This window comes from Numida meleagris, chromosome 5 (genome assembly GCF_002078875.1).
Source record: "Numida meleagris isolate 19003 breed g44 Domestic line chromosome 5, NumMel1.0, whole genome shotgun sequence".
Classification (NCBI taxonomy): domain Eukaryota; kingdom Metazoa; phylum Chordata; class Aves; order Galliformes; family Numididae; genus Numida; species Numida meleagris.
In genome coordinates this window covers 41259098-41403276 of record NC_034413.1, presented here as the reverse complement: position 1 = coordinate 41403276, position 144179 = coordinate 41259098, and the positions used below count along the sequence as shown (strand labels likewise).

General features: G+C 39.3%; 6 protein-coding genes and 1 non-coding gene across 19 annotated transcripts in view; 3 read left to right on the top strand and 4 right to left on the bottom strand.

The window, feature by feature from the left end:
* Positions 1–5929, bottom strand: part of C5H2orf88 (chromosome 5 C2orf88 homolog) — a 29823-nt gene extending 23894 nt beyond the window's left edge. The window contains exons 1-3 of the mRNA XM_021400401.1: positions 5829–5929; positions 1700–1756; positions 640–826 (exon numbers count right to left, since the gene is read on the bottom strand). The gene's annotated coding sequence lies outside the window, so the exon portion shown is untranslated. The remainder of the gene's footprint in view (positions 1–639; positions 827–1699; positions 1757–5828) is intronic.
* MSTN (myostatin) lies at positions 5387–12609 on the top strand. The gene is made up of 3 exons (XM_021400400.1): positions 5387–6168; positions 8270–8643; positions 11129–12609. Exons 1-3 carry the CDS (start codon positions 5796–5798, stop codon positions 11507–11509), a joined length of 1128 nt encoding a protein of 375 aa, XP_021256075.1. The 5' UTR covers positions 5387–5795; the 3' UTR covers positions 11510–12609.
* TRNAL-CAG lies at positions 33028–33110 on the bottom strand. The gene has a single exon. It is a non-coding gene; the product is annotated as a tRNA-Leu (tRNA).
* Positions 46892–92033, bottom strand: PMS1 (PMS1 homolog 1, mismatch repair system component). 7 transcript variants are annotated; one of them, XM_021400388.1, is made up of 13 exons: positions 91903–92033; positions 88998–89151; positions 86148–86330; positions 83996–84098; positions 82176–82339; positions 71446–71562; positions 67535–67657; positions 65980–66123; positions 63870–64747; positions 58966–59421; positions 58279–58409; positions 50680–50840; positions 46892–48048 (listed from the first exon to the last, which is right to left on the bottom strand). In XM_021400388.1, exons 2-13 carry the CDS (start codon positions 89127–89129, stop codon positions 47878–47880), a joined length of 2763 nt encoding a protein of 920 aa, XP_021256063.1. In that variant the 5' UTR covers positions 89130–89151; positions 91903–92033; the 3' UTR covers positions 46892–47877. The 7 variants fall into 7 exon arrangements, 6 of the variants coding, with proteins under 6 accessions (XP_021256063.1, XP_021256062.1, XP_021256065.1 ...); XM_021400387.1 differs by lacking the exon at positions 91903–92033 and adding an exon at positions 90923–91100; XM_021400390.1 differs by lacking the exon at positions 91903–92033 and adding an exon at positions 87939–88039 and having other exon boundaries at positions 88998–89134.
* ORMDL1 (ORMDL sphingolipid biosynthesis regulator 1) lies at positions 91845–99047 on the top strand. Of its 2 annotated transcripts, none has more exons than XM_021400405.1 (4): positions 91845–91975; positions 94010–94190; positions 96124–96275; positions 97661–99047. In XM_021400405.1, the coding sequence occupies exons 2-4, from the start codon at positions 94017–94019 to the stop codon at positions 97794–97796; spliced, it is 462 nt and encodes a 153-aa protein (XP_021256080.1). In that variant the 5' UTR covers positions 91845–91975; positions 94010–94016; the 3' UTR covers positions 97797–99047. The 2 variants fall into 2 exon arrangements, with proteins under 2 accessions (XP_021256080.1, XP_021256079.1); XM_021400404.1 differs by having other exon boundaries at positions 91852–91975; positions 93997–94190.
* On the top strand, positions 99248–105847 carry OSGEPL1 (O-sialoglycoprotein endopeptidase like 1). The gene is given in 8 exon segments (XM_021400396.1): positions 99248–99893; positions 99896–100115; positions 101053–101440; positions 102254–102458; positions 102538–102686; positions 103246–103376; positions 103521–103592; positions 105432–105847. Coding segments are annotated over 8 exon segments (1293 nt in total). The 5' UTR covers positions 99248–99856; the 3' UTR covers positions 105523–105847.
* Positions 108937–119868, bottom strand: ASNSD1 (asparagine synthetase domain containing 1). 6 transcript variants are annotated; one of them, XM_021399552.1, is made up of 6 exons: positions 119366–119868; positions 117602–117655; positions 116992–117067; positions 114573–116147; positions 113829–114010; positions 108937–112741 (listed from the first exon to the last, which is right to left on the bottom strand). In XM_021399552.1, exons 4-6 carry the CDS (start codon positions 116052–116054, stop codon positions 112495–112497), a joined length of 1911 nt encoding a protein of 636 aa, XP_021255227.1. In that variant the 5' UTR covers positions 116055–116147; positions 116992–117067; positions 117602–117655; positions 119366–119868; the 3' UTR covers positions 108937–112494. The 6 variants fall into 6 exon arrangements, with proteins under 6 accessions (XP_021255227.1, XP_021255221.1, XP_021255226.1 ...); XM_021399546.1 differs by lacking the exon at positions 119366–119868 and adding an exon at positions 119221–119359; XM_021399551.1 differs by lacking the exon at positions 119366–119868 and adding an exon at positions 118791–119037.

Sequence of the window (144179 nt, the reverse complement as noted above, 5' to 3'; positions counted from 1 at the left end):
GCTATTTCAGTAAACATTGAATATTAATGTCAGGAATTCTGGGTAGAATTATAAATGATGCAGGACTAAAGAGAAGAAAGCATGCTGTAGCAAGGAGGGAGCCTTTAGAAATAAACAGGTGTTTAACAGGGCCCTACTGTAAGATTTATTGTAAGATTGGTAATGAAACATCACAATGAAGGCTGCAGAATAAAAAGCTGAATACAAAACTCAGGAAAAACAAGAAGCATTTACTGTAAGTGCATCCTCCCTAAAATGTTTTTAAGAAGTCCAGTGGGAATACATTTCCCTATCTACTTGTAAAGTTCATTTCCATTAGTATATCTGGTCTGTTCTAGAGCAATGATGTGAATTAATAAGCACTGGAATATGCAGGAGAGAAAAACACAGTGGGAAAATTCTGGCCCAGCACAAACATACAACTGTGCCCTGCAGCACTAACTCACAGTCAGAAGACAGTGAGAAGAGAAAGCTGTTGGATACCAGCTGAAGGAGACCCCATGTCACTCCCCTAAGCCTTATCAAATTCAGCGGCAGTTCCTGGGTGAGCTGAGAGGTACATCAAAGGCCAACATTGCCACAGCACCAGTTTCCCACCCATTTTATTTGTTTCTCCCATTTCATCTGTTGCATACTTACGTGCCACTGCTGATGAGGAAAGTCCTGAGCAGGTAAGACTCTCTATCTCTCTGAGCTCCTGAGGTGAGGAAATCATCTGCCAGGCAGAGTGAAGTTTTGTGCTGGTACTTCAAATGTGGGCACAGACCCGAGTATGCCTTGAAAGGAGACTCCGCAAAATCCCAAATGCATGAACTTCTTGGCTTTCCTGGGAAAACAAGAGAGCAGGAATTGAGGAGTTGCAGCAGATTGCATCCAGATGCTGGTGCACCGTGGCATCTGTATCCCACACCATGCTTTTCTCTTATGTGGAATTTGCTCTCTATTAACTGGAACTCAAAAGTGGTGAAAACAAGACGAGCTTGCTACCTTCTTTTTTTTGGTTGTAAGTCAAAGCAGTTAAACATCCATGTCATCAAGTAGCTGATGTAGCACAACGTTTAGAAGGTTATATATGACCACTTCTGTAGGAAAATATACAGAGAAGGACAAACTATTCTAGGGCTTTTGTTACAGACCTAGGTTTCTTCATAGTTACAGATTTCTTAGTTAATGGTAAAAGTTTTAATTTAAACTGTAGTTATTTATGACTAACCGTAGCTGCAGCTTTAATTTACATAATGCAGTTGTGGTGATGTTTTCATAGACTTTTTGTTGTTGTGATATTTCTTTCTATGTTTCATTAGACATTACTTTATACGTGCTATCAAGTTCAATAAAATGCATTTTTTCTTACAATTCAGGTGTCTGACATAAAGCACCTGGTGAGTTGAGACAGCTGGGCTCATACTTAAGCACTGAAAGTACCCCAACTCCATTGCATTTCATTATATGTCTCATTTTTTCTATTTAGTAGTAAATTTTCTAACCAAAATTACTTCATAACCATTATGCTCAGCTTATAGCAAAAAAGTAAAAGATGAATCTAGCTGAAAATATTTTAAATGGAATTTTCTCTCCTTTTTGATATCTTATTCTAGAAACAGGGGGGCTGGACTTGACAGTCTCCAGAGATCCCCTTCAACCCCTGCAATTCTGTCATTCTGAAAAGCGATATAAGGTGACTGAATGAATATCTTACCCAGATGTCCAGGAACTTCCTTATAACATTCGTTATAAGAATAGAAACCAACTGGTTCTGAAATAGAACAAAAATCATTGTGAGCAACAAGTGCATGTTTACAGTGCGTTTCATCACACGTGACTTTTTATTCAAGTTCTGCCTTTTGCAGTGAGACAATTACGGGAACAATTTCATTTAAGTTCAATAACAGAAAAAAAGGTGAGTGAATTTCTAGTCTTCCAGTCTGCAAGGAAATGTTTGACAATCTAGCCTACAACAGAACGAAGATGCCTGATTTCTGGCACGGTTGTAACCTACATCCTTCTCCTTCCCTGCCATGAGCTCCTTCTTACTTCTGTTGCTCTTTCTTGGAAATGTGCTGGTTCCCCTTCCATAGCCATTTGGTCCACCCTTGTAACAAGCTCAAATCCCATCCTGTCCTATCTATCTTTTCTGGGTTGCTGGCCAGGCAAGAGATGACCCAGTGTAGATGGTCCAGAGCTATCAGTGTGCTGACTAATGACTAAGCACATGCTGATTGGCTAATTAAAGGCTGCCAAAAAGGATGGGTAATGGTTGGGCTCTGCTTGCCTTCTCCTCAGGGACGGCATTAGTAATCTCCTTTTCCTCTACACAGTTGATGTTTTTCCATAAAACTCACAGTAACACAGTGTCTTCAAAACCTCTGTATCCATCATGTTTGGGTTTGATTATTTTTTATATTTTCCTTAGGTTTTCCAATGAATATGAAAACTGCTGGTGGAAAGGGGAAAGCCAAAGGGCAGCTGACAGGTAGACAGATGTGTGCCTTTTCTCTTTTGAAAGAGACACATTCTTATGTTGCTTGATTTTGGGGGCCTGAGTCATGATCTTTGAATAGCCAGGGTTGGGAATACTGTTTGCTATTGGCAGGCACAGTGGGTAGAATGACACAAATCCCAAAGATAATATTAAAATGCCATAAAGTTCAGTAAGATGTGCATTTCATTTTTAACTCTTCTTTGGTTTTGCTGATGCTAACATGCTGGATATTTTAAAATCATTTTTGCAAAATAATTTTTTTGGGAAATACTTTGGTTGCTTAGTTTTCAATTATTACTTACTTTTGTCACCTCTGTCACCTACTTCTGTAGCCAGCATTCTCCTTAAATGCCACTATGAAAGTCATAAAGAAAAAACATTTCTATTTGGCACTCTTAAAGAAATTGAGTGCTTCAATATCTTCTGATTAAATGCTATGCCTTAAGCTCTCTCCAAATTCTTGCAGTCTCAGAAAAGAAACAGCAACAACAAAAGATGAAGACAAAGTTATTCTACTAACAACTGACAGGTATTCAGAGAACATTGATATAAAGTGCATATCATGAGGGAGCCACTGGAAAAATCTTTCTTATGGTTGTGCAGCTGCTGCTGAGTTCTGGGGCACTGTTTGTGCCTTAGGCAGGTAGTCCCCCTGTCACCTCACCAGCTGCCACTGCTATCTTCTACTTTTAGATAGCAAGTATGCGTGGTACTAAGGAGGATTGGTTTGCCACCGTGCATCACCATGGTGGCTGGGAGAAAGCTCTGCTCTTGCTCAGAGCTCAGTGGCATTTTGAGGCATAAAAAATAAAGGATTTTGGTCCTGCAGTCATAAACAAATGCCTTACTGAGGGGAAAAGGGTGGCCTTTTTTTTGCAGAATTGTTAGACAAGATTGACAAAAAATCATGCATTAGTTGACAACCAGACAGTGCAAGACCTTGAATGAGAAAGAGGAGGCCAGGTACCACACCAGGCAAGCTGCTGCAGGGCACTAAGAGGAGACACAATGAGTGGCTCCCAGCCAGTCTGCCAGATATTTAATGATACTGATTTTAATGACTGCGTCAGTGTTCCTACCTGTTTATTGATGGATCATCATTCTCTTTGGAACTGTATCTAGTGTGAAACTTGGCACTATATCAAGGTTTCCACTCAGGTGTAGATTCCCTTTTATATTCAGCTCTTTAGTAAATCTGATTAGTATAAAATAGCTTTATAATGACATTCATTGTTATAATATATTAAAAACAACACCACAGCACAAAACAAATAAAGAATCTACCCAAACCTTATAACTATTCTGAAACTGGGTTAGTGATTTTCAAGACCCTTCATGTGAATCATCCTATCCACCATTCATAAAGAAGTTTTTCCAGCACCTGTAATGTACTGGCCTCTTTAAAGGACAAGAACATTAAAAGTCTGTTTAAAACAGTATGTTATGGGCATGGCACTGCAAACTCAGATCTCTCCTGATTTCTAGTTCCAGTGAACCATGAGCCCATGTATGTTATCACATATTGAAAGCAGTTGCACGAAGTACCTTGTGTGAAAACAAATGCTCAGGATATAAGCAGTCAAAATGCTTGCTTTACACATGGATTTGGCTGAAATGTGAACATCAGGGTTAGACCCTAAAGCTATAGCCTCGAACGTGTGAATGCGATACATTTACTGCTTGCATCAAGTTTACACCGTGGAAGGACAATCAATTTCAACCAAATACTCAATATTTATATTACTGGTCATGAGCTGAATATTAGGCTCAGTTCTGTGCCATGTAGTGAATTTTCGTGCCCTGGAAAGGCAATACAAAATAACACAGATGACCAGGCAGAAAAATAGCTCTTTAGTTGTTCTGATCCACATCATCCTATGCAGTAACATTCTTCCCATATGAACATATGCAAAAAAATCCCTGTGTTTGCCACATTTTCAGGTGTGCTCATAATGGAAAAGAAACAAAAAAAAATTGGTGAAAAACTGACAATATGGTCCTAACTTAGATAGGCAAACTCTGGCATATTGCATGAAATTCCAGGATTTGTGTTTGTTCTAACATCTTGACCCTCAACTCCCCAAATGAAAATTAATTCCTTTTTTTTTTTTTTTGCTAGCAGCATGTCCAATGTCATCTACATTAATGTAAGATTTTATAAGCCATGACCTGTAATTATACAATCCTGCTTAGATGTATCTTGTGCAGAAAGCATATTAAAACCATAATTTTAAAAATATAAGCGGGATACAAAGAACTTACAGATGCTTGAGTAGAAAGGAAAAGAAAACACACTATCACTTCAGTTGGCATAATACAGAGGTATTCTGAACTGAAATAAAATAGGATATGGAAAATGAAGATTTACTGACAGGGATTTGAATGTTTTATGTCTTTTACAACTTTCAGTAATAGTGAAAAAAACCACCTGGAGTATTTCCGTGTAATATTAGAGTTGAGTAGCTAATGATATTCCTTAAAAATACCTTTGCTACTAAAAGTCTCTCAGTATCTAATTTGCTGCCCAGGATTTTGCTGACAAGGCAAGCTTGCTTTACTTAATATGTGTCCACACACTTCTGTAATTAATTTTGATACTAAAGGGTCAAAGAATTAGCACTCACTTATAGTCATACGTGCACAAAGTCTTTATTCCTGCTTATCTAGTACCTATCAGAAAAACCTATTGAGGTGTTCTGAAATATGAACAACTTAATACACTTTAACTGTTGAACAACACAGATTCCTAACGTTTGCAATGTATTGATAATGTATTTTTTTCCTTCTTGCTAACAGAAATTCCTCAGAATTTTCCTTTAGATAGTGCAAACTTTCAGTCAAAATAGCAATGGAATCCTAAAGCAACTTTAAAGAGAGCTCTGCCTCAATTCATAGTGCGGCTATGTGGTTGGTGTATATTTAAGAATGATAGTGCTGTCGTCCAGCACTGCTGCCCATAGTACTTGGAAATATATCCTTTCAGTATGTGAAGACATATCCTCTATGAAGCCACCAGATAAATCAGTTCACCCTTGGCTGTAACTAAATGCTGTCTAGTGACTTGTGATCGACAGGGCTTTAACCTCTGACAGCTAGATTCATTGTTGGGACAACAACCAATCGTCGGTTTTGACGACATGAGCCTAATCAAAGTTGGAGTATAAAAGCCCCCTTGGCATATATAAGGCACACCAGTGTGGCAGGCTGTCTCTCAGATTGCATTTGCTTTCACGGATCTGTTTAGAACTGAAAGAAAAAGGGGAAGAGGGAGAGGAAAAAAAAAAAGGGGAAAAGCTGCAGTGACTGTAAGATCATGCAAAAGCTAGCAGTCTATGTTTATATATACCTGTTCATGCAGATTTCTGTTGATCCGGTGGCTCTTGATGGCAGTAGTCAGCCCACAGAAAACGCTGAAAAAGACGGACTGTGCAATGCTTGTACGTGGAGACAGAATACAAAATCCTCCAGAATAGAAGCCATAAAAATTCAAATCCTCAGCAAACTGCGCCTGGAGCAAGCACCTAACATTAGCAGGGATGTTATTAAACAACTTTTACCCAAAGCTCCTCCACTGCAGGAACTGATTGATCAGTATGACGTCCAGAGAGACGACAGTAGCGATGGCTCTTTGGAAGACGATGACTATCATGCCACAACCGAAACGATTATCACAATGCCTACGGAGTGTAAGTAATAACCCTGCTGCTTTCGTCTCGCACCGCTCCTCCGAGAGAGTTGTCTCCGTGCTGTAGAGCCACACAACTCCTTCTCAGGCTCTCCCAACAGGCTGCTGGCTGGAGTCTGCCGGAGGGAGGGAGGAGAGCGTATTTCTAAAGAATTTGAGTCAGGTTCAAATGACCGTGTTGCGAGCCTTTGTTTTACTGTTCATTTTTTCGGCTCCTTATAATGTGTGTGCCCTGTAGCACACTTAGATTTGCCAGTTGCTTTAGAAAGCAAAAGGAGATCTGTAGTTCAGTTGGCTCTGTTATTTGCAGCATTCAGGGCATTCCCTATTGCAGATAGAAAGTGCAAGTGCAGCTAACAAGATAGCTATATTTTTCTGCATGACATTCCACCTGCTAATGTGTTTAAGAGCAATAGAAATGAGTAGAAATACAGCTTAGAGTAGGAAACCTACTTAACTACAGCATGTTACAGCAAGTGCAAGTACAGAGTTAAATTCTTGCTTCTTTGCTGATCCCATAAGCTAGCACCACCCACCTCTTAGTTAAAACTATATTTTTAAAGCAAATATATGTGTAACAGATTTAAATGTTAAAATGTCCATGTTATAGCAATCAGCTCCAGTAGTCGTGCCAAGGAAGAATGAAGGCATTTACTGAATGAGCAGATTCTAAGTTATCTTCTGAGTGCTAAACATCTGCTACAGCTCCTATCAAGTATCTTTTGCACAGCTAATACTATAGTATCTTATGTTCTTCATCAGCTAAAGTATTTGGCTGTGGCAGCTGTTTTTTAAAATATCACTTTTGAATATGATGTCAAAAAGGAAAACTATGTCAGGACATATAAGGCAGGTTAGCAGTTACAGATATCATTGCAATACATATACTAGAATAATGTCAGCTGCTGTAGCCAGCTAAAATGCATACAAGGACAAAAAAAAAAATAGCTTCATCTGTAAGATTTTTTTTAACTTTAATAAGATGCATATTTAATGGTCATACATTATTGCAGCCTTATCACAAACTGTCAGCAGTTTTATTCTAGCCTATTATGTCCAAGATTTCAAAACTATTTTAATTAAACCTCTATAGAGTTACTACTGGGGAAAAGTCATTATGCTTTATTGCTCTATTTCCTTCTTTTTATAAAAAGCCTTTGAACTGCTATAAATATGCTAAAGAGGCAGTTATCTTAAGTGATCTGATTTATGAGTGTCAAAGATCTGTACCGTTTAAGATAAGCATTATCTGCTTTATCCTGGCATAGAGAGACACTATCATGACTAGGTAGGACAGCTGCTCTATAGGCTACAGGAAGGAGGAATGCAGCAGCACTGCACATGATTTTCCTATAGTAATGTTGAAATGAAAACAAATCTTTAGATTAGCATGTTCAATTTTTTTTTCCACTTAGAAAAGAAAATAAAGTGTTCAGGTAGTTTGCCTCTATTTGCACAATCCACAGCACCCTAAGGTTGTTTAGTAAACTAAAAATTCCTAGAGGTGACATAAACGTTGAGTCAGTTCATGCTGAGTTGCTGTTGCTTTATGAAGGTCCTCAGATGAACAGCAAAAGTGGGCTTGCAATTGTCCCTGTGAAGTGGCATTGGCTGTGCCCTATCCTCTGGCAAATTTTGTCTGAGAAAGAGACTTTTCTGCAGCTGCATGGGTCAGCCCACAGTGCTGGTGTGATGGCCAGATCCTTGAGGACCACCAGAGTACCTCTGCAGTGCTTTTCTTCTCTTGCCTATTATTCCTGAATTTCTGCCTGTGCACATTGCTCACTCTGCATAACCTACAGATTGCAAGGGATCAGCTACAGTTACTTAGAAAATGGTTAGTCAAATCTTCTTTTAGCCTGCTTACAAAGCAGCCATCAATTCCTTGTCATGTTATGTTGCTGTTAGGTGACAGCATAATGATTATATTTGCTGTAGACTGTAAAGCACAGAAACCGAATGATAGTGCATCCACTTTGTTACCAATACTGTTTATGTAATATTGTAAGACATCCTACATGATCTGGAAAAGAATTGGGTTGATATATGCATATTTCTTCTTGTTCCCTGTTCAGTAATTTGTTCTTTCCATTCATTTATAGCTGATTTTCTTGTACAAATGGAGGGAAAACCAAAATGTTGCTTCTTTAAGTTTAGCTCTAAAATACAATATAACAAAGTAGTAAAGGCACAATTATGGATATACTTGAGGCAAGTCCAAAAACCTACAACAGTGTTTGTGCAGATCCTGAGACTTATTAAACCCATGAAAGACGGTACAAGATATACTGGAATTCGATCTTTGAAACTTGACATGAACCCAGGCACTGGTATTTGGCAGAGTATTGATGTGAAGACAGTGTTGCAAAATTGGCTCAAACAGCCTGAATCCAATTTAGGCATCGAAATAAAAGCTTTTGATGAGAATGGACGAGATCTTGCTGTAACATTCCCAGGACCAGGTGAAGATGGATTGGTAAGTTTATTAGAAAAATTCCATTTAAATATCTTGGTTTTTTTACCTGGAAAGTGTTTGAGTTTTGTTTTAAGGATAAAAGTGGAAATATTGTTTAGTGAATGGAAAAGAAAGGTTCTATATACCCAATTATTTTGCTCTTTGCTCTCAATTAATGGCAAAATCACTTTGCATTCCTGTGCCTCCATTTCCCTTTTTGAAAAATTAAGATGAATTTCATTACCTCAGGGTCATGTTGTGAAGCACTGATTGGAAAATATTTTGATACTTATCAATGGATGGTACTAACAAAGTAACGCTATTTCCAAACTTGAGAGCAAATACTGCTTAACGAGAAGTTATTTTGCATAAAGAAAATAAAAACTTTTCAACCCTTTCTCTGATGAGAAATTTGCCTTAAATAGCATTGAAGAGATTTTTCATTCAACACCTGAGAGGGTTTCTCCCTATTCTGTATGCATGTATTTTCTGTTGATGACTATGAAAATTATCTATGTTTATGAGTCCTAAATTGTGTATCTTTTAATATGTGACAAAATGAATCATTCCTCCTACCATAAATATTGGAATACGTAAATTCTGCTAGATACAATAAATGCATCACAATGATGAGGAATAGCATAAAGTAACTTGTAATTTCTTGCTGTAAGATGAACAAATTAGATCTGAAGTGTACCAGTTGAACTACAGCATTTTCCTTGTTGCTTCCCCAAATTGCTAATCATCTGCAACCATTAAAATAGCTGAACTTACTAAAATAGCTGAAACAACCAAGAAATTTCTGCTTTTGAATAAAGTACCGAGAAAATAATTTTGCTTTGATTGCTACACAACAGACATTCTGTTTATGTAGCTATGAGATGTTTAACTTCATAGCAGGGTAATGGAGTGAAAAGAATCAAGAGGAAAAGCACATCTTAATTGTAGATCCATCACAGATGTGAGTCTCCCATAGTTGAAAGAGGTCAGCTAGAAATCATTAGTGGCCACATTACCTCCACCCATTCAAATATCCAACAAGGTGTCTTCACTCATGTGGATAAGCCAAGGTTTTCCTAGAGCTATCACCATCTGTAAAAACAAACTGAATCAATAGCAACACAGGGTTAGATGCTCTGCAGCCCACAGCAGAGGAAAAGTATCTTCTCTTTCCTCCAGCTCCTCTCCAGCAGCTCTCTGTAGTGGGATGCTCCTCTCCAACAAGCCTCTCTCTATACTGCTTATTTTTGGAAGGAGCTTTTCCAGCAGCTGGGCAAAGTGTAACCCTAAAGGTGTGTCTCTTGAAAGGAACCAACCTGAGTAGCTGTTAGCTAGGCTATTATTTATTCCTGAGGAATGCTGTTCCTTAATGCATCATCCCAGTGGGCACTAAACAGGCACACTGTGCTGAAATTTCTGTGGAGCAGAGGAAACTTTGGGAACTTTTTCAAACTCATGATTGCAAAGGTTGCAATTTCTTTCAATTCTCAGTTAAGAACTGTGCAAAGACACCTTCAGTTGGAAGAATGTGGCTCAGAGCTCTGCCCAAAGTACTCTCCTGGCCACAATGCTCTCTCAGCAGACAAAATATTAGTTGTCCCTCCAAAGTCAGTGCAGCAAATCCACCCCTCTAGCTGAGTAAAAGCTGTGAAATGGAAATAACCTGCACCAGCAGGTGAAACATTCATTTCTACCACCACTCCAATCACTCCATCAAACTGTAATTAGAGAGATTTCCTGTTCTCTTTGGTCTGGAGGAGAAGCCTTACCTGATATCCAGAAAACTCAAATAGAATACCATTTTAATGGAGGGAACTTAAGACAAACTTGCAAAAGGGAAACCAACACTGGTTGGATCCTGCTCTTTAAATGTGTTTTTTTTTGTTGGTTTGTTTAGAGGTTTTTTTTTCCTTTTGTGAGTTCTTCTATGGAGAAGAAAGAAAGAAAGAAAGAAAGAGAGAGAGAGAGAGAGAGAAAGAAAAGCTCTTATTGTAGTGCTAAGGAAAATAATAGCTAAAGTAAAAACCCAGGATTCTCATGATTTCTGAAACTTTCTCTTAGCAGTTAATAAGAAATGATGGTAGAACCGAGATGATAGTGATTTCAGGAAGAGATACTCAGAAATTAAAACTCCTTGGAGAAGCAGCAGGGAAATGCTGGTTGTCAGAATGAAGAGAAGAAATAATCCCTGAGCAGGGAACAAATGCAGGAGACTTGGCTCTGGGCATCCTGGTCTAGTGGATGGTGACCCTGCCCATGGCAGGGGGGTTGAAACTAGATTATCTTTGATGTCTTTTTCAACCCAGGCCACTCTATGTTTCTATGATTCTATGACTTGGATGAGGAAGAAGTTCTTAGAAGGGTAGAACTTCAAAAATGTTTGCAAATGTTATTTGAGAATATTAATTTGATATGTTCAAGTCAGAGATATCTATTTGCATGTTTTTACTCAAATTACATACACCTACCTTGTTAATACTTCCGATTCCTTTTCCTCTTCTCTCAGAACCCATTTTTAGAGGTCAGAGTTACAGACACACCAAAACGATCCCGCAGAGATTTTGGCCTTGACTGTGACGAGCACTCAACAGAATCTCGATGTTGTCGCTACCCACTGACAGTGGATTTTGAAGCTTTTGGATGGGACTGGATTATAGCACCTAAAAGATACAAAGCCAATTACTGCTCTGGAGAATGTGAATTTGTATTTCTACAGAAATACCCGCACACTCACCTGGTACACCAAGCAAATCCAAGAGGCTCAGCAGGCCCTTGCTGCACACCCACCAAGATGTCCCCTATAAATATGCTGTATTTCAATGGAAAAGAACAAATAATATATGGAAAGATACCAGCCATGGTTGTAGATCGTTGCGGGTGCTCATGAGACCATCGTGAGATCTACCACCTCATAAATTGTGGAAGCCACCAAAAAAGCTATATTCCCTCAACCATCTTTGAAACTGTGAAATTACATACTCTAGGCATTGCCAACATCCATATACTGTACAATCGTACAGACCGCATTAAGCACAACACGAGCTACAGAATGTGAACTAAAAGACAATAGAATTACCTAAGGGCTGGCTTTGAAACAGTGGACAAAGACGCTACAATCAAAATCACCGGATTTAACAAATGAGTTTCTTACATTGTGAGGGAATCAATATTCAGTCATTCAGACAAAAATTTATATGCAGTTTTCAACATATGTTGGTAATCAAAAGTAAGCTCTTTCTCATCTGAGGACAGAAGGAGTGGGCTCTTAAATCAACTTCTTCACAGCTTCACTTAATATTGTATTTACAGAAAATATATACTGGTAACATATACATCACTACACAATACCACCAGAATCGTCCTTGAACACTTGAATATATAGTGCAGAGTTGTGAAATGCGTAAGATGAAATTCCACGTATATGGACAAATCCTGAAGTTAGGGATGGTATAGTGTATTTAGCGTGTTTCCATTCCTTTTTTTCATTAGTATGTTAGTAATCAATGGCAATGGTGCTACGTAAGCAGGCTGAGTAAATAGAAGGATAGTTATCTAATTGAAAGAATTTAGAGTAATAATGAATTCGCCCTATCCTCAGGTACACTATTCAACATTCGCAAGAAAAAGATATTTTTTAAAGGAAGGTGAATAGTTTTCTAAACATTGTAAAACAAAAGGCAGCATGGAAGTCTAATGTTCAAACCATAATCCCATATTGTAATCTGCCTTTGCAACATTACCGTTTGCACTATGATAAGACAATGCAAATAGTTGGTTGCTAAAGATATTGTTAAAAAACCACTTTGATATAACTGACTTGTGTAATATGTATGCATCAATATTTTGTAAATAAATGTTTATTTTTTAATCACTGTTGGTATATGTTCATTACAAGAAAAGAGTGATGTTAAGCTGTACTTTAATAAACAAAAACCAGTATTCTCTTCATAATATAATTTCCTGGTTTTTAACAGTCATATGAACAAACAATGCAACAAAGTAAACCATACGTACAGAACGATACCATATTTTGTATGTTTTTTTTTACATTGGCATGAGCCATCTGTGGATAAATGGTGGGTGTTGACATGTTTATAAGATTTCTTTAGGTTACTGTCTTTATGGTCATTTTGATCCACACCCAGTTTTCCATACGTTGAATGTTATGTCCATAAGTAATGATACCACAAAAGACTGCTATTAATGCCTTTTATTATGTTTTACATTTTGCAACAAGATATCATCTTCATTTGAGTAAACATAGTAAGCAGATTTCCGTCCAAATTCTATATATTCCCCTTGTGATAAAAAAAATTGTTGACGGAAATTAAAACATTTTCATGTTAATGTAACACATATTTTTGCCGTATTACAGAATTCAATTTTGATTTTTTCTTTGTGTTAAACCATCATAGAATTGCAACAGTGATTATTTTTTCCCTTTCATGTATTTTTTGCGTAGGTGGTAAATATTTTGTATCAAGTTTTTTGCCTTTAAAAAAAAACATACAAGGATGAAATTTTAAGTGATAAAGTTTGAAACTTGAAAAATGAGCAGATTTTCAAGTATTTCTTTTGAACTATGAGGAGTTCTGCTAAAGCTGTGCCCAAGCATCACGCAGATATTCAGCTTCTCCTAATACAGTTAATCACAGCAGACCTCTGGAGCCCCTATATACACCTTCAATTTAGTTTCCCACAAGACACACAGAGTAAAACCAGTTTCAAGCGAGCAGGGTTGTTCCATCAGTAGTGCACAGGATGAGAGCCCTAAGGCACACTGAAAGCCTCTTATGCTGCTCAGAGCTTTCCATAGCACAGCATGCAGCTAGACTCCTGCTGCCGTTAGCTGAGGTTGTTCATACAGCAGCAGCTGCAGAGGTGTCAGCATCTTGGAGCTGATGGCAAAGAAGACATTGCCAGTCTCCACTGCAGTGCTGGTACAACACCTGCATGCTCACTTCTACTCACAGTAGCTAAACTAAAGCTAATGCAAATGCATTTACCTCACATAAGGACATCCTTGGCTGTGCCCTGCACAGATGTGTTGCATGGGCGATGGGAGCTTTCCTGCTGGTCTAACCCCTGGCATCATTGCCCTCCCGCTTGCTCCTTGGCCTCAGCTTCTGCTGAGATCTGTGCTCTGAGGGGAAATGCTTCCAATATGCTTAAATGGAGCTCAGGGAGAGCTTAACAGCTGACACAGGAGTCATCACCACCAGGCACGTGTAAAGTGCAGCTTTTCACAGAGGTACTGATTTGCTGAATACGGGCAGATTTCAAAAGGAACAGCTAAAAGTCAATCACCTTCACAGTTTTAGGTCTACTTTCCGTTTTCACAGAGTCTAGGTTTGTTCTGTGGTAGTTGGCTAGTGGTTTTATTTTCCTTCCCCCCCTTCTTTTCCCTCTTTTTCCTTTTTTTTTTTTAAAAAAAAATCAGAGATTACTGAATTGTCTCATTCTTGGATACAAACAAGCTCTTTTGGCACAACGTCTTAAAAAAAGAAATTGGCCTGAGACTTGGACAGTCCAATCCAGGCAGTTGCATTTCGTTAAAGATACAGCAAGGCAAAGTATGGCGTTAAAAAATGAAGTACTCCACAAACTAAATAGCCAAATGATCCCAACTCCACTTGAACATTTAGTGAAAAAAATTAAAAGTAAGGAAATTGAAGGTAGATAAAAGGCACTAACTAGAAATGTTATTTATATTATCTAAGTAATTCAGCAAAAATGTCACCAAGAGCCTGTTATCTGTTTTAATGAACCAAGCCAGCTGGCGCATTAGCTTCATCCCAAGAACGGCACTTAGAGCAGCAGCATCTCTGCACATCACAGCTATCTGTGCACTGATGCAATGAGACATGCAGCAAAGGAGCGCTCACTGAACCACTCCTGCCACTGCAGCTGCTATCCTCTGCAGTCTGCGCCTGTGAGTGTTCTGACCATAACGCTCCCTTGAAATGTATGTTTCATGTTTTGCATCAACGAAATTGGATGTTAACAAGCTCTGGAAATGCTAAAGCTCCAGTTCTCTCTCCTGCTTCGTGCAGAAAAGTCCTGACAAAATCCAGAGGATTAAGTTAAGGTACAGACCACCTTATTAATTTGTATAGGCATGAAGTACTGCTCTGTTCACTCTTTGCTATTTATAGGTAATCAGAAAAGAACTTATACTGCCAGCATCTCCTGAAGCAAACTTGTGCAAAAAGCAATAGAAAAGGGCAGGCATACAGTTTGTTCAGCACTAAGCAACTATGAACCAAATTGCAGTAGATATTCCACAGCCTATTGTTTGGTACTTCAGAATTATGGACAACGAGAAGCCTGGAAGACATCTGTAGGTCAGGTGAAAAGATGGGCAATGAGCTTTGCAGCACTTTGGGTGTAAATCTGCCTGACACTCACCATCCTTGGCTGCTACAGCTCACTCTGAAGCTACAGGAGAGACTTCATTTTCTTCAGAAGTGGACATAATTCATCTTGTGTGTGTTTTCAGAATGGTACAGCTTCCAGGGAAAACAAAACAGCTCAGTGCCCATGAGTCAACCTGTAACACATCAGTTTGTAACCTAAAGGCCATCTCTTGCCACAATCTCTAAATCTAATTATGTATCCAAACAGCTCCTGCACAGAAATGTCTTTCACTAGAAGTCAAAGACCAAATTTAATTTCCAACCTGTTGCTTTTCTATTATATTTATCATACTGCACTGTGCCCTTAGAAGCAAAGGCAATCCCTCTGAGCATTGAAAGGATTCAGCCCAGATGAATCCTAGCTGAGGAAAGGCAAAGAGGGGCGAGCCGTTGCCCAGCACTGTCTCCTGTTACTCCTGACAAGTGCCACATGACCTTTGCGAGATCTGGTTAGATGGGAAAGCATAATAAAACTCATTTTGTGGCAGGGAATGCAATTTATGTTCTGTGTTTGATTAGTAAAACTAACAAGAGCCCTTGAAGACATGTAACGGTATGAGAAGAGTATCCTGGAAAGCATTAAGGAGGCATTATTTGATTGACAGTTCCACAGAACTGTTTGCTCAGAGCAAACTTGTCATGCATGAGGGATGGTTGGCTTCTTCATATTCCAGTACAAAAACTGAGATTTAAAGGAATGAGATGATTTAATGGGATGTAGAAAAGACTGCAAGAGATTTTATCTTCCTCAGTTCAGGAGGTTACCAAGAGACGTTTGCTAAACTTTGATATCCTCTACCATAAACAAATCCGCATTTAAAAATCTGGAAGAGGTATGTTCTTTGACAAGAAGATAAATGTTCTTTGCTTCAAGATAAATCTAACTCAGTCAGGTGCATCAGTAGCCTGAACACATGGCATTACACAGCATAGTCAAGATCCAGCTTATGGCTTGCAGTTAAGATGATTTGATTTGTGGGCTTTTCCTGCAGAAATATTGTCACATTTTTTTCCCCTCATCGGTTTTTCATGTGATAGTAAACAAATGACAATTCTAGCTGAGCACCAGTATTACAGAGATTGCACTGCAAATTCCAGTGCTGCAGAGCACTCTGAAATAATGCTCATCCTCAAACAGCACGCACAACAGCACACAGAGCATAGGCTCCTTTGCACTGCAGCATGCGCACCTTTGAATGAGAGGCTTATCCTGCTTTCGGCCAAGCGGCGAGCTTCTCTCCCGCCAGCGCATTCGTCACCATTTTTCATGTCGTTATCCATCAAGTTCGGCCCCGCTGACATATGAACCAGCCAAACCAAACACCTGGCTGTCACGCATTATAGCATCAGGTTGCAGCACGGCGCCAGGTGGTCCCACGTCAGGCAGATGCCTGTGGGCTGAAGTCAGCTGCCTACTGTATGCCGTGAGCTGGCCGCGCTGTCACATGGGCAGTGCAGCGAGGTGCTGGGGAAAGAGCCTTCTCCTTGGCTGTGGCTGGCACCAACTGCGGTAGGTAGGAGCTCCACCTCACCCATCAGTTTCTGGCACATTGCTCACGCGTCACCACCAGAACAGCATCTGAAACGCCTTTTTTGCTTGGAGTACTTTGGAAATGTGATGCTTTAAAAATTGTGCCAGCTCAAATCCTATACATCATCTCCTTCTTATGAGTTTTTAGAGTCTTCCCCACTTGTGATAATTTATATAGTAATGTTTAAAAGGAGACCACCGATTTTTCTGCAGCATTTATGCTGCTACCTGTAAGTCAACATTGCAAAACCTGTTTACTGGCTTGCGGACACATGCTCTCTTGGAATCAGAGTATTAGTCTGTGGGTACCAGGCTTCACACTCAGCTTGCCAGTCACCCAGAAAGATGCAGAAGAACCCACAGCGTTCCAGCAACGACCTCTGTATGGCCAGAAGCACCAACTGTGCTCCAGTCGACCCTAGCATAACCTCCTCTTTTGTACCGACAGCTTATTTCATTTTTCCCTTATCAAAACGAAATGTTATCAAAACATCCTCACAGATTTATCTTCTGATTTCTAGAAGGATCTTACCCCTTCGGTTCCCACACCAATACCTCAGCTTTCCTTATCAACCAGTCCTGATGTAGATCCAAACTCTAGCTGACACATAATGATAATCTCTTTTGAGCTTATTATCATGTTAGGTTTGTTTGTTTCTGTCAAAAATTTTACTATCAAAATTCTAATTTTTTTAAACTCCCTTGTTCACGAAAAAGATCACAATAAATTTTAAAAAGCCAATCAAGTCAACCAAAATTTTAAAAAGCCAACCATATTAAAATAAAGACAAAACCTGAAAATGTGCAGAAATTCTCAGGTTCCAGAGAAAAAAAAGTATCCAAAAAAAGCCCTAATTTTTACTGCTTTATTCCCATTAAAAAAAATCTGAATGGATTCAATTGCTTGCTCTTTAAAAATGGCTGTCTTAGGAGTATAGAATTAAAAATAAAAAAGAGAAAAGACCTTTTACTGAAAAATGTATCTTAAATATTAGTGAAAAAGATATGCATTAATGATTTTTTCTTACATATTCTTTCATCACATATAATCAGCCATAGGGAGCAACTTTTTCTTGCTTTTTATTTCAAAGCACAGATTTTAGGCAGCACAGTATTGGCCTGGTAACAGATCCTAGGCAGCGCTGTACTCTCTTTGTGCCTTTGGTGACAGCGGTTCTGCTGGCACCTTACCATTACCTACAGGTGTTAAGACTGCAGGCCTTTACAAAGATGCTGCCAAAATCACTGTTCGTGGCTTTCCACTCCTTCAAGTATCCACTGCTGTAAGTCTCACACTTGTACAGGAAGTCATCTGACTAAATCTGTGCCAAACTGTTGTTGCCACATAATCATACACAACAGTCCTTTTTTTGTTTTTACAGTGGATCTCAAAGAAAATTAAGCCCACAGAAGGTACAATGCAACCCTTAGTATCCGTTGTTTGGATTAGATATGACTAAACTTCAGATCTTTAGCTGAAAAACAAGCAAAAAATTGGTTCCACAAATTTCTTTCGTCTGTGATTCAGCAGGAGCTTAGTTAGAACCAAATGTGATTACTCGGTTTTGGCTATGCAGCCTTCACAAGCCTTTCCCAGATCCGCTCCCACGGACCCTAATGTTGATTCAGAAGCCAATTGTTCCCTGGCAATGTTGCCATGGGTCTTGGTCAGAGATTTAGCAACATCATCTCCACGGGCTTACAGCAAACACCAATGTGTCAACCCGCAGCTTTCTTATACCATAAATTTAAAGTCATAGAATCATAAAATTATTTGAATTGGGAGGGACCATTAAAGATCATCTAGTGCAACTCCTCCACAGTTAACAAGGACACCTACAACTAGATCAGGGTGCTCAGAGCCCCATCCAGCTTGACCTCAAATGTCTCCAAGGATGGGGCATCCAACCACCTCTCCAGGCAACCTGTTCCAGTGCCTCACCATCCTTGCTGTAAAAAAACTTCTTCCTTATATCCAGTCTAAATGTCCCCCCTGGTAGTTTGAAAGCCTTTCCCCTTGTCCTATCATAACAGACTCTTTAGCAGAGTCTGCCTTCTTCCTTCTTACAGCCCCCATTCAGACACTGAAAGGCCGCTATCAGGTCTCCCTGGGGCCTTCTTTTCTCCAGGCTGCACAGCCCCAACTCTCTCAGCCTGTCCTTGAAGGAGAGGTGTTCCATTCCTCCAATCATTTTTGTGGCTCTTCTCCGGACATGCTCTAATAGGTCCATATCTCTCCTGTGCTGAGGACTCCACATCTGGACACAGTACTCCAGGTGAGGTCTCACCAGCACGGAGTAGAGGGCAGGATCACCTCCCTTGTACTGCTCGCCATGCTTCTTTTGATGCAACCCAGGATACAATTGACTTTCTGGACTGTAAGGGCATATTGCTGCCTCACATCCAGCTTGCCATCCACCAGTACCCCCAAGTCCTTTTTGGCAGAGCTATGCTCCATCCTTACATCCCCCAGCTTGCACTGATAGTGGGAGTTGCCACAACCCAGGTGCCAGAGCCTGCACTTCAAATTGTTCAGCCTCATGAGGTACTCCAGGGCCCACTGCTCGAGCCAGCCTAGATTCTGCCCATTCTCATAATGATGGAGAAAAGGGTGGCATTCTGCACCACTTGAGAGTGAGGTCCTCTAATTGTATCTTCTGCTGTATTCTCACAATAAATAGTTAAGTCTTCTTGTAAGAAGAAATGTAACTACAGTCTAGATAGAAATATCTGAGCTGAACTTAATCTATTTTACAATAGCGATGATGGAGCAGCAAGAACCTGGATATATGCCCGCAAGTCAGCTGAATGGGATCAAGCCCTTGAGCTTCTCCCAGTAGAGATGGTGAGACTGAATCTGCTGGGCTGGCTCAGCACCTCTCCACAAGCCTCACACTTCATTCTCTCTGCTCTTTCACAGAGAGGAGTTGCGTAAGGCACGTGTCAAGGGCATGACAATGTGGTTAGTACTTCTGCAGCAAGGAGAACAGGTCTTCAAAGCCAGATTCATTCCCAAATATGCTGCCACATTCAGACAAAGAGCTGAGTCACCATGGATATTTGATCTATATATTTTCTGGTTTATTTAAAAGAAGTACTAAAGCTTCATTTAACCTGTAAAAACAATTACATTTTTACAAGACTTACACAGTCAGAACAAGCCTCTCTTCTGATAGAGAGAAGCAGCAAGAGAAAGGACTGCTGTGAATTCCTCCTTTGCTATTACTGGGGTTCAGCAGCTGGCTGCACAGCTGGCTGCACAGCTGCCTGCAGACAGGCATGGGTTCCTGTGATGGTGGGGCCCTCTTTGTGGGGAAGCTGTGGCATCTACCTGACAAAGCGGCCACAAGCATCTCTGTCAGTAGGACTGCAAACCAGTGAGAAGATTTTCACCAGATTATTTGGAAGGCGGAGAACACGGGAACAGGCGAAATACATAGACACAGGGCTGTTACAGCTCCTGAGCAACCTATGAAGCCACAGGGACCATTTCAAGTGCCTATACAAAAACATCATATGTAATCCAAAAATATACTGGCGGATAAGGACTCTCCAAGCATTTGCAGAGCTATTGGGGTTAAAGAGATGCCTCCTCACACTAGAGATATCATGGTGGGTGTCTGCTATGGATCACCTGCTCAACAAGTGAGGAAACATCATGGCCACAAGCGAATGGGGGGACTTTAACCACTCCGCACCTGCTAGAAACAGCACAGCCAGACACCAGCCATCCCAGGGATTTCTGGCCTGTGACAGCAGGTGGACTCACAGTGGAAAGCCAACCTGAAAGGCAAAGTTGTCCAGGAGAGCTCACCAGTTCCCACACAGCCTAGAACAGCCTGATTGGCAGAACAATTCTTATTAGGTACAAGTTACTATGATCAGTGTGGACTGGAAAAAAAAAGAAAACACATGCACGATTTAAGGAGTCAGCTCAATATTTAAACAACTATTTCTTTGCTTCTTGTGACTGCAGCAATTCTGGGCTGTTTCCTGCAAAATCAAGGAGGCAGAACTGATGCCTGAAATCAGTGAAGTGCTTTAAAACCTTTCCTCTCAGAGCACCGCTTTCTGTGTGTTTCACCTGTTCAAGAAGTGCTAAACAAATTGAAACACTCATGAAACTGAAAAACTGAGCTAGGAACAGTTAATGTCAAAGGGAGTAATTTCAAGAATGGCCTCCTGTCTCCTTCTTAAGCCAAAGCATACAGTTTCCACGCCCAGAGCAGCTTTCATCCAGCCATGCAAATATGACAGGATGATAACAGAAGGCCAAATCATACAATTGTCATTCAGTGACAGCATCTTTGTACTTCCCTGTACTGCCTGTGTACCCATTACCACTACTGGGCCTTTTATTTCAAATTCTGTCCAAGACCATATTAAATGAGATATTCCCCACTGAAAAGAAGATCAGTCAATATTTCCAGAGTTACGAGAATAATAGCCAGCTTCCTGGAAAAAGAAACATCAAATTTTCTTCTATAAAAGCTATGTACCTGTTACAACAAGCAAAACAATAGAAGAAACTTCATCAACACTTGCTTTCCCATAAACTTGTGAAAAAGTGGCAAAAATCAAGGACTTGTGGCACTAGCTTGCAATGAGAGTCAGGGACATTGCCCTGCCACTATTTTTTATTATTACTGATATTATGATAGAAATAACTATTTACTAGATCTGCAAGAGGCCTCGTTCTACTGGCCGTTGCAGTGTGCTGACACACTTGGCTTTAAACTTCTGTTCAAGAGTGACACACTTCACATTCTTTATAGAATATGTTTTACATACTTCATTGAATGTCAGTTTTCAAATATCCTACGGATATTATCCAGAAGGTCATGTGGAAAAAGAGTAATGAATTCATGAGACAACTGACCTCTTTCTTTCACCTTTAATTATTTTTTCTACAAAATCTGGCAAATTGCATCTCAAACAGGATTCTCTTTTAGAGAGTAAATAACTTGGTAGCTGCTCCTTTGGGACTTGAGAAGGTGAAATATTCATGGATCAGCACCACTGAAACTCTCCCAGAATTCCCAGACTTCTCCTAGTCTCCTCTCTGTCATAAATAAATACAGTAGATAAGTATTTTCCAAAAAATTATTCCTAAAAATATATTTTTCAACCAAAACCTTGGCAACCCAGGAACATATAAAAAGTTAATGCAAAAAAGAAAATTCAAAAGCAAATTTAAAACAAAATCATAGAATCGCAGAATATCCTGAATTGAAAGTGACCCACAAGAATAATCAAGTCTAACATCTGGTTCCACAAAGAACCACCCAAATTTCAAACCTTATGTCTGAGAGCATTGTCCAACACTTCATGAACTCCAGCAGGTTTGGGGCCACGACCACCACCCTGGGGAGATGTTTTAGACAGTTAAGTCTAACACACAGATGCCAATCACAAGCATCCACATCTCTGAGTCTCCGTAACTGCTTACATCTCGTTACTTCTAGTACTAAAGTGAGGAAGTATAGCTGCATTTTTTAGAATATAAACTTCTTTTTGTCCTTCATCCCTTTTACCTAAAGTTCTTAATTTTGTATTTCTCTTCTTCTGGATGAGTACATTCTTAAGTTACAGGGCAGTTCTGCTAAAACACTGCAATCCAAAATCGAATAAGGAATTACGTACTGTTTAGAGTAATGAGAAAATGATACAGCCCCATTCACCAGGTAGGAAGAGGAATGCTTTTGTCATCCTTTCTTTCAGTTAATTTTTAAGTCTTCTCAAGTATGGTGGCTCACAAGTGGCTTCAGTCACAAGACTTTTAGTGTACCCTACACTTGACATTAGAGAATTTATTGTAACCTTTCTGGAAAAAGCATTTTGAAGCAATTGCACTGAAATTTTTGAAGTTTAATTATGTTATTTAATGAATAAGGTTTTTTAGTGTTTGACCTCGTGCAATAATGCCTGGCCAGCCTGATTAACTGGAGGAGTTACTGACATCATTATAAAAAATTTGCAGAAAGATACCTTCTTTTGTTTGACCTGATCATACTTAATTAAACAATAAATCAACAAATAAAAACCCATTGGACTCAATGACAAAATCACGGGCTGGAATCTGAATTGCATGATCATTATTTCTAAGTGAGATGAAAGCCTTCAATCCCAGATTCCAGTTGTGCTAAAGTACTTGTATAATCTTTATTCTATATGAATGGAAAGAATGTAAGAGAATACTGCTGTTACAGCTGCTTGCTTTAGCATACTATGAAGATGACTGCACATAAATGTAGTTCAACCCAGTAACGTAGTTGGGAATATGAGGAAAGCTATATGGCCAAGTGGATGGAAAGACACAAATACTTATTTGATTTGTTCTTCAGGAACCAGGCATCTAGATTTCTGGTTGGAGTTCTCAGTATACCCATACTTACTGAGCTTTCATTTAACTTCGGACACATCTGTTTACAAAAATGAATTTTCATCCACTCTCACTGCCAGCAAGGCAGTGGAATTTGGCTGCTCAAAGACAAGTCTCCAGTTGGATATTTTTAATGCTTTTTGGTATTTCCTGTATTTGGGATTAAAGGGAAGCCTGACTGCACATAAACTTGTAGGTGAGGAAGGGGCTTTGCATGATGCCTCATGTTCAGTGTTATGCCACAGTCTCTTCCCTGGTTAAGAGCTCAACCCAGAGCAGGCTATAATTTACATTAAACAATACTTACAGAGCACAGTTCTGTCGGGTTTACTCCCGTGTTGTTCAATGCACTAGAGCAACCCTATTTGGAGACTACTGACTGAGTATCCCTTGAGGAACACAGACTTTTCTGAGTTGATGCATGGCCTCACAGAGCTTGCCCAAAAAAGGGGCAGAATAATGAACCTATGTATGTTCTCTTCACCCTCAGCTGCACTACACAAATAAAGACCTTGGTGACTGTGACACTGCAGGGACACAGCCTCTCATCTTCCTGCCATTTCTGATGTTGCACTGAATATGCTTCCCAGGATAACTGCATGTTCTCCTCCCTTGCAAAAGGTAAATCAGTAAGTATTCCTGAAACTAACATATTTGGATATACAGAATACTATATCTTATTTAACTACACTCCAAAACATTCCATCCTATTTGGTACACAGTAAAATGAAGAAGCAGCGTAAAGGAAGGCTAAGAAAAACTACTGTGCCCAGATTTCATCTTTCAGTGCCATGACGCAGCACCAGCAAAATCCAAATACAAGCAAACATCTCTATCTTTAAGATACTGCAGAAAGGCAACAAAAATCATTCTTCCGGTATTAATTAAAGTATTATGCTTGCCCTTCAAAGCACTATTCACAAATTAAATTGGCTCCTAGAGCAGTGGTAAATGGCAGCATCTCAATAAACCTGTTTTTTCCCTCCTTCCTCCACACAATTATACATAGTTTCCCATAGTATACCTTTCTGTAGAGGAAACATACTGGTGTGCAATGGAGATCCTGACTGTGCAAGTTCAGGTTATATGGTTTTCAGCAGGACTAAGTAATGACAGGACAAGCCCAGTATCATCCCTCAGAGCAATACATCTACCCTAAGCACACCAGGGCAAAGATTCACCAAGCATTTTCACTCTTTCAACTTTCCTTTGCGATTCAGATAAAAGCCTGCCACAATGCTTTCTCTCTTTACATCACCTCAAAGGTGTTGACACCTAATCTGATTGCATAGAGAAGCAAGAATTTTCCAGTCTATTTTTCTGTCACCAACTGATCACTATCCTGCATTCAAGTGAAAATCCAGTTTCTATCCCCAAAGAAGAAAACAGACCTATCAAGTGATAAAGTAACAACTACAAGAGCACTGTTGCAAATAGCCTACTAACAGTGGAGGCTTAGCGCTACTTGTCATGAAGAACAATTTCTTCAGAATAAAAAATTAGCAAAGAGCTATAACAGAGTAAACCACGCAGGCAAACACTTGTTTTTCAAACAAAGTGCACTTCTGTTCTAGAAGAATTATTCCTCTCAAATATAGAAGGAAAAACAAACTCTAAAAAATATGAAAATATGAAGCACTCCTTGCTTTAGCAAGGGTGGATAATGCATTATCACCATCCCTTTGAAATGGCTTTTTTCCCTTTACAATTAAGGACCTATGCAAACAGAAGCTGCATAACATGAGCCTTTTTTTGGACTGCTGCCAGCTGATTAGCCTTTCTTCATGACCTGTGCACAGCATTTGGTTACTTTTGCCTTTCTCAATCATCTGATCCATAAGGACACGCACAATTTTACTTTGAGCCCTGAAGGACTGTCTCCTACAATAACGCAGTTTTTAGGTTATCTTCCCCTGCTATCCACCACGATTTCTCCAGGACAGCCACAGCCCAGAGATCTCCTTTAGTTCTGGGCAGCACAGGGTTGGAAGGCTGAGATACCAGCAGCTTCTCCCATGAGGCCGCCAACACACCCACGTCTCCCAGACCTCATGATTTCTCTTGCCTGGGAACCAACTTACTCAGCAAAGAATGATGCAGCAGTTGCCTCCAAACCCCAAAACAACTCACTCCCCAGATTTTCACTGTCCTGTTACTTCTACAAGGTGTGGGGTACTGCGGCCCTTGATGTTCTGCCATTCTGCTGTAAATTTGGAGGCTAGGCATAAGGAAGGACTGTAAGCAAATGGCTCTGCATGACATAGGTATAGGAATTAATTGAATGTGGCTAATTTGGAAGCAGTTTGCATGGTTGTATGTTATTTAATGATGAGGAAAGGAACAGAGTGAAAAAAAATTATGAATTTTTACCTCAGTAACAAAAATCTTCAGTCTCCCCCTAAAAATATTACTTGAAAGAGGTCATGATTTTGACATGTAAGTACAAAACTCAAGTAAACATGATTTTGCCTCATCTTGCCAAAAGGTTGTTGAAAGAGGATGGAAAGTATCAGGAAGCGGAGATTTTTAGGATCCTGCAGGCATCCATTTGTCGCTCCGAATTCTGTTCCTGTAATGGGAAGCATTCCTAGTGAAAGGAGACACCTGCTTTTCCGCAGGGCAGTTCCCCTATGGGCCATGAATAATCTGATACACTTCAGCAGGGTTTTTCATCCTTCTGAATCCAGCAGTAATCCAATTTAAAATACAGAGTGGATTTTCCAAGGCAATAAATTATATCTGTTATTAACATAATATTTTGGACAAACTTCTCTTTACAAAGTTAACTAGAGTTTTCTAAGGATCTGGATAATTCATCAGTACGGTTTATTTTGTCATCTTGTTTTCTCCGTATTAATAATGAATATTCCAAGCTGAAGTATATCTGAGAAACAAGGCAACTTGATATACTGTGTTAGAAGACTGCTTATACATGATAGGTTCACGTTGTTATATATTGAACCAACAATCTGAAACAGCTGAGGAACTGAAAACATTGGTAGAAAGTTAAACTATGTTATGCATTTAGTATTAGCACATTTAGTATATGGGAAAATATATTTTCCAAAGTCCAGAAATCCAAAGATAGAAGAACTTGTTTAAAAACACTCTACTTACACTTTTAAACCAAGTGATCCTGTTCAAGTTTAAGCATGTCACACCAATCTAAAAGCAATAATCTTCAATTAGTAAGTGACGTTTTTGCTTTCTTGTTCTTCTAGCCTCAAACACTACAAACTTGCATGTCTTTATAAGATGCATACATCAGATACGTCATATTAGATGCTCCGCATGCAAGGCAGTGACAGCAATAAGCAACGTCAGTGTTATTACCAATCAAAACTGAGCATGTTTACAGACCCCGACAGCATGACAACAGTGAGTCCACAAAATGCAGTTTGAAAGTAAAATATTGGTAAATTTTTCTTAACGAACACAACTTAAGCAACTGTCACTAACCATCCTAGATTAGAGGCTGCAGTTTTGCTGCACATTTATGGAGCACCTGTAACAAATCGGTGCTAAAGAGCAATTGGGAGCTGATACTGGTCTGTCCCGCAGAGCACTCCATTTTCAAGGCCAGCATCAGAAAGCAGCAGTAGTGACAAACTCAGGGGTGAGGCCCTTTATAACTGTGGCTTGGCACTTAAAATGATACAGGTTTAAAAAAAATTACTTGAAAATTCAAGCAGTAGCCCAGGGCTTTTACAAAGAGCTTCCACAAGAGTAAAATCATTTACCAAATTAAAAACAATTCCTTTTTGAAGTTTTTCTTGTGAAGCTTTTTGTGAAATTTATTTGATGAGTTTAAGTATTATTTTATATGACTACATCCATTTCAGCAATGCAGAACAGATAATGAAAATCACTCAATATCATTGCCTTTCCAGCTGCAGTTTGAGCTGAAATATTAAGCTATCACATAACCGTGGCAACTCTCCAGGCAGCAAAAAAAAAAAAAAAAAAAAAGTTTTGCACCTGTTTACAAATGTATGTAGTCATTATTCATCATTACCTTGACTCTACAATCTGATTAAATACATTTAAGCCAGCCTTCTTTTCCATTACAACTGTTTCACGGCCCTCTTACAATCTAGATGAATCTTTAGTTTGTAAATGACAGAGAATTCCAATTGCACTTGCCATTTTATTTTCCTGCATCAGTCCAATAGTCTTTAAATAAATCCCTATATGCATTCATCCAACACTTCCTTGAAAATCAGCGAAGCTCTCCCCTCTGCCAAACTACATCAAATGTACGCAAAAACCTCTCAGATGTCTTTTTCCAACAGAAACAGACACACTGAAGATCACCATTTACTACTGATCGTAACTTCAGTAATTTACAAAAGCATCCTGTCAAGTACAAGCACAAAGGCAAATGACATTTCTATTTAATTGGGAAGAATTCATGCAAATGCTGACCAGTTACACCTCCCACTGTCAGCATTATAACTGTTCTAGAAGTTTGAGTCAGGCTTGGATTATTTTGAAAGCATTACACAACTTGGGAATTGAACTCAATTGCACAAACCAAACATGATGGCAATATTTAGTTACTTTGGAGCCATAATATGACATAAGGAACTACTGGGAAAATTTAAAACAAATACAGTTCCTTTGCTGAACTCTATCCAAGATGCTGACATTGCTGCTCAAACCAAAAAACATTGGAGGCTATTTGAGAAATAAACAGGACCATATGGAAAGTGTGTGAATCTGACTACATGGAGATTTGAATCATTCCAGTCATCATTTACCAGTTCTAGTCGATCTGCTTTCCCTTCATTTGTCAGATTGCCTTCTGTTCTTAAGGAATGTGATCAAAGATTGTATTTACAGAATAGGTCTCAGAAATATGTTTTAGCATATAACTTGTGCTTAAGCTGCATATTTGCTGTATATCTGCAATCAGATTTCTTGGAATAAGTTTCCCCTCCTTATTGCTTTGAAAGCAGGACCTTGGCTGCACTTCAGTAGGGATTTTGTTTGTCTTTTAATCTATACTTCAGAATCTTGAATCCATACTGCTTCAGTTGATTGGGATGGAGAGGTCAGAAGAGGAATCACTGTAATTCTACAATTGCAGATATGCACTTATTACAGCATGAGTAAGTATCCTGGGTTCCTCAAGTGATTGCCCACACAGACTCTCATCCATGTGACTGAAAGATATTTACACTGAGCTTCAAGACAGAGAAGTGCTCCTATTTGAAGACTGAGGATAGGAGAGACTCCTAGTTCTTTCTACAGCTCTGCCTCAATAGGTAAATGACGTTTTTACATGAATGTGTCTCTAAACAGCAATACCTGAAACATGTGGGACTACTGTAGTTCCGAGAGAAGCAGCAGTGACTACCTGAACCTCAGAGGAACAGGGCTTTCATATGCTCCTTGATATTTGGTAGCTAGTCCTAGTATAGTTAGAAGACATACAAAGGCTGCCTTTATTAGCACAGGGCTGATAAAGCCTATTTTATGGAGCAGGCACATAGGTATGGAGGACAGGAAAAGAAACAAACTAGGAAATAACAAACACATTTCAGTTTTCTCTGCACTGAACCATAAAAGTTTTCACATAGGGAGTGTGAAACTTAACATGGTGCAGATTATAACATGGATTTTGAGAGGAAAAACAGAAGATAAAGCAGTTACATATTTAAAGTCTAAGGCTGCCTTTTACAGAAACTTGAGATCGTATCTAGATCTTCTTGCAGCACAGAATATGAAAGATTTTCCACAAGATCCTTTCCAGATCACTTCTTCTGAAGCAATAGCCCCGGTGAAGGCTGTATCCTTGTGCAGTTTGCAGTAATGGTCAGAGGGTTTCCCAGTAAAAGTTCAGTGACATAGGGGACACAGAAGGCTCCTTATAATTTCCCATGGGCAGCTGTCAGGAGCATGGGAAGGTGCACCATTGGAGCATGCAGAAAGGACACAGACAACAAGATTTTACCATGTGCTCTGTCCTACATCTATGCTGATCAGCAGGGAAAAAAAACAGGCTGCATAGACAATGATAAACTATTAAGGGAACATTTCCCTTTGATGTTCTATGGGAAAGAGTCAACACAGACAATCCCTTTTTAACACTGCTGGTGCCCAAACAGCCAACAAAGGCAAAGAGAAAACTTCTAAGGAGATGATCAGTCCGAAGGGCAAGGCAGCCCATAATGTGCCCACATGCCTGCTAGTGGGGAGCATGACGCACTGTGAAAGCGGGTTGGAAGAGGAGAATAAAATGTGGCTGAAGCTACTTATCTTTAATTCTTCAGATACAGAGGAGAAAAGGGCACTCACAATGCAGGTGGAGGCAGCGTTATTTGAAATCATCAGCCTTATGTCTGTGGGACTCATATCAACAAAATTATATAGGCATATATACTAACATAAGAAATTTCACATTTCCGGAGTGAGGTGCACATTATTATACTTCAGCAAAGCAACGATTTTACAAATCAAATGACTTTTACAAAATAAGCTAAAGGAAAACAGATGACTGAAGTGTCTGAGAGAAGCATAACTGTGTAGAGCATAACATCCATTTTCCTGACGCCTGTCTTTAAAAGTCAAGGTTAAATTTAAATTGTTATGTGATCAGTTAAAGAAAAACAAACCAAAAAACCCCCACCCCAAAGATAATCTCAAGGATAAAAAACTGCTAGAACAGCTGTTCGACAAAATGAAAAATCAGTGTATAAAAATTACTTGACATCACTAAGTTTGTGATGAAGTTTTAAGAGCATGATGAGGCAAAGGATCTGGTTCTGAAGAAAACTAACAGAAGTAAATTAAATATGAGAAAATTTTGAGGGAATCATGTTTACAACTTATCATTTTTATAAACATATAAAAGGAAGAAAATAAAATCTCAACTCCCACAGTGCTCTGCAGTGTGAAAAATTAATGAGAATGGCATGTGATAACCCTGAAGGTTAACATTTCCTTATTAGCAATTCTCATCAGGGGATTTTATAAGCCCAGCGACTGCAATGCAAATGCAGAAGGTGGTATACCATAAAACAATTGTAAGTCTTGTTTTGCTTCTGGTTATATGCAACCCATATGGTTACAGTTGACATCCTTCCACCAGACAATTCCTTCGATTGACAGTATGACAACTGAGGTCATATACTGGACTCTTAGCTGACAAATGGGGAAAAACTCCATGCTCTGACATGCATCAGTCAGCACAAGAGCCAGTCGAGCCGCAGCAGGGAGCGGGAGACTGCAGGCTTGGCCATGCAAGAGGCCCCAGCCACTCTGCCGCTCCCATTTCTGCCATTGGCAGCTCGGCTGTGGCCGCTGCTTGCCCTCGGTGGAAAGATAAGACTGGAAGAGTGGGAAGAAACAGGAAGGTTTTACATTATGCTGTTATTTGCAGAGCCAGCAACAGCCAAAACAGATTAGGCGGTGTCCAAATTCAAGAGCACGTGCTTCAGAGCCAGCTTCCCAGTTGTTCACCATTTATCTACCCCTCATCTCCTCCTAAGATAGTGTTAACTATTTCAAAACTTGAGTAAGTCACCCTCAAATTACTTATCTCCATTTCAGCTAAAGTGAGTATTCCTGGTATGACTGGTTTTCTCAAGAGTGCAACTAATTCTCAGTGTAAATACCCACCTGTCTCCACAACCAATTTCACAAAACGGTTGTAAAATAGTGGAATTTAGAACAGTCATTAAAGACAACATCCCCTAATGATGTTGAAATTTTGAACTATATACAGAGTTCTGTACACAGAACAGTTTTGTTCTGATGAATGGCAATAATAGTCCACTCTTCTGTGTAGAATATACAATCTTCAAAACATGAGGAGGCTGGGGCTCTGGGAAGAAAATACTTTCAATGCCTTTTTTTTTTTTGTAAATTTTTAAAGAACGTTTCCCACATTGACTAACACAGTAATACTGAGAATTATTTCCCCAAAAAGTTTAGTGCAAATCCACTGAAATGAATTTGCATGTATTTCAGAATATTCACTTAGCAGCCTACCTTTTAAATTACACACAAACATAGAAGGAAATTGTTGAGTGAGGAGGGCTAAGACAAGCGGGGAAAGAGGTATAATGATACAAGTAGGGTTGGGGAGGGACAATAAATGGTAGGAACTTGTGAGGAACAGAAAAAAGTTGAACGTTGTCTTTCAACCTCCGATCAAAGTCTTAAAAAAACTAGATTTATAGTTCAAGAAAAAGGTATTTCTAATCTAAGGTTGCTCTTGATAGCAGTGAGTGCTGGTGGAGAAGGAAGTTGTAGACAGAAGGAGGGATGGAGAAAAGGCAGCTGTGGGTAACTAAAAGAAAGCAAGAGTGAGAAAGCAATGCATGGGTAGAAGAGGACACTCCTTTCTGGAGGGACAGGCTGTAAGGGATGAAAGAGGCAGCAGAATAAAAGAAAAAAATGATGGAAATCAGGTAGCTGGAGAAGAAACTGTATGAACAGTAGAGACTATTTGCTGAAATAACAGAGAATCAGACTTAAAAAAAATTTCAATATGGATAAATCTAATACATTCCTCTGATATTGATTTCTGACAAAATAAATATAGTGCTTAAGCTAAAGGAATATGGATACTCAAGAGTTATGTGGGTGTCAGGAAGTGAAAGAGGATTAAAAAAAAACAAGAAAAGTGAGGAAAAACAAACAGATGCACAAAATAATGGGGAATGTACCTCCTCAATATCTAGATATGAATCATCTTCCACTTAAATAAAATCTTTAAATCTCATACTGGAAACAGAAGCTGGTATAAAATGTAAAAGGATGCTGATCTGCCAAAGTGCAGACCAATAAGACATAAACATGTCAGATACAGGGAAGGATGCTTAGAAGTCACAAGTACTTGTGAAAGTTAATTGCAAGAGAGAGTAATGTTACGTCTGTTGGGAGACCATCAGCACAAATAAAGGCAATTACATTTACTTACACATAAACTGAATAAAAATATCAGGTTATCTTCCGTAACAGAATAACAACTAAGTGCATCTCAAAACTGCATTACTGAAATTAATTTTAAATGAACATAAGAGAAATACTTTACAGCACAGTCATATTTTATGCAAATATTTACCATTATATATTTAAATTACACTGGTAAATTCATAGAATCACAGAATCATAAGGGTTGGAAGGGACCTCTGGAGATTACCCAGTCTGAACCCCTGCTAAAGCAGGTTCCCTACAACAGGTTGAGCAGGAAAGTGTCCAGCAGGGTGATGACTGTCTCCAGAGAAGGAGACTCCACAACCTCTCTGGGCAGACTCAGGGTTCTGCCACCGTCACAGTAAAGAAGTTCTTTCACAAGTTTATATGGAACTTCCTTATGTTCTAATTTTTGCCCATTGCCCCTTGTCCTGAGGCTGCACACTACTGAAAAGAGCCCCATCCATTTGACTTCCACATTTTAGATATTTATAAATGGTTTTGAGACCCCCTCAGCCTTCTCTTCTCCCAGCTGGACAGCCCCTACCAGGAAAGGCTGAGATCTGGGGAGATGCTTCAGGCGCTTATTAACTCTTGTGGCTCTCTACTGCACTCTCTCTAGATGACCTCTATATTTTCTGAACTGAGGAGCCCAGAACCGGACACAGGTATATTCTTACCAGGGCAGAACACAGGGTGAAGATCACCTCCTTGACCTGCTGGCCACACTCTTCTTAATGCACCCCATGATACCATAGGCCTTCTTGGCCACAAGGGCACACTGCTGGCTCACGGCCAATTGGCTGCCTACCAGGAAACAAGGTCCTACTCTGCAGAGCTCCTCTCCAGCAGATCAGCCCCAAACCTGTACTGATGCACACAATTATTCTTCCCCACGTGTATCACTTTACATTTGCTCTTGTTGAATCTCATCAGGTTTCTCTCTGTCCAACTTACCATCCTGTCCAGGTCCCATTAAGGGGCAGCACTTCCTTCTGGTGTGTCAGCCCCTACTCACAGCTTCATATGTCAGCAAACTTGGTGAGGATGGACTCTATTCCTTTGTCCAGGTAATCGATGAAGATGCTGAAATCAGATCAAACCCAGTACTGACCCCTGGGGAACACTATTTGTTCCAGGCCAAAAGTAATTGTCAGGAGTGGGATTCGAACCCACGCCTCCAGGGGAGACTGCGACCTGAACGCAGCGCCTTAGACCGCTCGGCCATCCTGACTCATAAATACTAGACTACTAAAATTATACTTTTTTTGTTTTTTAAATTATAAATGGTAAACTGTTTCCAAATAATAATATATATGAACTGATGTGGGCAGGAGAACCAGGCTTCCTCTTTGGACTCAAAAATCTATTAAATCTTCACCAAGCGGGCTTACATTTAACCCTAAGTAGATGTAATAGGCTGCTTTCTCAGCAACAAATGAGCAGTAGAGCATATTGAGCTAAATGTGGTGTCAAATATTTAATTCAATTTATTTCAGCTTTCTTCACAGCTTAAAGAGAAGGATACGCTCATAGCAATTTCTTTCATTGAAACGCTATGAAAGATCTCGCAAGGAGGATTTCTGCTTCAGCTTTTCAAACTTACTGTGTCATAGCAGACTTCTATTTATTTATTGTTATTATTTTAAGTAACGAGGGTTATTTTTTCTTCAGTTTGTTGACAGTTTGTTGTTTTTCTTTCCTTGTTTTAGAACCTCCAGAGAAGCTCCAGAAAACACGAGGAGTGCTTCATATTCACTCACATAGAGGCATGTATCTATTTTTGAGATTCTTGCACAGGAATTGCGTTTCCTGTGCTACAGGAAAAATCACCCACAAAGTCTTCAGCTTTCCCTCACAACTGGGGAGCAGCTTTCCAGCTGCTGAGACCACCTTGAAAGATCTCCCTCAGGCCCCTTAGCAGCACAGGACACCAAGGCAAAGATGATCCAGGATCTTCTGTTTCTACTCACAGCCTGGGTGCTGCTGGTGTAGGAGAGAAATACCTGGCCTAAACAAGTACTGAAGTACTGACACCAGAAGCATGCAAAATGCAGTGGCCATCACACACAACAGAAAAGGCAAAGAGATCTTGTATGCCTTCTGAAATAGAAGTTCAGCTCATTCTGATTGCTGTCTGTACAAAGGCTTCCTGGGGAGCACAGTTAGACTCAGTATGGGTCACTCCATGACTGAAGGGAAGAGAGAAACTAACTTCCAACTAAATAAATACCAAAACATCCCCTAGCATCACCATATGCTCTTTGCATCACAGACACACGTTAAAGTAAATTCCATATTTAGGGAACACTGGATTTGAAATCTCTGCACATTTACCATGCAACAAGATTACTTTTTTCCTAAGAGTGAAGTACTAATTCCATATTTGTCTGCATAGAGGTAATATTAATATTCATACAAGTTTACTTCCAAATCAGTATGCATTAATATAATTTAAATTGACACCATTTTTATAATAAAGGGCATTTATGGTGTAAGAAGACTGTAGAGAAAAACAGCAACTGTTTCAGAACAGTGTTTGGATGATACTCTGAAGGTTACAACAGAATCCCTAAGCAGAGAGCACATCGTATATACACACTTCAGCTGAGGCAAAGCTCACATTAGCTTTGCTATGTAGTCCATATTCTTCCCATTTTACAGACTTCCTGCAGTTTGACTCTTTCTTCTGAAAACCTCTGGAAAGAAGTTCAAGAAGGAATTGGAGCAGTTGTTGATCCTATCTCAATTCTAAGTCTGTTGCACACAGTTTACATGCATTCAAGGCTGAGATTAACCTACTGCACTTTAGAAAACAGTTAATTTAAAAAAAATTAAGCATCATAAATTACATTCCATCCCAAAGGATCTTAAAATGCTTTATAGGCTACGCACACAGAGCACTCCATCTGTCACCCAAAGCAAGTACCTCTGGGATGAAATGCAACAACTGTTGCACAGCGAATGGCAACAGAGAGGAAGTGAGGAATACCAGCGCATCGAATCGGAATTGCAGGGGGAATTTAGGTAGGAAGAATGCAATTACCCACTTTGGAGCCTGGCCAGACCACGAGGGTTAAAATCTTATAAAGAGCCCTATGAGAATTTTAACAACCCCTCGTGCTCAGGACCTTCGATTTACGTTAGCCTTCAGGAACAAGGTTAACAGCGCTGCTCAAATGGTTTTGCATGCTGCCACAGGATGCAGGGAAAAACCAACTTTTGCTCCTTCCCTGCAGCTTCCACCCAGCTACTGAGCAGGTCAATACTACTTAGTCTGCAATATCTGATGAAAATGCAGTGGAAGACAACAGGATTGAAAGCTGCAATGAATCAGAGCAATTCTTACTGATCCTTCAAAAGCTCTACAGGAAGAAAATGTTTCCTACTCCAATAAGTCCTCGAGTCCTCATAATGAAAGCATTTGAGATCATCTCAGCAGGTATAATAATAAATGTTTGTGAAGGTGTACAGAGAGGAAGACGCGCAGCGCTAACATCAGAAATAGATATTCTTGCTCCAACAGTAATCACTGGGAAAGAGTATGCGCATAGATCAGGTCTGATCATATACAAAGCAAACAATTGTTACAGATTACGTGCTTAAAATATATTCCATGTTACCACATACACAGGCGTTGCTCAAGAAAACCTGAAAGATAAAAGCAACAATGAAAGTGAGAAAGATGAGCAGGTAGCAAGAAACATAAGCATGCCGGTCATCTGACTTCCTCCCACCCCACTGACACCTTTGGGCAATACAAAAATTGCAGACCCGCTTCCAAGTCTCCTTCCTTCAAAACATCAAGTGAGGTTGTAATAGAGCAGGGCCCTTCATTCCCATTGAACTGAAAGTATTTGGAGCAAATTCCAAGACACCGCCAAATACCCTTTGAAATTGTTTACATTATGTATCCATACCCCACAGAAGTATCTTATTTCTTCAACAAGGCTACACACAATTTAGAGATATTTAACCTCTTTGCCATAGACTAATGCAACAGATCTCAGATATTTTTATGTCATTGTTTTGAAACTTTTTGTTTTGAACCTTTTGCAAGGGTGCATTTTATTTGCCTTTGGCTAATTTGTTTTGTTCACATCAGATGAATGAGAAAAATATCACAGTATTGTAGATGACTCTCTCTTAGAAATCCTTACTGGTTCCATCTTATTACTTGTTATCACAAAAGAAGTGGGGGAAAGAAGCAGCAACCCAAAGCGGAGCATTTGGAGTTGTAAATATTCCTCAGCGATAGCAGAACTGCTGCACATCACATGGACAACGCTACTGCTGCAGGAGCTCTGTGATTTATGCTAATGAGAAAAGCCACCTTGACGAACAGAAAACAAAGGACAGACCAGCTCAGTGCTGATGCAGATTTTGAACATTAGGTTTAAATTTCACAGGAAATACCGAAGACCAGCGGTTTCAGGAATCTTGCAATGCTGGTGCATATCTGGGAGTCTTCACTGGAGAGATGTCAGTCAGAGGCACAAATCACTTACGGGCGATTTGTACCGTGTGGTTTTATTTCACGTCTTATCAGCTCTCCTGCATCCTCTGTTGAAGATGGGATGGTTCCTGATTTTTAGAGAGGATTCACAGACCAGTACTTCAACTACAAGGGCACCCTTGAATAAGAGCATAATTCAGCCTCCTCTGTAAGATCATCATGCACAAGTACTCCACAACACTGCAGCTGCAGGAGAGGATTGCCTTGCTCCAAGTTTATGTTTAAGCAGGTCTTGGCACAGAGCTGGTGTGATCTTCTCCTCCCCAAGCACCTCTGGTACAACTTCCAAGAGCTAAACGAGTCTTTAGGAGTTTCTTCACTGACTTTCAAGGTTAACTGAGCTTCCTTGAGTCCCCAGGAACCAAATTTTCAACAGCACTTAGGTACTTAGAGAGTTTTCACGTCCTCATTCCCTGCAGGTTTCAAAGCAGTGAGGGAAATACTAGCTCTGGTTTAAAACCTGTGTCCTCACTACGTTCAAAGAAAATCAAAACCAATCATATGAGGTCTTTGAAAGGCCACAGAGGCAGAAGTTTCAAGCAACACTTACACATTTTCAAAATTACTCCGAGTGAAACCAATGTACAGAACAGCTAGTATTCACATGCAGCAATGAACACACTTGAACTCATTGAGTCTCGAAAGAATTTGCTTGGCAGCATCAGAAACGTCTCTAACTCTGATGCTCATCTTTCAATTCACCTGAATTACAGAGAATTTAATATGTCATAAGCCCACCAAGAGTCTCTTCCTGGACACTTCTGGAGAGCAACAGGGATTCATTCAGATCAGAAGGCTGAAGGAAGACCAGCTATGCTCAGTATTATTTCTGGTTAAAGCACTGTCAACCTCTTCATGCATTTGGCCTGAGCTGCATTTTCTTTCAGTACATACCACTTACACTTCCTTCACGTGAGTTCATACTTCATAATCTTGTAGCTTGTTACAGACTTGCTCCACCTGAAGGTCTAAATTCACTCTATCCCAGAAACTGGCCTGAGTAGGTAGGTTACTTCCAGAGGTAAGCACCTTTCAGATCATATAAAGAATACGTCTCAAATTATGAACTGAGGCCCTGTCCGAATCGACTACATAGAGATCATGTCAACTCACTGGCAAATAAGAGCCAGCAGTAATGATTTGAGGAGGAGATTTATTTCTTTATTTTTATATCTGTCTATATATCTGCAAATGATCATGTCCATTCATTAATCTCATGCTTAACTTTTTACTTGATTAAACACAGTGACAAGGGCCACTGAGCTCATTTGTGATTACTCAAAGTGCCCTCCATCTCCAACATCTGAAAGGAGACCCATACTCACACATATTGCTTATTCATAAGCTATATTCATGCCTCACCTTAAATGTAGAAAATACTACATATGTAAAGTCATACAGGGTTAGAAAATGCTAGTTAGGTACAGAAAATTAAACAAAAAGCCCTATGGAGATAACACCAGCTTGGATTTAGGGAGGGCTTCCACTTAAGCTGCCAAGTAGAAGGCAGCTAATAAGTGTTCCTACAATCATGAAATAGATGTTTAAAATAAAAGTGATTAGAAAATCTTGCTGCTGACTCTGTCTAGCTAAACTGTGGAAATATATATGCTGTTGAAACATAAGTAAATGGCTTTAAAAAAAGCACTTATTTAATTTGCAGGGTCAGCACTGCTAATTCATAGCAAGACCATGGTACACTGAAGAAGACCTTTTTTTAATTCTCTAAATACATAACACCATACAGATGCTGCACTCTATGACATGTATGTACAATAATTAAACAACATGGACACCTTCATCTAGTTATTTGCTATGACATCTTAAACAAGTCACACAAAATAACAATTTTTGGGTTTAGTACAAGGTGGGGAAGAACAAGGAATGTATTTTGCCCCATTGATTAGAGTGAACAAAAGTGGCCATGTATCTTAACACCTGGGAAAAGTCAGGGCATGCACAGCTGGCCGCGAGCTGGTCACACATTCCTGAGGTTACAATTACGACCAGTGTTCTCAAACCAGGCTCACTGACGAGCAGTTGCAGATGGCCAAAATGCTTATGTGTGGAAATAGCTTTACTCAGCAAAATCTTAAAAAAATAATGTATCAATAGGAACACTTGTATATGTAGATGTAGCATTTTCTCAGTGACGTTTTCTTCAGTTAGCCCACAGGTCATGTAATATAAACTGAAAACAGGAAATCTTTTGTGTTGCACACCATATATATCACTCGGTACCAGAGTATCGCCTTCTGCAGCGATCAGACTTCCTGTGCAGTTAAAATGGGGAAACACTCCGCACACAAGGTCCTGTTCCCAGGTCTGCCAGCCCTGGGCTCCACGTGTTGGCTTCGTGATGGGGCAAACAGGTGCAAAGCTGCTGCCACCCGCATACACAGCACCGTGGTGCAGACATGGGGATGAGTAGCACTGAAGGCAGTCAAGTACTGTTTCAGAATCTCTACAAGTAATGCAAGAAAAAAGCGTACCTATGTTTTCCCTCTTCAGTAATGACATTCTACAAAGATGTTACAAAAACTGAAATGATCAAAACCCAAACAAGGTAAAAACAGAAACACGGCCTGCTGAGGCACAGTAATATAAAGCTTAATTTCTAGCTATTTACCAAAACATCCTTGAAAGATGCTCCTTCAGTTAGGTTACCCGGGAGTCACTCTACCAGGTGATATGTTTTTATGCTGAAGTTTGGACATTCTGTATATAAGAAAGGACAACAGCTGTTATTGTGCTAAAATACAGGAGGGAAGAAGTACTTCAATGCACCACACTCTTTGATGTTTTCCAACTCCTGATTTGAGTGTCCGGGAGAATCTATACCAGAAATGATCCAGTAAAAATTATCAGACTTCTCACCGGTGGAGCTAGAGCCGGTAAAAACGGCAGAAGTAACAACTGAGATTTAAATTGGGACACTGATGCCTATTTGGCCCTCTCAATGAATCTTGTTTTCAAGACAAAAGATCAACCATCTTTTCCAGCACGCAATATGCCAAAGTTCCATCATTTGAGTACAATTACAACCATTCTAATTGGAGAATTTTCTCTATAAAAACCACAGGAGAACAAATGTACAAGAACATTGCTCACACCCGCTGTCCCCTGAGCCAGCGCCTCGTTGCTGTGATTAGTACGGCGAACATCTTTATGCACATGGTCAGCAAGACCAAAAGGTCACTATGGTTTTAATTTACTATTTGCTATAAAACTCGTATCGCAAGCAGACTTGGCATATATTTCTCAGATATTGCACATACCTTGAAGTCAACAAACAGAAATGTTAGGTTACAAATCACCCAGTGCAAACCCCTATTAATAATTTCTGATCCAAACCAGCCCAAAGCTCACCTCTCCAGGTGTCACCACGACCCACATTGCACTCCTTTGTACAGAGACAGCCCACATGAAGATTAAGGTACTTTGCCAGAGTGAAGTGAGCAAGACAGACTATTGGACAGCCATAACCACAACATTCTCCTAAAACTAGCAATGACTTCACACAACGCTTGTTATCATTTCATTTACAAATCTTTTAAATAATTAAACATTTACTTCCTAAATGTGAAGGTTAATAACAGTGAGCATCAAAACCTCTAGAAAGAGCTTGCTGTGAAATATATTTGAACTGGTGTATTCCCTTCTGCATATTAAACTTTTCAGAGATAATTTTATTCAGCTTGTAACTACCAGCACAAATGCTGAGTCTAAATATATCTGCTGAACTCTAAATGACTTCTGTTTATAGAAATAGGACATAACAAGCCATTAAACCCTCCTTACAACAAACTGCCCTGTGCCAAAATACTTGTTGCAAATTTTTAAGTTAAAGATTTAGACTGACAACCCTAAGAAAACTACTAAGACAGTTATTATTGCAATACATTGCACCTTTGAAGTCTTTGTTAAAAATTTTAGTTCTAATTCTGTATCCACACAGGTTTACCAAAAAAAGAAAAAATCTACCAGTGCTTGAGACCTTCATTGCTTTGCATGATTTAAGGAATCAGCACAACACTTTCTTGCTATACAGCATCCATGTAAATGTAAAAAGAACAGGGCACACTAGTAACAAAAGACTCCACAATTTTTGGCAACTCTTAGTACTACCTTACCTAAAATTTCGGTCCTAAGGACTCTACAAAGAGTTCCTAATTAGGCAGGAGTTAAGCACAGCCAGCCATTAACCATCGGGTTCACACTAATTATAGCAAAAAACCTAACAGCAGAAGCTTAGCTGCAAAAATTGGGTTGTTCGTTCCCCCACTGTGACTCTGCATCCGCCTCAAGCTGCTGATGGAGTTGCATAGGAGCTTCCATAACCTCACAGCAGTCAGTGTGCTTTTCAGGTTATAGAATCACTAAGGTTGGAAAAGACATGTAAGATCATCTCGCTCAAACATCCATCTACCACAAATACTGACCTCTAAACCACACTCCTTAGTATAACATCTACACATTTACATCTGCACTAAAGGTTGCTAATACCATAGAAGGTTGTAATTGTAAAAGGACAGAGTCTACCTTATTGCTATGTCACAGTCAATGCATAATCGCATTTACTTATTTGCAGATGTAGATCAAAACTGCCAACTCAAATCCACACTCTCTAAAGGAGCTGGCAGTGTTTTCACATGCTCAGAGGTTGCAGTAAACACAGCAGAGAGTTACAGCTCTCCTACGTGGCAACAGATCACAAGCAAATAGTTATTAAATGCAAAGCTTTAGACATAATAATGGAGGCAGGGTTCTGTAAAGGAGGATGCTACCCTGTGGGAGAGGTAACTGTGAATCCCTCTGAAGAGGGAACATTTTTCTAGAACTAGTTTCATGAATCTGAGTAACTATAAACAGGTTCTTATTCTAAGTTATACGTACCTAAACTGCCAGAGAACAACAGAAATTTTAACTGACCAAGTAAGAGTCAAACTCTGTTTGTTTTAAGTGAAGAAGAACAGAAATCCCACAGCACATTGCTTTGAAAGAATCTATTTATTACTAGGCAGTTCTGGCCAGAAGTTTGACAAGAATCACTCCTCACAGCTGAAACCATTTGCCTTTCAACAACTACTTTATATGAAATAAACTCAAATTGTTTCCAGAAGGATTTTCCTTTACTTTCTCCTGAAGCTAGATGACAGGACTTTTTCTAAATCTACTGAATGAATACAAGAGGGTTCCTCTTAGTTTTTAATTAAGACAATAAATTCTCTCATCTCTTGTTAAGACCACTCATTCATCTAGTAGAAACAGTACCGGGCTAATAAGATCAGGGAAAGACATAACATCTTTATTGTTTTATATCCACTTAAATAATTTTATCTGACTCAGCATCTTAAAATCCTCCAGAAATGAGGTCAAACTGTAGTTCTACCAATGTCATTTTCTCACTGCAATGACCTGAGAAGTGAACACTCCTACAAAAACACCACTGGCAAAATGATTGCTCCTTGCGCAAATATTCTAATTTGAACAAGCATTTCAAGCATCGAAACACAAAATATCAGTGTTTTAAAATAACTAAAAAACATAATGATCCAATTAATGCAGAGATACTCCATGCATGAATGAACAATTTGACCTGGGTTTGAATACAGTATTTTAATAATGCAGCTGCCATATTCATTGGTCTCTACATTTCCTGAAAACTAATCTGCCAAACAAGTTATACAGTATTAACCTTCTGTGCTTCTGTTCTTGGAGTGTTGAGTTAGTAATGCTCCACAATTTCATGTTATTTCACTTAAATGTTGTTTTTTAAAAAATATATAACATTTACAGATACTATAGCTTAAAAATTAACACATTTTCACTTGAGGAACTATAACTATCAACTCTGGGGAGGTGAGTGGCAGGTACCGGTTTCTAGACAACCTCTGGTCAATTTAGTCACTAACTTTTAAATAGATTTTTTTACCTACACGTGGTATCTGCAGTTGTGAATTACTTTTTCCAATAAGCTGTCAGAATCATAGTTGTTCTGTATTTCAAAACCTTAGTAACATGATACATCTGTCACAAGGCATACAGAAAATAAACTAGGGTTGAACCTATTTTCACACAAAACAAACATTTCCACGTGCTACCTAAGAGCCTCACTTGCACCACCTTATCGATACTGCTCTGATACACAGTGATGTGAAATGCTGGATCTGAAAGAGCCTGCTCTGGCAAAGCTTTACCCACGACACCAAGCAATGATGAAGGGTGAAATTACCAAGAAAGAAATAACCATTGAGTAAAATCCAGGGTCGTTTTGGCTGAGTAATTCCAACAGAATCATCAGTAAAACTACTGATGTGTAAAAGGACGTGCTATCAATTGATAAAAGACTACAATAACATCGGACAAACATTTACAATTTCAGATACATAAATGATTAAAAAACCCCTAAGAATTCTGTAGCTGCAGATGACAGCAGCATTACGGTTAATATTTAATCATGAGATTGTGAGAATGTTCAGTAGTGGGGGACAGGATTAACATATTGCTTTAAAACATTCCATTACTTTCTGCATCTGTTTACTGATAATAAAAGAAACAGCTGTTCTAAACGTAACATTAACAGGTGTAAACCATTCATTTGAGATTTTAAAACAATAATTCTCATCCATTTCCTCTTTAGCTATTTTGAAATGACATTACAAGCACCTCTCCTATTAGCTTACACAATTAACTTGTAATTGTTTAACCTCTTCTCATGTCCACAAAACATATACATGTGGAGTTAGCTTCCTTCTCATTTTGTGCAAACGGCTCTGTTCTTATGCAGTGCACATCCTGAACTAATTCACCAGATGTGTTCCATAAAATGTTTGGTCACACTATTCAGCAGCTTTCCTTTAGCAACTGTTCTATATCAAATTTACTGTAAAAAAAGCATCATAATTATGAAGTAACACTGTATCAAATTCACAGACCTAATACCTCACTATGCGTAGTTAAACTATGAATGATAATTGAGCTTGAAATTGTATATTTACTTTAAATAAGTCCTCCAAATCATCTGCAACAATGTGTGCTTAATTCGAAGCCATTAACAAAAGATTTAACATTTCCACATTTATACTCTCCATAATTTTAGACATGATACTCCATGCTTGAGAGAGAGAGAGGGAAAATAAAAGCCACTTCTGGTAGGTTGCCATTTGAAAAATTAAATGAAAATCCCTTAAGCTTATTACAAACCTTAACCCAGCCTGCTAAATGGTGAGTAGAAAAGAAACAGATTTTTAAACCCTTCAATATTGCTATTGTAGCAAAAAGCAAATTCAAAGCTATAGGTTTGTATAAGAAACACATGGAAAAAAACCCAATCAACCAGAAACTAGACCAGATTACAAAAGACAAAACAAGTTCTGAAGACCAAATACTACAAAACCTTTAAAAACAAACAAACAAACAAAAAAAAACTTGGTCCTTGATGCTTACTTTCATGAAAGTAATACCAATATACTTGTAGGAAAATAATTTTAAAAAAAAAGAATGAAACCACTTACACACATTGCAACTGAAGAATTATTGGTTGTGTAACTAAAGTATTGTTTGAATGTACTGATTCTATTGCTAGATATTTTCAATATTCCATACTGAAATACAGAAGAGCCCATTTTAACAGCATACCTCACAGAATACGCTGCCAATGACTGGCTAAGTGCTCCTGAAATAAGTTACCATCCCTCTGATTTTGCTGTTATTCTCTCAACGAGTACTACTCATACTGAAGGAATAGAAAAATATATATCCATGGAAATAATCGAAATCCCTTCACATACACACTTCTTAACCAACAGGAAACAGGAACTTCATTATTAAGATTCTTAATACATTTAGAAAAGAAACATGTAGAAGATATTACTTTCATTGTATGCTTATATTTATATGCAGGAAAAATCATTCTTCCTTCAGTAAGATTCTCCCGTATTTAAAAAGAAAATTAATATTCGGTGGTTTCATATTAACTCACAACTTCTCAGAATTTGGGGAGGTGGACACTGGAACTGGAAGCGTACCAGCACAACCAGCCAAAACACACCATACACACGATCCTTCTGAGAAAAGAGTAAAGCTACTGAGAGCCAGATGAAAAAACCAACCAAACAAAAAAGCTTTAGTCTGGAAAGCCCTGTATTATCAGACAGGGGATGCTGCTACCTGGAACAGGCTTATCTGGGGAAGGGGAAAAGAGCACCCCACGAGAAGTTTCCCATGTGGTAACACTTTAACATACTGGTGACTGGAAGGAGGACACGATGCTCGCTAATAACCAGCCCCAGAGCTGCCAACTGACCGTTTTAGTTAGGTAAATTTGCACAAGAGTAGGATGCCAGCAGAGGGCAGTGCAAATGCTGGAACTCCCATGAGATGCCCAGAGCCGGCCACTAGTGGCGGAGAGGACCGGCTAGTGAGGCGCCCTGCCTGCTTCCTTGCACCCCAGCCTACTCCAGCTCATCCTTTAAGGGAAGGGTCTACTGCCAACCAAGCTTTTACACTGTGTTTCACCTCTCAGGCATTTGTTCTTCCCTCTAAGTAGGGAATGCAGTTTGGAGCTGCTGCCCACAGACATCTGTGGCGCTCTGAGGAGACTCTCATGAGTCTGCCATGTCATCGAAGGGCTGAGTGACACCAAGAAAGGATCAAAGCTGATAGGCCTTCCAATGCAAGAACCACTGCAGAAAAAAAAAACCCCACCACTTGGCTTCTCTTAAACCATCTAAAACCATCACCCGCTTCCCATCAGCACAGCGTCAGAGCAACTCTCAGTTTTACCTCACAGCTGCCACTGCTGAGGAGATACGGCCTTGCCCCTGCAGTGCTATCCTGCAGGGCTCACTGCCAGCAACCAGCCTCAGCACCTTACAAAGACAAAAATAAAAACAAACTATACATTCACCTACCTCAGGGAGATATCTTGAGATGCACTCTGAGCAGAGAAGGGCCAGCCTGGTCAGGAAGGCAGGAAGGAAGCCCTGGGGTTCAGGCCAGCACACCTGCCCCACAGAAAGGCCTGCTGCTTGTTTGCTGCCATGGTAACAGAGCTCAGCTCGGCACCTGTGCAGATGCTGGCCGTACCAATTCACCACCCACCTCAGCCTAGGTATCTTTGGATAAACAACTATTAAACTCAATAAATGCTATGTATGCAAATATATAGCATTTATTGAGATTTATATATATATATATATATATATATATCATGAATTACCCTTTCCAACTGACTAAAATCAGTGCATGTATTCACTTAATTTCTAGCAGACTTCACTTGGTGATCCATTCTCTGGATTGAGTGTGGCATTTCTCATGGCTAGGGCTACTCTTTCAAACTTAACAGTTTGTATCCAAACAAGAATAAAAATAAACTATAACCTTCCGTATCCACTACCACGCTGGGATCCTGTTTTCCCCTCAGAGCCAAGAGTCACATCTTGTTCCTGTGCTTCCATATGCCTACTCACTTTCACTCTAAAAATTCACATCTTCTGCAGTGAGTGGAATTTACAGCCAAGGTGTACCCAGTTTTCCAGTCACATTCTCATTACAATTTAAGATATCCTGCTTGTGCCCTCCCTTAGTCCCTGCTCTGTTCTCCTCCACAAGTCCCTGTGCTGCCAACTCCCCCACCTTCTCTGGTGACCCCATCCTGCCCATGGGGTTTGCACCCCCAGTGTGAATATAGCCAGTATGTAGTGTACTGCCAGGCCTCTGATGGAGCTCCTAACACCCTCTGTAAAGTCATCCCAACACACCAAAACCTGTTAAGATCTTCCACAGCTGAGAAACATAATGCAGACCCAAAAGAAAGGTGGCAGCTGCTTGATCACCCGGGCTTTAGAACCCCAGCATGCTCCTCTTGCTGCCTTTTCAGTCAAGTACCACATCAACCCCATGCCTTCTGTGAGCCTCTCACAGCCAGGATACTCATGGCTATGTCTTAAGAGTCACTCAGCATGACAGCAGATATCATACTTTCTCCAGAAAGAGACCACTCCTTCCCCCTTTACACTTAACTGCTTCTCTTGAAGGCTCTCGCTGCCAAATATTTCAGCTGTTCTCAAACTGACCTTAGACAGATGCATGAGAATAGTAGGGAACAGCAACAGAGGAAGTCATGTATTTCTTGAGCTCCTATTCCTACTAGTATGGCAACAGGAAAGGAGTACCTTGTTCACTACTACGCCTCATCTTGTCTTTGCACCATCTTTCCACGCATCAGAAGAGGTAATAAACACTACTTCCTTTTGCATCATTCACCAAATCAACATTGTTTGAGCAACAAATCAGCAATTTGCATTTTTACACTGTATATACCCTTAGCTGGTACTCTGCTATACTTGCCCACAAACCAGCTTAGACTCAGGCCTTTCAGCAACCTTTTAACCACTTACCTAGCAGCCACAGAAACACTGCAAAGTTAGGTTAACTCCCATACTTTCACAGTACTGAAATGTGCTGTAACAAAAGAAAACAAAAATATACACGAATTTACAGGTGATCTTTCTTGAAACTTTTAAACATACTCTTCCAGAGACATTGTGTTGCACAGAAGGCATAATCTAGTAAATTTATGGAAGTAGCCTAGTGACTGAAATGCAGGAGTAAACACTACATTATGGTAGAAACAGAATGAACAAGTTTACCACCATCATCAGCTCATTATATAGCAGACTTCTCCCTAATTATGCCATGCTCTTTTTGACTGAGGACTGTCTGCTTCCAAATGGCAAACAGTTTATGTATAGTATTGCACTATCACAAGCCTGTTAACATCTGCTTTCAGTGCTATCCTGTACTCTCATGACTCTGATCCATTCATCTTTTAAATAACTCACCAGTTTTTAACCTTAGGTTTTAATAGTGTAGTGTACTTCTAAGAATCACAGCTTTGCATCTGAAGATTATAAATACTCTGAGTTATCTGCATAGTTTATAGAAAAGCTTTTCAGAGACTGAACTCCAGGACTTCAATACTCATTTACAAAATCTAACTATTTCTAAATAGAAATGCAACAACGTAAATATGTGCTAATAATAACAATATATAGTGGCACCACATTTAAATACCTACTACTACCTGGCTTCCTTTAAAAATTAATGTATCTTGTCACAGTGCAATAAATTTTGCCAAGCTCTGTTGAAAGCAGCCTATAACCATATCTAAAACATTTTGACATACTGATATTTTCTAAATCTGCAGCAATGAGAAAAGCATCAAACCAGTTGAGACCATTTCTTTAATAAACTCTTTAAAAAAATAGTAGAGCTTTTCTCTACAATTTTTATTTCCATTTCTCAAGTAGTATTTGAATTTAAATAAAAAATATAAAGAAGGTGAACTTAAGAAAATGAAAAGTAATTATACAAAAACTTTACACCAAACGTGCTAAAGTTACAGAATAATGATCAAAATTAAGCAAGAGAAATTTGATCCCAAACAAAATGTTCCATTTACTGAATAATTTCCTTGCAGTTATGGCTTGTTAACTTCTGGAATATCTGTTAAGTGATGAAAAAAAGGACGACCATGAACACAGCTTTTATTTTCCCTTCCAAGCTGTTGCTTCATCCTGTAAATTGTGTTTTCTACATCTTCTTTTGACAAATGTAAGGGCAGCTGCCGAGCTAAACGCACTGCTTCTCCCTGTGGAAAGGAAAAAACAAAACAAAAATCCCAATAGTTTTAAAGTACTGCTTTGTAACATATTAACTTGGGGCTATCAGAAAGCACGAATTAAGCACTCACTGTTGAAAAGACACTCTTTCTCTTTCTCTCTCTCTTTTTTTTTTTTTTAAACATTGATATACTCTGAATCCAAGAAACACAAATTGAACTCTAAACATATAATACTGGTCATTTCATGCTCTTCTATGATAGTCACAAGCAGTCTTCTGGTTATGTTTGCATTTTTTCTTTTAGGGTCCCTGTGTTTTTGAATAGCTCAATTTCTGTTAACAGTATTGCCTGAAGAGATTTAACAGTTCACAAGACATATTCTACACCACAAAATTAAGAACTGGTATAAATTAATCAAATAGTTAAAGGGAGTTTTAAAAATGCTACCATGAAATTTTAGGTCAATGCTGTATTAAAGATAATATACTACACGCTGTCATCTCACAGTACTAGAAATAAAAAGCGACTGCTAAACAGCGCACTACTAGAACGCATCCTCAAAGAATCAGCAACTTCAAAAACAATTTTTGTTTCCTTCTGTTATCTTAGGCTTTCATGCCTTCATTGCCTTCTTTTCTGTACTTTAGTAATGCTGCTGAGACAAAAATGGATGAGGCACCGCATCCTGTCAAATTGTGCAAGCCTGAACCGGCGTTTATAATTTTTTAATGTGAATCTTTTCAGTGATTCCCCTCCAGACCTCTCTTCCAAATGGAAAAAAGATCACTGCAGTGATCCTTTTAGAGTAGTCTATACTCTACTTAGGAAGGCATTTTCTTTGACCATTTCTCTATTTTTGCTTTTGGGTTTGCCAGAAGATAGCCAAAGAGGAGGATATGCTGACTACTCCAACTTATGACAGACGCTGCATTTTTGAACATGAAGTGATGGTAAAAGAAAAAAAATCCAGTGCTTATTTTTAAAATCAATATTTTTCATGAATGCAAGAGATATACTCCCCAGTAAATATGCATTTTCCAGCTACTATTACTGCTGTAAGTTCTTTTGAACTGGTCCTCACAAGATCAACAATAGCTTCTAATAATGCTTAAATAGTCTCTTGATATACATCTTTATTGTACCTTTATACACACGCACACACTCCTTTTAAACACTAGTGTTCATACAAACCAACTCCATCCCACTCCACCTGACTGACAGGTTTTTGTAAGCAGAGGAAATAAAGCTTCTAACCTCCATATAAAGCATATAACCTCCATACCAGGTTACATTCCTGTCTCAACGCTTAACTGACTCTTTCTTTAAGAGTGCATGAGAATAGTTCACTTGCTGCAAAGGCAGCTGTAAATTTACTGACCCCAAAAGACAGCAAAAGCTGTAGAATTAATGTTCAAAAGGTTAAGTACATATTCTGTGTAAATGTCTAGACCTCATTATGTACCTTAATTCAGAAAAACACGTAGGCAAGAGCTTGCATAAGAACAAGCTTAAGATATACTTTGGTATTCGTTTGAACAGATATCTCAAGAACTGTGGCTTAAGATGGCATTAATGAAACATCTAGAAATAAGATACTATGGAAAACTACTTCTGTTAGTTATTCCAGCTTTCACTAGTACTGTATCTGAAAATTAGCTGTATCTGAAAATTCATGCCTATTATTGTCTCTGGACAGACAATTTTATCTATTGCATATCAAACATTAAAAAAAAGTCATTCTGGTTCCAACTGTTGCATAACAACATCTGAAAAAAACAGATTAAAGATTCTTTTACTAAAGTGCTGTTTCTTTGGCTGCTTATGAATAATGCTGGCTGCTGGTGAAGGACACATGGTTTCCTGCAAAACTTAGTCACTAGTGCATTGAGTAGAGCAGACTTCTGAGACTGTCAGTTGTCAGCATGTGCTTCCCTTAACTTCAGAAGTTATTGATGTTAACTAAATACAAGCATTTGCAGAAGCATATGGGTTTCACTACATGTGAGACTTCATTTTTTTACTTCAATGTCTTAATTCCAGTGACAGCTTGCTTTTTTGGCAAAGAAGATTCCCTTTGTCTCTATCCCCTCTTGGAATGAATCATAGGAATTTTTCTTCGTCAAGTAGAAATGGTGCACTTTCTGCTTTTCAGGACATGCATCTCTTTGAGGTTAACACGAGAACTAAGTTTCCGTTAATGCCTACTTTTCATAAACTAATAACTTAAATCATCCTATAATTTCTTCACAGATCTATTTAGGAGGGAATAAAAGCTTGATTACTGTTCTGAGTTCAACTGTGTTGGAGAGTTTGTAAGCAATTTTATGACTTTTCTGTATTCTAACAGGGAGAAATGCCTTTCCAGTCAAAAAACTGCATATGCAGAAAAACCTTGTGAGCATAAACTCTCAGCATATATTAGATCACACTGGATGACTGTTTTGTGGCATGTCTGATAGAAGTATTTTGGTAAGCAGTGCAGAGCCCATACACCTCAGAGAGGATCTGGCATTCTCCTTTTCAAAAGTAACTTCTGTTCAGATTAGAACTACATTAATTAGAACAGAAAACCAAAAAAAGATTTTCAAGCTTCAAGATTTTAAGAAATTGCTGTGAGCTTGGCTAGCCAGTATTTACAAGTAAATTGTTATGTCTTACCTCCAAGTAATTTATCACTTTGAGAGGCCTACATTCATATACTTCCTTTGCATTTCTATTAATCACTGCATTCAGAATTTCTTTCAAATCAGAAACACCATAATATGACAAACAATTAGCCATTCCTTCTATTTCCATGTGGCTTTCTGTAGCTGAAGCACCTGAAAATAAAAATAAAAAAATATATAGCAATTTACACACTGCTTTGATTTCTATTCTGGAGCAATTCAGAGAAAGTTAAACAGATCTAAAATCACTTAATAGATTAGTATAATTAATTCAATACAACTAGGATACCTTTTTTACTCCCCCTCTGAAAAGTATTTCTTTGTTCAAGGTTTCAAAATGATGATTTGTGCATATTGACATCACAAGGGTACCTTTTCAATTTAATTCAAACCCTAGCTGGTGCTGTTGAAATGCTTAGGACCTTCTGCAGCATTTCCAGCCTTGAGCATAGCTTTAATTAAAGCTCCTACAGCTTTAATTAAAACATATATTCAATTAAATTAGAAGCTTGTAATAAAATACAATTGAATTTGAAAATGATTAAAACAGCGTTGTCCCTATTTCCTACGTAATTGGTTTAAAAATCTGTACAGTTCGACTTCTATCATAACAAATTCAACTTCTACTGAAACAAAAAGCAGTTATTTCTCCTAGCACTGCAGAGGAAGATCTGAAGCCTGCATATCTAAAGTCTCGATGACAGATTTCATACACACTTACATGATACCACTACAATTTATAATGAGAATAAATCCTCCCTTTGTTTTGGCCTCAGGTGGGAAAATTACGTACATTCAGCCTGGGTCATAAGTGACTTTGTCAAGTCAAAAAAGGAGGAAACAAGCAGACTGGTATAAACTCCATTAAACTAAAGAACTGTGATTAGGGATCATTAACATTCCTAATAAAGATACAAGCTAGTACTAAGAATTAGCTGAAAGATTTTAGAAATTAGAAAAAATATATACATACAACGTAAGTCAAGACAATGCATTAGCTATTGCAATGAGATCGTTATCCATGACTGGTCATTGTTAATTTGACAGTAATTAAGTAGGAGTAGGAGTGTAGATGAACGGAAGGACTGTATAGGTCAAGAAGAGTTGTCTAAATATGGGTGTGTCATAAAGGTAAATAATGCTGATGGAGTTTTTTAGGCTTCATGGCAAGAGATATTTTGACCAGAATGGGAATTTGATCCAAGGAACTAAGAATCACATTATCTCATTCCAGCAACATATTTAGCACCACTTCAAATTTGGAACTTTATTTCCTTTTTCACCCAGCATTGTTGTTGTCCTCTTGCTCAAGCTGTCTTTCCCTAATGTTAGCTAATAAACCCAGACATTTTTATGTACTGCTGCGAGCCTGCAATCAGAATCAGCTGAAAGCAATACTTCTAAAAGCTCTCCAGTTATTAAAAGTGAAGTAAGATCATGTACAGTGTCAGTATTTCTCCATAAGAAAGGCTGCAAGAGACCGCAGCAAAGATAGTGCATTCTTAATCTCCTTCACTGCTTCTCTTCATTTTTATGCAAATTTTGTTTTAATGAAAGTAAGACTTTCTGTTGCTGTTTCAGATCACCTCCTTATGCTGCTCTCTCTACAATAACAGCACATCCTATCTGACAACTTTTCAATAATTTGCAGTATGTGCTACCAAATGCAGGACACAGAACTTTGTTACATTTAAGGTTTTCAGTTTAAAAGTTTGCATCTCCAGTGCTACTCTTAAAATTTCATGACAGTGAGATTCTGGACTTGCAAAGAAAATTTTTGCAAATGCAGTAAACCAGTCAGACATGCTTGCTAATGAGACTGCTTGAAACTCATGGGTTTTACCAATAGCAATTTCTCTGTAGGCAAATTCTGATGGATTTGACTTCACAATGGTGTTCATTTATTTATAAGTCAAATGGGACTTCAGAGCATAACATAAGAACAAATAATACAAACTCTGAAGTCTCCTTCTTTGGTACTTCTATTTCTCCTTTCCTGCTTACGTTCTTTGGACTGAAAAGTAGCCCAGTGCATGCTGACTAACATATATTTATCTGCAAGTCTTTGCAGGAATTCAGATATTGGCAACATTTGATGATATAAGCAGATGTCCAAACCTCAGCATACTTGTAAATTTTTGACAAAATATACATTAAGATTTTTGAGTACTCAACCAGCAGTCTTCAGGTAGTTTCCATGGTGATTTCTGTGAAACGCTTTCCAACTTCCAAGGAAAATATTTCTATGAACAAATAAACTAGTTTTCAGCTGACTACAAATGTGGATTTCTCATTGCTAAAAATTTCCCCTTTGTCTGTCCAAACAAAACATTCACAATCACCTTTGGATAATTCCTTTTTGATGGCCAGGAAAATTCGTTCTCTTCCAGCTGCCACCTAGATTAGGTGACACTATAAGACTACCTAGCTTACAGTCTTTGATCAAAATCAAATTGAAGTAAAGTAGCAGAATGATTTTCCACTGGTTGTTTACAAGCAGCAGCTTGTATTACTGCAGAAGGCAGGTTGTCTGTTACTGCTCTTTAACACCTAGTAAACAGTCTTTGTATACATGTAGCTTGGGTATACGTATTTTATTAAGATTACAGCTCTACTCAAATTTTGCCTTGGTTCAAGGCACATCAATAGAAAAAAGGGTAAGAGATGGCACCTGCTCCCAGTTCATTTCCACCCAAGCATTTACACCCATCTCAAGCTTTCACAGAGGAAACAGGTATGTTGGGAAGGTCTGTATACCATAAATATGATGAGAAGAACTGGATGGAGAGTAATCCATCTTACTTCCTGAAATGGTTCTCTGTACATGGGGATCACTGCAAGCTATACCTGTTGTTCTCTACGTGCAAGGGTAATACGAAGAGGGTCGCCGGAGTTCGGTAACAATACCCAGCAAACAAATGCCAGGAGGAACCCAGAAGTAAAAGCAATAAGAGCACTCTCTCAAAGGGAGCATCACTTGAAGTATCAGCAAGGCTGGAACATTGAGAGAGGGCGGGAGGGTGGTGGAAGGAGGACTGGAGCTCACTGTCACTGCTTAAGAGGATCACAATTGGCACGTTCCACAAAGAAACTATTGATTTTGCCTAAGTGACATTTATGGCAAGAAGCTTTTTCTGAGCTATTTCACAACATGTTTTTCACTGCCAGCTATCCAGAGAAAAATCTAGTTAAAAACTCTTTAGACTGCTGAGCAATCAATATAGAAAGACAAAGAGACAAAAATACTGGTCTACCAAACAAGAAGATATGGCATATCCAATGTCTAGAATACTTAAAACAGCTTTGGTTGCAATCACTCTGACCAAAGGTAAACTACATTCTCATTTTACAGCAAGAGAATATTCAAAGGACAGACTTAGCCTTAAAAGAAACAACACCTAAGCATGGTCTGAATCTCCTGCACTCTTGCAGAAATTACTGTCCAAAGGCTGGACTCATGAAAAAGGAGAATGTTGCCAGAAGTTTAAAGATTTCCCACTAAAATGGTAGAACCAGATCAGACTGAGTGCTTGTTAGGAAGAAAAGGCCTAATGAGAACTTCAAAACCCTACTGCAAGAAGTCTAAAAAATAGAACTTTGAAATACAAGGCAGACTAAACTGAAAACTTTAAACATTTAAGCTAATAAATAATTCATAGCTTTCTGTTATTAAAAAAATGTTCATATCTGATGAAAAAAAAACAACAACAAAACAGTTCAATTCTAACTACAAAAGCAATTCAACATCACAGTTTTCAAGTGGAAGGAAATGCCCAAATACAGTAACAGACTATCTGGTAAGGACAGGGTTCTGGCTTTCTAAACCCAAGACATGAAATTCCAAAATGAAATTGCTGTGGCCACAGCTTAACAATACTCTCAGTGCTTCAGCTGATGTCAAGTACATCAGTCTTGCTGTCCAATGGTACGAGAAATGCATCAGACAGATACTTCAGACTGCTTGTCTTTCTGCAAAACTGGACTGACCCTGCACCATCCTGTTTATGGAATATGATGGTGGTACCGTCTGTCATTACCCTGAATACTTGGTCTTGTGACATAAGTTGAAAGGCAAAGCAAGCACAGAACACATAGCTCTCATGTGCTGATGGCATATGGATCTGTGGAGCCACAGGTGGACTGGCACCACCTGTACATGGTACACTTTGAGCATTCAGATCAGTAGAATGGCCCCACCACATCAGACTGAGAAATGTCTGCAAATAGACATGCGGATTCCAAGAGGGAGGAGGATGAGGAGGTGAACAAAATGGCATTACTTTACAGATGAGTTGTTCAGTACCAGTCAAAACAAAGAAAATGGATGATGTGACTTAGGACATTGCAATTCCAATGCAATACAGGACAGACAACCTGCTCAACATAGTGTATGTGATAAGGTGGAAAATATATTGTATGATGTTTTAGCTAAGAAGATCCTCACACAAGACTGCTCAGGAGTTGTGTGTTTAAGTTGCAACTCTATTATCACTTCAGAAGTAGTCTTTGATTATAGCAGCAGATCTTGCTGGCTTTTCAGTATCAGCTTGAAAAGAAGTGACTGAGGCTTCTGAAGGTTGATTGAAACATGGAAAATAATCAATTTTGCTTAATCTCTTGAAATAGGATTGAGAAAGGGTGGGCTAATATAGTCAAGAGTCATAGCTCATTTCACAAATGAAATAAAAGGCTCATGGGAATAGTAACAACTTCTAGAATTATCCTAAAAACAGCAGATATGGCAACTATTAAAAGTTTAGCTACAGAATTAAACTGAGCATCAGCTGAGCCGCGGCATTAAATTGAGGTGATAAAACAGATGGTAAGGTATCACTTCTAAAGCACATCTCAGTTTTCTCTTACAATTACTCTGAGAAGGTTGCCTGGAAAACTCCAATCTTGTACCCTGCACAGAAAATTACTGTTAGAATTGCTAAGACAGAGATCAAAGTCTACGATTTTTGCACTTAATGTCCCAAAGGCATACAGACTGCCCTTTGAAAGGGTAGGAAGTTATCACAGGAGTTGAATAAAGTCTACATGAAGAAACAGCAATCAAAAAAAAAATTTATGAGAGCCGACAAATTAGATAGAAATAAGGTTAAGGTCCAACTGACAGCACCACAGACTTATTCACAAATATTAATAAAAAGGCTTGTTACTTTGCAAGAAAAAATTATTAGGGATACAACTGTCACATTCAAGTTCAAAGATAAAGAAACCAAACTATTGCTTGTAACAAAAGAGAATGTCAATTAACAATATATACTCAAGAAACAAAACATGAGGCAACTTCTAGTCCAAAAACATCTGAGTAAATGTCCTGTTTATAGGCTGCGTCTGAGTCTAAAAAAAAAAAACACAAGACAAAACAAAGGACACTGTAGAATATCTAATGAAATGAACTTGTTCCCAAAGTTGAGAAATCCTACAGAATATTCAGGTGTAAGTTTTACATAAAGATTATACAAGAAGGATCTTTAATTCAAAGAACCTCAAACTACACAGTGAAATTCTCTAGAGCAGACAGTTAAGGAGTGTTAATAATTAATACCTGTGTTTCTAAAAAATAAATTTAATGAAGTGTTTGCAACAGAAGTAGATAGTGGTGCATTTCAGGGCTAAGTTTAAGGGAAAAAAAAAGAAAGGAAGGAAAAAAAAAAAGAGGAACTGATGAAGTATTAAGTAAAAATCCATAGGTCAGTTGGAAAAAATGGCTGGGTGAAATTCCATTTTTTGTTGGCATTTCTACCTTCATCTGCAATAATATGCTATAACGGAGGCTGTAACTGCCATAACATCATTAGCAGAAGCTTATAAATATGACTGACAAGACTCAAATGTTATTAATGTTTCATTCAAGTAGTTAAAATACAAGACTATGACTAAGAACTGAATTAGATTTCCATACCTCATATGGGCTGGCCATATAGCACCCATCAAGTCCTTGATTAAATAATTCCTCAACATGTACAGTGCATGTAAAGCCAACAGAGCACGGCTCATACTTTCATTAAACTGCAAATTAAACAAGGTTCCTCACAAGACATCATTTTCTTAATTTTATATAGTTAGGGACACTGGAAAATGGTTACTATTTCCTGGTTACTATGCTGAGTCCACTAATGTCATATCGTACAATTCCACTCTTGTACTCAGCAAACTATTTTAGAAGTAGCTTCCCTTTTCCAATTCCACAAGACTGCTCAGCAACTCTCTTCTGTTGTTATCTGAAAACAGTCTTCAAAATGTTAACAACAAATTTATTCACATCCAGTTTACATTAATTCGACTTTTGTGCAAACTTAAATGCTGGGAGAAAGGAAAAAAAAAAAAAGAAGGTATGTGAGCAAAAAGGCTGATCCCCAATCCCTTCCTCCCATATTTGTCTGGAGACAAACTGTAGACCTGCTCAGTTTTTGATCTGCTTTACTGACAGCTTTTTAAGAGCTGTCTCTTACCACAAGTACTTGATTCCCCTAATTATTCAATCTAAGATTGCTTTCATGAACACTTCTGGACAGTTCTTGCTATTTATCACAGGATTTAGCCACTCAGAAGGAAGCATCCTTGTTTTTGCTGTACATGGTTCAGAAAAGAAAACAGCTCAGGCTCTGTTCTTCCCAAGAGCCAGCCTCTGACAGAAGGAGTTACTGTACATCCCTTTTTTGTACCTACTCTTAAAAGATCCCATATGTTTGAGCAGATCTGTCATCGCTGTACATATGTGGGGATCTGTAACACATGAAGCTATAGCATTTCTAACAGCTCTTATAGTGAATCTTTTCTCTGAGCTGTCACAGCTAGGTACTGCCCCCAAGGAAGTTTGCTTTTCTTGGAATTCTGCTAGAGAAATCCCGCCGCACAGGACTGACTCTGGGTGGGTTGCCTCTAAACTTCCAACAGCATTACTGTAAATCATTCTTCAGAAAAAAAATTTATAAGCATTTAATTTTTACTGCTAAGCTGAAGAATCTCAGAGTGGAGACCAACCTCTATCAAAACAGCTGATGATGATCCTCTGACCCACTCTTTACTAGCCCCTTTGGGCACTGTGCTACAATCCTGGCATGAAAGAAGGCCAGTAACCAGCTCCGGCTCCTTAATGTACCTCCTCAGCTGCTGAACAGAAGAGGGACAGTCAACTAAAGCACTCACTCACATAAGATTATGCAAGTAACTCTCATCTTGGGAGAAGCTGACTTGACTATAGAAGTCTCATCTGTTTAATAATTCTGTCAGAATGGCAATTCAGCATTTTGAGAAAAGAAATAAAAATGCCAGGAGAATGTGGATTTCAGAGCATTCTTTGAAATGCTGAGATGTGTAAATAGGAAGTGCTTGTTATACCACCACCTAACACATATTTCCTTTTTTATTCATGTTTTCTGTTATCAGTTTCCATTAATCACTATTGTATGTAGATGATTACATTTCTAGCAAAGTAATATAATCTTAATGTTTAGGAAAACAGGATCTCAGTGCTTTAAATGATAACGTAATGTAGAACAACAAAATATACATCATTTATATCATTAAATCAGAAGAAAAAAAGCCTCAATAAGACTAAAAGATGTTAAAGCTGTCATACCTTCTATCACTTTTATCTGGAAGCCATTTGCTACAAGCCTTGGATCTGACAAATAACTTGATCCATTCAGTCTCTGGTAATCCTTCTGCATTTTATGAAGAGCATCCATATAGTGGGATTCACCAAGAAGACTGGGAAAAAAAAAACAACACCACCACACAAACCAACAACAAAAGGGTTAAAAAATCCTTAATTTTAAAATTAAAAGTGTTCAGAAAAATACATAAAAAATGCTAGATAGCAAGAGTGACTATGATTTTGAAAAGTATTTAGGAAAAAAAGCAGTCTTTTTAATGAAGAAATACAGATTATCAACTATTTACTTATCTTACAGAATGACCAAGTTTAGACAAATAATAATAATTACGTCAGCCATTCCATAATCCATGGGGAAAATTAGCTAGAGTGAAGCTGTGAAAATGTGGAGCATTTAATTCCACTCCAGGAGAAGACATTTGTCTTCACTACATTTCCAAACAGGTCAAAATTCGTACTTATTTCTACTGGAAAGTGACCAGGCTTGCTCATTATTTGTTCTTTTGTTTATCTGTAAGAACATATTTTTATGTTTTGTACACTTACAGATTAAAATAGTCACAGAATTTGTAAACAGGGCCTTACCAGCCTACTCTAAATAATTATAAATAACTAAAATAATGTATAAATTTTTCCTTATTTGTACTCTACCTGTCTGATAACACAACTGGATTGTCCAGTTTCTCTACTGGAAGCTTATGATTCATCAGCAATCTTTTACACAGCAGGGCTTCTTCCAATCTATATGGATTCAGCAACATTAGCTTTTTTTCAGTTGCAAATATCCAGATATCAGGAAAACTCTGACGACGGATCAGGCAAAGCTCATGTTTCTCTGAATCACTCTTCTCATGCCTCTGAAACTGATGTCTACAGGAACTCAGAGAAAAAGGCACTGTAACAACTTTCACAGGCTGATTAGACTTCTGCTTCTTTTCAATTTGAATGTGCAACATTTTGTCAAGCTTCTGCTGGTTGGGTAGGGAAGCCTTCAGCCTGGGCTTCTGCCTTTCTGTCTCCTTTACGGGTCTGCGTGCTGCTTGTTGCATGGCTTTACTAGCCTCTCTGTTGTACCGCTCCAGGTCTCTAGCAGCTTTTATTTCATAACTCAAAAAAGAAAAGGAACAAATTGAACCAAACAAGAAATCCCAGACTCCAGCCCCTAACACACAAAACCAAAAGGGAAGGCAACTACTCCTAGTGAAGCAAGAACTCCCATGGTTCACTTAAGTAGCCACATCAATACTCTTTCCACTACGACTAGGGTAGGAAAGAGATCAGGGACTGTGCCCCTATGCCTCTACCCAGCAAGGATGATGAGTTCGAAATTTTCCTTCATTACAACAGCCAGGAAAATCTGAATTTTTGAAGGGGGATACATAAACTTCATGTACAATGAGCTACAGCAGATTGCCTTTGACCTCAATCCCAAAGACTATGTTTAACTTGAATTTGCAATGAGACATATAGTTTTGGAAGGAGTTTTGTCACAGGCACATCCAATCTTATTCACAAAGTCATTTGAGCTTCCAGAGCTCTGCAAATTTCAAGCAGAGTCCAAGCAATTAACTAGGAGTTTGGAGGTTAAATAATTTCATAAGCCTCAGGCTTTATTTAAGGTGAAGAAGCACAATGATTTCTAATAGCCTAAGATTAGCCACATGAATAAAAAACATGCAAATCCAGAGTAGATATGATTATCAGAGAATTCTAAATAATAAACTTAAAGATTTTTCAAAAAGTAACTTGATAATGAACCACTCTAAATGCTGTCTACATAGTTAAATCACTACTACGTACTAAAGCTCTAAAACCCAAAGGGATTCTTAATGAGCTTGTAAACATAAAGAAGATAGCTAAAGTTTTATAGATGGTTTATTCTTGCCTCCTACACATGAACTTTACTTTTTTGAGGGACAAAGGAGCAATGTGCTACCTCCTTCTTTTGCCCTGATTTGATAGTCTAAATTCTGTCAGGTTATTCATACCAATCTGACCTTCAATAAAAGGCAATGCTATCGTACATAATATTGGAAATAAGTATTTTAACTGGTCATATTTATTTATTGCTACTTGCTGGAACAGTTTGATTCAATTATGTGTATGCGTGCTGGAAAATTAAGGTCAACAAAAGGGTCACCATTTGCAATTAATTATGATGTGCTAGCATTCACATATGGTACCAATATTTAGTTAACTAAAAAGAGTCAGCTTAAATAGTTTCTTGCCATAAATCACGTCCTAGAAAATACGGAGTAAACGCTAATACAAAAAACATCTGCTGCTTTTAAAACATATCGATGAAATCACTCGACCAGAATTTTTTTCTAATACAGAATACATTTATACTATTGACCAGACCAATAAATACTTTGTTTTGAATAGACACAGTTGTAACACAGGACAATATTTAACTACAAGAGTACTGATAAAGATAATCCAGAGATGAAACAATTCCAAAGAAAGTCCTACGTGCTTTCATTTTAGGCCACCATCAGAAAAATTCTAACCTTGCAAGATCTGACTGCGAGGGTTTTGCAAATTCAGCTCTCTAACTAACTAAATAAAAATAACATAAGATCTCTCAGACTGTTACACTTAAGAGACAAATAAAACTGAATAAATCTGAATTTGTCTATTTGGAGTAAATTCTGAGCAGCAATCGTCACTTGCATTGACTTATACAAACCGAGAAAAGAGGCACCACATTCTGAATGTAATACCTCTCAGCTTCAGCCTCTTCATCATATGAAACCCACCCAACTCAAACTACCACCTCATGTAAATGCTACATTCTATTTCTGTGCTTCCTGCCTTTGTGAAGGGAAAAGGCAATTAAGTTTTGAATTGCTTGTAACAGCTTTTCATAGAGTGCTTTTGAAATGCCTCAGTTCCAGGTGACTAGTGGACTTTCATAAGAGTGAATGGGTTAAAATACAGTAACAAAAAATATTTTTTTCCTGGAATTGCTAATTGCTAACTTATTCTCCAATAGCTGCAAATAATGGATTCACACAACCCATGAGATGCATGAAAAATTTATCAGGCAACAAAAAGGTACCAGACAGGAGCTAGCTACTGCTAGTCACTAATGACATCCTATGTGCACACTACCATCTGTCAACAGACAGCAAAGGCCATACTACCTAAAATGATATTTCTCCCAAGGTACAAATATACTTATGAAGAATTACCATATGGCACTGACAAGGTAATTTGTTAGCCCCACGATAATGTATGTAGCTCTGAACCTTTCTTACACCTTCAGGATATATGCTGCTACCGCTGTCACTGCAGTTGGATGGATTTCTCCCACTGCTACCTGAGCCTGATAAGCAAGAAATATTAAGGCCAGACACACACACACAAGCTGCATTAAGAAAGAGCAGAGTGAGTATAAGAAATTAAATCCTGGCTTTGCAAAGCAAGGGGATAGGCAATGCTGCCAATATGGACACGCATGGAAGCTTTCCTCTTCTATTATAACCTAAAGACCATAAAGTTTTACATTCCGGTTGAGTAATAAATGCTGGCTTGTTTTGAAAAGGCTATCCCATGTCATTACATGACATCTGTTGGTTGCACTGCTCCCAAAAGGGATTTAAATTCATTTAGACCTGCTAGAGAAGCCACAGACAGAGATGCTGAAGCCGAGCACATCCATTGCCACCTAAACACGGGACTTCATGGCAGAAGGACAGAGGTCTAGAGCCCAGAAAAATAGTATCTTGCCAGGAAGGTTGTCTGAACCTGGAGGCACAATGTGCTCAGTGGGAGCATGGCCTTTTGGCTGCCCTGTTCTACATACAGTTGTTGTTACCTCTAGGTGGCCCAATTCATCTAGAGTGTCTGGTAGGCAAGACCTTCTCAGCCAGACATGGAACAGTTCTTTGGGATTGTTGCCTTGAAGGAAAAGATAACTACATATCTCTTCAGTCATTATTTTCTGAGGCAATTTTAAAAGTGGAAAAGAGACTTTCCAAAGCTGAGAAGTACTGATACAACCAGTGGCAAATTTTTCACTGACTCCAATGTCTACTGGGCCCTACTGCATTTATTTCTATATGTAAGAAAAATTCCATTGCCAGAGAGGTCTCCTTCCTGAACTAACATAAAGTTAATCTGTAGGCGCACTCTTAAGCATAACAGTTGCACCAGGAAAGCAGCCATGAAATCTCAAAAGCTAAAACAGAGCAAATTAAAATTTTCTGAAGCAGCTGGCAGAACCTTTTGTTTCATTTCATTAAAAGCATGAATATAATTGGAGTAGATGTCTATTATTACATTAATACTCCTGCTGAAGGAGAGATGGGCAAAACACTATTTCTCACATGCATGGTTTTGTGATCAGAATGTATTGCCTGCCTAAAGACCTTCAATAATTCTATAGGTATAGTTTCTTTTCTGCACCATTCTCCTCATCAAATCTCTCAGTAGTGTGAAAATTATACTATTTAGTCTAGTGGCTTCCTTAATCCTCTCTTTGCTTCTGTAACACTAAAAAAACACATTTCACAACACTTAAGTGACTTCGTGGACAATAAGCATGTAAAACTGCTGAAGAACTACTATTTTCCTCCTTTGTAAGATTTCCCAAAGTATTCTACATTTTACAAAATTAAAAGAACCTTCCATGTTTTGAACTGTCTTAGAATGCCTTAAAATCTGTTATTCTAATTGTTCTTTCACTGCGATATAAATTCCACATACATTTTAACTAACCCACCACCACCTCCTCACTCCAAAAAAAAAAAAAAAATGACACCAGAAAACCCAAACTAAAAAAAGGCTAAAATATTTTCCTTACTTGCAGATGAATTTCAAAAATTCATTGATAGAACAGCTTAGAAAATATGAAATGTAGATATTCAGACTGTAATCTGAAAAGAGGTTTTATTTACAGTGAAACAAAGGACCGACTAGCATTCAGACTGTACTGTACTCTGAAGCAGCACTGGAATAGCTGTTTGGGGGAAGAAATTCCTTGTGTCATTTGACTAGGTTTTATGCATACAATAATGGGGTAGCCTGGGTTGGGATACTTACTAAATTTAGGGGAAAGGAGTTTACCAAATGTTCAAGTACTAAAGATCCTAAAAAAGAATTCTCACTTTAAAGCAATAAAAAGGGAACTGCTGGTTGGAAAAAGTTCTGGAGGAACGATACAGTGCCTCATTCATCACTGTGCTGGTTTTCATTGACAGTGCTTCTGGAGTGATGATACACAGACAAGTCCTTAAAAAGCTGATGTTTGTATGATTCAGAAAGCACATTTCTTCCCTGTTATTTCTAAATAACAATTCATGGAAATTGTCCCTACTTAACTGCTGCACGGCAAATACAGCGGCCAAACAAGTAACTCAAATCAGCAGTGCATGTCTGCACAGCAAAAGATGACAATACCAACACTGACCTTGAAAAGACAAAAACAATTTTCTGTTCTGTTTTTCATAAATAACTGGGAAGTTATAATCTTTCTCTCGCTCATGACAGATGACTCATTTGCTCATTGCTAACTACTAGATTTAGAAGCAAGATGAAGCCTGGAAACTTACTCCTGCTTTTCTTCTTCATTTAAATTCTTCCACTGCCCTTCAATTTTCAGTAGGATGTCCTTCATGCTATACCTTGGATTTTCAGAAAATAATTTTGAACGATATTCTTGGGTGAAGAGTTCAAATGCAGACTTAGGTTTCCTTATTATTCGACTACTAATTAAGTCATAAGCTGTTACTTGTCCTGTTTTATCATTTATTACATTTGTTTTCCTTAAACTTTGATTTGGGATTTGTGGATCATGGCTTTGTTCATCACTTTGTTCACTTTGCTGATTAGTCGCTCCTCCAACTTCAGGAATTAAGACCTTAACAGGTTCCAGGTTGTCTCCTGAGGAGTTTTTAAATGCATTTCCCATACTCCAATTATCAGCAGAGATTTCATGTAAGTCTTCAGGGACTAAGGCTTCCTCAGCATTATCAGAACTTAAAAAGTGTCCACCATCTTTTTTAGACTCAGGAACTATAGGAGCACTGTTACTTGGAATGCCAGTTGTATTTTGTCCATTCTGCTCCTCCTCACATAATAAATGTAAGGAACCTTCTTGAAAGGCATCATTCTTAGAAGCTTCTTTTTCTTCTAGGTGACTATGTACAGTATCACCAGAGAATATCTGATGGTTTAAACAGGTCTCTGTGTTTTTTCCTGCTTGACAACTTTGCACATCACTGCTGAATGAAAGGAATGAAGTATGAGCATGTAGATCATTGTTTCCAGATGGTTCCATTTCATTAACAACCACATCTGTTTGTTCTGCTTTATGAACAAACATGTCTTCTGAGGTAATATCTGTTTTATTAGCTTCACCAGAGACCGTAGCAGGTAGTGGCCCATACAAAGATTTCAACACGTTTTCAACAGCAAATAAGACAGACTCCTGGGAAAAAAAAAAAAAACCAACCAACCAACCAAACCAAACGAACAAAAAACAACAACAACAACAAACAGAAAAAAGAAACATAGAAGCATGAGTAAAAACGTAAATATATAACTGACAGATATTGAGAATAAACAGCAAAGTGATCTTATTCAGAATATTTTTCAAGCAAATTTGGACAGATTATGGCATATTTTGTTTTTACAAATGTTAAAAAAGGCTCTGAAATGGACAAATTTCACCTCAAATATTTTGGGATAGGTGTTCTTCTTCACTGGTTTACACTGAAATCATGAAAGAGATTAACTGCTTTCTTTACAGCACAGTGGACTGATTGCTGAAAACCATATCAAGTAAAGCTATCCCTACCTAATACAGTGACAAAAGCTCATGGTAAAGACAGAAGCGCCAGCAACATCCCAGTGGATGCAAGCACGTTTGTGAAGATGCTGCCAAGACAGTTCTGCAGCAAATGATGGAAATAAGTAACAAACAAGAAAACCCCAACCCTCTTTCTAATACCAAAGAAAAGTTTTAAACTAGAACAAGTGTGAGAATGCTACGTTAATTTTCATATAAATGGCACTTCACAGGCAACACATTTGCAAGATTAACATAGACAAATGCAAGAACGTTGATTGACGAAAAGGATAATTTACCAGTGTGACTACCTATGCACACTGCGAATAACAGCCTTAACAACATAGATTTCTTAATTTCTGTGGCATTACTTTTCATATGAAGTACCAAGAAGTGAAAGTAAACTTACGGAATCACTACATAACCTCCAGAATGTGGGCATATGCGGTTTAAATTTCAGGTCTTGATAGTATCAACAGGATAACGCGAAACTTAAGTGACGTCAACAATTATTTAAGCACATAATGGCAAATAGTGCATTCAGCAGAAATCAACTCCCCCTTCATAATGTATGCAGTGTTTAAAAAGTTTATTACTTAGTGCATTTTGAAACTAAGCATGAGATTTATTTAAAGACACACATCACAATTACATTTAGCTTTGGTAACTATAAAGCTATCTGGAAACAAACACATGTATGTGACAGCATGTAAATATCTTCAAAATCAACTGGGTAATAAGTTTTGAATAATCCCCCTAAAAAACTTCAGTAGCACTGTTTACCCCCAAACATTTCGGCAGTTCCAGAAGCCCTTACTACCTGTGCATAAGTAAAATTTGCCAACTCAGAAGTAGAGTAAGACATTAGTTACCTTACAGTGCAGTAGAACTTCAGTTTTATCAGGTGTTAAATTCACATCCACAGCAGAGGCAGGTACAGTAATATTCAGAAAGAACACAGGGTACAAGCGTGCGCTGTCCTTTTGCATCAGCACACTGTAGTATTGTCGAATTAACTACAGATTAATTTAATAAAGAAGTGTCAGTAAAGGCAGTAAAATAGACAGAAAGTCACAGAAACAAAATTTGAGTTATAAAACTATAACTGTATTTTTTTCCCAAATTAATAGAATGCTAAAAAGATCTTTGAGTACACACATATGACAAAATAATTTCCATAAGGGGTCTTACTGGTGGTTCCCATGTATTCACAGCTAAATAAAAATAAATATAAAACAAAAAAAGATCAAATTCCAAGAAACAAACGGTAGCTGCTTTGACCTTCTGAATAAATACATTGATCATACTTGGAAAAACACATACGATATGCCTGTACTTAAAAATGACCAAACTGGATTGCAATTACAATGTTTACCTCCTCAGTCAACACAAACGCTATTATTTTTGTGTTTGTTTTTTAAAGACAATCTACTTATATAGCTTGCAACTACATTACTCTCTCTTTCAGTGAAACTGAAGTCTGTTTGAGAAAGTAACACTTGCACCACAGATTTGACCTTTTCCCAGAACAGGATTAATTTGTCCCTTTTGTTAACCCAATTACAAATTTACAGCCTTTCACAAACTCTGCTTGCCCTTACTGCTTTCTCTGTAATCCTCTTGAAAACTCCCAACAAATAACTAAGAAATTATCTAGTTGTTTCAGAATTTAGGTCAAAATAAAAGGAATCATTGCTACAAGAACATCCCTAAATGAAGGGCAGTGTATTTTTACTCTGTATTACAGTATCCTGAACCCCATCTAGCCCCTCGTTAAGAAGTGGTCTCTTTTATGGGATCCAAACTGAGCCTTACACTGCAGCAAGAACCAGGTACGCCAAATACTGCGTGGAGCTATAGCACAGGATTAGCCTTGTTTGTCACTTACAACACAAACGCAAATTCAGGGCTTACACCTACAAAACTCTGAGTGCAGACTGAAAACTAATTCATTTTCTCCACTTTGAACCCTACGTGTACACTTCAGTATGAGTTAAATTTTCTTTCCTGGGAGGTGCGAGGATTAGAACAGCAATGCTTCTCCAAGTGAGGTGCTGCAAGATTCAGTAGTGTGAGAAACCCAAGAGTATCAAATTCTGCCTACACAATGCCTAGCTGTAGCCAGTGCTTCTGCACTATCACTTTCATTTTTATTCAATGCGTACACAGATTTAAAGTGAAAGTGTGTATAAGCCTGATAAGACCTCGGTACAAAGTGAACAAAATTATAATTTTAATTTCAGAAAAAATCTCTTTTGGGAAACCACAGAGTTCCCACATGAAAAACTGCAAAGGTGTAATTCTGCAAGGCTAGTAGTAAGAAAGAATCAACTATCCCGGGCTCTTGTATATCTGAAATTATTTTTTTTTAAAGCAGCCATAAGTATAGCCTCCAGCTCTGTGGTTGTAAATGCTAGAGGGTGTTACCTTTAGTATCTCCTTCTGATGAACTGGACGATCATTTATAAAAATAAAACTCCGCTCTGAGCTTGAGAGACTTGTCAAAGAGCTGTCTGACTCAGCTTTTGGGAGAAATCCAGAAAGATTTATCTGTAACGAAAGAACAAATACAGCACAAAGGTCTTTAAAAGAGAATGTCAAAAAGATTTTTTTGAGGTGGGATATTACAGTGAAACATACAGGAGTCCCAGTCACTCAAATACATGCATTGCTTCTTTAGAGCTATGATGGTTTAGTGGGAAATACTGGCAGTAGGTGGACGGTTGGACTGAATGATCTTGGAGGTCTTTTCCAACCTTGGTGATTCCATTCTACGATTCAAGCAATAAAAGCGCTTTAAAAAAAGAGGCTGAGAAGGATACTTCTGTCTCTATTACCCCTCATCAATTAAGACATTTCACATTAGGACTGTAGGTTCACCAGGCTACTGTCTGCAGCTGGGGGTTGGAGTTGGTCGGAGCCAACGAACTGATGCCAGCTAACTGTGTACTTGCTGACTGCAGGGCTGCCAATGACTGCCAGGGTAAGGTAAAGGCACGCAGTGCTGTCCAGCCTGGAGAAGGTGGTAGCAAGCTCCCACTAAGGTAGAAAATCAAAACATGAAATCCCCCTCTTTCCACACACAGGACACCTTAAATAGCCTGTTTTCAGGCCTTTATTCAGGGCACCAACATTTACCTACATCACCTGTATTCAAATCATCTGCCTTCAGGGTGTGCTGAGCACCCACAACTCACAGCCTTGAGCAGAATGTGCATGCACCCAACACTGCCAAGGAACCCAGGAACACATCACACAATTCAAGTACCTAACATTAAGTACAAATTTTGTAACTTCTCTGTTAAGTCTTTTTAGCTTTGTTTTTTTTTTTTTTTCCCCAGCCAAAATGAGGCAAATGACTCATGTTGCCTGCCTCATCAGCTCCTCCTCTCCTCCACCAAACAGCTTGGAGGCCCTCAAAACAATTTCAATTCTATCTGGTAAATAAGCAGAAATGCCAAAGATATTGTATTTCCACAATTTCTGTGATAACTGACAGCTGTTTGGAGAGGATAGCCTTGAAATAACAACCCTTCTGCAGAAAAGGCAATCGTACCTTTTCCAGTGACAGGATCCACCAGCACTGACCTGCCAGCCAGCACAGGTACTGCCCCAAGCGCTGTCCCACTGCAGTTTGCCCAGACAAATAGCTAAGGGCTCAGTGAGGGGGGGGCTGGTGCACAGCAGAGACTGGATTCTGGATACATGGGAAAGTATGGAGAACATTCTGGTTGCAGGGTGGATCACAGAACACAGAAGTCAGATCTCTTTGGTTTTTCTTTTGGCAGAAGCTCTTGCACATACTAAGACCCAAGCTATCATGCATTTGAAACAGGACTTAAAATCCCTGGGACTTGGCCTATCCTCCCCACTCACCTACGTCACACCAGCTATCTGCTCATGTGCTCCCTTATTCCCTCCTGACCTTGTAACAAGCATTCTGTGCTAAAGCTGGAGTGTTCTGGTCAGCAACGTTGCACATAACCAAACACCACTGGTCAAGTTAAAGAGGTGTCAAATATCTGCTGGATGATTATCAAAAAACAACATGCAGCACTTCTTGATTTTATCCTGCAGCTTTAGCACATCCTCTCTGAACGTTCCTTCTTTATGCTTCACATTTCTTTTTCAGTTTCCAAACATCTGTATTAGTGTCTCACTTCAAACAGTATTTTTATATACAGACAACATTAAAAACAAAACTGAAAGTCTCTAAATAAGTCATTTAAGAAGCTGCCAGATTAAGAAATGGCTGACTGCTGTTACTATTTAAAGCCACGTGGAATGTCAGTACACTCATTAGAAGTTAGTAATGAGTTCTAAAACTAATCTTAATTCTTGAAATTATCATATCAAAAATATTTCATTAATTAAGGCAAAATTACAGAGACTGGAGAATATTAAATACATGTACATATTAAAATATATCTGCTTTGAGTGGACAGTAAGCCTTTCTTCAGTACTTACCCTTTTCTCAGTGGCTTGTATACCTGCCAAACGTAAGCCTCACAGAATAATAGGAAAATTCCTAGGAATTCCATAGGAATTCCTTTCACTGTAAAGATTTCCCGAGTGAAACTTTTTAGCCAAAATGGATCCACCCATTTCCAAGAATGGGGATGTGAAAAGCATAATGAGGTTTTGCACATGACAAACTGTCCATTCTTTATTTTCTTTGGTTCTCTTTCTACTTTGTGAGTACTTCCCAACTTTTCCATGCCTTGGAGCCAACTTGAACTATGTTCTTGTTTCATGCAGTGCTCATAATAGGGAAGTTTTGAAGAAGGTGAGTCTTTAAAATGCTTGAATCACTTATCGCAGAAGATTTAAATGCACAGTTAGTAAGGTACTGCTTGTAAAATGTTTATAGCAACACTGATTTTGCCTTCAGAGTAGACTTTGCAATAAAGGAGTAGGAAGCTACACAATGGACAAGTAGGAAATGAAGAATTAGAGTTGTTCTCTTGTCTTTGTACTAAATGTGACGGAGACTACATGGAAAGGAAAAAGTGGCATACACGTTGTCATTAAATACCTATCCCAATTCCTGCACACAAGGGAAGGAGACAAGGGCTACACAGGCAGCCTTAATTCTGTCATTTCATTGTGTTTGCCTGCTTAAATTAGAAATATCCATGGTTTCTGAATGTAAGTTTGTGCACGCGCAACATGCACGGATCACTTATACACCTATAAATGATGCACGTGGTATTTTACACACTATTTAGAGACAGAGAGAGAGATGGAATGTTCCTCAACTTCTATTCAAGGAATATGGATGCCTCATGATATAGCAAAGAGGTAACATGAGAAGCTGAGTGCCTCCCTCAAGCTAGTCCCTTTTAAATACCCCCAGGTCCTCTCTGCAGAGCCCCCTGCACTTGCCATATGGGGCACAGCTAGCGAGCACTGAGGTATTAACAGAACATCTGCACTTCTTCTGACATAAACAAGAAAAACTTTGTAAGCTATGAGCAGCAACTTTGCTTTCCCCTCGTTATTTCCCTGTATGTATATACTATAAGCATTCTTTCAAACTCCAGATTTAAGTCTGACTAAACAATTTGTTGCAGCAGAGTAATTTGTGGTCAGTAGGTGCTCTCACTTTACCAGAGGTGATTCATCTCATCTACATGACTCTGGGCAAGATGCACTACTACAAGATACAGAAAAAAAGTTAACTTTGCAGTCTCAGCAGGAGAAAGACCCTCCTCTGTAGAATGCCTGCAACAAAAATAGAAGCAGAATTTAAAAAAAGTGAAAACATTAGACAAAGGACAGTATCATGGGCAACTCCTTCAATTTCAACAGCAGCAAAGAGTTCCATATGCTTAATTTTTTTGGAAGCTGACAAGCATTTCCTTCAAAAATAAGTTTATTATAAATCTTGTAAAACTTGCCTTCTAAGCACGTGCTTATTTTGCTCTTCTGGTGACCCTGACTGAAATGGAGGGAATATGGAGAAGATGAGGCTAAGAGGCCAGAAGGATAAGAGCAATATAACTACTTAGTTATTAATCAGAGCACAACCTGCCCGCAGGCCAGGAATCCTAACTTAGACAGCTCTGAGCAATCAGCAATTCTGCATTTGTCATCACAACTGTTTTTACTGCCATTTGATCAGCGCCACAAGAGTCCTGACGAGATGATTCTGGGAGTGCATTTTCAATCACCAAACCAATTAATTTTACAGAGAGGCCAGTAAGAGAATCAAATGTATTAATCAGATGTCAGTCTGGAGATAATATTCTCTATTTCAAAGTCTCTTTTTTGAGTACTGACTTAGTTCTTCATTGATGGGCTTTAAGTGGATTTGGGAGAAGGAAGCTTAAACTCACCTCAGGATCTTCACAGTGGTGCTGAAAAGGTACCATACTGCCCATTACGGCTGTTCCCAGAACTGACATACAGGCCATTTTGTGATCTGACACCCTGTTCTTCTGCCAAATAACTGCCTGAAACAAATGGCACAGAGTCAAATTTTTGACATTATATTTGTTGAACTTAAGTCATGTCTATGAACATGTATATGCAACTGCACACATACTGTATATGTAACATTCTGTACTTTGACCCCCTTACATTCACAACTTTCAGTTTTAACACACACGATACGGTACTTCTTGGCAAAGCTTCTCATGTATTACTTATTTAGACTTGTAGCCATCAGAAAATTAAGAAAAGTTTGTGTTCTTGAATGTTATGTGGCTAATATGGACTTCTGCACTTAACAATGGTTAAAAAACTAATCAATAAAATTACTATTTCTCTTCTTAGATATATTGCAGTGAGATACATTTCTTTCACTGGGTACATATATTGAAGGTTTATAAAATCTTTTTGGCATGACGGCCAGTGTTTGAAGGTGGGCACTACAATGCTTACGGTACTTTAATCCATTTTGGTAGAAGCTGGGACATTATATGTCCATTCATAGCTCCCATCTGGATGTTCGAGGTCTACAAGTCTGTTTATTACAAAGGAAAGCAGTTTCTAAGGACGCATCTCTAAGGAAAGTGTCTGTTTGTGCACTGAAAATTTTGTAGAAGTTAGAAGGATATGTGCTCTATTAGACACATACCTTTTGCAAAGAATTAGCCAATGCAGTAAGGCAGCATGAACTGCAACTCGCATCAGAGAAATTTACCTGTTAAATCCTCTTACATACTTAGGAAGTATTAACAACCTTGGGAAATGAAATTTTGTCTCTCTAATGTGAAGCTTTCACTATCATGAACCCCTATATCAAACAGCCACAAACTTAACCCTGAAGCTGCTTACCTTTTACTTACCACCGTATATAAACAACAACAATTGTGCTTAATTAGCTTTCTGCTTCTAAGCAACTTCTAGATTCATACTGGCTTTGTATCTACTTCTGTCATTGTTAGCTGACCGAGTCTATTTTGGTGCGCAACATTCAAACATAAAAGGAAAAAAATGCAGGAAGTTGCCCATTAAATCTGACATTACGGTGCTGGTTTAAAAATAGATGTTTAAATAGGCGCTAGGTGCCCAATAAATTCAAGATGAGTTCACAGTACTTTGGCACAGGGTGTTACGTGAAAGCGTGGTGAGCAAGCAAAGAATATGCACGCACCAATCTCAAGAAATGCAGTACAGAGCCTTAAAATTCCACCTGTCCTGTAGGATATTCACTGGCCTTGAAGGGTGAATTGCACTGAAGAACACAGCGCTCCTGTAAGACAATATCCTCTTCTTAAGGGACAGGTGGGATTTTTAAAGCTTCGAGACTGGTAACCCCAAAACTTTTCCCCAGTCTTTAAAAGTTTATTTCCAAATTCACTCCTGCCTGAATCTAACTCACTTTCTGCACACTGCTGACACTGTGCACGCTGCCCTGCCAACCCACAGCCATCCGGAAGCCCCCAGACGCAGAAGACAACCTACATCGGGGAGGACAGGGCACGCACAAAGGGGTGAAGGAGAAGGGGTGCAGAGGGCAGTGTGCCCAAAGCTCGGTGCTCTGCAGGCAGCAGTGGAGGATGGAGCCCCACGGCGCTCGGCCTCCCAGCTCCACACCTGCTGCACATCTCCTCAGAGACATTTGGGAGTGATGAAAGAATCTGTCCTCTTCCTCAGAGCTCATCTTATAAAACATATCCTGTACTGCTGCTATTTTAAAGTTGATTACTTAAAATGGAAACACAGAGTGCCAAACGATTTTTTCTTTACTGGATACATTTTAAATTAAACACTTGCGACAAACAGAGAAAGACACTTGTTACGTGACTAGTATAAACACCCTGCTGTTTATTTTAGGTTATCCTAGTGTGATGCCGCAGGTACAGATATAAATCCTAGCTGCTGATTAATGCAAGGCTGCTATTACCCTGCCTGGCCTGCTGAACACTGGTACATGGGACTGTAAAAAGATCACTGTGGTGAAGTGCTTTTAGAAAAGCCATGGAACATGAGAACTTATTAAATGCAAACGTGCTAAAAGTAGATATGGTTAATAAGTTCAGAGTTTATTTATTTATATTTTTTTCTACAAAACAGACATAGAATGGATTGTGTGCTCTTTTTTAGCCCTGATTGCATATTATGAAGCCACAATGTAAGAACAGCTGGTTAATTTGAAGGAAATTATTTTCTAGACTCTCCACATGTATTAACGAGCTTTAAAAAGTAATCCATTAAGAAACAATGATGACTCCGTTTTATTTATTTTAAAAAGTGCCCATTTCCATGAGGTTCCTGCTATAGCCTCATTTTTTAACCTTGATTATACCCTTTAGTTCAGCTAAAAATACACACTCACACACCCCCCTTGTATTTTTTTTCTAGGTCATATAAACCTGGTGTCCAGGACGAGCCAAGGCAGAATCCGACTCTGGTCAGTATGATGACACTGCAAAAACAGCCTACTCAAAGATATATTATTACATACGGACCATCTTAGGGTTTGTTAGAGCCAGCCAAATATATCTCACCTTCCTCTTGGCTTCACTGAAGGAGATTACATGATCTAGGCCTTATTTCAAAAGTCCCAACATATATGAAAATCTATTGCACGTATACAGAAGATAAACACATGTATGTGTGTATTTCCTTGGCCCCATCCAGCCCTAGAACACGTGGATAGCCATCTTTTTGCGCAGTATGACAACACATGCATGCCTAGAAAAGGAATCTCTATTTTATACTACATGTAGCCTAGAAGGATTCCTTGAAAAATGCGTAATGACTGGAAAAAGAGTAGGCAACCTCTTCCTGTCAGGGTATCTAATACTTGTCACCGTGGAGAATAATAGCTATTCACCATGTCTCCTGAAAGACCCCAAGGAAGGACAATGGAAAAAGTGCAGCCACTCCTCATCCCAACCCATCTTTCACGTTCTAGAACTCCTACCAGCAGCCACAGCAATACGCAATCACAAAAAGAAAAATCCCAGTTACAGCTGAGGACTGGACGCTGTTGCTGGTTATGGTAACACAGAGCAACTACTACGCTGAGATGAATTCCTCTTGTTTACCTTACTACTGCATAACAGCAGGATTTAACCAGCCTTCCTTAGCACAATTAAGATTCTTGAATTAAGGTGATATGGACTTTCAGTATCCAAATCCAATCTTTTTCTTCATTTATTTTGTGATAATCATTGTGTTTTTTATCCTGTAAAAAAGTTCGAGAGTGTAAAGGTCTAGTAGAGCAAGCTCTGTACCTGAACTGCAGTCTGCTAACATCTGCTTGCTCTGTTAACAAGAGCTGCACTTCACAGCCTAACTTTGTTTTACATGCAAAAAATCCCATTCCTCCAGCACCTGAGATCTTACTTCAGACAGTTATCTCTTCAGGGCAATGTCTTTCTTAGCTTTCCTGAATTAAAACCTAACGGCTTATTAGGCTCCCTCATAACCAAAACCATGTCTGCTACTTGTTAAGAGGGCATACAAACAGGAACCAAGCCAGGCAGCAATATCAAAAGTGTGAATTCAGTCAAAGGGAAACAAAAAACCCATCACCATGAAAGTGGGCTTTTGCTCATGCTGCACAGACACCTGGCTGCAAGGGGAGGCACATTCCTGCAGTGGAAGAAAACCTATCACCTAAGATCAAAAATATATCGAGATAAAGACTTAGCCACGTAGTTTAAAATCCCAGCCTTGAAGCATCAGTGTTGTTTGATCTGCTCCAAGCCATAGCTGCTGTCTTGGCTTAAAAACCATGGTAAGCTACCCTAATGAGAGAGCGCTGGTGTTCAAGAAACCTTCAAATGTTGTACTGAGTGACGTGGTTTAGTGGGAAATATTGGTGATAGGTGAACGGTTGGACTGTATGATCTTAGAGGTCTTTTCCTATCTTGGTGATTCTATGACTTTATGATTCTCTTGCATAATCTTCCTTTGAAAACAGAAATTATGGCAGTTTCTCAGTTAAAGAACACAACTCTACCAAATCACAACTATCTTCCCCAAATATTTTCTATTTGCCTCTGAGGAATCAGTTACCTCATCCACTTTATACATGACAGTAGTTCAGTCACTGCTGGAAGCACAGATTAGAGAAACTTGAGGCACTGTTGTCCTTCCTCATCAGATGCACTCAGTGAACCTATCCCACAGGCATCAGACATCACAGCTATCAATGGAGTTTGATGAAAGGTAGTTATTTTCCATTGCACCGTTCATTCTACAAATTCTTAAGTATTTCCTGCTCAAATTTCCCACTTGTGGTATGAGAGCACCCTCCCAATGGAAAGGCATTCCTGAGCATCGTGCAGCAGAGATGTGCTTGGTCTGGGGACTGGAAGGTAAGTTATGAGAGGAACTGAAAGGTATTACAGGGAGCCACAGGCCTTCTGGTAACATAGATCTTCTAAAGCTTTCACGAATTACAAACACAGAAGCAAATGTTCAATTATTTTTGGCTGCTTTTACCACACATGGTCAACTGCGGTGGTTAAAGAAATCACATTTCCGTAACAGGAACAAGAAAATTAATAAAAATCTAAACTGCCCTTCAGAGGATGCAATATCATCACAGCAATTTCCATATAAAAATGGGAGTTTAAAAGCCTTCTGAAACACAGTAGTTAAAAGAAGTAACAGAGAGCATACTTAACCCTAACAAAGCTCACTGCTAAGGAAGAGAAGCTCCCACACGGCTTTGGAAATGCCCTTTTTGCACTAACCTTTCTGAAGCCTGCATGGGAAATGTGCAAGCTTTACAAGAGCCAGAGGCACATCTCAGATACTGCAGCCCAGGCTGCCTATATGAAGCAGTAATTGTTTTGAGATTTCAGACATTTACTGGGCTGTCATTTGAAAAAAGTGATGGATGAGAAACTGGAAACCTCAGGGAATTAGTAATAGGATATAAAGCATTTCACCTCTAGGTCACCAGTTCAAATTCAACCAGGTTGGTAGTGACCAAAAGTAGTTACCATCTGGCAGCTGTTCTCTGGCTGATGTAAGCTGAGTTGAGGGTCTCAGCGCATTTCCTAGTGGACAGGTGGCCACATCACAAAAAACATCAGAATTAACTCTCTGCTGGGCTTTCTCAGCAAAGCCACTCAACAGTGAACCGGAAAAAAGACTGATTTCCAGATCAACATAAACGCACACTGCTTGCAGAGCACTGCCGATTTTTACTCATTCCCCTTTATATTTTAAAGCACAGATGAGGAAGGGAGTCAATCATCATCATTATATTAAATGGAGTATCCTTTCCAAATCAAGAAATAGCTTATGTGCTGCTGTTAATACTCAACATAGATTTCTCTTCAACATGCAGCTAACGAGTTTGGAAGCAGAATGAATAAAGGTGAAGTATGATCCCATTATAAAAAAAAAAAAAAACGGAAAACTTACCCTAATGCACAATTCTGGTTATTCCATCTCTGAAGGAAAAAAACCCCACAGTTACTACGGAAAGCTCAGAGACAGAAAACAAACTGTTGTTGGACTAATGTATATAGACTGTAGGAGGTCAAGACTTCTCCAAAATCTTACATAAAACGAATTCAGATAATGAAGCAGCAGGATTTCCTCACACAGTACATACTTTGCACCCGGTGGCATTGCTTAGGTCAGCATCAACCACTAGCAGAAAAGGGCTTTGGCTAAGAAAGAATGCCAGCCACATGTACAGAGACAGCTATAGAACAGACCATCTGCACCCCAAGGTTCTTTTCTCCCAGGACACAAACAGTAAACAGTCCTAGACCAAGGCTTCAAAACAGTATGCTTGAAAAGCACTTGAAAAAAAAAAACAAAAAAAAACACTTCCTTTTGTAGATTTTTCTCAATAGGAACTGGAAAATATATTGAGCCTTAGGGTCCACCTGTGTTTTGTGTATGGCAGCAGATGTGTATGATGTGACCTGCTGCTAGGCACCACCTAATCAACCGTTGCCATAATTCGTTCAGCCCTTTTACGTCCGAAATTGTTACAACAGGTCGAACTACCGGGTGTCTTCTCTCCTCTTGGTGTTTGTGGAACACAGGTAACAAGAGCAGAGTTGTAGCATTCAACCTTTCAGCATGCCGCGGTATCCCTTAAACATCACTGGCTTGAGACTGGGTCATGGGCCACAGACTTGAAGTGGGAAGCAGCAGGCGAAGAGTTGTTCCAGGCAGAGCCCTGCAGTGCCGCTCGTACAACGCAGACCGAGCTCATCGGGGGCTAGAACGTGGCATTTCGGGCTGAGGGGTTTGACGCGGCTTCAGCAGTAGCCGACTTTGGAATGTTCTTAGCACGCTTTCAGATAATGTTAACTTTAAATAAACTTGCTGAATACTCATGTAAATTATTTCCATTTGGCTGTCTCATTATTCAATATGCTTTCAAGGAACATGGTGATGAAAGAAGAAAAATACCTTTCTAACATAACCATACTGGCAAGAGGATCGACATTATCAGTATTCAAAGAATGTCTTGGCAGGATAAACCTTCATAAAAAGAAGGAGCACCAGCTAATCCAAGTTGTCAAAATAGCAATAGTACTTCAAGGGTTGATCTGCAAAGTGATTCATTATTTATTGCTAATGCAAACAAAACATTCTGAGCAGAAACAGCAATTGACTATTTCCAGAAATTCACTGACGGAGTACACCAATAAATAAACCCTAAGAGGACTGACAAAAGGATATCTGTTTTTCTTACTTACTAGAAAACAACTCAAAGGCAGTGAGAGCATCGCTCTTAACAGAAAACAAATCAGACATTTAATGGCAACATTTTCACCTGTACTAACACAGATACGTAATGTGACACAACCACATGAAAAAAAAACGGAAATTTCACTCAGAAGCATAAGGCAACACTATTTTTAAAAAAAACACACACACAAAAATAACACAGTGGAAATACAGCATGCAATCAGTGAACTGGGGATACTAAAATGTATATACATTCAACAGCTCAAGAATAAGCCTAACTTCCCAAAATAGATTTAATCTAGGATCAGTTACACAACCATTTTCAGACGCCTAACTTCAGACACATTAATGAAAGTTTCTTCCTCGTTACACAATATATTCTTCCTCAGTATGGTGAGAGCTATGCTTTCTTCCATTCCTGGCAAAATACAGGACTTTAAGAAGGATTATTTAAAAGGTACTGGCTTACTGCCTTTGAGACCTATTTTCAAGAGCTTTTTGAAATGCACTGTACTGTACTACCCGTTCTACTTCTTCAACCCATCTTTCCTCGCCTCCTTCTGCAGTACCTAATCTCTGCTACCTCTTTGCTCTTTTAAGTCTTGGAACCTGATCTTACTCCTGACGTGTATCATCTTCTAATGCAGCAGAAAGTATTGGCTCAGCCTCAAGAATCTGAGATTCTAGGAACTCGTCTGAATAATTGGACATAAACATTTTTTAAAACTAATGTGTAGTCCGTGAGCTCCATGACAAACAAAGCTATTTGAGAAAGGTGATTCATTCTCCTAGTGCACATCAAACAGAAATACAACAGCCACTACAAAAAAAATAATAAATCAGACAACCCAATTCAGTAGTGCATTATCCTAGCACACGTACCCTATAGGATTGTTATGGGAAAAACATCTTCCAATTGGACTTAATAGTTTTCATGACAAAAGCACTTATCATCTGAAGGAAAATGAATTAAAAGTCACATGCTATGATATAATGGCAAAACAAATGCATGTTGACCTGTTGAAAGTTATGTACTGAAATTACAGCATTTTGAATTTCTGAAAAGGTATGGTGCAATAGGTCATTTTTATTTTGAAAGAAATGACAATGGCAGTAGAAATATGGAAATCTGCATTCAAAGAGGTTTTTCCCCTGTTTTTGTTTAGTTTTTATAATTTTTCAGACTATTTTAAAGCAGTTACACGTGCGCAAACTACCACACTTCCTATGTGATGTCTTGGGCCTTCGATTTTCCCAGCTCAGCAACAGCTACTGAGCGACCTCTTGTGTTTAAACATATCTGAGCAGTTTCTTTAATTTTTTGTAAATAAGTTACATGCACATAAGGGCAGCTGTGCAAAATCGCCATCATTACAATGAACATACGCTGCCTGCTAGTATCTGTACTGATTTATTCTACCAAACATGCCTACCCAAACTTGGCATTGAAGAATTTACCTCTGAAGCAAAGAGGATGGGCAGACTTCATGCAATCCCCGCAACTGGAAAGAGATTGGTTTGCAATATGGAGGTGTCACTTCCTACACTGGGCTGCTGAGACTACCACCAGAAAAGAGCTTCAGTTAGCTGCTACATAAGTTTGGTTTTCAGCTCTTACTACCCTCCCTCAACAAAGTATGCAGTGACAGCTGAAACAATCCTCTAGTCTCTTCCTCTTTATACCGGAAAACCACGCAATAACCTCTATTCATAAGATTACTGGTCTACAGAAGCATCACACATGTCAACAGATAATACCCGTTCACAGTATTTTCTTGGTTTTTGTTTACATGATCACAACAACCATTGGCTCTCATAGTGTACATCTTTATCACTGTTTTTCCCTCCTCAATTTTTCTCATCTTCAGCTTGCTGTTTTCCTAGACTTCAAAGTACAACCTCACTGTTAAAAACACTTTAAACTTTCAGGATCTTAGCAAAATGTTTGTACATGTACAGAGATAATCTGATGTCAAAACATCCCTATAATGCATTTCACAACCATCTCCTTTAACTTAACCAAGACAGTTTGGAGGACATTGGTTGCACTTTTTCTTCATCAGCAGCAAATGGATAGATTGGTAGAACAGAGACACTGACATCTCTGTGCGCTTCTTTCAGCTTTAACTGTGCTTTAGATACCAACAATAGCATAACAGTGAAGTTACAAAATGAGGATACCGCAACCTCCACTGATCAGTGAAAGAACCAAACTCTTAAGTCCTGAAGTGAATTTACAAAGCTATTAGTTAGCAGAAATCCACTATTTTGTTACCTCAGCACATTCCATATTAAAAATGTGCAATGGCTACTCTCTCCACATCATGTTTGCTGTAAGTACTGTGAAAGAGACACAGTCGACTTGCCATTATCGTCATTGTATTAAAGACAGGAAAAAAAAAAAAAAAAAGACGCCAACCAGACATGTAATCAAAGGGGATGAAATCAAAACACCATAAAAAAATGTATCTTGACAGTAGTGATCTCACCGCAGGTCCCTTCCTTCTCCTTCCGCTGCTCCTAAAAATGCTTGCTTCCTTACCCAGAAGGTACACTCCTGCACCTCACTGCCAACACAGAGGTATCAAGAGGAATTTCCAAACAGCTGGGATGGCACAAATTCTGTATCAACCATGCAATAGATGTCTAGCTCAAGAAGGTCAACTGAGCAATCACGTTTTACAACAAAAAAGATGTTTCCCCAACACAGTATGTCAAACTTCAGACACGCAGTAGAAGATTAACTACAGTCACAGAGGGAAAAAAAGAGGTTCACGGAAGATACAGTTGATGTACTGTACTAAGTCCCTGCAGCAACTAACCATGGAAAATAAAATCCCCAGCTTAACCGCAGAAAAATTTTACCACGCCCATCAAAGAGGGAAAAACCACACCACCAATTAAATATGAAATTAGTTTTATTAACCAATATTTAAGACCAATACTGTGAAGCACTGCTAGATATGTCGGAGAGCTTAATGCAGCCTAAGAAGTGCAAACCCCTGTGTTCTATGGTTTCAAGCTTTCTGTAGTCTCAGTGAAATAAGACTGAAAGTGGTTACTCAGCTCTGGAATACAAATTCAGTAACCACAAGGCTGGCTTTCTGTTTTGTTTTCTATTTTCTTCACGATATCTACACCTAGATATGTAGAACATATATGTAGAAGTATATACATATATATCATCAGAGCATGTTAGACAACTCCAGAAACAGATGGATAATCTATTGTCTTTTTAAGAAAGCACGGTGGCATTCATCATGTCCCCTGAGAGGGAATTCAGCTGTGAATGTTTGGTAGTAAAGAGCAAATGCTCAAAACTGATCAATAAATAGGGAAAATAAGAATGTCGACAAACAACAGTAGTCTAGAACAGGATAAGAATTGCTGAGGGGTCTGGCCAGGAGATGTCACTCTCTACTTTGTAGCAGTTTGGAAATTCATTAGCCTAACCTTCCTCCGGCGTGTCAAAAGCAGGAGAGCAGCCAACAAAATGAGCTATGTGCAGTTGACATCAGGTAAAGGAGAACCGCCCAACGTGTCACTTCTGTAGCTGTATGCTCAAACGACTGTTCAGTAGCCTGTGAAGTCAAAGCAGTCCCCAGGAAGCCTCCAAATTCAATCCCCCAAGTCTAAATAACAAACAACTGGCTCAATTAGCTTAAACTACTAGCACAGGAGACAACGTTTATACTCCATGCATCTATCCAAGATAGATGGAGCTGGAGCAGACCAAAAGGCAGATCTGAGCCTGAGTTTTAGAAATTTTTAAGATCAAAACCTGTAACATAAACAGAATGAAGAAAGAAGTGGAAGTCCAAAACTAATCTATAATGAAAGATGATTCCTATGGATCAAATATTTTATGCATTACATTAACTGCACAAATTCAACAGAAAAAGACCCTTAACACAGCTGACAGAGAAATAAAGATTATTACCTTATTATGTACAAAGGTTACTCTCAGTTCTGGCTTTATGATGCCATATGCTATCAGGAGGTCCTGGACTTTTTTCAGTTCTTCCTTACATTTTCTATTTGTTGAGTAAAACTGCTTTCTCACAGGAAGATTCTTAAATAACTTCAGGACTGTTACTGTTGTACCTACAACAGGTGACAAAAAAACAAGCAGACAATATACTGAAAGCGTATCACTGTCTGGATATCAAGAAAACTTCGTTAATCCTTGAAGAGCCCTGTCTGTATACCACTGCATGAAAATAAAACCTAGCAATACTAAATTAGATTACTAGATTAAATTATCTTAAGGAGAAGAAATACCAGTTAGCAGTCATCTCACAAAAATAAGTACCAACATAAGCTTTGATTTCCCTCCTTTGTCTAGAGTTATGATCACAGAATTAAGCATTCATTTTTACACACTGAGAGTACTCAGAATCAGCCATTAAATAAAGCCAGAGGCTCTTTCAGTGCACATTACGTTAACCATTTTATTAATGAAAGTTAACAAACTTAGAAACCGATTAGACACATTTGGAGGTGATGGAATATTGAGCTCCATTAAGGCCTTTTGCTAGCATTTCCATTAGGGTATACCTGAAAGGCCAGGTACCTCTGCTCAAGGCATAGTATGTGGTGAGAAGAGGGGAATTAATCTATCAATATAATCATGAAAATTCATTCTCTATAAAGATATTGGAAAGTATTAAAGAGATGCCATAGAATTCATTTTTCAATAGTAATCATTAAGCAATTTTGACAAAACACAAAGCCATGCAATTCACAGGCTCCATAAGAGACTTTCTGGCTGTAGAAAATACTACAGCCTGAATCTTAAAAAGATTCTCTGGTTAAAATTAACTGTCTATATTGTAGAGCTTTCAGATTCAGCTCCTTCTTTAAGAGTTGTCCATTAACTAGTCCTAGGCAGCTTCTTCTGATTCAGGGGCTCCCTGCTGCCAGCCTGCAGACTAAGTAAGAGCCAGGTCTGGCAGGCAGGCTCCCCTCTGGACGTACAAGGCACTGTGCCTGTCATGGGACAGAATACTGACAAGGACTGCTTCTGAGGCTCAGCTGGAATGTGCTAAGGGTGAGAACAGGTGTATCCCTAGAGAAAAGCAGCAATAGCTTCCTCAGAAGCCCACCTTAATCACAAGAAAGGAGCAATGGTCTCCTCTGGGAACACAAACCTGTTGGAGTGTGAAAGCGAGGATACAGTGTGGCCTTACTGGCAACAAATAGCTGAACAGACTACAAAGAAAGACCTATGCTACCCAAACCCCCAACAAGTCTGAACGCGAAGGCCACTTGTGAGGCGAGGGCAACCTTTATCTTTCACACACACAAATTTCTGGGGACACCACTTTACTGGGTTGGTCCAATAGCCACGCTACTTCCAGGTACTCCATCAAATAGAAGTATGTCAACTCTTCTTCCTTTAAGCAAAGGTTCTGCTACGCACAGAAACATTATCTTGACTCTGAACAAATTTTCATGTATAGTCTGTGCCTGGACCTGGGGCACAGAATTTTTACAGCTTTTATTTCCACTCTGTTGGCCTGAAGAAGAGAGTCAGAGAAGGCAGAACTAGTTTATAATTACTATCTACGGCAACTTCTGAGATGTTATTTCTTATAATAACAACGCATTCTTGGCTGACAGACATAAGGCAAGAGATGTTTACAGCTGCCAAGATTTCATACTCAGCCTCTAAATACAGAACAGATATTCTGACATCAAACAGAGCCTCAGAGAAATAAAATCCTTGTCACAACACAATGCCAGAACACAATATCCTACCTTGACCAAGATGGGAAGGCTTTTGGGAAGTTATATGTCCACTACTATCCAAAACATACTGAGTGCTGATATCATCATCAGCTGTCTTTGTTGTGATCAAAACCTGTGAATAATAATAACAAAATCATGTTAATCAAGGAATCACAAAGATCAGAATTAGCTTAGATAAGCTCTGCTATCACTCTTAACGTCGTATTATTTTAGTCACCACAATTACATGTAATTAGTTTATAAAATTCTCCTACAGGTGTTTCTTAGTCACAGAAAACATTCTGCATTATCACTCATTTTCCCACCCATTTAGTTAAAAGCTACACATTTCAATCACAATGCTACACAGTATAAACTGTTCCTAATATCTACAACACATACTTCTTTGTCTTCTACTCTAAACACAAACAAACAACTAAATCAACTGATAATTTTGCATTTTCATCCTTCAAGAGAAGACGTAGTGTAACAACTTCTTAAATTCAGGTGAGATTACGCAAACATAATTACTATCAAACAGCGTATTAATCTTCCACACCCAGCCATATCTGGCAGTCACAAAGCCGTATGTTTTGTAAACTGCTAAGGTAAGACACAGAATATCTTTAGCAAGACCAGTTACACACCAATAGTTCAATAAACTTGCATAAACTCTGTGAGTTCAGCTACCAATATTTTGAACGAAGGGCCACTATGCTTTAAGCACCCAGGAGACATAAAGGTTATTACTCCTACAGTGCTTCAGGATGTTTTGGTTTATTTTAGTTTCCTCATATGAATCATTCTGAATTCAACCATGCCTCTAGAGAGAAAAACAGTAATTGATTAATTGGAAACAACAATATTACAGGCCTAGTAATGGGCCAGTAGTAATGTACCTCTTAACTGAAACTTCAGGGGGCAGTTTGGGTAGGCAGAATGCAATTAACACCAGGAGCATTTAAGTAACGTAATTACTGAACCCCAAATTAACGTAATACCTACTATGGTACTTAATAGACCAGTCAGACCAACTCCTGTATCTTATGAAATGCAGGACAGGCTGATTAAATGCTCAGTACAGACAGCATCCTGCCCTGACAACTCATCAGAAGGAGCCAACCACTGAGATCTGTCATCATCTGCCAGCACACCACCACTTCTGAAAGCCTCTTTGGAAACCTCCATCCAAACACACAACCCACTCCCGCTTAGCGCAACGTGAACGTAGCCCAAGGTAGCAAGGAGTCTGGCACTCTCACCCTCTGACACCTCTCCTGACCTCGAAAGCTGACGGTTCCCATCAGACACTGATCTCAGTATCTTCCTGCAGCATCTAATCCTTGGGAGACTGAAAAAGAAGTCCAAACTTGACCTCGTCTCAGCACAAAGACAGAAAGGCAGAGGACTGTGGAACACGTAGATGCTGCGCGCTCCACAATCTGAACATTTCTAAGATGGTTTTGAACCAACTTACTTTTAATCAACAAGTTAAATCTTAAATATCAGTACACTGCCAATGTCAGTCCTGTTAACACAAATAGATGGATCAGACCTAGGTAGGCTAGGGAGCAGGTTCCTGTTTACTCATAAAGACTACCGTTTGTGCAACTGCAGTCATATGCATGTCAAGGAACAACATGGAGTGCAGCAAGATCCCATGACTGTTGATCACCTAGATAAGATCAAGGCAGAAATCCTTACTAGAACTGCAGCTATGTGGGCCACCAGCGTTCTGAAGTGATTTCTCCTGGCCACCATTTGCTGATTCTTATTTTGAGTTAGCTCAATTCAAGTAGCAAACTCAGCCATGCTCTTAGGCATGGTAACACTAAGGGGGACAAACCAGCATTCCAAGGAATCATGTACCTATACCCTAATACAATAGAAAAGGACAAGGAAACACGAAGCAAACCATCTCTGATCGATTCTTACTGAGGAAAACAAACACAGCACTGGTATAACCAGTATGACAGAACACAAGACTGACACTAACAAGAAATCTGTATTGCTTCCTAACCTTTATATGACTTAGGGTGGGGAAAGGCAGCACACACAAACCAGACTGTTCCAGAAACAAGTTCCCAGTGGCTGCCCGAACAATTTAAAGACTTTGCACTGAAATTTTATTAAAACTTTCACAGGTGCACACACATCGCAACACAGAAGTCCAGCCACTCACCTCTGATATACAACAAATTGATCCCAGGGCTTCCCCACGGAAACCATATGTTGTCAACCTTTCAAGATCCTCAGAAGAGCTTATTTTTGAGGTGTAGTGTTTAATTGCCATAACAGGAACATCAGCAACCTTGATTCCATTGCCATTGTCTCTTACTTCTATTTTGTCAAACCCGTAATTCTCCTAAATATTAAAAAAAAAAACAAAAAAAAAAACAGCAATGGATAGCTAAAGTGGGGTAATGTATTAAGGCACAAACAAAGCAACTGCAAGTACTGCTTCTCTCTTTCAGTATTTCAGTATATGTGATTACTTGTTATTTCAATAAACATCTGCATAAGCAGATACAACTCCAACAACCCAGGTAATTAGGACAGATAAACGGAAGATGAAATTCAGATTCTGTAACATCTGAAACTCACACACAGCAAACAAATGCAACCTTCCAGCTACACTACAATCTGCACATATAAATGACATCCCAAAAAAATCACAAGCAGGAGGAGAAAGTAATTAGAACTGCAGGATCACTAAACTTCTTTCACAGAAGCCATTCGTGACCCTCTGAAAAGATGATGATCTAACATACAGAAAAGCGTGCTGCAGTGTGTGGTGTACTTAGGCAATCATACAACTGGTTTGCTTCAAAAAAATGTCTTGAATGAACCGTTTCCATGTTTCCACAGCCCACTGATGCTGTGCAGAGCACATGATGGGCGATCCCAAGAGATGACTGATTAAACAGAACTCACTGTGTTGCTCCACCTGGACACAACCTGGAGGCAGTTAAAGAAAATGTAGCATACTCACAGGTTACTTCTCAAAGAAAAACTAATGCAATTCAAAACAAACTAAAGATAATACATGTATTCACACACAATCCGTGATATGAAACGTGATACGCAGTACAAATGTGGACATGGTTTACTTTCCATATTAATCAATGGTACTATGTTCAGATTATGTTCAGGTTGAAAAACAATGTTTTTGCTAATATTTGAGTTGACCTCCTGTTGGGAAGCAACATGGAAACTATGATATACCTGGAACTGGGCAAAAAATCATGTCAAGACATAGAAAATCTCCCACACCGCTGCGATATGCAAAAATGCAGGGTGTCTGCATTTTACTACGAACCACTGAGTTCCATTTTAATTTTTACAACCATGTCATTTACCTGCTCTGGAAAAAAAAGAGTGAGAAGATTTATCTTCTTCAACTTGAATCAAACCATTACTGAATGAATTTCCATTTCAATACTAATATTATTCACTTTTAGTCAGGCACATTTACTTAAAATATTATAGTGTTAAAACTTGTATTCTGCAACAACTACTCTCTCATGCTAAATGTCCTGAATACCACATGATGCTATGAGATCTTTAAGCTGCTCTAACAGATCACTGCTGCCAAGCCATGCGGTTCAGCTCCCTTCTCTTTTAATCCCAGCATCATGGACCCATCTCTACTACCTGCTGTAAGTCCTAGAGTCATACAATCATAGAATCATTTGAGTTGGAAGGGACCTTTAAAGGTCATCTAGTCAAACTCCCCTGGAATGAACAAGGACATTTACACTAGATCAGATTGCTCAGAGCCTAGTCCAGCCTGACCCTGAATGTCTTCAGGGATGGTAGCCTTTTCCAGTGCTTCACCACAACCCTCTGCAGATCAATTTAGCTCGTTAAACTGGCACAAACAATCCACTTCTCTCACTGATCTTTAGCATTAGCAAGATGATGAGAGGCAGAAAGGCCTAGTAATGTCAAGCATATGGTTTTAATTCTTTACCTTTCAGGTAACTAGATGGATCAGCTGTTTAGTGAAACTTCTCATGCTGAGCTAAACTGCCTCTGAGAGGGATGTAAGAATTAAAGATTTCACTTTATGCACTGGAAAAGAGAAGCAGAAACAAATGTCTGCCATTTACAATGGCCATTTCATGTAACATTAAAAAACCTGTAGCTGAGATCCCTACTTCTGGAATCCTGCTCTAAACAATAACAAAGGCTGTTGCTCATCTACTTATTAAATTAGAACATGCAGGTGTAGATCAGACTTTAAAGATTATTCTCATAAATTCCTGTTGTCAGAGCTCAGTTAGGGAAATTGATAAGACTGATGCCTGTGGAGTCTCCTTACTCCTAAACAAGCAATTATACTGCTGCATCAGCAGGTTTTAGCATACTTTAACCCAAACCCAGGGCATACCCAAACCCAGGGCATCTCATCATGAATAAAACCATGACTCCATATGCCTACTGCACAGTCATGCTACTGGGGTAAGCTGACCCTGCTGCTAACAAAGCAAGCTCCAGCGTGTTTGTCTTTCTAATAGCAACAGAGCGGAGGTTCAAATTAACAAATAAGATATCACGTAATGCCCTGGCCACAGTTCAATTTTTAATCAAATGACTGGGTTTACATTGTAATGGAAGCAATATCACATTATCTAAAGCAACAGTACAAGCTCATGTGTTTCCCTGTCTTGTGTAAAAGCTGGCTGATACACCAGGCAAAGACACCAAATAACATCACCTATCGGACTCTGGTTAATCAAGTTAGCAAGGACAGAAACCTGTCCAAGACTTCATGCTATACCTTGCCACTACAACAGCTTCTGAGAACCATCTCACCAGCAGGTCAACTCCTGTATGCCTGTCTCCTGACTTACCAGGGAACTGATTTTGGACAGTTTTTGTTTGAGGTTAAAATATATACTTATAAATAATACGAAGCTCTCTCACACCCAAATCAATCATTGATAGCCTGAAAAATACACTGGCAGAGGCACAACTTTCTCAGCCCCTTATTTTATACACAAGTGTGCAAGAAGGAGAGGGGCATTACCAGTTTAATGTCAATAGCTGTGGCACCGGCATCCAAGGAGTTTTCTGTCAGCTCCTTCACCACACTGACAACTGATGTAATCACTTGAGAACTTGAAAGGAGACGAACAGTTTCTGCTGACAGCTGCTTCATAGTGGAATTAGAATCAGAGAAGCTGCACAGAAAGATGCAAGAAATTAATGGAAAAGACACGTCACAAACACATATTTCTAAATATGTGAAACATAACATTAAGGTTAAGGAGTAACATTTTAAAGACACATTTGGACAGTGCTTCCTCTGCAGTCAATGGCAGTTTGACTTGTGGAAGGAACAGTCTGCAGAGGTCTAGAATAGAAAAATACTATTTGAAGCAGACTAAACTTCTACCCCCCAAAAAGTTCAAGAATTCAGAGATATACTGAGCAAAACAGTATATTATCTCACATTTACCAAACCGTTCCTCTAAATTACTATAACAAGTGGTTGTGCTCCTGTGATTATAACAGAAAAGACAGATTGCATGGTAACCCACAGCGCTAATCAGAAACATCTTCAGATAGCATATCTATCAGAACCGCATCTAATTCTAGCACTGATGACAAAATCTAAGGATTTTGAATCTTTACTGTTTTTTCCCCAAACTCCTGGCATTATTTTTTCCCTGCCTTTGGAATTTCTGAGCTCAGCTCTGCTGTGTTCTGCATACAATTCCCAGCAGCCAGAAATTCGAGAGACACACCATCTCTTTCTGCTTTGGAGCTGGGGAAGAAGGTGGGGGCAGCACAGTGAGAAAAAGACGAATTAACTGGCATTGTGACCTATTGGCAATGAGGAAAAAAAGCCAAACCTTCTGCACTGTAACCTTACTTTTCTTATCAGACTTACTGCATGCCCTCAGGTGGGTCACTTTATTCTTGTGCGTTCCACATGAAAATAGAGATGCCTCATATTATAATAAGGCAATAAAGATGTTCTTCTCACTGGAAACGCTTACAAAGGGCTACAAAACTCCAGCTGCATTATACATGGTAACACTGCCATGAAGATGGTAAGTGGGTCTGCAAATTTTTGCAGGTATTGAACTTTAAGTATGTACATAGGTCTAATTAACCAATCTCCAGCAAAAGTCCTTTCTGATCCTTGTAGTAGGACACATAGTTTTTCACACATATGAGAAAGGTGGCAGAAAGAGCATTACCAGCTCTTTGCATCTCAAGGATGGTTTAAGCATTATGCCACTCTGACCTTCAAAGAACACTTCTCTTTTGTACCCGACAGCCCCCTGCTGTGAGACAGGGAAGGCCATTATTTACACTGAAAGGCAAACAAAGCCCACAAAACCGGTCTCCTGGTCGCATCCGTTCAAGCAACCTGATGGAGGACAGCGTGGCTGGTCTCCTGACTGCACACTCAGCATCCAGCCCGAGGCTATGAGCACGTGGGGAGGAATGGAGCAGACCCAGCCAGGACAGCAGGAAAGAGTGCAGACAGGGCACTGTGGCCAGCCCCCAAAGCAGGACTATCCTGCAGGGTCTGTGCTGCTGGCACAAGCATGCAGCACTTCTCTGCCTTGAAAGCCTTCTCAGAAGCACCACTCAACATCAAGAGCCAAACAAATACACAGCTACTTGGGCAAAACAAACAAATAAACTCAACCTACAGTGTTTGAAGAGGAAGCAGAATGAGCGCTTTTCTGAGAACAGCTACAGAATTTTTCTTTTTATATGTAGTATTGGAATTCCAAAGAGAATTTGCCCTTCAGATGTGGCAAGAAGACCTGACAAATCACTTTTCCACCAAACAGTCAAAGGAACATGGGAAGAGGTGCGTTGCTGAATACAGGCCAGTATTAATCATTCACACACAACATCCGCACGTCACAGAGGACTCCTGCACCAAGTGTTTGATGATTTATTGACAAGTGCCAGCCTGGAGCTGATTACCTCCATGAAAAGATGCTGACTAAGGGGAGGGAGGAGCTGAAAACAAAAACGCTGCAGATTGCAGAGAAATGCTCTATGAGCTGTGCCTGATGCAGGGCTTCGGGAGAGGAAGCAGCTCTGAATCTGTTCCCTGGTCCCAAACCTCAGCACTCAGCCCTGCCTTGGTCAGCAGGTGAGAGCACACAGCCATGCCTGCCGCCTCTCGGGCACCACTCCTGGGGCTCGCTGTGTCAGAAACAAGAAAATAAACAAGCATGTATGTACAGAGCTCAGAACACCGGTAGCAAGCAGGGATGAGGGTGAAATGGGGTGACGGATCTCTAGGTTTGTCTGGGTTTCTGGGAGGAGGTACCTCTGGTACTTGCTGTGTGCAGAAACGCATGCCAAGGCCTGGTTATTTTTTGCCCCAAAGATGCATGTTTCTGCTCAGTTCCACACTACTACAACCTTCGTGTCTCTGGGCAGCGGTTCCCCCTCCCGAAGCCGGACAAGTCGCAGCATAGCTGCAGACCCGATAACCCCGGCGCGCCTCACGCTCATGGCTGCAGCTTTACCGCTCTCCGCAGCGGCACAAAGCTGCGTTCCAGCGGCCGCTTAGCGGCTCACTGCACTCACGTTCGTTTTCAGCTGCCTATGTCAGACAAGAGAATCTCCGCGGGCAGCCCACCCCGCGCCCTTCCCCACGCAGAGGCAGCCCTTCCCGCCCGCACCGCGCTCCGCCCCGCGGCTCCAGGCCCGGGCCTAGGCCCAGCGGCGCGGGAGGCGGCTGCTGCCCGCGCCCCAGAGAAGCGCCTTCCTTCTCGTCCTCCTCCTGCTGCTCCCGCTCCTTCCCCACTCCCCGGCTGTCAGCCAGCCCACTCCGCTGCACTCCTCACAGCCCCCACAGCCCCCGTACCTGCGCGGCCCACTGCCCCGAGGGCGGCCCGGCCCGGCCCCTCCCCGCGCGGAGCCCTGCCCACGGGGCGGCCGCCCGGCCCTACCTGCGGCCGCGCTTCTCCTCTTTGGCGGCCGCAGTCGAAGAGCTGCCGGCGGAGCTCCCGCAGCGTCGTGAAGGTGGGGCCGCGCCCGGGGGGAGCGGGAGGGGGTATGGGCTGGCGGCTGTGCGCAGCTGGTGACGGCGGGCGGGCAGACCCGGGGCCGCTCTCACCCTTGTGGTGCTGGCAGGGCGGCGAGCCGAGGCGGGGCGGGCCGTGCCGTGCCGTGCCGTGCCGTGCTTCCCCGCAGCTGTCTGTCTCGCGGTGCTCCCATCCTACGGGGATCGGAGATCGGGCTTTGCAATTGTGGGGTGTCAGCACGTGAGAGGGGGATACCGGGCTTGCTGTAGGCCTTCGTCCAGAGAGCTTGAGTTACGGCATCATGGAATCGCAGAATGGTTGGGTTGGAAGGGACCTCACAGCACAGCCAGCCCCGACCCCTGCCCTGGGCTGGCTGCCTCCCAGCAGCTCAGGCTGCCCAGCACCCATTCAACCCGGCCTTGGGCACCTCCAGCCACGGGGCACCGCAGCTCTCTGGGCAGCCTGTCCTGTCATGCTGTGTTTAAAAATCCACAGTGAGGCGGGATGATGCTTTGTGGTCATGCACTGTTTGGCACAGCCATGTCACCTCACGACCTCTTCACCTTTCTGCTGATTCCATGCACACCGCGTTGGCATGCACTCCCTACCCTGTGGCTGTTGCCTGCAGCCGTGTAAAGCAGTTGTCCTGTGGCAGTCCTGGGTGTGCAGGTGTGTTTGGACAGAGAGACAGTCCGTATGGGGCCATGAATGAGCACCACCTGGTGTGGAAGTCGACAAGTTGATTCCAATTTCTTAAACCAAAATACAGCTGGGTTTCTGGCAGTAGGAAAGAAAACACAGGAATGCAGTAGATGGAGAATGTATTCAGCTGATTGAACAAGAGATGATGAGGAAAAAATAGGTTCATTAAATCAAAATACAGTACTGACTAACTTGTGATGCTTTGTCCTCAGGAGGTAGTAACAATTTTACTTCATTCTTACTTTACAAATCTCAAGTAATATGCTCCTTGCACATGTGCGTTTTGAAATGCTTTGCAGTGAGGGTTGATTGTAACCGGCATGGCCGCAGTTCAATTTCGGGTTCCTCACATCTATTTTTATATTACCACCTACTGTTAATACCTGTATTGCGCATTGTGGTGCATTACGCTGTGATGTTAAAGATATGTTGGTGCTCTGCAACACTGAACAAGTACCAGAAACAAACTTCCTAAAAAAAGAAAAAAGCCAACTATTTCTGCCAGTTAATGTTCCTGTCAACTGATTCAGAAGGAAGTTAACAGTTTTCCATCCCTGTCCCGTAAATGTTTATAAATAGTCCTATGGGTCATGCGAGTATGAAGTAAACTTTTTTTAATACTTAATACAAATTGTAGTACACCAGGCCGATTTCCTAAAGAAAGAAGGATTAGAAATCATGTTGTGTATGTCTGTGTACGTCTGTCAAGTAGAAACCTTCTGAGCCTTTGCCTATTACCAGATAAGATCAGCGGGGTAAGAGTTCCAAAACCTGCAGGGGGTAGAATTCTGAGATCTGGTCTTGTGCTGCAAAAAAGCAGGAATAAATTAGCTATTATTCAGTCCTCCCAGGAACAGGTTGCCAGGCAGTCAATATATGCAAAATTCCCAAATAGCCGTAACATGAGTGAGATGGGGGGGAAAACTGTCTGGTGAGAACTGGGAAAGAACGGTTGATATTAGTGGCAGGAGAAAGGAATTTAGAGGATAAAAATTACAAAGATTGGTGTCCCTGTGGGTTTGCACCTTCCGCTTCTGGCAGCACTGCTCACTAATCCCGCATCATCCCTGTTATAGCAGGCCTGGTGGTGTTTCTATTTGTTTGGCTGTTTGTTTAAAAACAAACAGTCCCAACAGCCTATTTGTAGTGATTTCTTTATAAATCATACTTCATTTGATGGTCTTGAGGTTCGCCTTAGCTTGTGCTAAGCTAAGCTTGGTCATTCCAGACCTACTTATTTAAACCAGCCTCTTTCCTAATTTGCGAGCTGCATGTATTAGATACGTCTATAATACAGTAGTCTCACTCTTCGAACAGTTCTGTTCTGTAGGGTAAAAATGAATGTTGGAGTTGCGCACAGCGAAGTGAATCCAAACACGCAAGTGATGAACAGCCGTGGAATGTGGCTGACATACACGCTTGGAGTTGGCCTGCTTCACATCATCCTGCTCAGCATTCCTTTCTTTAGCATCCCTGTTGCATGGACGTTAACAAATGTGATTCACAACCTGGTGAGTACCCTCTCTTGTAATACAATTCAAAAAGTTGTTCACACATACTTAATTTTAAAAGCAGGTGAAAAGAAAAATAGCTGGGCTGTGTGGATTCCGAAACCCGTCTAGCCAAAACACCTTCTCTATGTGGCTTACCCCCTGTTAAATGGGTTGGCTCTTTCAGGGAGGAAGAGTGATAGAGGATCACTTTGGATTTAAGCGTAAAGGGCTTGAGGTATTTCTTACTTATTAAACATATATAAGAACTGTAAATGTAATATATAAAAAAGAGTACTATCTATTAATGTTTCTATATAAATCTGTTTGTATCTCAAGAAGTTTGACTTCAGTGCTTTAGATGATGCCTTTTCCTTGGACAGAAGCATCTGTGTTCTTTCTCTTGCTTTGATTTCTAGTCAAGCCAGACAAATTCTAGCTCTGAATGACTTCAGTGTAAAACTCTGTCACTGTACATGACATGAAAAGAAACAAAACATCGTATTTGGAAATAACTTGATCACATTGACCCAATCCCTGAAACCATTTCTTATTTAGTAGATTGTGATATTAATGATGACTTCAGCTTCCAGAGGCTTTTACATACAGAAGACCGTGAAAATCTTTCTGCCTCTTCTCCCCAGAGTGCTATAATTTTGTTGTAATCATTCAAATACTAAGAATTAATATTTTCCAAATACCTTTCTGAATTCGTGCAGGTTGCTATCATGACAACAGGGATGAGAGCATGCACTGGCCAAGTAGTTTTCTAGTGGAATGCAGAAGATGGGTATAAACTGTACTTTGGATATTGCAGCATTTAAATGGCACTTTTTGTTTAAAAATATATATATATATATCCTTGAACGTGGAAAACTTTTAGCTGACATTAAAAGCAATTTTAGTGGTTCTTTCTGCACATATTAGTACAAAATAAAATGTGGAGTAAGTGTTTGGATGTCCCGAAAGTGCCTTTTTGGTTATTAAATTGAGGCACTGCAAAAAGAATGAATCAGATAATTAATTAAGCAACTAATTCTCCTATGGTAGTAGGCCTCCAGTCAAGGGGCTGTTTAAAAAAAAAATGTGGAAGAAGAAGCAAAATGACTTGCTCAGCTTTCACCTCCTTCATAAGAATTCAGAGAAGTGAGATTTTTTTTCTAGATAAAGCTTTCCATCTCTGTGCATGAGAAGTGAACGCACCTAGAAGAATGCTGAAGTTTTCGATATTTTCTGGTAGAGACTCTTGCTTGGAGTTGGCAGATAAAAGACAAATGATTGTCAAAATTGGAAGCTTTGTTCATTTGATGAAACCAGACTCTTCTATCTGGAATTGATGGCTGCTAATCTATCTTTCAGAACAGACTAGCTGTAGCATCGTTCCATCAAATAGTAACAAAGAACAGCCCAACGTGGTTAAGGAGAAGTAGCAAAAAGATGGACAGATGGTATTCAACAGACTGCTGATATTCAGCTTCTAAGCATTTGAAGCTAGTGGAAGGTTGAGGAAGCTTTCAGAAGTTCTTGTAGTATTGCCGGTATTCACCAGGTAGATTTCTACTTTGTGCAAGCTCTGCCTCATAACTCAATTTCATACTGTGTTAGGAAAGCAGTAACATAAATCGTCAGCCCTGAACTTGCTAGAGTGCTTGTGAAATTCAGTTGACTTCATGTGATCTTTGCCATCTAATGTAGAAGGTAAAGCGCTGGGTTGTGGGTCATGTAGACTTTGGCTTTAATTTCGAATGCACCACTGACTGCATAACTTCAGGCACCTTCTTGCCTCTTCTTTGCTCTCCTATAATTTGTTATTTCAGGTTAGCAGGTCTTCTAGGTGAGAGTTCGTTTACTCTTTTTTTCTTTGTTTTGTTTGTCTGTTTTTTGCAATGCATTGAACAATGTAGCAATTACATAACAGCTAAAAGTACCAGTGTATTCATTTATTTTCCCCCAGGGAATGTATGTCTTCTTGCATGCAGTAAAGGGAACTCCTTTTGAAACACCTGATCAGGGGAAAGCGAGGCTCCTGACGCACTGGGAACAACTGGATTATGGAGTACAATTTACATCTTCAAGAAAATTCTTCACAATCTCTCCTATAATTCTGTGAGTCCTAAACTATATTATGAATGAAGTGAGTCATAAAACCATGGCTTCAAAAGCCTCCATTAAATGAGTTGCAATTTTCTTTTTTCTTTTCCTTTTTTTTCCTTGTATCTACATCAAAGATGTAGGGAGTACATATTTACAGGCCATGTAGTCAACAAGCTTCCCGCAGTTTTCAACACTAATTCAAAGTACTGAAATTGAAGTTTGTAAACAGTTATTAATGGAAATGGTTTTAAAGATTAGAAACCTTAAGAGAAAATCTATCAACTCTTGAAGTTCTTTAAAAGATTGAAGTTGTAAATACTGAAAAGCTAAACTAATTGTCTTTAGTGCGTGTGCATTACTTTGCAGTTGTTACTAACCATTCCGTAACTTGTGATTTGTGAGGAATGCTACAGTCCTCACTGAAGGGGATCCAGGGTATTACAGATTGCCTTCTGTTTACACTAGTTATGTAAATAGACTGGTTGGAAATTCTGCACCACCTGTCTCTGTTGACAAAAGTATGGTTACATAACTGAAATAAATCAGATACGTATTTAATATCCAGTTCTAAAAAGTCATTCTGTTTTTCCTAAGAGGAAGTCATCTGCTTGCTTGGCAGGTTTGAGGGGTGGGAGGGAAGATATGGTATTATGCATAGAAAGTTGTTTCACAAAGGAAAGAAACTGAAAGAAATACATGTAACTGCTCAAAAAAATCCTCTCTTTCTACAAAAATAGTTTCCTGCTTTCCTGTAGGAATGTTGTACTTACAACACTTGTATATAACTCTTCACACGCCAGTAATGCCTAAGAAGCTGAATAAATGTTTCCAGTTTGTTGCGGGGAGGACAACACACTGCTATGACATTTCTGTGACCAGTTTTTGCAAAGAATGAAAGCACAGTCCACTGTGGACTGGCTTAAAAGCAAATCACGCTGAAAACATCTGCCAGGCAGGAAGCATTTTAAAATCACATGTATCACAGATGTGCTCAACAGAAATGAGTTTCACGCTGAAAAATGCTAAGTGCTTTGTTGCTGGGCTTGTTAGGGTAGCTGAAAGGCATGCATTATTCGTAATGGTTCTTACACTACGTACAACGTGCGTCACAATTTGGGCTGTAACTGCAGAGTTCAGACACTGTAGCTTGAGGGACAGAGAGGAATGCTGGAGAGTTGGTTTTTAGCACCTTGAGGAGTATGGGAAGATGATACTTAGTCCATAATACTGTTGTATAACATTGTAGAATGTAAGATGAGATATTTAATATAAGAACATATCCATGGTTAATTGGTAAAATATAACTGATCACTGAAGCGTCTTTTTTGAGCCATGATTTGTTGGTGTATTTGTAGATAAGGGTGTCAGTAGCTAAGCTTGCTCTTTTTCTCCTGCAGGTACTTCCTGGCAAGTTTCTACACAAAGTATGATCCGACACACTTTATCTTCAACACCACCTCTCTTCTGACAGTGCTTATCCCCAAGCTGCCACAGTTGCACGGTGTTCGAATCTTTGGCATCAATAAATACTAGACAGAAGGTGTGATGCTGACTGATCCTGGCACGGATACTGCTTCTCGGGCAAAGGAAATGAGTAGTCTGCTGTTATCTAATTGTATTCAATGACAGATGCTTTTACATCTGAGATACAATTACTACTTCCTGAAAGGAAGCATTGTCTGGGGTGAAAGTTGAGTTTATAAGATGCCTTCAAATAGTGAAATGGGAATGGGAAACTTCTAGATGAAAGATTTCCTGAAGTAGTGGGCAGGCCCAGCTCTACGGTGTAATCAGCACTACGAGTAGATGTCGGTCTGGCTGAGGCAGGTAAGGGAGGTGTGAATAACTGCTGAAATGGGGAGTAATGTTTCACCAGCACCCAGTCAGCTGTGCCGCAAATGGTAACTTACTGTATAAGTCCAGCAGCCTCCGTTCAAAGGATTGGCGAGGCTACTTCTTTTGTAGATAGGTGAAAGTAGCTGGTTCGTGCTCTGTGGATTGTGAACGGGTGTGTTTGTTACTGCATTGTACAAGATTGTCTCAGTAAATACTGTGACAGTTGGTAAAAAGGGATGGTATGATTCATGCCTTATCTGTCCTTGTAATTTTTGTCACAAAGACCACAGAAAGTCTGTAACTGTCTGCTCAGGGGTCATTGCTACATCAACTCGATAGCTCAGTTTAGGTATGCTTTTGCAAGTTGCCACTGTTGTGTTTATTTCAGTTTGCTTACCAGAACATTGACTTTTCTATCTGTAATTGGGACATCCTGAACCCTGTAACGCTGCAGGAAAGGGAGCTGTAGGAGAAGCAGCTTCACCATAGATCAAGTCAGAGGAATAAGAGAAATTCTGTGTAGATCATAGGTTAGAGCAGAAGTGGAACTAGCCGTAGGTGAAGAGACAGGTTACACAGCCTGACTGCATGGTTTGCAGAAAAAGATACAAACAGCTTGTGTGGAAGTGTGCAGGAACGCTGTGGTAGGGATACCAGGCACTGGCGCAGGAACCTGTACATGAGCTGCTATGGGAGCAGAGGGAGGGAGGGGCAGAGCTCCACGTCCCAGGGGGAGGATTTGTGCCAGCCTGCCCCACAGCTGCCAGACACAGGCAGCTAGGAGCTGGCAGAAGGCTTGCTTTGTCTTCTGGTTGCAGTGAGGGGAGAGAGAGAATAAAGCTTATTTTCCTGCCGGGAGAATCTTCTAGCAGTGTGTGATGAAGATGCTGTTCAGACAAGTGTGACTTTTCTGAGTTATTGGAAGTAAAAAATTCCTTCTTTGTGCAAGAAGTGTTACCTGGCTCCTTTTTACTAACATCCCTCACACGGTTAACACCTCAGCACTCCTCAGCGTTTCTGAAAGTCACTCTTCTGTGCACAAGCACAAGAGACAATGACAGAGGCAGCGAATGATCAGGGCGGGGTGAGGCTCTCATGTGGCGGTGGAGTCGCGGTGCCGGCAGGGGGCGCGCTGCCGCCACGGAACCGCGGCCGCATCACTTCCGGGGTCTGCCCCGAGCCGTGATGGCGGCTGGGCCGGCGGGAAGGGCGGGCTTGCGGCTGCCGAGCGGGGGTGGACGAGCTGCCCCGGGCAGGGGTTGCCGCCGTTGTAGCGGTTGCCGCGCCGTGCCCAGGCTGTAGGCTTTTAAAATCGAGTCTTGGGCAGCGAAATAGAACAAAGAACGCTCGGAAGTAAAGCTCATCGCAGCCAGGAATCGGGCTGCGGAGGCAGCGACGCGAGGCTGCCTCGGATTGCGGGTCTGCTGCAGCCGGCGGCGGTGCGGCGCGTAGCCCTTCCTCGGGGCTGCGGGAAGGGCGGTAGGGGGGCAGAGCCCGAAGGCATCCTCCTGGGGCACGACTCAGGTAAAGCAAAGACATCGGCCCCCGCCTCCTCCAAGAACAACACCGGTTTTTGTTAAGCTCTTAAAAACCGCGTGGGGCATTCCATAACTTTAAGGATAATGCCACCTTTTCACAGCAACGTAAGTTATAAAATCGCGACTTTAGGACAAATAGATATTACTGGTTATATTCTATCTATGATCACAGATTTAAAGTAAATTTGCTAAGAGCACGTGCTTGGAAACCCCTCTGTAATGATAACCCGTGCAGCTCCTTTCCAGACATCACCAAAGACCAGCTGCCGCCAATGGGGGGCGTGGCCGCGCGCTTCCTGCAGCCTGCGAGGCGCGGCCCGGCTGCGCGGCTGAGCAGCGCCTCCGCTCGCTGCGCGAGGCCCCCGAGACTCGTGCTGGGCATCGAAACAAGCTGCGATGACACGGGCGCGGCGGTGCTGGACGAGGCGGGCACGGTGCTGGGAGAGGCGCTGCAGAGCCAAAAGGAGGTCCACCTGAAGTAAGCACGTACAGCTCGCAGGGCCTTCTTACACAACCGTAGTTGTGGCTAAAGATGTTCGCTAGTGATGTTACTGTTATTTGTAATATCATCTGTATAAAAGTATTTCAGAAAAGTTGATGCGAAGAGGGTGAGTATCATGGAATCACAAAATCATTAAGGTTGGAAAAGCCCTCTGAGATCATCAAGTCCAACCGTCAGCCCTTCCCTCTGTGCCCACTAACCACGTCCCTCAGTGCCACACCTACCCTTTCCGTGAACCCGGATTGACGGTGAGCCCACCGCCTCCCTGGGCAGCCCATGCCAGTGCCTCACTACTCCTTCTGAGAAGAAATATTTCCTAATGTTCAGTCCGAACCTCCCCTGGCACAACTTAAGGCCATTACCTCTCATATGAAGACCCCTTTTTTTGGCTTGTTTTCAGCACACTCCACAAGGCTGTGGAAAGAAATGCTGTGCATTTAATAAGTTTCATCTTGTTGTGCTAATTTTTTTTTCACAAAAAAACACAGATTATTCATCTAGTTTGATTAAACAAGAAGTTAGTACTACTAAAACCACAAAATATTTCCAGTTAAGTGAAAAATTAATGAGAAATAGGCATTGGTTCCTAAGTACATCAACTGACAAGTGAAGGGCTGTGTTAAGTTGGAGCCGTTGCTGTGGAATGGCATGGAGGTAGATGTAAGAGGAGCGGCAGATTTAAGAGCATATACCAAAAAAAAGGGAAAGTTAGATTCTTTCCTGATGTCCCAGTGATAATTATGCTGCATTCAGTGCACAGATACAGTTCACGTCAGTTAGACTAAATAAGACATTTGAAAATGTCCTAAGGAAATGGACAGGGTGTAGCAAGGTTATGAAATGCTGAAAAATCTATTGTTGTGATTCTGTGTTATGAAATACAAATATATTACAATTATTTGTTTCTAACTAGAACAGGTGGAATAATTCCTCACGTAGCACAGCAGCTTCACAGAGAAAACATCCAGCAAGTAGTAAAGGAAGCCCTTAGTGCCAGTGGAGTTTCTGTAAATGAACTTGCTGCTATTGCAACTACAGTGAAACCAGGACTTGCGTTGAGCCTGGAGGTGGGACTGCAGTACAGCTTACAGCTGGTGCACAGGTACCAGAAGCCTTTCATACCCATTCATCACATGGAGGCTCATGCACTTACCATCAGACTGACAGAGCAAGTGGAATTTCCCTTCTTAGTTCTTTTACTCTCCGGAGGCCACTGTATCTTGGCAGTAGCACAAGGAGTTTCAGATTTCCTTCTGCTTGGACAGTCCATAGATATAGCACCAGGTGACATGCTGGATAAGGTAATATTTCAATGCACATGTGAATCTACTTGTTTACCTTCTATTGCAGTTACACTGCTTAATCGTAGTATTAGCATCAGCCTGAGGACAGCAACACAATGTGATAGGAGCTTTACCTTATGTTTTCTTCTATTTTGAAATATCATAAATTTAAGATGGAATAAACTATTAGACATCTACGCATTTTGGTAGTACCAGTATTAAGTAGCTTGTAAATTATATTTTTAGCAAATAGATAACATAACCAAAGCTGGTTTTGGAAGGTTCAGTGACAACCGTTATAGAAAGGAGTTGTATTAACATATAAGATCAATAGTAGTGTTCTAAAGGATACTGTCAGGCCTAAACCAATATGTATTAAAACATTTGTTACGAGTTGTTTTGTTATTTGTTCTTTTAATAGTTTGAAAAGTTTGGTTTGGCTTTGAGAGTCTATATTGCTTGGGTTATTGAGTGCATTCTATAAAATTGGGCACTTTCAATTTTGTTTTTAAACATAAGCATATTTTTTAAACAAATGGTATTTGTGTTCATGCATTAAAAAAGAAGGGTGGAATGGGAAATTGCTGAAAGTTGAAGCCAACTTTGTTCCTGTTTACCTAGGAATATAGCATGAGAGTCCATGTATGTTTCCTAAAAATTGAGTAATTAACGTTTCCTGCAAAATTTGCTGGTCCTCCTGCTTTCCCAAATTGTTCTGGAATTGCATTTCTCATTGCTGTAGCAAAAAAGTCCATGGACTGCATAAAGCAATGCAGTAACAGGAGGACTTAGTCTAGTTCTCTATTTTGAGTCTGTCTTTTTTCTCCTTAGGTAGCAAGAAGGCTCTCTGTAATAAAGCACCCAGAGTGCCACAGCATGCCTGGGGGGAAGGCAATAGAGCACCTGGCTCAAACTGGAGACCGGCAACAGTACCCATTCAGAGTTCCCATGCAACAATATCGTAACTGTGATTTTTCCTTTTCTGGACTTCAGAGCCTTGTCAATAAAGCCATTATTCAGAAAGAAAAAGAGGAAGGTATTTTTAAAGTCAGATATAAACCATGTACTTCATGAACTATACTCAGGAAAACCCATCTGATCATACATTTTTATAGGTATTCAAGAAGGTGAACTCCTGTCTTGTGTTAAAGACATTGCTGCTGCTGTACAGCATGTAGTGACTGCTCACATTATCCAGAGGACATACCGAGCCATGCTTTTCTGCATAAAAAATAGCATATTATTACCAAAAACTGCAACTCTGGTGGGTATACATTAGTTTATTTTGTGTCATTTTGTTTTGCATGTTGCTTTTTATATTTAAATGTAACATCATTCAGGATGCAGATTCCTTGTACTTCTTCCAATGACAGAACTGATCATACTGACAGATAAGGAAGATATCAGTACGTAATAAATTTAGCTAAAATAATAGGATTAAAGTAGTATTAACATCTTTCATAGTTTGGTTTTAAGCTAGAAGGGGATTTTCATATCAACTAACCTGACCTTTTCTAACAGCTCAGGCCACACAGTTTGATCTAGAGTTGCCCAATACTTGATAGCCGTTCTATTTATAGCATGCTTTCACACAGGAATTGTTTTTAGCTATAATATGCTAGCTTACATTCTTTTCTGATAGGTTTCAATCTTCAAAAATGGCTTAAGCTTGAAATACATTTTTTATTGCAGACTTCAAAACTTTATCTGATAAATTTTTGTTTTTTAGATAGGATGCTAATTTAGTTTGACCTGCAAGCCCTTACTTTTGAGTTAATGCCTTTTTCCTTTTTTTTTTTTTTCCTACTTTAAACTGCTGTCAGGTTGTATCAGGAGGAGTTGCAAGTAATCAGTATATCAGAAAAGGTCTGCAGACTCTGGCAAATGCAAATGGTTTTGCTTTTCTGTCTCCTCCTCCAAGACTATGCACTGATAATGGTGTTATGATTGCATGGTAAGGGCTGTTTTTCTCTGTGTATTTCTGTAACGTTCTTTAAAATTCATCGGAATCAGGCATTTCTGTATATGGTGACTAAACCATATATTTATATATTCAGACAGTTATGACACACTTTTACATAATTGCTTTCTTGCTTAGGAACGGCATTGAAAAGTTGCATGCAGGATGTGGTATTTTATACAGTACTGATGGCATCCGCTATGAACCAAAGTAAGTGAGTCAGTTCATTCACACTATTTCTTCATTTATTCACTGTAGTCAATGAAAGTGGAAGTACAGCAGAAAGTGATGAGGAACATCTTCAGAGGACATATAAGCTTTAAAATTTACCATCACTTCCATTTCTATGTAGTTGTAAGTAAAAGTCATCCTCTTCCAGTCCTTGAGGGGAGCTTATTAACAGGGGAGACCAACTTTTTATACAGTCCATTAGCAATAGGGTAAGGAGGAATGGCTTTAAACTAAAAGAGGAGAAATTTAGATTAGATGGTAGGTGGAATTTCTTTACTCAAGAGAGTGGTGAGGCATGGGACTAGTTCCCAGAGAACCTGTGAATGCCCCATCTCTGGAGGTGTTCAAGGCCAGGTTGGATGGGGCCCTGGGCAGCCTCATCTGGTGCCTGATTTAGTGGCTGGCAACCCTGCCCACGGCAGAGCGTTGAAACTAGATGATCTTTGAGGTCCCTTCCAACACAAACCATTCTATGATTCTATGATCTTCAGCATTTAAGTTTGTTTTGACTCAGAGATTTCAGTTACCATACATCATAAAGTTTTATGTATTTTCCTGTTACTGTACTTGTATGGAAAACAGGACCAAATTAAACAATACACTCTCCCTAGCTTCCTAGTTGCTGTGGTCATAAATCTAAATGCTCGGAGTCAAACTATGTTTTCATAATCATAGAATGGTTTGGGTTGGAAGGGGCCTCAAAGATCACCTAGTTCCAGCCACCCTGCTATAGGCAGGGACACCTCCTTCTAAACCACGTTGCTTACAGCCCCATCCAGCCTGGCCTTGAATGCTTCCAGGAGGGGGCATCTGCAGTCTCTCTGGGCAGCCAGTTCCAGTGTCCCTCAACTTTCACAGTAAAGAATTTCTTCCTAATATCTAGTCTAAATCTACCCTCTTCCAGTTTAAAGCCAATTCCTCTCTTTCTGTCACTACATGCCCTTACAAAAAGTCCCTCCCCAGCTTTCTTGTAGGCCCCCTTCAGGTACTGGAAGGCTGCTGTAAGGTCCTCCCAGAGCTTTCTCTTCTCCAGGCTGAAGAGCCCCAGCTCCCCATAGGGGACGTGCTCCAGCCCTCTGATCATCATCAATTAATTTTAAATTAAAAAAAACCAAGATGTATGACATACAACATGGCTTGTTTTACAGACTTAAGTAGACCCTGGGCTTAAGGCTGAACAAAATGCTAGGTATCCTTTTGAATTTTCAGTATGTTAGAAATAACAGCTGGTCTAAAACCAGTTTTTATTCAGTTTCTGCCTTTCCCGGTGCCAAGTAAACACACACTTGGAGGGTTTCAGGACAGAAATTTTAGAATTTTTAGAATTTTCACATGTGAAATGGTAAAATACTGTTTTTTGAAAAAGAATTTGTTTTATATATATATATATCAATGGATAAAATACTAAGTTTTCTTTGATATAACTGTACATGCCATACAATTATTACAGAAAAATACCTGTGAATCTCTAAATGCATCTTGTGTTCATCACTGTGATGCAAAATTAATTATCAACTCAATTCAGAATTTGAATAACATCCCCAAAAGATGGCTGTGAAATCACAGACCTTCATGAGTTTGCAACAGCTAAAAATGTAGGGAATTCCCCATTCTAGAGATGTTTTGGGGCACAGGCTCAAGCAGACCATTTTCATGGTTAGTCTTACAGCGCAAAGAATTTGTGAAAATGCTGCCTGATTCCCATGCTGATGGTACAAAAGGTCTGTGGATCTGCCCATCTGAGTGACAGGGGACTGTCATCCTACCATAGCAATAATGTTACTTACCTTTTAACATATGGGTCACATTATTTTCTAGAGCTCCCCTTGGAACTGATATTTCAAAAAGAGTTGAAGAAGATTCCATCAAAGTGCCAAGACTAAGGAAGATACAATGGTCAGCACGTTAAGTAGTAAATTAATAAAGTAAACACAGCTATAATTTGTTCAGTGAAAACTGTTTCAATGCTTCATGTTTCAATGTTTCATGTAGACTTTATGTGGCTTACAATTGTTGAAATAACACCCATCAGAGAAATAAATAGATCTCCATGTGGTAGCTATGCCAACACAACTGAATTTCAACAGCACCTACTTTTCCTCTGCTAGTGCAAGAAGATTATTCCTACTCCCCAAAATTAATGTGTGGCTAGCACTACTGAATTTTTTTTTTTAAACTAAGGAAAAAGAATAACAGTTCAATATAGGTAACAGTAAAAATGGGTTGTTAAGGTCCAAGTTCTGGGTTTTGTTGTGAGTAATGTGTTATTCGACCTTACCTTTTGACAATCAGTACTAGCTGATCTTATGTTATTATTTATTCCAGTTAAAACCTGTTGTTATGGTTTTGTGATTTTTTGTTGTCGGTATTCCACATCATTACATCATGTAAGGTACGGGCAGTTAAAGAGTTAATCCCCTGGTTACTGCAAACTACCTTTTTTGGTGTGGCCCTCTGAGGGGGAGGGGAGGAGGTGCACTCCCCAGGGGTCTTTGCGTTGGGAGGGGGTGGTGAAGCCACGTGGGAGACGCGGGGTCTGTTCTTCCCAGCCTGGCGGAGAAAGCACGTGGTCCTCCTGCAGTTTACTGTGTAAGATTTTCAGCCTGTAAACCCTCTATCATAATTCTACTAGCCTCATTTTGATATATTTAGTAAAATTAGTTGTTCCTCCTCAGATCGGTGCCGCTGTTTTTGTGTTAGATCCGTCTACGGGTCCCCCTCTTCCCTTTGGTTTTCCCAGGTTGCAGCTCCGCGGCTTCTCTGCCGCTTTAGCCGCCGGACTCGCCGGCAATTTTTTTTTCCTTCCTCTTTTTCTCGTTTTTTTTTTTTTTTTTCTTTCGGGCCTGTCCCCCTTGTCACGGACGCAGACCCTTAGATAATACCGTGACACCTGTGCAATGAATAAAGTACTAAGCATGTCTTAATTTTGGTTGACATAAGTTTTCTAATCCATGGTGCATATATTTAGAATTGCCTCCATTTAAATACAAATTCTAGTAATTGGGATTTGTGGGGCAGTTATAAACAGACAATCTAGTTGTCCAGTGTGGTGAAGCAGGTACTACTTTTTGGTAAAAGCTGAAAAGCAAGATGTAACACAAATAAGGCATGTAGTCTCTGCTCTCAGGCAGACATTCCTACTGGCTTTCATTATTTAGTACATGATCTTAAATGCTAAAATTAATCAGAATTTTGAGAAATGTCTGCCCAACTGTCAGCCTTGAAATATTCCAGAGAGCACATCCAACTACAAAAGAATAGAGAATACATATGAAATTCCAGTAAAAACAGAAAAGGTACTCAAAAGGGTGGAAGGGATAATCATCAGTACGTAATAGCTTCCTTATGAGAAGTAATTAACTAGATTAGTACTCCTCAGCCTCTTGAAAACAACAGCATGACTGTTCATAGCCTGTTCCAATACAAGAAGAAAGGATAACTAGATGAAGTGAAAAGATAGGCTCAAGACAAAGAAGAAGGTTAAGAATTCTAGAAATTTATGTAACTTCTGGAACTCTGATGCTGTAGATGACTTAAAAAATAAACAATAGAATAAATTAGACTAAAATCCATTGGATGCTACCAAACATACTGTTTCTAAGCTCATGAAGACTACTGCAAAATTAATGCATTACAAAAACAAACTTATTTTTAAATTATTCCAATGACATTTCAACAAAAATCATTGTGGAAAAAAAGTTTGCATATATACTTAAAAACAAAGCAGTTATATATGCAGTATGCCCTTAAAAATGCAAGTACCTTTTTGATGTAGCCAGTTGATACTTGTAAATACAGATTATAAGCAGGTAGCTATATATAAACCAATTTTATGAAACTGTTTCTTGAATAGAAACTTCCTTTCTATATACGTTCTTTAAAATGCATTAGTTTTTAAACTTCTGTAAAGCATGCGTATAAGTACAGTATGCAATACCATAAATAAGGCAGCCTTGCTCGCCTGTCTTGTTGAAATTCATTTACAAAATTCTGGCTAATTCTTCCATCTCCACTGAGGTTATTCATTAGTTAGGTAACTTTGTTCCTGCATACTACTTATAGCAGATTGTAAGCAGTCTGGTATCTAATCTCAGTCACTGGGGCTGTACAAACAGAAATACAGTTCTTATCCTTACTTTAATACAAAAATACTTTTGAAGTAACCATTTCATCAAAACAAAATGTATTATGTAAGTTTATACAACATTTGTGACCTAAGCAACAAAATTCAGAAACTGTGATGTGTGACTCAGATGCTGTAATGTGACGGAAAATGCAGCAATAATAGCAGAGTAGCAGAGCACTAGGCTGAAGCAGGTGAGGATATGCTCAAATACAACCACCGTGGACACAAAGGAAAGAATCTGCTTACCCTTGGAAGGCCTCAGGTAGGCAGGGATCTCCTTCCAGATACCCTGGCCTCCACTCCAACCCTTAAATGAGGTCTGGGAAGGGGGCAGGGGAGCCTGGCACCACCCCTTCCAGTCACTCAGGTTCATTGCATGCACCTGAGCTCCCCTGGGTTGGCCCTGCCTTCCCACCAGGTGCTCAGTCACTGGTTCAGGCCATGACTTTGCATTTCCACTACAGTTTGCAATGATCAATAATGCTCTTCAAGACTCACCTTTTGGACAATTAACATAATCACTGTCTCCATATATTTGTACAAAAAAAAGACATGTCATAGAATATTGGCAGCTAAATTACTTCATGGTAGTTTCCAAAGACATCTGTTCATACACTCAACCTGTAAGTGCAGTAAGAAGCACTGCTGGTAGGTAGTTTGTTGCTCACTTAGTGGTGAGCCATATAGTCCTGGAAATGTTTTGCTATTTCAGCAGCTGTTTTGATAGGACACCAAAAATAAAGCATCAGTTACAGCAACAAACGTGCTATGGGCCATTGCAAGTGCTGGGAGCTTCCTTCAATGCACCAATCACTGATTCAGATTGGAATACAAATTTAATATGGATGCAGGATTTAGTTGCAATAAAAAGGTGCAGTATAAATACACTTAAGAATTATGAAGATAAAACCATAACATTTCATGACAGAAAATGAAAATGACTAAATGAAGATTCAAAAAGATGTACACAAAGAGTTTATGAAGATTATAATCAAGAGAAGAGACAGAAAGCATCCACAGAAGACAGAAGAAATGCAAGAAAATAGGCCTCCAATACTAGCTAAAAAGAAAAATGAGTAATCTTGATTACAACTGGTAATTCAGCATCACTGTTGCTCAGAACCACATCTGTCCAGGAGGTGGAGTAGCAGCTGTACAGACACTGCTTCAAGGTAACGTTACCTTGTAAAACCTTAATTGTCTTTTTGCATCAGAGCAAGTTTTATTTTTAATTATTTCTTCATACAACAGATAGCTTTAATGTTGAATAATTCTGTCAACATGTATGGTGATCACATCAAGTGCTTCCTTGAATCTCTCCACAAGCAGACTAACCAGCTCATCAGGAATTTTGCATCACAACATTCCACAAAGTAAATGCCTTTCTGAAAAGCCATTTCTGGTACCCTAGAGATTGTCTTACTGAACTTGGGGCTTAGAAGCCATACATTTATCGTGTGCCTAGACTGTAACAGTAGTTATGCCTTTTGATTCTTCTGCAAACATACTAGTCTGCTACACACTTTAATCTCAAAAGATAACCAAAACTAGATGGACCAAATTTAATTGAGCAGTAGGCCACTTAAAGAAGAGACGTTTTTGCTAATGACTAAACTAACAAATTCATATACATTATTCAAGAAACTATTATATAAAATTGTGCACACTAAAATTAATATTTCTTTTATAATGTTATTACTTCTACACTGATATCATTACTTTTTATATTATTTGATGCCTGAATCCCAAGAACATCAGAATAAACAGAACTTTGTTCCTCTTATAATACATCCTGCAACTCACTGTTCCTTAAAACAATGAAGACTGATGCATATGTAACTTCAGCCTGGACATTATAAAAGGGGCAGCTACTCTTAACCACAAATTAATTTCTCACATTTACAATGAATTAGTAATGTCTTTTTTATTACAAATGTGTGCCTGCATTCAAGTACATGCACTACCATATCACTATTTCTAGTATTGAATACAGACCTCACATTGGAAAAATAGAGAACGAACAATGCATGATTTACTAGCAGTTGCACAAGGCTTATCCATATTTTGCGAACAGAATTTGAAGCTGAAGAGGTATGACAAACATACCGAAAAATAACAGAACATACAGAAATGGTAAGTCTAGCAATCTATTCTTTCACATGTAGAAGAAAAGATAGTTAAAGTAATAGGTTCCTCAATCACTGGGTGTTAGGAAGTAAAGTAATTGTGAGGAATGCTCTGCAAACACTTCATCTAGATAGTCAGACTAGCTGACCTGTAGAGATACCTTGCAGCCCTGCACTGCTAGCATATACACAAATAGATATGCCTTGTCTTCACCCCATGCTAACCATAAGGATATTGATACAATGCATAGAACATAATCAGTTTATGTCATCTCACGAGTCATTCTGTTTTTAAACAAATTCAATAAGCACAAAATCCATCATTAAGTTTTATCTTCATTAAATATGTTTGAGTTGTACAGTTGTTAATACAACTGGAACACTGATAAAAACAACAAAGAACCCAATATGCTTCTCTTGGGGTATGTATGCCTCATACTTCCACTATGTATTCAGTCCTGATTAATATGTGTCCCATTTTTGTATCAATGTAAGCTGGAGGAAACTGACAATTGCTGTGATATTTCAGATGTAAACAGCTGGAGGGATTAGCCAGCAAATTCCACCAGCTATCATCTCTCAAATGTCTAATGGGTTTCTTAATCTTAGAAGGGCATACCTGAATCCACCAGTACTAGCAATGATGCTGTCAGGGAATGTACTTTTTTCTCTTAGCTGGCCCAGCAGTTCGGAGGGAAGCTCTACACGGTAGCATTTTGTCTCCACTTGAAGCCAGCCAACTAGGGGACATGCTATAAAGTCATGCTGCTTGTTGTTGTCATTGTGAACAGGGCACAAGCATTTTTCTGTGCTGTTGAGTTTGACAACTAGATTGCCTCATCAGCTTGTTCAGCTCTATGTCAGGCCTGAATATTCTTCAAGAATATTCTCCAGTATTTAAAATGCAGTACAATTTCAATGTCAAATATTAAATAGTTATTTTTTCCCCTTACGGAAACAAATATTTGGCTAAGAAGCTATAAATAATAATAACTGTACTTTTAGAAATAATGATGAATTCATCGCTTGTAAGTAACAGGTTAAACAAGAAACAAAAAACAACTAAAACAAAATTGCATGATGCAACATGATAGAAAGTGCAGCAAGATCCCAGGCGGCAGGGAGTGAGGATTTGCTCAAACCCAACAGCAGTAAGCACAGAAATAAGAGAAAGGAGCTAGTAACCTTCAGAAGCACACAGGGATCTCCAGTGAAATACTCTTGCCTCCCCTGCCAACCCTTAAATTAAGTCTGGGAATGGGTGGATCCTGGCTCCAGCCCTTCTGCTCACTCAGGCGTATTGCTTACACCTGCGCTCCCCTGGGTTGGCCCTGCTTTCCCACCAGGTGCTCAGTCACTGCTTCAAGCCATGACTTAGCAGTTCCACTACTCATGGTTTCTTTTTAAGGCTAATATCTATAACTATCCGGAACTCTTACAAAATTATTTCTCATGTACCTATGTATTTCAAAAAATTAAAAGAAACTTGCATTTTACAAAAGAAACTACTGGCCTGTGAATAAAATGCACAACTTCTTTTTCTAGGAATCCTAGGTAAGACACAACTTCTAGGAGTACCATAACACTACTATGGAGTTAACAAATTATGTTCACATTTAGTCAGATTAATGGTCCTTTGGTGCAACCTCTACCTGCTTTAGAGGGGTGATGGAATAAATCTTGCCAATATCAAAGGTAATGTACATGGAAGTCAATTTTCCTCAGAGCACCAGAAAACTGCCAATGCTGTGAACCATTCTGAAACTGAAGCTTTTGTAATAATTCTCCACAGTCCCAAATTATTGCAAAATTCCATTTGCACCATTACAACAGATTATTTGTAGAAACAGCTATGTAATGCTTCGCACAAAACTAGATTTTATGCTGGTATGAGTTCTTCTATTTCAACCCTATGATTACATCCAGATACAAAGCCCAGGTGATTTTTTTTTTTTAAGCTAGATCTTTTGCATTTGTTTTCTGTCAAAGAGATCTTCTCTGAACTACACAAAGGATGCCTTGTAGCTGTAGAAGCAGCAGAGCTCAAGCTAAAAGGAGAAGCAAGATGACAGGGGGACCAATGAAGGACAAAGAAGATATTGCAGAGATCATCCCAGAGAGTGCCTTAGTCCTGGGGCCACCAACCAACCCAGCCCTGGAGCACAGTCCACATGGAGCAGCTCCCAGTAGCCGAGGCAAGGCAGTGTGTTTCTCAAATAACAAAAGTCTAAGTGCCATGCACAGAGGGCAGCTCCCAAGAGGCAGTGCGGCCCAAGACCCTCAGCTCTCAGTGGCCCCAGCAATCCAGGTCTGCTCCTCAGTGCACTCTCCCTTCTAAAACCATAATCTCACAGACTGGAGGATTCAGTATGCGCTTTGCTTAGGAAGGGGGAGAAGAAATGCCAGCCAGCCTGTGGCTATTCTCTATTCCACAGAGACCAGCATTCCCTTCTCCCCTAAGGATGCATTCATAATCTGTCTAGTACAAGTACACATCTACGTGTATTATTCGGATAACTATAATAATGCCCAAAAAAACCAAACCAACCAAACGTTTTAAAAAAATCCCAAAGATTTACTAAATTTACATATAGTATAAATAATAAGATATAGCTTTATAATTCATCTACTAAAATAACTTTAGTCTGCTGCATGTGTGGTATGCTTTTTCATTGTTGCTCTCCAGTTTTGCAATCCGAGATCCAAACTGTACAGCCCTTTTTGGCAAAATGCTTGAAGCTTTAAGGCCAAGTTCCTTGGCTCCAAGGCGCAGAATCAGTTTCTCACCAATTCCTCGAGGTAAAGTCAAGTCTGCTTTTTCTGAGATAGGCAGTGAATTGAGGAACGAAACAACATCTTCATCAATAAAAGGAAACCTAAAGACATTGGGAAAAACAGATGTGCCTTAAACATTAGTGGCATGGTACTGAGCGAGGTCTCCAAAGTAGGTACGTTTTCCGAGAGAAAGTAGGTAAAGCATACTACAATTAAAGCAGAAACCCAGAAGTTTTCAAAAGTAAACTCACGCAAAGAGCAGGAACAAGAATCAGAAATGCCAGTTTTATACAAAAAAAAAAAACAGACCAAAAAAATGAACAATGAACATGAACAAGCAGGACAGATTTTGAAGTAACACTCCAAGATAACTTTAAAGTGTTAAAAAATACCGTATAAAGCTACACCATAACTCTGAAACAAAAATGTTCACAAAAAAGATTCTCACAACCATATGAATACCAGGCATTTATATCTATTCACAAGCATGATTAACACGATTGCCTGTCCATCACTGCAACTACTTCTTGCTAAAATGAAAGTGTGTGATTAAGAACACACCTGGAAAGACATTGTTGGGCACAAACAAAAAACCATTCACACATGTGAGCAGCCTCTGCTATTAGACAACAACTAAAGGAATTTTTTTTTTTGCAAAAAAGTGGTAGTGTGGAGGAAGTAAACTCATTAAAAAAAAACCACTTCAAGTATTCTGATTTAATGACTAGGAAATGCACGGGATATCGATCATGCTTTTATTGCAGGGGCAAGAATATGTGGCCTTTATGCTGTTGCATAACAGCCTCTCAGGCTGCATTAGGTAGCTGTCATTCTCCAAAGTCACTCCCCAAGTTACCACAACAAAACACTACAAAGCTGAGAAGACTGCTGCACTTAAAATGACAAAACCAACTGGATTTTGCTTTCTCCAGTATCTGTTGCTGCTTCTTAAAACATCCAGATGGAAGTCCGATGTTCATGTTGCTATATTTCCTTAAGTAACTCTGCCATGGTACTACAGATTACCTTTTTTTTTTTTTTAAAAAAAAAAAAGAGTACATCCTAACACAAATAAAACAGAATTTAGGGACAAAAAATGTGCAAACAAGTTTCAAATTAAGATTTCTCTCAGACTGATAAAACCAGAACCTAACTAGTAAAACCAGTTTTGTTTCATGTTAATATTACCTGGCTTCTTTTCCATGATCACCAATAATCCTGTCATCTCTACCAAGATTTCTAGAAGAAATGCGACCTAACTCCATTTCAAGTTCTTTATTCAGACCTTCTGGGCCATATTTTCTGAAGCAGACACGATGTCGGGAATACCCAGCAAGCTGTTCATCTGCTCCAATTCCTGTAAGCACAACCTAAGAAAATAGAACAAAAGAAATCTTCCTTAATATCCAGGCAGGCTAATAATACATAATGGATCTTAGAACTACATACGTGAAAACAAAATACAAGAAGGAAATAATTACTCTTTGTATCTTGGACAGTCATTCAATCAGACTGTAATTACAAAAGATAACAAGTTGTCATTTTTTTCTGTCATTATTAATAGCTACTTTGTCACATAAATCACGTGCCTGAAGAATATAGTAAATTTATCAATTTGTTCAATTGGATTAGTAGCACTTACCTACTACTGAGTTAAGACATTGAGAATGACAGGTGTTGACTTTTTTCCTAGTCACTACCGCTTATTCAAGCTTATTGAAAAGCCATTCACATAGTGAAGGAACTGAATGCAGGTTTTAATTCCAGAATTACAAAAAGATTATCAGTATAAACTGTTCTGCATTCTGCCACTGAATTTCAGAAGCCTCGTGAATATTACAGACCCCTGCCAATTTCTGAAACAGAACTGTTTTCGCATTCACAAATCAAGTGTAAGAAAGAAAACAAAACAATATATGAAACAATCAGTACCTTTGCAGGACTTTTATATGGTTTCATTTCTCCTTGTTTACTAATATAACCCTCTCCTCTGGACGCAAACCAGATTGCACAGCCAATGCTGTCATCCAAGACTGTATCCAGTGGATAAATTAAGTGAGTAATGCATTGTCGTCTCATTTCTTTCAATTCCTTTAGTGTAACATTAATTTCCACAAAGTTCCAGGTTCTTGAAGGGTTAAGGGCTTCTAGTTCTTTCAGTCCTGCCCTACCAGTAATTCTGTCAGGAACATCAAAGCAAGATAAATGATCACCAATTTTAGCACCAAGATCTTTATGATTTTCTTGACCACAATGCAAATCAAGCTGCATTTCCTGGTTGATACTGTTTTTAGTGGTACCTGTTTGCTTTGTTTGTTCTTTTGTCATGAAAGCTACGTTGAGAAGATCAATTGGTTCCTCCAAAGGAACATGTCGATCAGCAAGGGCTGCAATAACCATAGAATCAATGCCACCAGAAAAGAGCACTGCAACATGAGCCTTCCTGTGAGAAACTCCTTGAACTTCTTTTGTTCTCTGATCTTCATCTCTAAAGAGTAATAAAACTCGTCTCTTTACCGCTTCATCTAAAACATCAATAAACTGATGGACTAGTTTTTTCTTGTGCTCCTCTACAAGATATCCCTGAAGAGTTTCTATGGAAACCACGGGGCTAGTGTTGCTACTATCAGTGCTTGCACGCTCAGCTGAGGCTTCAGAAATTGTTCTATTTAAGGGGATTACTGGTGCTCTGAGACATAGTTTTGATTCATTCACCACAAGAGAGATGTGATTGGGTAAGTATTTTGAAACTTGATCCAGAACATCAACAAATATTTCTTCTTCTGTTTCCTCTGTGCAACTGTACTTCCATGGAAACAGAGTTAAAGACAATGATTTAGTTGTCGCGCAATCTCTGAGATCAATTCTGAAAATTCCAGATGCTGGGACTTCTTGACACTGGTTACAGGATTCCACATTCACACTTACAGATGTGAGACAGAAAGCACTATCGCTCACATTACTGAATTGCCAAAGCAAACTACGACGACCAAAATAATCTCTACCAAACCATAAGCTGTGTTGAGATGCTTGATAATAAATAAAAGACCACGGACCCCGAAGTGATGAAAAGAGTGATAAAATGTCAGCTTCACTACTGCATAGTGCAAGATGACGAAACATAACTTCAGTGTCGTTCTCTGAATCTCCTACGTGCACTCCATTGAAAATTTCTCCATTCCAAAGAAAAATATTGTTATTGACATCTTCCAGAGGCTGAGGAGTCATCAGTCCCCTTAGGTGAAGCACGTGACCAGAAAAAAGACACTCATAGGATGGCTCACATACACTTTTTATCAACTGCTGGCTACTGTCTGGTCCTCTTCTTCTAAGACGGCAGTGCACATCTTCATTAAAGTAATCGTGAATAGAATGCTGGCTAGACAAGGCAACAACACAACAAATACCACACATGGCGACTTTGAATTCAGATGGATTATTTCTTGACTTTAGTCTTCTCTGAATTTTCCAACTCTTGATGTGCTTTCTTTAATTGATCTAATGTATCTGTGTGATAAAAATACAAGAGCAATGAGTTAACAAGTTTATATCTAAGAAATGAATAACATTAGTCACTTGTTCAATTAAAGACAGGAACACAAAACTAAGAAACACACGTGCTATATAGAATTGATGTAATAGAAACGTAGCTCACTGTAGTCTATTTGTCTTCAATTATACAAAGATTATGATCTTTTCCCCCTCAAGGAAATCCACACTACAAGTTTAATAATGGAAAGGAAAGGCCAATTATTGCCTACGCAATCAGTATGATTTACACATTCGTAATAAGAAAAGTGACTAGTCAATGTGTCAACGCTGTAAACTCCAATCAGAAAATAAATTAGCAATTGTTCATTCCAGAAAGTAAATTTATACTTTTCAATTTATATCTAACACCTTTGTCCAATTATCACATCTCTATCTTCCATTCCCTTATCTTGATAACCCCACAAATTCATTCTTTCAACAGCCTGATGACGTCTAGCTTCACTTCCAGTTTAGTTTGTCATTATATATTTTGTACTCATCCCATGCAATTTTTAGGATTAATAACTAAAAAAAGAAGGAAGGGAACTGAGCATATACAGCTTCCAAAGGGCACTAAGAATAGCAACTCCTCTGCAGAAGGACTCCCTCCTGTAACTTCAGCACTTGCTTTTTTACTACACTTGTAAATCAAGTGGAAAACACAATTATCCAAACCAGAAAAAAAGGCACATCTGAAGCCCACTTGGCATTTAACACACAGTTGCCAGCTTTTCCACTTTACTACAGCTTTGAAATCCTTAACTGCTACAAAGAGAGCTTATAAACAGTTAAACGGTTACTTTTTGCACTGCAAACTTACTTTTGCATTGAGACAATGTTTCTGTTCGGTCTACAAGGAAGAATATATTGCTATTGGGTTGCTGCTTATAAACTTTCTGTAAAATAAAAACAATGCTGCATTAAGTTAAAGTAACACACGCAGGCAACGACACTGCAGCAGAAATTCATGCAGGTCCACTGAGATACCCCTCCCTTTTATGTCAGAAGGCTACCTTCTACTCTGCCATAAGCGATGTCCTCATGTCGCACCAAAACATTTCAGGATCAACCCACAACCATTCTGCATTCTTCTTTTCCTCATACATGGGGGATCATATTTTATTTTAGATCATATACACATGAAAAGTGTTATAACATAATCCAGCCCACTCAAACATCACAGTGAAAAAATTCAGCTAAAAAAAAGTAAAATCTAACATCACACCGCGTTACACCGCACAAGTGTAAACCCTCAAGTTATGTGGAGAACAAAACATTTTGAGAACAGCAGACCACACGTGCATTAAAATCTTTAGAGCAACAATTAAAGGTAACACATTTGTTCTATGACTTTGTTTGCCTTCTTGCCTCTACACATATTCATCTGATGCTAAAATGAAGCAGCCAAAAGAAAATTTGTAAATATTTACCCTGTTCTTCTTCAAATTAGAAAGCTCATCAACTACAACTTTCTGTTCTTTAATCTGAAAGACAAAAGACACGTATCAATTTAATTATTAACAACAAACCACTGTGTTGCAATCCTGGTGATGAAAACCTTTACCCATATTTTAAAGACAGCTAGAAGAACATATGTCACTGATCCCTGAACAGACCACTAAAGTGAAAGTGGACATAGGAATGAAAAAGGTATTCAACTACCCATTATTCCAAGCATACAAAAAACCTTTGGACCATTTAACTGACTGAATTACAGTTTGCACACTTCTTTTGAATTTTAAATCTAAGTTAAGAATACAACAACAAGCAAATGAAGCAGCACTACGTAAATGCTTTGAAAGGGTTTTATATTGCATGGGCTGGTACTGCTCCCATCTCCCAAAGCAGTCATTACTGGGAAGCCACAGTACCCCTAGCAGTTTAGAATCTGAGATCACTTTCCCCCAACCTCCTCAGAAGAAACCAAGCAAACACGTAAATAACTATTAACACAAACGTCAAGCAACTTTGAGAAACAAAATTTACCTCTGCAATACACTTTATAAGCTGATATTCTCCAGATTCAAAACAAAAACAGTAAAACAAACAAACAGAAAATCCCTACAAAATCAAAAACCCAACCAAACAAAACCCCTAAAACTGTACCAAGAGCATTGGAAGCAATTCTACTATGCTGGAATTTTTGCACAAACTTCTTATGCTGGATCTACCACTACCAGTTCAGCTGCACTGACAGAAGCAGTCAGGTGTTCCTGTTTCCCTGGACAACAGCAGCTGCCAATGATGAAGAGCAAGCAGGGGCCCTTCAAAAAAAGCTGAAATATGGAGCAAAAGTGGTTCAGCAGGCACTCACTGCTTTCTGTAAGAACAAAGCACATGGCTTACTCCGCTCCTCCTTTCTGTCTCCTGGAGTTGGTACAGCTGGAGGTAACTGCTACAGGGCTGGGTTAGCCAAAATGAATGGAGCACACAGAAAAGGCTGCTTTACCAGCAGCTACACCACTATGCGACATTTGCTATTACAACAGACAAAACAGCAGAGCCATCTTCCGATGCAAAGTAAAGCCAGGCACTTCAGCCTTGGGGCTTGTAAGCTCTGTTGCGTTGATGTCACTCTCTTTAGCTTCCTAGGTAACCAAGAAATTCGAGAACACTAACCTTTTGTGATATGAGTATACGGGAAGGAAATCACTTTCTGGGCGAGAGCCGCTCCCCAGGATCTGACAGAATACACACTAACCAAAGCCGAGGGCATAGCTGCAAACAGCCCAGCTTTACAGGAGAGCTGGGCCACCGGCCTCCTCACTCAACTCCCTCACAACCTGTTCGGCAGATACAGGCAAAGCAGATACGTCTTCACCATGTCACTCTGAGCCCACCTTGGAGCAGTAAAAACGAGAAAACAGCTTGCTAAGAGGACTCAGCCGCCGAGCTCCGCACACGACAGAGGCTCCCACCCGGGCCACAACGCAGCTCAGCCACCGGCAGGCCCACCTCTTCTCCACGCACTACCTAACGTGCTTTACCCCCCCACACCTCCCCGTCGCAAGAAACCCTGGAGCCGCACATCGGGCTACCCTCATCTCACCCTCCTGCTCAGCTCCTCCTTACGGCACACGCCTGCGCCCTCCTCCTCCTCCCGCCGCGACATAGCCCCACTTCCCGGACCGCGCCGAGCCGTCACGCGGCGCCGCGAACACAACGCCTGCGCTTCCTCGCGCGTAGCTTCCTACCGGATACGGCGCACGCGCCACCAGCATAGCCGCGGCGGGTGCGCATGCGCGTTCGAGAGCCGCCGTTCGTTAGTGCGGCGCGCGCCGCAACCGTTAGGCGGAGTTGTCGCTGCTGCGGCTGTGAGAGTGATGGGGGCGGCTCCTCTCGGTGCCAGCTGCTCTCCGGTCAGACCACGGGCAGCATCCTGGAACAAGGAACGGCTTCCCGCTAGTCTCGTGCTTGCTGCGGTCCCCTACCTCGTCTGTGAGGGCTCCGGTGGGAACGCTTTTTGGAATGAGGGCTGAAAAATGGGCCTCTGAGAGCGTGAAGGGAAAAAAAAATAACAAAACAATAACAAAAAATAACAAAAGAAAAGGAAGTGCTTCCCTTTGAAACAATACAGCGGTGGCCCTGGAGTGGAGTTGAGCAGAAGAATTTAGTTCATCCTCGTGGAGTCTGCAAAGCAAGCCAGTTTTTGGAATCTTCATTAAACGACATGTTACAGTAACCAAAGATGATGAGCGAATGCTTTATCATTCTGTGCTGCCTTTGAAAATGTGTTGGTGCTTTAGTTTAGGATGCAAGTTACATATTTGAGAAGTAGCAGTGTATCTGTTCTTGAAGCTAAATCAGAAGCAGAACCAATAAGTTGAGACCACTCAATCTGAGTGTTTCAAAACACACTTAAATGGTAGGACTAAAAGAGTATTACACATCATGTGAATCAGTGCTGACATCATGAGTAAAACAGAGAATTGCCTCATGTCCAGCCTGTGTAGTCATCAGTGAAAGAAGCAGGCTGCTGCAAAGCCATTGAGTGGAAGGGTGTGGAGAGCACCTGGCCTGGCTAATACAGGGCGTTGTCCAACTTTCTATCTCTTTGTGCTCAAGCAAAATTGGTAGGTGTACAGTGAGAGTTGGAGACACTTCGATAGGTAGTAGCAGATGGAGGTCTAAGAGATATTTCTGACACGGGAAATGCCATATGGATGATTTGGCAGAACTTACAGATTCAGAAATGTTTTTGTTCATAGCAATCTTTTTTTACTTTTATTTTTCCTGATTGCAGTCTTTGTAACCCAGAATCAGTTAGGTAAATTCATTGTTCTGAGCATATATATAAAACAAAACTAATTAATCCATGACACCTGAGACCTTTTTCTGACCTTAGCTTGTACTTTGCTGATAGTTTGACAGGAAGGAAGCTACTAAATTACTTGGGGTTGTTAAAGTCCATGGAATTGTCAGAGGTGGTTTATTCAGTTGATCTATTCCAATTTTATGTCAGTGGTGAGTGGAATCCAACTCTTTGGTGCATTGTATATTACTACAGTGTTGGACTTTATCAGGCCCCTGAGCACACTGTTCTTGCCTATCCGGGGAGTGCCAGCCCTCTATTAAGGAAAAGCTGTCTGAGAGACATCAGTGACCTTGGGAGCTCTTTGAGAAAAAGCTGGAAGAAGCTTTAGCAGAGCATCCCCAATTAGGTGTTCTAGGGAGCCTGAATCAGAGCCTGCACCTCCTCTTGGGAAGTGCACCTCTTTCCCTGTTGCTTTCAAGCAGAGCCTCTTGTGTTTGCTCACACTTGAGCCCCTGTTGTAGCTGCGGGGCTGTGTAGGCAGGATGTGCGTTTGGACCTGGACCCTGACCCTCTAACTTGTTTCCCAGCTGACCCCCAAACTCACCTTGTCAGGGGAACTTGCAGGTGCTCGTTACTCTGTCTAGACTTGACCCTGACTTGCTGATGACTTATCTTCTCGTTTTGACCTTGGACCTGCCTCATCACCATGTAGCTGTCTAGTGAATTGGACTCTGCGCTGAACCTGGTGACTGCTACTGGGTATGCCCTGCTTGCCTTGCATATATACTGTGGGGTAGCATCCTTACTGCCGAGACCACCACCCCTGCTCGCCCTTGTTACCATGCTCCGTTACTCCTCCATAACACTTGCAAGGCTACATAAAAAGATTATAGTAAGGACTAAGAATATTAACAAACATATAAAGCAAGATGTTACAATGGAGAGAACGAAACCCATAAACAAGTAGATTCTGTTATTCAGTATCTAGTATTAAAGAAAAACTGGACTGATGCTCACAAATTTTTTATGAATTTCTGTGGTATCAGGCTGGAGTAGTTGTTGCCAAAATAGATACAAGTTTACCACAAGTTTAGCAATCTCTTTATGCAGTTGATCTTATATTTTACCGGACTGCTGATCAGTTGACTTACAACATTATTACTTTCAAGGAAAAAGGCAGCTTTTGGTAATGAAACAATTATTTGTGTTAAATAATTTTATTATATTGTCAAAGTGTGTCAGTGAGGAAGCATCTTGTGCTCCATGTTTTTTAAAAGCTTCAAAATGTCTCAAACAATACAAACACAACTTATTAGGGAAAAAAAAAGATACCATGAATTTAGGCTTTGGGCCTTGTTTTGATGTGGCACCTGTAAGGTGCAAATACCTCCAGTGACTAAACATACCTCCATCATAATATTTATATCAGAAAATGTCATACTATATGGTCATCATATACTATCTGCCATATTTTTGTTTGACAGCCAAAGTAGTTTTTGCTCTGTTGTGATTCTATTACCATGATGCAGGGAATATGAGCAGTGAGAGAGTGATGAATCTGCCTTGCTTCAAACATCAAGCCTGATACTTAGCTCCCAGTCATATAATCATTATCATAATATCTAAGAGACAGAAAGAATTTAGCTTGGCTTTAGTTTCTGAAGTGTTACTTTATTTCAGTGTGGATACTTCTGAACGAACATCATTTTATAAGTGATCTGATTTGTGATTTACAAGTGATGATGTAATTAGCAGAGGACATGATTTATTTATCTGCAGTTTCTGTAACTTGTTGGCACTGAGATTGTTCTTGTTCTTTTCAATGAAGTGCGTGCTGTAGGCGGTTGCTTCTTATTCCTTTCTACTACATATAGGTGAAGCACAAGTGAGACTAGCATCATAGGGATACTTACTTGAAATGCTATGATAAATTGGACTGCAAGTAGTTGAGCATCCTTTGACAATCTAACAATAACTTTTTGTATAAGAAAGAACTGAAGAGGGAAAATTCAAGAAAAATACTTCAGGAAATTAATATACCAGTATCTTGCTTCCAGGAAAATGTTTTATAATGTGAAAAGGTGGTGATCTCTTAAATGGTGATTATTTCCTAAGATATCTCTGAGATAAGTTAGTTCAGTCTGGATTGACTTAATCTTTTTCATTTAAATTTAATATTTGGACTGTCTGAAGACATTTTTACATAACATCTCTACTGTAGGAAAAGCAATTGTTTACATCGACAAAAAGAAAAGGAAAAAAAAAAAGGAAAATAGACAAATGCTTCCTTGTGAGCCTATCAATGCACTTAAAGGTATTCCAGAGGAGACATGAATTATATAATACTTACAGATAGTAAGATTATATAATTTGCTCTTTGATTCAATCATCTTAATTCTCTCTTTTTAATTCTAGTATAGATAAATTGCAGTGACACATCTGTCTTTCTGTTTTTGTGAATACATCAGGGAAGGAGAGAGTTGTTTAGGTGGTAGGATGACAATAGCATAAGGAAAAATAATGCTATCATGATTTAATATCATAAATAAATTTAGGCTGAGAAATGAAAAAAGGAGCCAAGTTGCTAAGACAAGAAAGATCTGAAAATGTCTTCCAGTAGCACCTCCTTTAAGGTATAAAATTCTAAGACAGAATTTGATTTAGCTATGTAATAAATTTCATGTTCTGATCCCAGAATTGGTTGGCGAATGAACTGGGTACCCGAGGAAATCAGAAATCTTCTGATTTTCACAGAAAATACAGCATATACTTATCAATGTGGATATTGTTGAGGAATTTGGGTAAGAATTCATTAAGAAGATTGATATAGGAACATTACAGTTATTTTTTCTTTGTCTCATTTTATCCCTTTCTCTCTTTTTAAATATTGTACCTCATTTCAAAGACTCAAGAGCCATTCCAAACTTAGACAGCTACTTATAGCTCAATTCATATAGAAATTTCGTAAAATCTCACAAGTCCTTTTGCTATTGACTGCAGTGCAAATACTGTGCAAATCTCTATGAATTGTCTGAAGCATTTGTTACTTTAATACATAGGATTATTGAATTTTGCTACTTTGTGATTTGTGTCTTATGTAATCATGCATGTTTTTATAACACATAAATATTTTAATAATACTTCCAGCTTGTGAGCAACGTTATTTTGATGGTGTCCATGAGCTTCACTGACATTGACTGGAATTTTTGGCAGTGTTAGAAGAATAAGGATTCTGGCTCCTTAACAGTTATGTAAAAAGACAGGTTGTGAGGATAATTGTCAATATAGTAGTTTGCAAGCATTACACTTAGACTTACCATGTTTTCCTTCAATGGAAAGAGAAACAGGATACAGTTTCATGAGGAGTGAGTCCTGCTCCTCCCTCCACTTTCAGCCATGCTGCTGCCTCCAGCCTTGCATCAACGTAGCTGCTCGTGGGATTGTGTGGTGGTGTGAGTTCAGCAAGCTGAGTTCTTATGTGATCTGAACAGTACAGAAGGGAGTTAACCGAAGACACTGCAGAACTGTTGTCTAAGGGTTGGAAGGGTGAAGGGACTTAACCTTCAATTTCTAGAAGAAATACACACATCTGGATCACATATAAGAGTTTCGATGTTATTGCTTAGTGCACTTGGTAGTTTGTCACTCTTGTTCTTTGAAGCAATTCATCTAATCTGAGCACCACTCCGCAACCTGCCTTCTGAGTGTTTTATTTGCTGTTATGTTACAAAGGTTGATGATTAAGTAACCCAGTAGTCAGAATATGATTTCTGTAATTATGATCCTTTTACCGTTCAGTAATAAACACAGTTAATGTTTCTTAATCAAAAATTCCTCACCACGTTTCTGAGTCTGTTTCATTGGTTGGTATGTAAGAGTAACGATAGTGGGCTTGAGGCATATTTGTGAATGTGGAATGTTTTAAAATTCTGATCTTACTGCAAACTGTGGATACACACTCATGGAATGTGCTTTTGATAAGTCCATTTAATAATCAAGTGGATTCCTACTCCATGGTCACTCCTGAACTTACTCATATTCATACCCACAATAACAGTGCCTTTAAAACTCAGCGAAGAAAAAGGTCTGCACCTTTCCTCTCTTCATGCAAGTCTGTGAGACTTTAAATCAACTTTGCTTCAGGGCAGCTGAGGCTCTGCTGTTTACTATGTGCTTTCACTGAAAATTTTGAGGAGGCTGTTCTAGGTAATTATTTTATCTCAGCAGCCTTGAGAAATAACCAATCATGAGAATTTAATTAATACTTTTCTCTTGCTCTAAGAGGTGAGTACTGGCTGGAGCCTAAGAAAGGATTCAGTTTGTTGCAGATAGGCAGCAGCCAAGGTAGCCTTCACATGTATTTTCCCTTAGCTTTCTTTTTACTCCATAGGTTACATTTCCTACCCAGCGTGTTCTTTCACGAGTGAAAGAATAGGAGTTGCTGTCCACACAGGTCACAAGAACTGAACAGGCAGGGCAATTAGAAGGAATTTTACTCTTCTGCATAGCTGAGTTAGACAGGATAAAACCATTTATTTTCTGTCTTGAAAACACTGGTAACTACTAGCAGTTACATTTAATTTGCCCTTATGACTCTTAAAAATAATTCTAACTGAAGTGTACTAGGACAATTGCAGCTCTAATGTTGACCACAAGAGAGCAAGCTGGAATTGTGCTGGCTGCTCAGCAAATCCAGAGCTGGTCAAAGAAAGAATGGAGTCTGGGATATGAGATAGGTAGATAGAGTCTCTAAAAGAAGGGAGGAAGTTGTCAGAGGGTATTTGCATTTGTGTTTGCCTTGTTTGGAATAGTTTCCATTGTGATCCTGGGTTATTTTGTATTTAGATGTTGAAATATCAGAATCCATGTGAGTAAATGCTGAGGTATAACAATGATCTCTACATTAACTTGTCTGTTAAATCTGTATTTTAATAACTTACTAACTTGTACCAAGAACATTCAAATTGCTGAAATTAATCAGTTTTGTTTTATAATAACCCTTCTACTAATTTGATTGAGACTTTGGGATATGAAGGGAGTTGTGTTAGTTTACACAACCAGGAATCTGGATCTTTGTACCTGAATCTATGCAAATTTGTGGTTTGTTTCCTTAGTTTAAGTATCTGAATTACAAATTGCACAAGAAACCTTGCAAACCCTCTAATCATTCTGTTTTAAATGTCCTGTTACTGCAAACAGAACAAGAACTCTAAGCATGTTGCGAGCTTGTAGTACAGACAGGTTTTTTCAGTTTTACTTTTGATGCACTTTTAAGGCAATCAGAGAACTCCTTTGCACAAAAATTCTGATGCACACAATTCTTAATTTTCAAATTAAAAGCAGAATTTCATCACTTTCACATGAAATATTTTCAGGCTATTGTGAAAAATAGCTAAGAACTTGCAGAGCATCAGTCTATCAATTTTTTTTTACATTCAGATTGCTTTGCTTTAGTGTTGTGAGTGTGTTGGACAAGTAGCTTGCTTGTAAAGATATTCCCAGCATAGCATTTCATCTGATGATTTACATAAAATCTATGTCGCCTCTGTGTTCTCTACTATAAAATTGAGGCAGTTAATGAATACAAGGGCCTTTCTCCAGGTCTTATGTCACTGTAGCTGAAAACACAGTCTGACGTTTAGTTCTCATAATCTTTCCTTCCTTAGCACAGAATACCTTGTCGTGTACTGCTGAGAAGATAGTGTGAGTTGCAGCTGTACTTAGAAAACTAGAAGAAAAAGACTTCTTTGTCAAATTTGTTTTACAGACTTAATAAACTGACATGGCAGTTATTCCTCAAATACGTTGAATAACTGATACACAGGTTTACTTTTAAAGTCTTTATACTTTTACGATTAGCAGTGAATGTTTAGGCATTTTTAAGCAGTGAATTTCTAGGTATCTTAAATGATCAAGTGCTCTGTCTTAGAACAACAATCATTTTGTTTGCAGTATGAAGCTGGAAGTTTGGTGTCTGAAAGCTGGAAGCCCCACTTTTGATGCAGTTAAAAAGCAGGAGTATGAGCAGCTTGGAACTGCTTGTGGACACCAGATAGAGCTGTGCCTCCTTTGCATTACCCTGGACTGGGGCATCTTGATGCAAAATCAGATTACTGCAAATGTTTCTGTCTAATAATAAAAGGAAAAGAGAACTGCACCAAACACACACCGAGTGATGAGGCAACCTGACCAGTACTATGTTCTTTCGCAAGTTGAGCTAGGAAGCCTGGAGAAGATTAGAGAGATAATTACGTGCTTGTTTCTATTTCCTGTTGGGAGTGCCTCTCTGTTGGTAAGTACTGTGTTTAAAATATTATGTGCAACTGATATTTTCTTGAAGATAAAACATTTTTTTAGATTAGATTGCTTTGGACCCAAGCAGTATGGGCTGAAGATACAGAAGTAGCAGCCTGCTTGTGTTACTCTAACATAGGTCTCCTAGAATCAGAAACCTTGATTGTTTCAGAAAGTAATCTATTTCCATTGGTTGCAGTCAGTCCCATTAGGTATGTTCCCTCAGCATAAATGTGAACTTGGGCAAACCAAAACATGTCGGAGTAGGCTGGGGAGAGAGGGAAATGCTTAATACCATTGTAAAGCTTTCTGAGGCAAGAGTGAAGATAGGGCTGCTCTCAGGCACCCAGCTGGGTTAGGATCTTACCTAGACTGATGTATTAAGTATGATGCTCATGAGTGCTTTTTGACCCTTTGCTCTCTCTGTAACAAACATCTGGACTTAGTGCTTTCTTGTGAACAGATAGGCCTACTTAGACACAAAGCACAGAAAATTATATTTTTCCCTAGTTAGAGGGGAGAATCATTTGAAAAGGAAATTCTTGGGTTTCCAAATTCTTTGTGCCAGAGGACATGTTATCAGACAGTTTGTAGGGCTTCACTTATTTTTATACATTTTTGTCCTTTGTTTACAAAGCCAAGGGCTTCCCGTTTGCCCATTCCCTTATTCCCCTTAAGCGTTTGTTGTTTTTTTTCTGTTTGAAGCTTTGGTACAGATCAGCCTGTGCTCATCAGGGCAATCTTGGACCCAAATAACTGAAGTCTTATTGGAGGTTTCAGCCTGAGGGTTACACTTGTCCACCATTGTTTTTAATGAATGTGATACTTAGTGCTTCAACTGCTTTAAGGGTCCATGCAACTTAAAATACTGAGATAAATACAGAGAAGTAATCTAAGACAAAGTTGTGTAAGATAGTAGAATAAGAAACAGAACTTTGAGGTCCTGGCTTTTCTTCGTATGTGCAGTGTATGAGCATTATTACTACGTCTGTGTTTAAAATTTGACTATTTTATGAAATCAGTCAGAAAACTACTTAGTGCAAAAATTATGCATCACTGAATGGTGAATATGTACCTATATTACTTGTGTTGAAGTTATTCTTGAAGTTATTAATGACTGTTTTAAGACATCGTGGACAGCAAAAGCCTAGGCAGTTCATCTCACTACCTGGAAAGAAAATATTCTATTAAAGTCCTCATGGGGCAGCAGACTAAGGATTCCACAGCTAGGTGAGCTCTGACTGAAAAGCTTACAGAGTAGATCTCATGAGGCATTTCTTTTAGAACTTCATGGGACAAAAGCATCTTCTATTTGTCATGTTGACATAAAACCTGAAAGACGTAGTAGCAGACAAGCTGCTGCTCTGTCCTATGCATTACTATGATTGTCATCTTATTTAAAGCCTGAATGTCAATAAGACTAAACTACCCCCCTTGTAAAACACCATCACTGATCATATATTCTTTCCTGCTTTTACTGCAACTTATGGAATAACTACTGCTGTTAGAATTAAAGACATAATATAGTATGAAGGGGCTATGGATACAGTGAGGTGTAGCAGCCTCATCTTTTAGGTAGCGTAACATCACTCAGAAGGCTTCCTTCTTTTATAGAACAGAACCACTAGGCTCTGAGAAGCCAGCAATGCAAATGTTGGTACACAAAAATGTTTATAGTTAGTTTTATTTGTTGCTGATACAGTTACATGAAATGTAGTAAAGTTGACCTAGTTTCTAGTATTTGCAGTACTGAATTTTGAACAACTGAAAAATCACAAAACCATGACAGTAGTTCATCATTTGGAGCAAAAATAACCACAAGATTGGGAAAGGCGTTGTTACGTTATTTCTGATATGTATTTAGCTGGTGGATATTTAACAAAACAGTGACAATGGCTCAGATTCTTAACAGTAGTTAACAGAAAACTTTAAAGAGGCCTTTCTGCCAGTAAAATATATTAGCATATGTGATAAAGGTAACCGAGGTAAATAATGCAATTTTACAACATTGAATATTAGAGTAACATATAATTTTTATAAACATTCAAACATTTGTTTAATGAAAGTTACCAGTGTTTAGCACTTCTGAAATCAAGATGTTAAGGTAGCATCTGAAGAACAAGCTAAAACCTCCTGTAAGTTATAATCTTAGCCAGCACACAAGGTGAGCTCAGTTTATGTAGTTAGAGCAGGCTTTTAAAGCCTTCTAGAAAGAGAATATTATACGAGTATCAGTGTAACTTCACACACTCACAAGTAGTGATCCTAGTTAGTGGTGATAGTCAGTAATAAGACCAGTGAATTTAGAATAAATAATGTTTGTCAAATCCTGCTTGCAGTCTTCATAGGCTGAAGATGACAGTGGGGTCAGAGTCAGATCACATAGGCATAAAGAAGGAAGATTCAAAGTGACCTAACTGTAGGAACATACAAAAGTAAACGATGGAGCTACCCTTTGGCACAATTACAAGCAGTATGAGGAACATACGACTACATTTGATTCTCCCTAGACTAGAACAGAGAAAAGGCAATGATACTAAATTGTAATGGAAGAACAGAAATTCCTAGAATTATACCAGTACAGAAGGATGAAAGTTCTCCCAAAATTAGAGAAAACTGACAAATATTTTCCACACTTTTTGTATCTTCTGAGCTTTCTCAGATGGTTTCCATCCTCCCAGTAAATGTTGATAAACTATTATCAGGGAGATAATGATTTTCAGTCTTTAATACAGAAGTTGTTACTTGAGGAATGCGGTAGCTTTTTCTAGTGTGGGCTATGTATATGTTACATGGAAATGGCTCTTCCTTACAATGCATCAGAAATAATTAACGATATTATCTTAGTCACAAAACTATTTCAGTCTACTTGTATCTGAATTACAGTAGTAAATTGATACAATGAAAATTCTGCTACTGCTGATACACAGTAGTACTCTGCGGAAAAATGTAAGTTAGAACTTAAGATAGGACACATGGAGTCAGATCAAAGGTCCATCTAGGCCTATAGTCTGTCTCTATCTGCATATGACAGCTGATGCCCAGAAAAGAATGTACAAAGAGGTGTAAACAAGAAAAACTAATTTGTTTCAAGAGCTGATTATATTAAAAAGGTTAGCTACGTGGCAGAAATCCTTTTGTTTTTGAAATCATACTGCCTTCTTCAGTGAGATGAGGTGGATTGTCCTACTGTCTCCTACTGATGGCTAATAAAGGAAGAGTGAGATGTATGCTTTCTCAGAGTATAGAATGTGTATAAAAACTCTCCTGGGATCTTGTCAGTTGTTACAGGTACACAGCTAAGCATTTGAGAGGAATTTTTAAGGAATTTTTCTTTGCTTTTAATTTATTAGACTAGGTGAATTACAGTTTTATAGCACAAGTGCATAACCCAAAGGAAAAGAAAGTCACATTTTCTCTCAGTAACAATCTGCAAAAGAAGTTATATTGCGGAAGTCTCTTCATAGATGTTAGAAGTGTGTATAATACTGTGTTTATATTATGGAAAAAGTAGTAAATGGCAAGTAATTAATCCCCAAAATGGCTGCTGAACACCCTACTACATAGCTAAATAGGGCACAGTGGTAAATTGATTTGCTTCCTTCTCATTGTTCATGTCAAAGCTAGGATTATAATCTGGCATTTGCATTATTGACATGCAGAACACACAAGACTGTGCTACTTCTTCTTGAGGAATTGTTCTGAAGTTGAGTTTTATAGCCTGCAAATTCAGTCAAATTCCTCTTTTGGATGCTGTTCAAAACTCAAAAAAAAAACCAAAACAAAACAAAACAAAAAGAACCCAATTCAAAATTTAAAGCATCCTTCAACATATAGATCAGCATGATTAAGTTGTTGATTTCTCAGAAGAAAAAGCTCTCCACCTGATACTTACAGAGACAGCTGGACTCCACAGATCCCTGTGGCATCTGCCTCACTGGAAAAAGAAACCTACCCTGAACAGCAGCATTATAGCCTGTGCCTGGCATATTTGTGAACAGAATTTAAACGATACATTTGTCTCCACTATTGAAGAAGTTATACTGTGTTTATTCAACATGATTAAAGACCAGATCAGACTGACTTGACAAATATCTTCCCAAAGGCATCTTTTTAAAATAAACAAAACAGAATAGCCAGGCCTTGCAACTATCAGATTTGCTCTATTATTCAGACAGCCCTGGCAGAAATTAGGTTAAGATGTTAATGACATTATGTTAAAAATGATATTAACTAGGAGGATATCATGATCATCTTAAAAATCAGACTAAGATGAGACCATTATTCTCCTTTTTTGTAGTTTACTTAATTTTTATCTGAAATTTTTAACTGACTTTTAATTGTCTAAAGTGTCTAATACACTCTTACACAGGTTATATGCTGACAGCTCCTTAACATTACAAAGCTCCTTAACAGTACACAGAAAAATTCAAAATATTTTTGGATAAAAAGTGAAGACTCTCTCATTCAGTTACTGTGCATGTAACTTATATTTATTTGTTTACTGTATCTTTCCACAATGTTGCCAGGAGATTGCCATGCTTATTTTCAGTCACACGCTTGAAAAGACTCTTGCACATTATATGTTTCCTCCTCTACGTTTATTTTTGTAATGAAGGGGCTAGGAGCTAACACCTTGGAGTGTGAAATGTATCTTTGCTCTTTGGCTACCAGGAGCTGCGACTGCCACATGAGAAGACATGCTGAAGGTAGTTTTTCAGTCTTGCTGGTTACTTAAGCTTTCAGTCCTCACAAATAAGCATCAAGGGTCTCTGACGTACATGCTTTTTCATCTTCATTGTTTTCATAAATAGACTTCTACCAGATTAGTTTTCAGACTAATCAAAACCTGAAATCACAGATGTTTTCATGACTTCTGTGGGAATACAAGGAACATAGTCTTGAAAGCCTTGTTTTTCCCATTAGCTTAAGTGGAACTTTGAGTAAGTGTGTGAGTGTGAGTGAGCTGAGAGATATAAGTTTGTTTGTGTGTACATAAACATACTGTATTAGATAATAATTGTTCTAGATATTCTAGTAATTCTGTTAATAAAACTTCTTTATATTGCAGAATTCTATGATGCATATATATGTATGACAACAAATAAGGAGACAAACTAAAAAAATCATTTCCAAGTTAATGTCATTCCTAGGAAAGAGTGAAGCAAAGAAAGATAAAATATTATAAGCGTACAAAGAGAAGCATAAGAAATTGTTAGTGAAAATGAAATATGAATAATGTAAAACATTGGCAAGGACTGAATTAATTTAGAGAAAACAATTTGGGAGATGAGAACTGTGTAGTAAAATTACATGCTAAGAAGAAGGCTCTTCAGAAACCAAAGTGGAAATGACTATATAATACTGGTACTGAATCTGTAAAACAGCATTTCCACTTAGATAGTTTTAGAGTCATGTGGATTTTGGTTAGGTCCAAGTGTAAATCACTAGGAATCAGCGGAAAAGTGATCACATGTTTGTGCAAGTTCTTCTCTAGAAACCCAGTTTCAGAAGTAGGTTTGAACTTAATCAGATTATGTTGATACATCATGTTTAAATAGCATATCTAATGTCAATTATTTGGAAAACACAGTATGGGCAGTGGAATACATTAGAATGATCGGTGTTCAGTGTAGAAGACAAGATCAAACAACCTAGATAAACTCATTTCAGGATGAAGTGACAGATATTGAAGTAATGAATATCCATTCCCAGGATGAAGAACCTAGAAGATACTTACAGAAAGAGTGTGGCTTTCTTAGTGGACCAACATTTTTTAAGACAATTAACGATCAATTAGAAGTTTCAGAAGGAAGTTAAGTGCTACTAAATTCTTTTTAAAGAAGTTAAGGAAAATAGGAAGATTAAAAATAATTTTATATCTTAATAGATGCTGTTCTTACTCCTCTTTAATCTGCCTTACATGGTGATAACATTTTTCTTGTAGGCTTAATTTCCTGAGGATGCCAGATCCTATTTTGAAAAGGATTCTTAAACTCTCTCTAATGACTTTTTTCAAGTTTATGGAAGTCATTAAAAGCCAAACTCAGATGAAATTAAACATTAATAGAAATGAAGCAGGAAAGTGGGCAGTTTCCACATGACATATAATGAATCAGACATGAATATGTATCTCACATCACTTCAGTTTACTGTTTAATTTTAGGCACTACTCCATTGCAGTAGCACACAGAATCTATTACTATTTATCTTGATACTTAGACTTATTCAAGCTGCATTTAGATTTTCAAAACTGAGGGTAGAACACATGATTATGTTATGTCCTGGGCTGATGAGGAAAGCTGAAGATTTATCTTTAGTTACTGGGTGATTCATTTTCTAGCCATTACACCGTTGCAAGTGTGTTTCATATGCTGATGCTGGAAACAAAGCTGAGGATATTGGTGGGAAAGGTTTTTCTGTACTAATACACAGATAGGGAAGTGATTTTGGGGAGTGAAGGGAGGAGAAGATTGGTAGCATTCAGCCCCTTCCCGGCAGTGTTTCTAATGACAAGTTGCGCCACCTATTCTGCCCAAATATCTGGCAGTACACAGAACAACAATGAGGAAATACTTGCTAGATGACTGGCAAGATAACTGATAACAGTGTTGATGTTAATTATGTTTCTGATCTCATTGGTACTATGTGATTGATGTGTGGGAGAATTTATTTACAATCATATTAGGACTGAAAAGTTGTAGAATGTGACGTGCAAAATTGGATGGCTACCTCTTTTAGATTTAACTAAATAACATAAAAAAGGACCTATGGGCAGTAGAGAAGTAGTTTATTGCAAACTGGTAATATTTGCGTTGCACATGATGGGTGAAATGTCACAGAAATTCTAAGTTTAAAATGCTGGCTTTTTTAAGAGACTAATTTTATGAGCACTAATAGCATTTTTTTTGTCATAGTGTACAGTAGGATAACGGTAACCGTATACCATGCTTCAGGGTATAAGGATTTTTTTAAAGCCCTTAAGTCTCCTTCTGCACTGGTGTGTGCAAAGGCAACAAACAGTGCATTGCACATCTGGCTCTACTGAAATCTGCTTCTACAGCACTGGCTGTTGGTCAGACACTTAGATTGAGTATAATAGATTTTATGCTCCGGTACCAATTTTTCCTTTTAAGAAGTCAGCAACAACAACAAAATGGCACAGAGTCCTGTGCTACACCTAAGTACTGCTAGCTGTCAAGTACTAGAAGTAAAACAATTTCACAAATGCCAGTATAGTCTGATGTGTCTCCTTGCATGCAAAGACAGGCAGTTGGCAATGCTAACTTTCAGTTATCAGGCTCAGTTCTGTGTTTTTTTCTATACTATTTAGAATAATTAATTTAAAAAATCTTGATTCAAGTTAAGTTCTTTGCATTTCCATTTTAACATTAGCAAGCTCTTTTTTTTTTCTAAAGCATTTGTTACAGTTTTTATTAAGAGAGATAACAAAAGGAAATTCTGCTTAGACATCAATGTGATCCATTTAAAATGAATTTCTAACTAATTCATTTTCAAAAGTAAGACTTTATCATCTAACTGTAGGCAAGTGTTTATTATACATCTCTCAATTCCTGATCAACAGAATAGGTGGCAGTTGTTTTGAAATTGTACTTACTTCCTGCGTAGAAAAATGCTTCAGCAGCACTTCATTATTAATTTCTTAACAGAATATATTGTGTGCTTGAATCAAATACTTTTTACTGCTTATGGAACGGCTTGTGCACAATTCAGTACTGGACTAAGTCTTTTTGTTAAATTCAGCAGCTAAAGTGAATAGGCTGAGAATGGCTTTTTTTTGTTCCACGTGTTACTATTATTTTATGTTAGACCATACTTTTAGTCCTTCAAACTTTAAAATAGTTAAGCATGTTTCCTGCTTGACTTTGGTGCCATCACTTTATTTATTTTCTTATTGTTTTGTTGTGAAGTAAAATTTCACCTCTGAGAATTTTTAAAAACCATCATCCAGCTCTGCATCAGTATGAAGCAATCCCTATTTCCTGGCCTAAATTATTGCATAGTACTGCTGTGCACAGTGAAACAGCTGCAACATCCGGACTGAAAATTTTGTATGAGGAGAGAAAGTGGAGTAATTAGTCCTACATTCTGCCCTTGAATTCCCTGCACACTCTACAGCTTTACCTAGAAAAAGCAGTCTTCAAACAGGAAAACCCAGGAAATTTCCTGCGTTACCCTCACAAGTTTAGAGTGTGCATTGTGAAAGCTCTTACTGTGACAAAGCTGTCAAGCTTTTGACAGATACCAGCTTTCCCTCATGAAGAAAGAGATTTGATGAAAGTCTGGAGTGCCTCACCTCTCCACACAGGTGTGGGAAGGACATTTATCATTCCTTTGTCTGAGACACAAATCACATTGTTGATTTTTATTTTTCAGAGTTGGTAGGCCCCTGTCTCAGGAGGCACATACACATACCTCAGAACGGAAAAAAATCTGTATCATGGAGTAGGTCGCTGACCTGTTCTGTTTCTGTTACTACTTCATCCACAACTGTTGATCTCACTTTGATAACCTGTTGTTCTCAGGGTACAAAATATACAAAAATATGCAACCTCTCACCCCACTTGCTGTTAGTTAATGTCTTCTTGATTGTTTTAGCAGGAATGCTTGCACAGCTGCTTCTGTTTTTTTGTTGTTGTTTGTTTTTATCATTGAGCATCACTGGGGACTGAAATCCTTGTTCTGATGACAGTTAGAATATTTTTAGCCTGTACTGGAGGAACTCCTAAAATCCCTGTGTTAGCGCCTCTTATCCTATAGGATTTAGATATGACAACCATGAAACTGTTCATCACATGGCAGTGCTACCTGCTAATGCTCTATGATCTCCTGAACAAGAGTGGGTTTTCTGAAGTTTGTAATGCAGTGTCATCTCCCTTCCATTTTATTCTCATCACGTTGCCTCTGCTCATAATATATTAATTTTGCAAAAAATAATTTCACCTAGTTATGCCTCGTTAGCAGAATAAAAGCAATTCTGGGCTGTCAGTATGAATGAAAATGAAACAGGAACAGACGCAGGAGATACTTTGCAACTGGAAACATTAATTCATTCCTCAGATAAGATAAAAGAAGATGCAGATGAGGACAGTCGAGCAGTGGAACAGGGTTTCTAGAGAGGTTTTGTAGTCTCGAATCTTGCAGGTTTTCAAGACCAGCCTGGATAACGTTCTGATTAACCTGTTCTCATAGCTGACTTTGCTTGGAGCGGGAGACCTTCTGAGGTACCTTCCAACCCAAATTATCCTGTTATTCAAGTCTGGGAGTTCAAGAAAAGCTTAAAGGCATCTAGAACAAGGCTGATAAAACCTGCCACAATCTGGCCTACTGTTTACCTGTAGCATCTTCCTTTCTTTGATTGCCCTTCTTTCCGGTCAGACTGCTTCTATCTCCTTTTTCTGTTAGCTGACCCATGTTTGTGCAGAGTGCTATCTGAAAGAGAATCACAGAATGACTGAAGTTGTAAAGGACCTCTGTGTCCAAATCTTGTCTATCCTTTCTGCTCGAGCAGGGCCACCTGGAGCAGGTTGCCCAGGAGCATGTCCAGGCAGGTTTTTGAAGGAGAGAGTCTCTACAATGTCTCCAGGCAACCTGTGCCGTTGCTCCATCACCCGCACAGTGAAAGAAGTATTTTTGGTGTTCAGGTAGAACCTCCTGTGTATCAGTTTGTGCTCACGGCCTCCTGTCATGTCAGTCTGCATCACTGAAAAGAGCCTGGCTCTACCCTTTTTGCACTCTTCCTTCAGGTGTTCATTGACATTGCTGAGTTCTCCCTGAGCCTTCTCTTTTCGCAACTGAACAGTCCTAGCTCTTTCAGCCTTTTCTCATAGGAGAGGTGCTCCAGTCCCTTTGTAAGCTTTGTGACCCTTCGTTGGACTTTCTCCAGTGGATCTATGTCTCTCTTGTTCTAAGGAGCCTGGAAATAGACTCAGCACTCCAGGTGTGGCTTTGCCAGTGTTGAGAGAATCACATCCCTTGAGCTGCTAGCAGTACTTGACCTCCTGTATGTAGAACAAGACATCATTAACATTCTTATAGACAAGAGCACGTTGCTGGCTCATGTGCAACTTGGTGTCTGCCAGGACCTCCAGGTCTTTTCTGCCTGGCAGCTTTCCAACTGAGTGGTCCCCAGCATATATTTGTACATAGGGTTGTTCCTCCCCAGATGCAGGACTTGCACTTTTTGTTGAACTTCAATGAGTTCCCGTCAGCCCATTTCTCAGAACCCTCTCAGCTCATTTCTCAAATGAGTTCCTGTCAGTACATTTCTCAAAACACACTTCTCACATCCAGTAACCTGCCCTACACTCCAGTACCAAGATCGTACTGATCAGTTCTCCCCAGGACTGTTCATAAACTTTCACAAAGTTATCCTGAGGAGAAAAGTGAACAAAGACAAGGTGTACCACATTATATTTTCAGGAAGTCTTACTGTTTCCTTTCATGTGCTCATGCTCATTAGCCTCATATGCTGAGGCTAATTTCCTTGCCTTTTTCATGCTGATATATAATACTATATGTGATCAGTTAACCTGTTTTCCCACTTTTTATGCAGTTTTTTTTTTTTCACTGCTTCTGGTAGAATAGCCTTTTTGACCTGTCCAGTCAAGCCACTTTCAGCCTCTTACTCTGGCCCTTCTCTAATCCCCATGTTTTCTCTAACACCTTCAATAAATGAATCACATATTGTATTTCATACTTTAATTAAGCTAATTTCACTTTCCCCCTCATCTTTTCCATTCAATAGATATGCATTGTTTGTTCCCACACCTGCACTCTTTTCTGTGCTACTGCACATGCACTCTTCAAGTCATTTTACTTGAACCCACATTTCTAATTCAGACTGGTCACCAAAAAGCTGTATCAAATCAGAAAGCAGATAGCAAGTGCATTGGAAAGACACGCTGTGAAGAGGTGCCTCTGAAGACCTTCAAGGGAGGTGCCCTGAAGAGAACCCAGTACTGTGGACAGAGTACACACATGTTTTAGATATGAACATGACTTTTCCTCCCAAAGAACTATTTATGTCTCGTGAATTCTGCTAATAGCACACTTTCCCCTGGGATTTTGAAAGTCCTCAGTATCCTGCTACAGGAACTTGCAACAGGAACCTGGTGGATATCACTAGGGAAGGAGCTCAGCTGAGTTTTAACTCTTTTGAATTTCTCATTTGTAGCATAGTAGATCTGTAAACTGAACCACACATTTTTCCTATATAAACAGTTCTCAACAAATAGCTAAACGCAATTAATCCTGAGAATTGACCTCCTTTTTATGAACTCTCTGATTTATAATGTCACAACTAATAGAGCACTGGGTGCTAAGCCTCAGCTTTTGTTTCACACAGTTAATTGAGTATCATTGGCTTATAACGGCCATTGTTCTAACATCAGTCTGGGCACAATAACATCGCTGTTCTCTGCTTCCTGCTCCATGGGCCTCTCCATAGAATTACGCTTTATGCAATATGTATGTGGTGAATATAATAATAATATTCTTTGAATACTACCTCCCTTTTCATGTTTGCAGAATACTTGACTGACATTCATGAATTTAACCTCTTAGTGACCCATTAATTATAACATAGATAGTAATCCTCATTTTACAAATGAGGAAATTGGAGGTTATAAACTAAACATTACTGTATACGACAACAGTCTGAATTTACTGTGTAGGATACTGTTCATCTGCAAATTTTAAAAGGCTGCAGAAAATAGCTCATTTTTCACAGCACAAGACATTAAGACAAAATATGCCCTTGTTTAGGAACACACAAAAGACCTGTAATAAATACAAAAATAGACTCTGACCAGTGGATTGTCATATTACTGCTCTCAAACTGCTGACAAAGCATAAAGGAAAACGGGACACGTTATTGATGTGTTCTTCCTGGACTTCATAGCACTTGCAGTATTAGTTAAGTAGGTGTGCTGCATAAAGCTTGGTATGGACAAAGCATCTGGGCATATACCCCATTTCCTATGTGGACTGTGTAGCTTTTGCTGAGCTCTGCTACCGTAACTAGATTGGTTTTAGATACAGCAGTATAGATGCACCCTGCATTAGTCACAAAGCCAGAGAGGATGGATTAAAATTACTGATTAGTAAGGTACTATACTGTCCTGTTTTTGTATCAGTAAGGAGAGAGCAAGCAGTCCCATCTGATTTTTAGCTAAAGCACACAAGTTAGCATTTTTTCTTTTTTCATATTCAGTTGTAAATATTTAGATCTAATGTCACTTTTTGAAGCTTCTTGAGTTGCGTTATATGTGGTGTTCTCAAATATCAGAGATTGTGTTCAGTTGTGTTCAGAAATATAGCCCATGTTTATTTTTAAGTTAGCTGTTATTTTATTTTGCTGAACAATTGTGTCAGCTGCAGGTGGATGTTCTGGTTCTGTCCTCTCCCAGCTCCTTGGGCACCCCAGCCCTTGCTACAGTGCTGTAGGAGAAGCTGAAGTCTCCTTGGATCTGTGTAAGCACTGTTCAGCAAGGACTAAAATATTGCTGTATTATCAACATTATTCTCATCCTAAGTCCACAACACAGCAGGAAATCAACTACTAGGAGGAAAATTATCCTAGCTGAGACCAGGAAAATAGCTTAGTAAGCTATTATTTGTGTTTGAAAAATTATTTATCAGATTTTCCTGGAGATATATGATATAAGATAATCACTTTACACACACACCACTTACAGCAGAGATTCTAATCTGACAATCACTTGGGCATGTGATTAGCTTTAGCTGATAAACAGATGTGTATGTATGATTTGCTTGAATCAAACATTAGCTAAATACCAAGAGTAATCATAGGAGAAAATAGGTAGGGGAGAGAGTAGACTGCAGTAATAGAATTTTTTGAATTCTTTCTGTAAGTATAGGCTGCATTTGCTGAAAAGGAGAAAGCAAATCAATTCATTGACTCCTAGCCTTTACTGTGAGTTTAGCATTTTATCTTCCAAGTGCTTTCCAAACATTTATTAATTAATCTTTACAACATTCCATGAGACTGGTAGATGAATACCACTGTGTTTATGAGAAACTGAGACATTAAGGTGGAGTCATTTGTTTGCAGCCACATGGTGAGTCAGTGATGAATTTGAGATCAGAATCCAGAATTGCCTGGCACCCAGCCTGTCAGTCACTGGATCCAGCCTCTTTCTCAGTCTTGTCTTCCTGTGTGCCAAAGCCTTATTGTTTTTCCTTGCTTTCTTCCCATTTGCCTTCTTCTCCCAGGCCATGCTGGGAGGACAGATCACATCCACATTGGCAAGTACAGTCTTGAATTTTGTATTTTTCCTCATCCTTTCTTGCTTTAGTAAATGGCTGGTCTTCTTGTTCGCTTAGGTGCTGTCTTTGGTCTGTGCATTTTAGAGAAGGTAATAAACCTAATTGAGTGTATCTTTCCTTTGTTAATTTGATATATCAGAACATAATTATATATGTTTTACTAATTAAATGCCAGGATGTAACAAGCTTAATCACAAGAACGAATCTTGCATCTTGACTTAGTTAATGAAATACTTTTTTATATGGCTTCCTTTTAACCTCCAAGTCTAGATATCTGAAAAAAATCTCAAGAAATGTAACAACTTTATTCTGAACAGTGATTCCCAAAGCCCATGCATTTAATTCCATGCATTAAGTTATCTAGAAAACAATAATTGTGAAGACAGACATGTTCCCCTGCCCACTTTGAAATGGTTCTCTCCATCCTGGTAAGTAACTCCTGCCTTGTAACAGCACAAGATCATGTATTTTAGAATCCTCATTTTCTTCCTTCAGTTTTTCTTCTTAAAATAAATCAGGACAAGTTCCCCATTCAGGCTTCATCCAAGGTTCTGATGCCTCCAAGCACTCATCCTGGAGGAAGTTACATATGTCCAAACTCAATAGGTCCAAAGTAAAGATTTAATGCGTATCCAGCAGCCCTAGTAAGATTTGTAGAGAGTAAGGGTTTGAACTATTTTTCTAAATTTAGACATTTAGACATCTGCTATACAGTTAATACTCCAGAAGAGCATAGATTTCTTATAGAACCTATTGCGTATTTGCCGTTTTGGTGTTTCAGACACACAAGGGTGTCTCAAACTAAGTACCTATGTTTAGACAGCTTAATTTGGGCCTACATAGCACGCAGTCACTTCTATTTTTCAGCTAAATTAATTGCCATTTCTTAACTTGTGATGTAAAACAACATAAACAAAACAGTTGTTTTGCAATGGGAGGTATGAAATTGATTGCTGACAATAAGAACGTGGTCAAAACAGAAAGACCACAGAAGAAAGGAATTCACAAACAAAAAACCTGTGCTCCTCAGGATGGATGTAAATATTATGTAAATAGACATTAAACTTAGAGGCTTAATTGTGTCGATGTTTTCTTCAATAATTATATGTTACATCAACTCTTCGGTTTGTTCACAAGGTTAACTACATCACAACAGCACTTCTGACCACGTCTGACATCCAGGGTTGCATATTCACTTAAGAAACATCCTCTGCCTGTTAGTCCTGTGGAATTTCCCAACCACTTCGTTATGACTTTGTTATGGACTCTCATCCATAAAACGCTTGGAAGCACGTGCATACTAAATACTTGACTATTTCTTCTGAATACAGTAATGGACAATTATATGTTTTTATAGGACAGAAGACTTTATTAGGGAGCAACTTGTAGTTAAAAGACTACTTACTTGAAATCTACCTTGAAAAACAACTTAAGCCGGTCTTTGATGCAATGAAGCAAGAGTCCTGCCTCAGCTGCAATTGAAGTCAGAAAAAAAATCAGTATACCATTTTTTAAGAGACAATTTGAAATCCATTGGTCCTGCTATTGTTTTACTTTTCCATGGGTAAACCCATACAGTGTAGCTGGAGAACACAGCTAATAAACAACTGTCCTTCATGATATCAGAAATATCTAGACTTCATTATATTGTTTTCTTTTCATTGTTTGAAAATATTTGCTCTTCTTTTCTACCACAAGTACCATAGGAAAGGAGTCTTGCCAATTCATGCTTGACTTTCATGCCAGGCTACATATATATTTAGACCAAAACCCTCCTGGTGTTACCAACTTTCCAAATCAGTTCCCTTAGTTGACTGATCTCCTGATGTGCAAAATCTTAAGGATCTGGTTCTGTTTATTATTACTTTAGCTTAACCTTGATTTAAATGGAATTGACTCATGAGCACTGAATATAGATTTATTTTTTATGAGAAGTTTGTCTATAAGGTCTAGTTATTTAGAACCCTTCCCTCAAAATCAAATCAACAATGCTTTTTCAAACAAACAGAATAAATTTTTGACCATTTCTTCTTTACATACACTGATGCTACTTGGTGGATCTGTAATGGGATTATTAAAACTTCCTCCAGAAGAGTGGTTCATAGCCTGCAGTTTGAGAAATTTAATATTTGAGATGGTAAAATTTCTGTGATTATAGAATAATTTAAGTTGGAAGGAATTCTGGAGGTCATCTACCCAACTCCCTGTTCAAAGCAGGTTCCAGAGCAAGTTAGTCCATTTTATGTACTGAATACCTTCATGATGGGAATTCCATGGGCTCTATGGGTGATCCAGGATTTGACCACCTTTGTACTAAAAAAAAATATTGTGGTTATTAGAATTTCTCATGTTCCTACTTCTGTCTATTGCCTCTCAACCTATTGCTGTGCAACTCCTAGAAGAGTCAGGCCCTGTCTTCTCTGTCTCTTCTTACATCATTAAAATCTCCCCTGAGTTCTCATTTCTTCAGGCTCAGGGGGGGGTCAAGGGGCCTTGCTCCCTCAGCCTCTTCTCTTATGCTGTGTGCTGCAGCCCCCTGACCACCTTGGTGGCCCTTTGCTGGACTCATGTATCTCAATATCTTTCTTCTCTGGAGAAGACAAGAACTGGTCACAGTACTCCAGATGCAGTCTCACAAATGCCAAATAGAGGGCAAAGGATCATTTACTTCTCTGGGCATGCTGGCTACACTCTTATTATAACAACCCAGGATGGAGATGACCTTTTTTGCTGCTTCGTGCTCAGCTGCTTCACGTTCAACTTCTTGTCCACCGTGTCCCCTACAATCCATTTCTTCAAGGCTACATCCTAGACAATTATCCCCCCAGCCTGATCTGTTGAATGGGGATATTCCCTCCCAAATGTAAGACTTTGCATTTGCTTCTGCTGGGATTTTTTTTAGAAATGTTCACCACATGTTTTTCATTATTTCAGTGGGCTCTTTTGCTGAGACTTGATTTCAGTAACTAATTATTTGAATGTAACACAATTTATGCCATTGAGCATAATTATTCAATGGAAAAAAATGTACTTTAGCCAGCTATCTGAATTAGGATAATGCCATCCATTTGGGAGTACTGGCCATAATTATAGGGTGGAGAAGTATTATAGTGAGATAACAACAAGCTACCAGCCATATTTATGTTTTCTTCTTAGTTCTATTTCAGCTAATAAGTACATTTGTGCTTAAGATATTGGAAAAAAGCTGTGCAAGCCACATTTTCAGCTCTGAGGGAAAAGTGCCTGCAGAAAGCTGAGAGTGAGTGCTAAGACCACCATTCTGGCCAGAGGTTGCATCCTTGAAAAACATCCTGAGGCAGTGAGAATTTGCTCTTGTCACTGGGCACAGCTGCATAAATACGTGGTGCCAACAGACTCTGCAGACCACTTTGGATATTGGCAGGGATCTTCTGGGCAGTATCTCTGTAATATGATCGAAACCACTGATGTCAGTAAGGGAACAGAGACTGAGTGCTTTCCCTGGTACTTAATTGCTTTAACTTTCTTCTCAGATAAATTAGAAAAGTAAATATTTATGTACATATTCTAGTTAGAGCCATTATGAAAGAAATTGTAGAAAAAACTTACTTTCTCAGGCTTTCTATTTAATTTTTTCAAATGCTTATAATGACAAAAATGTTTCAAGAAAAATCCTGAGAATGGACAGAACTTTCTGTGGGAACAACTGAAACAATAGCTGATTGTTACTAGTGTTAATAAAGTCGTCTACCAGGTGACAAGAAGGTACTGGATTGGGCCTCATGAGTAAAATCACTATTTCGAAAGCTACAGCTAGAATTTGTTAGAGTTGAAAGCTAAGTAATTATAGAATGATAGCTAATTAGTAGATGGGTTATTACGAATAATCAGTATAGCACTGGCTCCAAGGGATTATATTAATGATATTGCAAAATGGGAAAAGACTGACTTATTAATTCCTTATAAGATACAGTATCTTAGTTAATCACTGTCTAACATCGAGTACGCTCAGATGATAGTACAAGTTTTTTTTCTCATACCTACAAATGCATGTCAAAATCTTCTGTGCAGATTTTGCTAAAAATTTATTTGGCTACATATTGTGTCCCACTGCAGTCCTGTTCACGTAGGGTGCTATATATGGGCCTCACTCATCTTTGTCCACCTGC

What these genes read in the sequence shown, in the direction of transcription:
- MSTN (XM_021400400.1), top strand. Translation starts at nt 5,796, where the DNA reads ATGCAAAAGCTAGCAGTCTATGTTTATATATACCTGTTCATGCAGATT. An exon ending in TATCACAATGCCTACGGAGT is followed by an intron (nt 6,169 to 8,269) that starts GTAAGTAATAAC and finishes ATTCATTTATAG; the next exon opens with CTGATTTTCTTGTACAAATG. An exon ending in GACCAGGTGAAGATGGATTG is followed by an intron (nt 8,644 to 11,128) that starts GTAAGTTTATTA and finishes CTCTTCTCTCAG; the next exon opens with AACCCATTTTTAGAGGTCAG.
- PMS1 (XM_021400388.1), bottom strand. Translation starts at nt 89,129, where the DNA reads ATGAAGCAGCTGTCAGCAGAAACTGTTCGTCTCCTTTCAAGTTCTCAA. An exon ending in CAGCTATTGACATTAAACTG is followed by an intron (nt 86,331 to 88,997) that starts GTAATGCCCCTC and finishes TTTAATATTTAG; the next exon opens with GAGAATTACGGGTTTGACAA. An exon ending in AATGAAGAAGAAAAGCAGGA is followed by an intron (nt 59,422 to 63,869) that starts GTAAGTTTCCAG and finishes TTCTTTTTTGAG; the next exon opens with TTATGAAATAAAAGCTGCTA.
- ORMDL1 (XM_021400405.1), top strand. Translation starts at nt 94,017, where the DNA reads ATGAATGTTGGAGTTGCGCACAGCGAAGTGAATCCAAACACGCAAGTG. An exon ending in CAAATGTGATTCACAACCTG is followed by an intron (nt 94,191 to 96,123) that starts GTGAGTACCCTC and finishes ATTTTCCCCCAG; the next exon opens with GGAATGTATGTCTTCTTGCA. An exon ending in ACAATCTCTCCTATAATTCT is followed by an intron (nt 96,276 to 97,660) that starts GTGAGTCCTAAA and finishes TTTCTCCTGCAG; the next exon opens with GTACTTCCTGGCAAGTTTCT.
- ASNSD1 (XM_021399552.1), bottom strand. Translation starts at nt 116,054, where the DNA reads ATGTGTGGTATTTGTTGTGTTGTTGCCTTGTCTAGCCAGCATTCTATT. An exon ending in CATATAAAAGTCCTGCAAAG is followed by an intron (nt 114,011 to 114,572) that starts GTACTGATTGTT and finishes CTATTTTCTTAG; the next exon opens with GTTGTGCTTACAGGAATTGG. An exon ending in GATCATGGAAAAGAAGCCAG is followed by an intron (nt 112,742 to 113,828) that starts GTAATATTAACA and finishes CAATGTCTTTAG; the next exon opens with GTTTCCTTTTATTGATGAAG.